General features: G+C 32.9%; 1 long non-coding RNA gene across 2 annotated transcripts; it reads right to left on the minus strand.

Annotated features, from left to right (window-relative positions):
- Positions 1–22525: 22525 nt before the first annotated feature.
- On the minus strand, positions 22526–84269 carry LOC146996648 (uncharacterized). Of its 2 annotated transcripts, none has more exons than XR_015041445.1 (3): positions 83978–84269; positions 41346–41427; positions 22526–22927 (listed from the first exon to the last, which is right to left on the minus strand). It is a non-coding gene; the product is annotated as an uncharacterized LOC146996648 (long non-coding RNA). The 2 variants fall into 2 exon arrangements; XR_015041446.1 differs by having other exon boundaries at positions 22526–22657; positions 83978–84268.
- Between the last annotated feature and the right edge of the window lie 59910 nt (positions 84270–144179).

Here is a 144179-nt window from a genome sequence, read left to right on the forward strand (position 1 = left end):
GGAATATTATCGGAAATTTAGAGAACCTTAACCCTTTGGGACCCAATGTTTTTTCTTTGGTTTTAGATTATTTGGAAATATGGATTTTTAACAATAAATATGGTAAAATATTTCAAAAAAGTGAAAATATTTACATTTCAGGTGCAAATAAGGATGGGACAAATGTATCCCAGTGGGATTTTTAACTGGGCTATATATGTCCCAATGGCAAAATAGAGGTTTTATGTATTACAAAATGAAAGTCTGGACACATGTCTCTTAGGCACATAGCCTCTGGGACACATCCAATTATGTGGTAAATCAAAAATAAATAAATGTCACAACATGTCACTCAAAGAGACGACCAACTTTCCCGAGGAAATCGTTCCAAAAAAATGACACAAGAATTGCAATATATGCACAAATACAGGATAAAAAGTAGGTCATATGCAGCTCCGTTGCTGTTTACAAACATACTGACTCGCGCAGAGGTGTCTCTGCTTTCTTTTGAAAACATTTCGAAAACGTCACCAGTAGTTGAAACACCCGCTGTTTTCCGCGTAAAACAGAACGTAGATGACCCGGTGTACATATTTTGGTGTGCGTTGGGATCTATATGTCCCTGTGGGACCGAAAGGGTTAAAGCTCGGGTTTTGCAGTTCTAAGCAATGTTTTTCTTCGTTAAAGAATGATTTATTTTATTTTTTTTTATTTATTTTTTTTTCCATTTATTAAAGAGAGCTGTTGTAACAGTGAATAACGTGTAACTGAAATTTTTGCGTTGGCCAAATTAAAGAGAAACAACTAAAATAACGCGTATTCGCAAAATCAGGTTCCTCAAGACCGCCTTCGGCAAGGGTTGTTTTAATGGGTCACTATTTACTTACATCTTTGCTTATGAAGGGTGTATTGGATTTATTACACTATAGCAAAGCACAATAGAAAGACAAAAGATGCTGTTATGGAAGACGTACGGAAGAAAACTGACTCACATTACAAAGAGAGAAAAGGCGAAAGTACTCATTTCAAATTAATTCCTTCAGCTTTGGTGGACAATTGCTTTTGATACGTTTAATTATAAAATATGCTTAGCGTTAGAGTATGAAAATAGGGAACCTTACACAAAGTAGTTAAAATGCTTAATATGTAACAACGAAAAGGACTTAAAATGAAATCACATTGGGGTATAACAACACTAGCGGCCCATTTCTATGTGTACATGAAAAGAAAATGTTTAAAAACATCTCAGTATGAATGAAATCCGCTTATTCTTCAAAAGCAACAACCCATTTCTAAATAATGTTTTGTTGCCAAACCAAAATAAAAAAAAAAAATTGACACAGGTTAATAGATGTACGTATGACATCATGATTTAAATCTAATGGAATATAACATTAGATAGCTAAATCTAATGTGCTAAACTTTTTCTCAATATCGATAAAAGAATTAAAGTGGCAATAACGTACCGTGTCAATTATCCTAACCCGAAACAAAAAAAAGCTGCCAACAGCAACTATTTATTTAAAATGCTGACAAGAAAACATTTTCGACATACAGTTCACATGCTTTCTTCGACGTTAGAAAAAGACCTTCTATAATAATATATTTAATGTTTGGAAATTCTATTTTTATTTCATATTTTGTAGAATATACAAATTTTTATTTAACAAACTCTACAATTTGAACGCGAGCAGTGGCAACACTTTCCGAAATAAAGCAGAATTTTATCTTCAGCGCACGAGACCGTTGCCACTCGGATAAATGAGTGCGAAAATGAGAGCTTTTAATTAATTTATCCGCTGATTCAATCCCTACAAAGATGAGAATGATCGAAATGGCTTCCAACGAATTTTTGGAATTCGGGAGTACTTTTCTCGAAACTCAACTCCCCGCCGTTTCGAAGATGATGTCACAAACAAATAGACAGATTTTTATTAGTACAAATGTGCTTCGTTATTGTTCAAAATTAAATTTGTCGGGTTTAGATCAAGCATCAGGTTTTCCGGTTAAACACTTGTAGGGCTTGATTTGAAATGATTATGTTTTTTTGTCATTTATTATAATGCATTTACAGTTCATGCGTTTCGCAAGAAAGCTAAGCAAACAAGCTGCCTGTGTTTCATTTGATGAAAAGGGCGAATGGTTGAAAACAAGGAAAAGAGTGCGTTTTCGCCCTATATTCGTTTTCTTAACGTAACCAAATTTAATGGTTAAATAAGCTAGAAATACATTTGCAAAGTATTGTTGAATCACTTCAATACCTGTTGAAACATTGTAGCCATTCTTAACGAATCACGACATCAAAGGAAAGCATAATTTTCCTTCTAAAATATTTTCCTCGTTTAAACATCCGTAAGGTGAAAAATAATCTTGGGAAATTTCATGCTAATGAACAAAATCATTAATAATTTCAAAATTTTACAATTTTAAACCGTAATTTTAACTCAAAATGTTTTTTAAACGAGAAACCTAAAATCCACAAGCATAAAATGTAAATGGATTCCAGTGTACAATATTTTTTGCTACATTTTCAAAGAGAAATTGCTACATTTTCAAAGAGAAATTTAGACAATAATCTCTTTAACGGAATTTAAAATTTATTAACTGATTATTTTATTGATAATCGATCTTCAGCAGAGTTGGCTACCATTTTGTATGAGATTTTCTTTCAGTTTGTTTAGTTTAATGCTCGATTTGTAGAGTCGATTAGGTTTAGAAGCAGAACAGCAGAGATGGACTCCCGCACCAGCACTTTAGCCTTTGAGGAATCGGAATACATACTCCGGAGAGAATCCACGCGGACGCAACCCTCGCGGCACCCACTGGGCAACAGCGACACTGTTACCGGACGCTACCCCTGCCGCATCTTAAACAAACGATAATGTCTGAAATGTCGGTCCCCACTCCCGAGGTAACCAAACCAAACCAAACCATACTTGTTGCAATACTATGAACGGGTCATATGGTCCCAGTCGTTGCTGAAAAGAAAGAAAACGGACTTAAAGAATTTAAAGAGCATAACTGCATTTGATTTAACTAAAATAAGTTAAAATAATTTTTTAAAAAAATCTGAAAGGTTTCAGATTTTAAATTCCGTTTAAAGGGACTTTTTTTTTTTTTAACATTTTGTCTGTTACCTTTATTTATTAAACGTCATGTTCTTCGCACTTAAACCATAAAATTCAGTTCAAGAGTCTTAATAATAAATAGTCTTAAATTGAGCATATCTTTACCCCTTTGCACTCGAGCGGTGCCTCTCAGGTACCACTGCATGTGATTCGATAACTCGAGCGGTGCCTGAGAGGCACCATTCAAATCGATGTGTTTATTTGTGTTTGACCTAAGGAATATCGCTTGAGAGATCTACTTGGCCTTTTGTAGATCATATTACGAGATGTCTGAATAGCTATAAGGATGTCTTATCTCAAATAAAGGTTGTCTTCGCAATGCTTACGCGATTAAATGTCTTATCTCAAAAATACTTGCGACCGCGGGTAGGACTCTGTCTTCGACATCAGTTCGAACTCAACCTTCTTGCCAATCGCAGTATTTCTTTCAAAGATACTGAGCCCAATAAGTATGGAACACAACGAAGAAGTTACTTCTAGCGAAGACGAGTTTAATTTTTCGGCAATAACGAACGAAATTACATCACTACATAGACAGCTTGCCCATGAGAACGAAGACGGAAGTGATAAAGATAGTGACGACGTTAGGGGAGCAGGAAGACAAAAATCCGAATAATCGATAGTGAATCTGGAAGCCAAAGTGATTGTACAGAAGAGACTGAACCTTCAGAATGGACAGTGTGAACAGAAAAGCGCGTTTATTGCAAAGGGTTAAAATTTCCGATACAGAGTCTCGCGCCCTGGAGATAAAAATGTTTTTTTCCGTACAGTGTTGCCATGGCTCTTTTGAAATTCTTGAGTTTATTCATCAAAAATTCATTAAAGTTTTACAAAATATGAAATCGATAATAAAACAAATCCAAATTTGGGCTTCCACGCGCCCATATTCGTAGGAGGATTACGTCATTCAAAATTCGATGGCTTTATGTACCGTTGTTTTATCACAATGCGAGAAATATACGTACATTTATGCAGATTTTTCATTTTTTAATTTCTTCAAATATAATGCAGGACTCTCAACATTTAGTGGCAACAGTTAGAAAAGTGAAACGGACATTTATAGTGAACCAACACAAAATGACAAAATGAAAACAATAGTCCTTCAGGGACAATAGTCCTTTGGACAATGGAAAACAATAGTCCTTTGGACTCACTATTGTGTATTTTATACATGCCTGCAGAGAATTTTTTTCGAAATTATTAATCATATGGTTCTTGGAACAAAAATTAACTGATTATTGTAAAAGTTGAACTGGATTTGTACTGTATTTTTTAAAAAAAAATTTGTAATTTATTGTCAAGTTATTATGAGCTTTTATATTTTTAACTTGTTCCAGCTTCAAAGGACGACATTTTTGCGATAATTAATGAATTCGATAAAGTGGCAGAAATCTTATGGGAGAAAAGGATTTCGAAATGTGTAGTCGAGGTATTGAATACTGGATTAAACCAATGTATTAAATTGGGAGACTAGAAATAACCCAAATCAAATGAAAATAGACTTGTTTAAAATAAAAGAAGACCAGTTAAATACATAAGGATGTTGGAGTAATTGAAAACATCGAAAATGACTCAGGATATTCAAGGGAGAAGGAAGATAAAAAATAAAAAATAAAAAAAAGATGGATTAAAACATGGAATTGAAGCAGATATAAAGAAGAAAAATGAGCTCACACGTAAGCCCTTGAACGAAGACATTCATATTTAAGATGAGATTAGGATTCAACTTAAACTGTTAAAGATTAGGTTTAGCCTATATTTTAGCCTCGTTATATTTATTTTCGTATTTTAACCTCGTTAGCAATTACCTCCTTTGTTACTGAGTTTATAACTTAAACGTTAAATTGCAGGATTTTAGATAGTGTTCAGATAACTAGATTAGTGTGATAAGATACATAAGTGTTTTTATTATACTATTGGATTTATTATCGTTGTTGAAATTTCAGGAAATTAGGTATACGTATGGATTTATTATACGTATTGCATGTGTAAGGAGTTAAATCGAAATTTGGAAAAAGAAAGAATGTTATGAAAGAAATTATGAAGATTATAAATAATAATAACGTAATAAGCATAGACAGTTGAAATAAGAAAAATTTGGACATTTGGGTAAAATACGAAGATAATGAAGTTTATGGGTATAAATATAATGGATACTTTTCTATTTTGCCGGCGCAAGCGGTAAGTCGCCAAATATGGTACAACCGATGCCAAACGGAATTTCCTCGCTGGTAACCTTTTACGCATCATTTTCAAAACAAGTCGCATCCATTTCTAATTAGATACTGTCATACAATTACATAGAATTTTTACCAGATAGTTCAATTTTATGCCCTAAGGCCATTCGCAGTAATTAAGTCAATTAGGATGCAATCACACCGTTCACTCGAAAATATGGAAAAGGCAAAGTCAAGGGTTAAATTCATCCTCAATTCAGACAGAAAGATTCAATTCAGACAGAAAGAACAGTTCTAATGAGAATGCACTAGCAAAGTAAAGCACTGCAGTTTTACATAATTTCTGAGTAAGCTACGTTGTTTACGTCTTACGAATTGATATAATTCTTGCATTTAAACTTGTAATCCAAATTCAGATTTAACTTGGAGAGAATTAGGTTTCTGTAGCGTAGTTTACGTGAGATGAGATCACTTCGGATCACGTGATATAAAACGGCGAATCGGGATTTAGTACCATGAAAACATAGCATATTCTTAAATTAATGTATTTTTACAAAATTTTAAACGATATTAAAATGTTTATGCCTTCGAAATAAAAATTTCTTAGAACTAACATTTGTTAACATTTTTATGTGTATACTGTGTGTTGTCGCCAATTGCGCCGGCGAAACGGAAAATTACCATATAAGGAAAAATGTTTTGCGAATAAAAACTTAAAAGAGCGCCTTTTAAAAAGAAATTTGAACGCGAAATAATAAAAGAAGTAGTATAAAATAACCAATATATAAATCGATGGTTTAATCAAAGAATGATAAAAAAATAGAGTAAAAATAATACTAAACGTATATAAACATATAACGAAGGTTAATATGTAAATATATATATATATATATATACAGGATGACCCAAAAGTAGCTCCACAGTTTTAAATTAAAGAAGAGTATCGAAAGTTAAGTAAATTTATATTTTGAAACTCATAATAGAAAGCGTCATTCTTGAAGTTTTTATTTACGAAAAATGATGTACCCTTTCATGGTAACAAACAACCAGCTCTTTATTAGCAGAATGATTCTTGCTGTTCGCAATCGTCCTCCTATCATTGCTGCCTTTTTAATAAATGTATATTATGCTTAGTTTATGTGAATATAAATTTTATTTGCAGCGTGTCACTATGTGACAACTATGTGACAGTGTCATAATGTTTTAAATAACCACTACTTGCTATCTCCCGTTAATCTGTACATTAAATGCCTTGCGTGCTAAATATGATATATAACTGTCTTAGCATTTATACCTGTAAGTCTGATATGTGGCCTAAGCCGCATCGCATAGGTAATATCTCATATAGTAGTCTATCATAACTAATCCTATTAATATTTGTCTGTATCTGTTGTTATACTGTAGTATATATTTATCATAATGAACTTCAGTTGTCATAGAGATGATGTGACAATGTAATAGTAATAACCTGTATCTGTTGTTATACAGTATATATTTATAATCATGAATTTTTGGTCACAGCTACGATGTGACAATGTAATTTTTACTTCTGCAATTTGATTACTTAGGCAAATTCTCCTTTTAATGCAACTGGTGGCCATAATTAAACTGACAGTGCTCACAGTGTTCTGTAGCGCGATCTATTTGCGAGAATGACGTCACATTTTGTAGGAAGATTAAACAAGACGGGGGACAAAGGATTCCGCGAAAAAAAAATTAGTTCCAAAAGTCACCGCTAGGGAAATATTTGGCGCTGTGTAATAGAAAATAGAGTGTTAACAAATGCAAATCAACACGGAAACTACCTTTTATTTTGCATTTAAATGAGGTTCAATGTGGCTGCCGTTGTTGTGGACCACATATTGCATTCTGTGCACAACAACAGAAAGTAACATGTCTGCAGGAATCTCCCGTACAGTCCGTGATATGTTATCCTTCAACGTAGCCAGGTCCTGGACCACTCCTTGATAGACCTTGGACTTAAGATAACCCCATAACCAGAAGTCACATGGGGTAAGATCAGGCGACCGAGGTGGCCATGCAGTTGGAAAGTAGCGGCTAATGACTCTGTCTGTTGTGAATTTGTGTCGTAGCGTCTGTTGCACCCGTAGAGCAACGTGTGAAGGGGCTCCAATTTACATGAAAATGATTCCCCCCATGCATTGTCTTTGCTGAAGTGTCGGAATAACAAAGCTGTTCAACATGTGGCGATATTTCTCTCCGGTAACAGAACAGGTTTCCGGTCCTGTCGGGGTAATGTTCTCATAGAAGAATGGACCTACGATAAATTCCGCTGTGAACTCACAAGTTACCTTTGTAAGTAAGGGAATTATCCACAAGTAAAGGAATTGTACACACAAGTAAGGGAATTACCCACAAGTAAGGGAATTGTACACACAAGTAAGGGAATTACCCACAAGTAAGGGAATTGTACACACAAGTAAGGGAATTACCCACAAGTAAGGGAATTGCTGTGACTGCATGTGGTGATTTGTCATCCCAAATTCTGCAGTTCTGGGTATTCACAGTTCCATTCCGGTAAAAGTGGGCCTATTCTCCCCATAAGATTTTCCACGGCCAAGCATCATCCACCTCCATTCTGGCAAGAAAGTTGAGAGCAAAAGTCAATCGCTTATCATGGTCGGGGTACAGTAACTCCTGTACACGGCTGATCTTGTACGAATAGAAGTTGATAATCTTTCGTAAGATTTTCCATACCGTACAGTAAGGCATATCCATAATAAAAGGCAATTTTATTCCGTATTAATTTGCATTTGTTAACACTCTATTTTCTATTACACAGAGCCAAATATTCCCATAGCCGTGACTTTTGGAACTAATTTGTTTTTCGCGGAATCCTTCGTCCCCCGTCTTGTTTAATCTTCCTACAAAATGTGGCGTCATTCTCGCAAATAGATCGCGCTACAGAACACTGTGAGCACTTCCAGTTTAATTATGGCCACCCGGTATATAGTAAACATTTAATGTCAAGCACATTTTAAGTACTAAATCAATGTTTCTACTGTGAATGTCAATACTCCCTTTTCGCATAAATATTAGTTGCTACAATGTAGTTATGTGACGGTGTCCTAACGATATTTTATAACCACTAAATGCTATCTATTGTTATTATAATCACAATATTAACTGCCTTGCATATGTATGTGTTAAATAGGATGTACCTTTGTCCTAGCATTTATACTAGTAAGTCTGAGATGTGGCCTAAGTTGCATAGCTGGATTACTCAGGCAAACTCACCCTCTAATGTATATAGTACACATCTAATGTCAAATTGCATAAATCTTACAAATATTAACATCAGTGTTTCTACTGTGAATGTCGAACTACTTATCGGTCGATAAGTCTCTTATCATCTCTGAGTAAACTCTTTGAAACAACCCTTCTTCAGAGAATCAACTGCCACATAAACAGCAACAGCATCCTCATCCCAAGTCAATTTGGATTCCGAAAAGGCTTGGGAACGACGAATCAACTGTACCTAGTGGTGGAGATGATCTCAGATGGCTTCCACAAGAAAAAAGTTACGGGAGAACTGTTTATTGACATAGTCAAGGCCTTTGATAGGGTCTGGCTGGAGGCACTTGTCTACAAAATACACAATCTAAGCTTCCCAGATTACATCACAAACATCACCAAGTCCTACCTAACAGGTAGAAACTTCGTCGTTCACGTCTCAGGAACAAATTCTACTGTGCATCCCATAAGGGCTGGGGTACCTCAGGGATCCGTTTTAGGGCCCACCTACTTTAATATTTACGTGAACGACATCCCTACAACACACGACACAACACTGGCTATGTATGCAGATGACACAGCAATCCTCACACAATGTGCATTTGCTGGTTCAGCTATCCAACACTTACAAAATTACATACAAGCATTAGAGGCTTGGCTAGTAAAATGGAAAATCACAGCAAATGCACAAGTCAATATAAACAAAACACAAGCCATTCTCCTTACTCGTAAGGAGAAATTTAAGAAAAATCTGGTGATGTATGGCAATTCTATTCCCTGGGCCAAGCAAGTCCCTTACCTTGGGGTGACCCTCAGTAAAACTTTGTCATGGAACACACACATTACAAATATTATCAACAAGTTTCGAGCACGTAAAGCTAAACTCTTCCCCTTAATTGCTCGAAACACTGTTTTATCAATAGATAATAAGCTACTCATTTATAAATCCATTTTGCGTCCATTACTATACTATGCATGCCCTGTTTGGGCATACTCATGTAATAGATACAGAGGCAAACTTCAAGTTGCTCAAAATTGTATGCTGCGTCAAATTGTAGACGCACCATGGTATGTACGTAATAACAGAATACACCAGGAACTGGGCGTACTCCCCCTCAAATCTTTTTACTATAGAATTGCCAAGAGATTTCATAGCAGGCAGCTAGCAATTAACAACCCAGCCATAAAAATTCCTAACTACGACCAGTATGATCTTGACAATAAAGACAGACCACTGGCCATTCTCAACGAATGGATAATGTAAGCGCATAGCATAGTAATGCATTTCTGATATCATATTTATGTGTTTTGTTTTTGAGCACCTTCACTTACTTTTATCTACTGTATAGCATTATTCTATAATTACTTTTTAATACTGTATTGCACTGTTATATATATATATATATCTTTTATTTGTTTACCTGCAACCTCTCCATTTTGATCAAGGGCATGTAACACTTTTGCACTCTTTGTGCCACTAACACCTTATCTTTCAGGACACACAGCTCAGCGGCTTTCTGCTCTTAACAGCTATAAGTAGAATTCAGCTTGGATTAGTTATGCAATTCAATTGTTATGGAAAAAAAATTTAAAAAAATTAAAAAACTAAAAATATAAATATATATATATATATATTATTTCATGTCAGGTTAATTTTTTGTAATTTTGTTCGTAATGTCTAAAATATTCTAGAAGGGGTAGGGCCTTCGGCCCAGGTACCCTGGTGTACCAAAACACCGCTCCACTGGGGAAGTAGTGTGAATGTCAATACTTTCTATCTACAAAATTTTATATTGTGTTTGGTGCATTTCAACATAAATATTAGCTGCCACAATATTTATGTGACTGTAATGATATTTAATAACTACTACTTGCTATCTATTGATATTATAATCACTCCATTAACTGCCATATATATGTGTATGTTAAATACGATTTCTGTTGTCCTAGCATTTATACTTGTAAGTCTGCGATGTGGTAACAACCGCAAGGCAAGTTACCCCCTTTTATGTTTTTAGTACACATTTAATGTCAAATTTCATGCATCTTATAACTATTAATAGCAACCTTTTTTTTTTTTTTTTTTTTTTTTGTTGTTGTTGTTATTGCATAAATGTTTTGTGTATATCAACATAAAAGTTTTGTGTATGTCAACATAGAAATTGGTTATCACAAGTGTAATCACGATAACGGAATCTTGGAACGAAATCGCATCAATATGCACATAAATAAACATTACTTTTTATCATTAGCTACTTGAACCCTTATATTAATGGAATTGCACGTGTACTACATACTATGTAATGCATGTGTAACAAACAGTTCTCACAAATGTACTTGCATGTATGAGTTATGACCTATGCCGCATTGTTTTGGCAATATTTTATACCAGTACTCTTAATATTAGTGCGTATCTGTAGTGCAATGTTTGTGTTCAATGTAATCTCAGCACAATTCCTCAACCATAATTATTATATATCATATGTTTCTTAATATTAATTGCAGTGAATGTGATTTATCAAGGTACAGTATTATTCACTTCCCTATGCCGAGCTAATTAGTGTTGTCAATATGAACGTTGTAATGTCAGAATCATTGTCCACTTTCCTCTGTCTGTGTTAATTACCGCTAGATATTTGCAATATAGTAATTTATATCCTAATGCGCAGATATATATGGCGCAGCTTTATGTGAATCTATCATACCATACACGAATATGTCATTGTCTTGTGGTATATATACAGGCCAACTGAACCTTTACCTATGATTTATATGTATTACCAATGAGTATTGTATGTTCTTGGCTGCGCACTCCTTAATACCATTGTTAAATATGTTATGTAATTTCCCATTGTTCTAATAGCCAAACTCAAGATAAAGGTGGACGTGGCGCTGTACCAATTAACTCAATGATAAAGGGTGGTGTAACATCCCCCATCGCATATTGATGCTGTCTATTCAGATTTGACTACTAGTTGTAATATCGTATGGCTAGAAGGAGCATATTTGACATTACAATATCGACGAAAGTTTTTCTGCATAGAAATAATGCTTATTCAGTTTTCCAAACAAAATTGCTATGATGTTTATCCATTTCGCTCTATATCGAAACTTCCAAATATTTCTTTTAACCTAAAAAACGAGAAACTCAATAAATATTAATTAATGCCAGAAAGAATTATTGAAATTAAAACCATGAAGGTACTTTTGCGCCAGTGTATGTAGTATATACAGTGGAACCTCGAGCACCTGTATATGCGGGAAATTAGGGATACGAGGAAAGTATGAGCGAAACATTTGTCTCTAAATACGAGCATTGACTCCAGTAACGAGCAATGAGACAGGCTGTGGGCATGCGTGGTGCCATTTCCCGATCCGTCTCGACTCGGGTAATCCCCTCGCCAGATCACTCGATGTTCGTTGATCTACGTGTTTGTGCGCTTGTGAATTAATTGTTTAACGTGACATTTAACGTGAAAATAATTATTTCGCGATGCCTCCCAAGACTGCCTTGGGTAGTGCTGCAAAGAAAAGTAAGGAAGCCATGGCCGTTGAAATTAAGAAAGGAAGAAATCGTTAATTAAACGTAGCGTAGGGTGAGAGAATTGGCGAAGACTTACGGCCTTTCGACATCGACGATCTGCACTATTCTGAGAAAGCAGGAACGAATTAAGAAACTTGATGTAGTCAAGGAAGATACCATTACTTCCTAGCACCATCCAAAACTCCTAGAAGCTTTTGCTGGTGTGTCTTTAATGAGAAGCAGTTAAGGTCGGAAGCTATCATAAAGGTAAACGACGGTTATATTATTTACCAGTGTTATATATTAGAAAAATGGATGTTCATATTTTTGGGGGTGTGGAACGGATTAAATGGATTTCCGTTATTTTAAATGGAGAAGTTTGTTTTCAGATAAGAGAAATTCGCCATACGAGCTCAATGCTGAAACGAATTAAATTAGCATCTCGAGGCTCCACTGTACGAGGAAACACGAATTGAGTCATTGAACTGAGTAATGAGAATTGAATTGAGTAATGGGGGCAACTTCCCCTTGACAAGTCTGTCTCCAGCCTGCTCAACAATTACTCACTTACGCAATTTTTATGAATAATAAAAATTGTTTGGAATAATATATTTTTTCATGGTTTTAGGTAAGTGCAATTAATTTACATGTGCTCTTAGAATTTAAATGATATTGTAAATTAGGTCGCAGCAATAATAATTATTATTATTTTTATTTCTTTGCAATTAAAATTTCGTAATTAAATTTTAATTTTATATTTGCTTTATAAACGAATACAGAATTTTATATCTGCTCTGTCTTTTTTATATATATATTGTAATGTATTTTGCAGGAATTTACAAAACAGACAATCTTCTTAGTAGAACATAAATTTTATTTCTTGTTCACGGTGATAAACAAATGTTATACAATTCTTAAGTGACAAAATTTTTATACTACTCCTAGCTGTAAAAATCTTCAGAATTCTATCTTTTAAAACAATATCTCACGTTGCTGACGTTTTTATACAAATACGGCGTTGCCACTTCAACAATAATTATATTTATTTATTAAATAACAAGATATTACAACCTCTCCTCCCTCCAGATAAACTTTAATTTATATTTTTATAAATTAAAGTTTACGGTCTTTTTTTTTTTTTTTCCCAAAACAACAATATCAGCACAATACAGAATTGAAATACAAGATGTAACATAATAACATACACTGAGGAAGAGAGGAAGGAACAAAATATTTTTTATCTATATAGAGAAACAAATTATTTAATCAGGCCAGGGAGTACGACTTAATGCGTCTACATTTTTATGGTTTTTACCACTTCGATGAACGATCGAGTAATTGTAGGGTTGCAGTACTAGTGCCCATCTCATAAGTCGTGGATTTAGACTCACATTATTTTTGAGCCAAACTAAGGCATTATGATCGGTCATGATGAGGAATTTAGTATGCCCGTCTAAATAACATTGAAGTTTCTTTACAGCAAATATTATGGCGGCGCATTCCTTTTCTGTGGTAGAGCACCTTTTTTCAGTTTCTGTAAACTTCTTACTGAGGTATAATACTGGATGTTCATTGTCTCGTTCATCTTTTTGAGCTAAAATGACACCTATACCAGAGTCCGAAACATCAATTTGCAAACCGAACTCCTTATTGAAATCAGGTGAGTGTAATAGAGGCTTTTGCGGCAGTTTTACTACTTCAACAACTCGCTCTTGTCTGTTTGAAAACTTCTCCTTGACTTGTATATCAACTCCAGAACTTGGCAATTCATCTAGAGCTTTTAACTGAGAATCGTTTAATTTTGTCAGTTCTTTCTTTTCAGATAGTCTTTGCTTGTTGCGAGATGAACCTTTGTTCTTATCTGTTACTTGCATTCTCATTGAATGGGGCAACTTTGAGTACATTTTATCATGTTTATGCCTCTTTGCTAAGTTTTCTGACGCGAGCTTGTATTCTGAATGTATTTTTAATTTCTCAGCTTTAGAAGCATCTTCATGAGTTCTTTTATAAGAATTTCTTCGATCTGCTGCTAACGAACTGTCAAACACATCTTTACTTTTTGGGGAAGAAGGAACTGATGAACTTGTAGAGGAATAATCATACACACTATCCATAAAAGGTGGTTCACCAGGTGAACAAGGTGAGTCAGCTTTCATATTAATAACTTCAATTTTCTCATTAGTAGATGAACGCTTAGATTGTTTGCCTGATTTCTGTGAACCATTGACAGAGGCTTGACTCTTAAGAGGGTGAGTATTGACCAAATTACCCTGAGCTTTAGCACTATTATTTGTTTGGTTCTGAATCAAAGTTGTGTAGTTCTGCATTTGATCCCTATATTTTTCAGGAATAACAATTAATTCCCTTTCATTTCCATTTTTATCTATTTTCCTTTTCACCAACGATCCGTTTTCTTTTACTTTGAAAGCATTTGTCTTGCTGGAATTTTCATTTTTAGCTTCGTTAAGCAATGACGCTAGATCTCTGCTTTCATGCTGAGATTCAATTAATTCCTTTGAATTAACATTAATCACTTTCTTAATTTACTTCTAGTTTCTCCATTTCGTTTTCTCTATTTCGATCTTCTTCACGAGATCTTTTTACTTGACATCGTGTCAAAACCGCATTTATCCTTTCTAAATTTAAGAACTGTTTATCTTTGAACAACTGAGCAGTTTTCTTACGCAATACATATCTGCCAGGATCATTTGTAACAACAGCTGCCTTTGTTTTTATGTGACCAAGTTCACAATTAATTTCAACTTCAGCTAACGGTAGACACACTAAAATGGTCATTTAAGAGATATTGTACCCAGACATGTTCTCCAATCATTTTTGCTTTATCTACGTATTTTCGAGAAATAACATCTACTGTGGCTCCTGTGTCTCGAAGAATAGTCATTTCATACCAATTAACTAAACCGTTAATTGTATACGTCTTTAATAAATCATGATTCGAAAATACGCAATTTATCTTTTCATTTGGTTTTAAGGGAGGACACTGAGGCTTAAAATGTTCGTATGACCCACACTCGAAACAACGTGGTCGATATCTTTTGTCATATAAATTTTCTTGGTTTTTGTTTTGGAACTGGTTTCTATGCCGATGATCTTTCTGGTATTTTGAATCATCCCATTTATCAGAATGCTTAAAATGAGGCGGATGTTCTATTTTTTTTTCGCAAATTTATCGGAACTAGGTTTAACTGATCCTTTGTTAAATCTCTCAGTTTGACTGGCAAAAAATTTGGTTTTATTGTTTTTCTCACATCTTCAAAATCTTCAATTTTCTTAACCATTTCAGTAGGTGAAATGATGGTTGTCCATTGATCCATAAAATGTTCTTTGAAATGAGGAGAAGTACGATTTTTTATTTGATCAACCAGCATGAGATCTTTTAGCCGTTCAAAAGTTTTAATGTTTAATCCGTTAAGCCATCCTTCTAAATAATTCTTTAATTCATAGTAGAAATCATACGAAGTACTTTCAGTAGATTTTTGGTATTTATTAAATAGTTGTCGAAATTTGTCCGCACTCAATTTAAATCGTTTTAACAGTAAAGTTTGTACATATTCATACTTTTTCGCGTCCTCTTCTGGTTCTCTAGCAATAAGCTGAACAATGTCGGGAGGCAGCAATGAAATAAGTTGAGTCACTTGATTTTCAGCAGATATATTCATTATTTTAGCTTGATGCTGAAATAACACCAGAAATAAACCTATTTATCTTCTTTAGGGTTGAAACGTGGCATGACATCGTGAATTCTGATTTTTAAAGGCTGCTCAGGTAACTGCGTAGTTTCTACCGGCTGTGCTGTTGCAGCCATTGCTTCCAACTGAAGTTTCTGTAGCTCAAAGGCTCTAATTCGCTCCTCTCTTTCACGCTCTTCTTTTCTTTCTCTTTCTTCTCTTTCGCGTTCCCTTTCTCTTTCTTCCCTTTCGCGTTCTTCTATTATTTTCTTTCTTCTCTTTAGCGTTCTTTTTCTCTTTCTCTTTCTTCTTTTTCACATTCTTCTTTTCGTTCCCTTTCTTCTCTAATTGAAGCCAGTACTTCTCGAGTAAACTCCTCATCATAATCGGGACTTTCAGTAATCAGTTTATGCAACTGAGCAATCTTAAATTTAGGTTTCACGGTTAAACCCAACTCTTCTGCTAGTACTTTTAAATCCTGTTTTTTACTCCTAGCTAAGAATGACATGTTGACACAAGTTACCTTTATTAGGCTTCCTTTTGAAATGGAATCTAAAAGATCGTACTTGTACTAAAAATGTATAAGTTCTGGCGAGACTTAATTTCTCAAATACGAAATTCACACTAACCAATTGGAGAGAATTATTTAAACAACTTTGCCAGGTTGGCAAAAAATACTATAATACTACGTCGGGTTGACGTTTTAACTCACTATTCACAAGCCTCGTTAGCTATAACTATATAAACACCTTTGCCAGTTAGGCAATACAATGGAATTTTACCCACGTCAGTTTGACGACTTTACTATCTATCTCCACGCCTGGTTGGCGATAACAAAGACAATTTTTGCCAGTTTGGCAATACAACTTTTAGAATATACAATCTATAATACGTCGGAATGACGTTACTATCTATCACACGCCTGGATGGCGAGAACTAAGAAAAAACCTTTTGGCAATTCTGCAGTATAATCAAATCACACTACGTCAGTTTGACGTTTCTACTTATTTTCCACGCGCCTGCTTGGCGACAAATTCAAAATTCAGCTAGCAGTTCTTTTTTATATATATATATATATATATAAACGCCGGGATGGCTTAGACATATCAATTATCAACATAAAAATTCAATACAAATAAAAGTAAAGCATAAATAATAATTTTAAAATACTTCTTTACCACAAATATCAATTATAAATTTAAGCTGAATAAATTTGGGGTCAGTTATTTTAAACAAAATCTTACACGATAAACTATAATTATGAAATAAAGTATTAAAATTCAATAAAAGCTTTTTTAAGAAAACCAAAAGTTAATCTTATCTTCAGAGATCAGCAGTATCCTGTTTTGACAGATTTTTGCTCGGACGCAAGTTATAGAAGCACAGAAGATAACCATTGAATGATCTGCTTCAAATCTGGCTTTAAAACGGCAGACTTCTTATATCCATTTCTCCTTGAAATAAACAAACTCGGCAATTGGTATTAGCAAACTTGTTCTAAAAAATTCAGTAAATTTCTGGGATTAGGAGACCAGCACCATCGAAATTGATAATTGCACTCCTAATTTCCAGGATCTCGGTGGGACCTCCAATTAATTAAGACTGTAATGTATTTTGCAGGAATTTACATAACAGACAATCTTCTTAGTAAAATTGCCACTTCAACAATAATTATATTTATTTATTAAATAACAAGATATTACAATATTATACGTGTACTCACCCTGTTATTCGGATGGGTGAGCTCTGTTTTTTATTCTTATATGTTTATTCTTATATGTATATTCTTATATGTTTTATTCTTATATGTTGGTTAATTTAGATTTTTTTTAAATGATTGAAATTTGTTGTTCTTTCATTAGGGTTAAGCTTTTGTGCCTTTAGTTAATATCGTAATGATGAATATCAAATTGGCGTTAAACCCTAGCGTGGTGGCTATTCAGTTACATTTGAAACGCTTAGTAGTATAGTGAATTAATTTAGCTAGTGCTGCAAATTTCAATGTCTTTTTGTCCAGTGGGAACAGAAGTTAACGTTAAATTTTTGTGAACTGAAAATTTTATATTCGTGCCCTTTGGATGGGTTGCTTGTTTTCAGACTGAAACTAATTGTAATTGTGAAAAAAAAATTTTTTAAATGTATTTATTAGTATTTTTAAGTTTACCTGTGTTTTATTATTTTTACTGAAGATGTTTTGACTTTTGGTATAATTTGTGCTGTGTATTTTGTGTTTACATATTTTTTGTTGTGTACTGCAAAAACGTGAATTGATTGAGTGAGAATAAGTTTAAATCAAGTGCACGGGAAACACTGCAGACATGTATAATGAACAGGAAACGTTTAAACGGAAAAATCTTTTTATATTCTCGAGTGTGACATATTTATCATGTGACATCGAAAAATGAAGTTATTATTTTTCCGAATACTGATTATTAGTCTAATAACAGAAAAAGTCCTTGATACTTTATATCACGAAATCTACAGCTTGGAAATAAATAAATAAATGGTTGCTGATTACCCTGCAGGTAGACTTGTAGCCGAGTCTCGAAGTAAACACGATGTTTGTCTCTGTACAATTTGTCTGCCAAAAAAAAAACAAATAAATAAATAAATAAAAAAATAAAAATAAAAACAAAATCTGAAATGTTTCAGATTTTAAATTACGTCCAAAGGGGCGTTTTTTAACATTTTGTGTGTTACCTTTCTTTATTAAATATCATGTTCCTCGCACTTAAACCATAAGATCCAGTGCAACAGCAATATCGCAAAATAGTTTTAAAAAAGAGCATATCTTTAGAATTTCCGATACAGAGACTCACGCGCTGGAGATAAAAATGTTTTTTCTGCACAACATTGCCATTGCTCGCTTTGAAATCCTTGAGTTTGTTAATCAAAAATTCGTCAAAGTTTTAAAAAATAGGAAATCGATCATAAAACAAATTTCAAATTTCAAATTCGATCTTCCACATGCTCATATTCGTTGGAGGATTACGTTATTCAAAATTCGATGACTCTATGTACCGTTGTTTTATCACAATACGAGAAATATACATACATTTATGCAGATTTTTCATTATTTAATTTCTTCAAATATAATGCAAGACTCTAACATTTTGTGGCAACAGTTTGAAAAGTGAACCGACATTTATGAGTCCGACGCAAAATGCCAAAACGAAACTAATAGTCCTTCGGGATTCAAATCCCTTTGGGCTCAAAAGGCAAAGCGGTATAAGACATATTGGGGCCTTTTAGGTTATTTAAAAATTAAGCGCAATCGTACAGTCATCCAAATGGACAAAAATAGAATGTCATAAGAGTGACAAAGTGAAGGAACGTAATGCACAGGATAAGATCTTGACATTGTTAGTGCTGCCTTGTTGGCGTGAAAGTGAATTGTGGTAGTACTCCACTTGTGGGTATAATCAGAGCTGAAATTGCGCCGGAGCCCGACTCGTGTACTTCTTAGTTTCTAAGATAAATCATAATTGTAGGCGGAGCGCACGGGAACTCTAAATATAAAGGCTCCGGCACTTCTTTTATGCAACTGAATAACAATTTTAGTAGAAATTTGATCTCGAAAATTTTCTTTTTTACAATAATATTCTATTAAAAATCGCTTATTTAATTTTAGTTTTATCTCTTTACTTTTTATTTTAATTATTTAATTACCTTAGTATTTAATTAAATATTTTTTATTTAATTAAATAACAATTGATAAATTTTAATTAAGTAATCATAAATTAATCTGATAATTTTTAATTATTATAATTATTTTAATATATTTATTTATTTACTTTTGTTCCTCTCTGTTGACGGTTTTCCGCAGGGCTACGGCGCTCCGGACTAAAGCTGGTACATCACATATATATATATAATAAAACATAGACGCAGAATATAAATAAATGAAAATTATGTCATTAGATAAAATACAAAAATACGTCCAGAATAATAGTAGAAACACAAAGTTCTCGAGACCAAGTACAGAACTCGTGACCTACTAGAGAAGTGCTCCTCTTCCTGCTGCGCTGTTAAGTCCGCATCAAGATCTCACTGACATGATAGTATGATAAATGCTGAATCAATACGGTTTAGAATAAACTGATTCTAGAGTAGAATGAAAAATATACAGATATATACAAAATGACTTGTGGGCATTATGGTGAGTAGTTGTCACTCTTTTGACGGTATTTTCGATTGTAGAATCATACTCGATAATTCGTGTCATTGTCGAGTATTTCTTCATTTTGAAGAAGTTGGGCCCTGTAGGGATTCAGAAATACATTAGAATATATTCAGAGTTTGGACTATTTGTTTCGTGTGTATCTGGGAATTTCTCATGTATCAAGAATAGTTAACTATAGTGTGGAAGATTTTATTTTGGAAAACTTAATTTTTTGTGAAAAGTTTTCTCCCACAGTTGAGGCAGTAACTCCATGTAAAGATACTGATAACAGTTTGTAGCAGTTACACCACGTACTTGCTGTCGTCATGCCTGGAATCAAAATATCGTGCTGTTTTATATCTCATTTGAAATTTTTAACTCATAAAGTGAGTAGTTCAGATATTGCTTTGCACTGCTGTATTTCGTATTTTTGTCCTTGAAATCATAATTTAGATTAGCGGTTCTCAACCTTTTGACTAACGTGTACCATCTAAACAAAAACTAAAAACTTTAGTACCACTAGTACATTTAGCAATGATTATTTTTCAATTTCTGAATAGAAATATTAAAAAAAATAATTTGCCATTTGTACAACCTATTGGCTATTTATATTAAATTTGAATAAAAAAATATTAGATTAAAAAGTGATTACCATTTTTACTCTCAAAATTCAAGTTATGATAATTTAATTCTAAAATTCACTGTGAAATTTGGGCCTAATCAAAAAAAGAGAGTTCAATTTCTTTATGTTTGTTATTTCACTTAGTTTTAACCATAAACTAGGATCCGCTTTTGATTTTGTTCCGTATTTATTTTTCAAATATAACATGGAAGAAAATCCTCGTTCACATAAATAGGCTGTGCAAAAAGGGAATAAAAATTTAATAGCTTTATTTGAAATGCTTATAAATTATTTTTTTCGGTTCAGCCAAAAGTTAAAATGTGTGCTATTTTTGAAATCTTCAGATCATAGGAAATGTCTATCAAATCTTCACGAGATTTTGTAATTTAGTAGATAAAAATACTTAACCTATTTTTCTCTTGCATACCACCGCTTGAGAATCGCTCCTCTAGATTATTTTTGTAATCTTAGGTTATGAAACTTTTAAAATTGTACTTAGATTGTATTCAGTAGTTAACAACAACAAAATTATCAAAGCACTTCATTTTTATTGCAGATCTTAAACACTTTAGCTGTCTCGTGAGATATTTTTCATGAGACTCAGTTGAAAGACCGAAATTTCTTTTTATTTTTTGCATATTTTATGATATTTATATCTAAGTTTCTTTTAGTACCCAGATAATAATGCTTTACTCTATTATTAAAAATTATTACAATTTAAGTTAGTGTATAATACTTATGATGTAATAATAGTTAGTATATAATGTTTTACTGAAAATTTGCTTTAGACATTCGGCCAGATTTTGACTATAGTTCAAGGAAACACCCTGACAACATACGTGTTCATTTCAAAATATCAGCAATTTTTTTTATATGGATTGTTCAAGAAAGATATGCAGTAGCTTAACAAAAAATATATTGGGTTTGTCCATAAATTTGTGCGCATTTTTTGGCAAAAAAAAACACAATTTAACATTTTAATCAATTATACATTTTCCTCCATTATCTACAGTGTCTCGCCATCTTACAGGCAGCTTTTTTATGCCATTGCTGTAGAAAGACAGCCATTGCTGTTTTGATACAAAAAAACTTGAAATTTCATTGTGTACATCCTGTTTAGAATTTAATTTTTTTCCCCGTAAAAATTTTTGTAAGGCACGAAATAAGTGAAAAATCACTTGGGGCAATATCTGGGGAGTAAGCAGGATGTGGCAAAAGCTCCCAATTAAATTCACTCTTTTTTTTGCAGCGTTGTTCGAGCCGTATGCGGACTAGCGTTATCACGATGAAACAACACTTTCTTGATATTCACCCATCGTGGGCGTTTCTTGATCCATTCTGAATTTAGACGGCAAAGTCGTTCACTATAAACTACTGAATGAATCGTTTGATTTGGTTCTAAGAGTTCAAAAAGTCCTGAACGAGGTTCATCACTAATGCTGCTTTTTCCAACTTTAAATTTTTTTAAACCATTTCTGGACAGCCCTTACACTAATAGCATGTTCACCATGCACACTATTAATTTTTATCGCTGCAAACCTGGCCGATTCACCACACGAAAATAAAAAATGTAGCACGGCAGGTTTGTACTGATTATCTATATTCATCAACTAGGGGTACTAAAATGCGTTCGATATTTACGAAAGTTGGTGATGAACTGAATAATATGTTAATGAAACGATGACAAGTTTCAACAGGTTGAAAATTGTATTGTTTTAGTAAATGCGTCATAGTGAATTCCACGCACACTCTTAATGCGCACGAACTTATAGATATGTGAAAAAGAATTATGCAGGGTCAGAAGGCATCCGCTATTACAACCGTTGTTTGTTGTATTAGTTTTAACTTGACTTCATTCATTTTGTATTCTATTAAAGTAATGAGAAAGATTTCGAAAATATATTTTAATACAATTACAAATGAACTGATAATACGCAAAAATCTATAGCTTTCTACGTATATTTTTCTGTAAAGAAATAATGGATTCGAGTCAAGAAAAACCTTTTATTCACCACTTTCAATGTGACATTTCCTTCATCTTTGTGCATTCTGTCCATGACAAAGTGCGTACACACTTTTACCCGTCAGTTCGTCTGCTGTGTAATCCAACAGTTCTGACACTCTGGAAAGAAATAATGAAAAATTAGAATAAAACTTTGGCAACAGTAACTACTGAAATTTATTTTCAAGTTCCGCTTTATCTGGGTCACAGCTTGCCACTCGAAATTCGAACGCGAGACGCGTCACGAACATATCGCTCTCCAATCTTACTTCGTTGATAGAAGGTAAAGGTAAAGGTCATGGTCACCATTTCCGTCACATTTGCTGATCTCTGTTTCCTGCCGTTAGAGAAGCTGTACTAAGTCCTCAAATGAGACAGTATTAGTACAACCTACAAAAAATAAAAATTTGCTTCATAATATTTCATGTAAAAGAAAACTAAGCATTGATTAACCAAGATTCACTCAATCAATATAATTTCAGTTTAAGCATGTCAGAATTTATTTGCTGGGTGTTTCTCTTACTTTGACTACACATTTAAAAAAAATTGTTTTTATCTCGTTTTCTATCCAAGTGGACAAAATATGTGATAAATAAGGTAAATTTAGCATTTAGGATTTTTTTGACAAATAGTTTTGAAGCCAAAGGCTGGGGACATGTATGTCCCAGCAAAACTCCCACAGGAAAAAAAGCCCACAGGAAAAATGCTCACAGATATAAATGCTCCCAGGAAAAAAGCCCACACAGAAATATGGCTACGTAGAAAAAAGCTCACAATGAAAAATGCTCACTTAGAAATATGCTCACACGGATATATGCTCACATGGAAATAAGCCCACTGATAAATAAAATACGTAGAAATAAATATCCTTACATTAATCAATCTTGAACATCGTACATATACTTGAATTGTTTAAAGAAAAATTATTTGATGATTTGAAAAAATTATTGGACAAATGCTCACATAAACCTTTTCAGGGGCGGTATATAAAAGAATGAAAACTATAGTAAACTTTTGCATGTACTATAATATTTTATACTACTGCCCCTGTACGACATTTTTATTCCTTTAACCGCCAACAATTAATTTTTGTTTTTTTTTTTTACTCTATTTTTGCATAGTTTTGATATGTATCTATAGAAATTGGTGTTTGAATGTAGTTATTTAAGTTTGGAGCCAAAAAAGTTCTAGAAGACCACAGTTTTCAATCGAAGCGTGGATTCATTATGATGCAGCCTTCGGAAAATCTCCTAAAACCAAAAATTGTTACGAAAGCTTTCATAAGGTACTAAATTCATTATTTAATTGTATCCATCCCAGTATGTGGTTTTTATTTGACGGACTCATAAAAGATTTAGTCTGTCAACGTTTATTATTAGCTTTTGTGAATACACGGCGTACTGAAGTAAAAAAAAAAAAAAAAAAAGGGGGGGAATATGAAAATTTATATTTGCTAATCGCGAACCATGTAAAAAAATATGATGAAATCGATGATAAAATTAAATATTGACATATATTAGCTAATATTCAGCACGTTTATGTATTCATAACTTTTGAAATATATATTTGTGATTTATATATAATAAGGTACTTTCGTAATTTAAATAAAATAATTATTTATGTTTGCTTACTCTTCTAAATAAGACAAACATTGTCGAAACGAGTCTGTCGGTTGATACAGAATTCCTTCTAAAGAGCGAAATTGTGCACCTTCAGAACTTAACTACTATTTAACTTATTTAAACTTAATTACTACTTCACTTATGATTTTCAACTTACTTTTATAATTACTTTTCTTGTGGTTGAATGGCAAAGATTATTGTTAAGAAAAATATTCTTTTTTTTTTCCTTTTTACGCAATGTTTAGAACGCAGTGTTCTCTTATTTTGATGATGTTTATGTTAGCAATGCTAATTTAATGTGTAACTTATATTTACTAATATTTTATTTTTTTAACAATTAAAATTGTAATAATTTTTCACTTATATTCTGTTTAATTTTTCTCCTTTTCCTAATTCAAAACGGCCCATTTCTTAATCTTATATAGCAACTGATAATCTTATATAGCAACAGATAATCTTATATACACATAAGTTATACAGATTTTGATATATATATATATACCATAGATATTTTGGTAATTTAAATATTTTTTCTATGAGCAATTCACGTAGATGTACGATATTCAAATCGATTACTTATTGATTGATTAATCTAACGATATTTCTACGTATTTTATTTATCAGTAGGCTTATTTCCGTGTAAGCATACATCTATGTGAGCTTTTTTTCCTTGTGAGCATATTTCTAAGTGAGCACTTTTCCCTGTGAGCTTCTTTTCTATGTGGGCATATTTCTGTGTGAGCTTTTTTCATGTGAGCATTTATACCTGTGAGAATGATTCTGTGAGCATTTTTCCGGTTACCGTCACAGCCGTAGTTAATGTCCCACACGTAGCGTTCAACTTACTGTAAGCACACCTATTATTCTGGAAAACATTATTATATGAAATAGATTTACATTGTAAGGTACAGGGTAAAAATCATTCTTTGCAAAAACCAACATTGGGCAGCTCATATTTGTTCTTTTCGCTACGCTCATTTGTGCGGCGTCGTCTCGATTTTCCATCTATTGGAAGAGGATCCCCAACAGTGAGAAGATTCTAAGTACTTTTCATGTCAGCAGTCATTTTTAAACTTTCAGTGGGACATACATGTTCCGTTAGTTGTCAAAGGGTTAATATTAACTTGGTTGGAAATGGGCGTGCAAACAATTATTCCATACAAAAGTATGTGATAGATGGTATAAGAAAAATATTTTATTTCTAAAGAATCATATTTTATTTATTTCAAGAATGCAAATGTTTATGAATACTTTCACTCTGTTAATTACAAATCTCGAGAGATTCATGTAACTTCCATGTATTATAAATTACACAGTTACAGATATCACTAAAGATTAAATTAAAATTATTAATAAGTATACCACATTGCATTTAAATCAGCAAATTAGGTAAGTCGCACACACGCATTAAAGATCTTATAGGGCGTCGAATGGCAGGCCTTTCGAAAACTGGCAGTTTGCCAAGTTATGTCCATGACAAACATCGTCGAAACGAGTCTGTCGGTTGATACAGAATTCCTCCTAAAGAGCGAAATTGTGCAACTTCAGAACTTAACTTATTTAAACTTAATTACTACTTCACCTATGATTTTCAACTTACTTTTATTATTACTTTTCTTGTGGTTGAATGGCAAAGACTATTGTTAAGAAAAATATTCTTTTTTTTTTTTTTTTTTTTCCTCCTCCCTTTTTACGCAATGTTTAGAACGCATTGTTCTCTTATTTTGATGATGTTTATGTTAGCAATGCTAATTTAAGGCTGTATTTTAACTGAATAAAATAGCTGTTATTCTTTAAAATTATCGTATTCATTCATCTGGAGAACTTGTAGTTCATTTCAGTGATTTTAAAGGCGTCCGTAACTTTTCGTTTGCAGTTGTTTTTTTACATCTGATAACAACAACAAAAGGCTTGTGCCGATCAACTCTGCTGCAGCCTCTAAAGGAGGAGGATGAGATTCTTATTTATGTTTATGCTTGCATTTGTTTTATTTATTTTTTAAATTTTTGGATAAATTAATGGAAATTTGCAATTATTGTTTTCCGACCAAATCTGAGACGGCGTAGTAGGTATGTTTAAGTTCCAGTCTACTTTGCTGCTTCATTTTCATTTGCAAGCTAGTTATATCTAATTCCGTTTTAAACGTCTGATCCGCAAAGATATATCAACAAGCAGTGCACATACAACTAAATTTATTCTACGACTGTCATCATCTTGAAATAAAGAATAAGCCAAATGGCCTTCGTCTTTTGTACAACATTTTGATACCCATGACCATACCGCTCATCGTTCCTTGGTCTGTATTGTCTAATAATGAAACTGGTGCACGTTTTATACCATTTCATTCCTCAATTCTTCGGCGCGTATTCGAAAGGTCCGTGGTTCGAGCCCCGGCGAGGGCATCGCTCATTTTTCATCTCTCCTACTTTCAAAACTTACCTATTGTCACTGCAGTGGCGCCCGAATTAAAAAAGGTGGTGGATGATGATTCTCCGCCACCAGGATCTGGCGATTGGGTCCCTTAATCTCCAGTCGCCCTTTAAAAGGGGAAAGTATATAGGTTACAGGTTACGGAGGGCACGGTCACTGTCCCTTTATCATAATGGTTAATCGGTATAAGCACCGTGCCCACCAATGTCTAGAGCCGAAAGATGAGATCACACGGGCGCCCCGCACCCGGAACCGAAGCCCAGAACCCGGACCATCCAGAAGGCAGTCCAACAGACCAAAAGCGCCCTCCAGACAAACTAAACCAAAGTCCGGGCATTTATTAAAGACAAATAATACAAGGGCTTAAAACTGCACAGCAATAGCACAATGAATATGACTTGAGAATAAATACATGATTAAATATAAGGAAATAAAAGAAATTAAAAATAATAGAAGTAAAATAAATATAAAATCTAAACTAACAAAGAGAATACATTACATTTACAATATAGTATTCAATACGATATCTGATATTCAAACATGTCACAGTATTAAGTATCCAAGGTACAATATATAATAAAATGGCAAGAAGAAGAAATTAAAATAAGTAATACCTACATATTGAACGAACCGAGAAGACTTAAAAACATAAAATAGTAAAATGGCAACGTTGTAGCCATATAACAAAATTAGGTATATCAGTAATAAAACAAGCATTGCTGGAGCGGATCAAAGGTGCAATAAGAAGAGAATGATACAAAACAATATAAGAACTCAAGAGATACGTAATCAGCAACACCAGCAATTAATAAATATGAAAGACGAAAATATAAAGTACATGGAACAAAAATATATTATATATAGTGCAATTATAATAAATATACATCATATGGAAAAAAAAAAAAAAAAACCACTTAAAATGTTGTTGATGTAAATGTTGTTATAATATTTCGTATGTTAAGTATAGTAAAAATTTATAGATATACCTAATCATCAAAGTTTAATGAATATATGAAAAATTAAAATCAGTACATGTAGCAAAAATATTTATAGTAGATTACAATACAAGGTGAAAAACCGAATATAAGAGTGAAAAACTAAATTATGAATTTCCAATACTATGAATAAATCCTGTAAAAATACCTGTAAAGTCGGCTTCCCGCAATATATGGGAATATGCGGCAGAACAATTTTACAGTCAATTAAGAAGTTCAAAAAGACAGATACCAGTAGTAGTAATGCATTAGAAAAGGAAAAGAGTTATGATACACAGGAAAAAAGCAGAAAAACAATAAATTGAGAATTACAGACAAACAAAGAACTAAGAAAATTTAGTTATAATAATTTAATCCAAGAGTGCTAAGGAACAATTTTATATAGTTATTAAATTAGTCACTTATTGATAACAACATTTTCTAGGGGTCAAAATTAACATTAGCTCTATGGAGTTATGCAAAAAAGAACCAGGAAAAAATTAAAAGTATATAATAACAATAATATACATCTTCCATGCACAATCGCATTTCTATTCCTTCGTGGCGTAATGGCCAGCGCACTCGGCGCGTATGAGAGGTCCGTGGCTCGAGTCCCCGCTAGGGCACTGCTCATTTTTCACTTCTTTCCTACTTCAAATTTACCTAGTGTCTCTACGTCTATTCGGCATATATAATCTTTCAGGTTATGCACCAAGAACTCCACCCCATCCTCAGTCTATCAATTTTCAGGTCGCACGGCTTGATTAAGTTTTCCTCAGTTTCTGTATGTTCCCCCCCCCCGTTTGTTATTTCGAGAGCTACGATTCAGGAAACTTCCATAGTTTCTGGTTCAGAAATCTGGTTCATGAAAATATGTGTCATCTCTTTTAAAAGAAATCACATAGCGATGTCTTTATATTCAGTGGGAACATTGTAAACATAAAACTGTTGGAAAAAATAAAAGCAATCGAGGGAAAACAGAGCCAGAACTTCCAAACACAGCATGCAAATGTGGTTTGTTAAGTTAAGTAAATGATTAAACTTGCAGCATCATTCAGAATTGAGGAGCGATACAGTGCGCGTCTGAAGTTTACAGCTGGTAGAATGTTAAAGGGTAGGTGTGATGAGGGACGAGCATTTACAATCTCTGCTATGCTGACGTCTTGGATAGAGATTGTAATAAATTTGTAATGTGGCATTGCAATGAAAGATGCCTTTGAGACGTACTCGACGACGTTACAAACATTTGTCAGACTTTGAGAAGGGTCGCATCATAGGGCTAAAAGAGGCAGGTTGGCTGAATAAACGGATCTGAATATTGGTCAGAGTGATGTGGTCGTTGCTATGTTATGCTATCAGTGATTAAATGCCATTTGGAAACTCGCAGGGATTCTGGGATATCCAGGGATACAATTACCAGGAGACTAGAACGCTGGGGTTAACACGCTGAGGTGCGGCGCCGGTCCCTGGGGACTGGCAGTGAACTTTCCGCGTGGCCGGCGTCGGTCCCTGGGGACCGGAACTGGAATTTTCGTTTGACTGGCGACGGCCCGCGGGACCGACAGTATTAAAGTTAAAAAATAAATATAGTCTTAATGAAATGTGATAAAATTTAGTTTTAATGAAATGTATTGAAACATTCTAAACAAAAATACGGCTTAGCTTGCTGCCGGCTGAACGGAAAGGGCAACAAATTCGGCACCGCGCTCAACGTGTTACGATCTTTACGTCTATTAAGATGCTTACCATTGACAGTCCACCATAAGCAATATCGTCTTACATAGTGCCGATGTCGCTGAAGCTGGACAGTGGCCGATCGGAGAAAGTGATATTCAGTGATGAATCCCACTTTTTGTCAATGACTGATGACTGCTGTGTATGTGTCCGAAGACGGAGAGATGAGTGATCTAATGCACCATTTATAACCGAGCAGAACATAGGGTGTGATAGTTTGAGAAGCGATCAGATAAGACAGCCGTTCACCATTAGTCATGCTGCGAGGTATTCTGACTGCTCAAAGATATGTTGATTAAATTTTGCAGTCGATCGTACTGCCTGTGCTAGCTGATGGTCCAGGTTCTGTTTTTCGATAGGGCAATGCTCGGCCACATACAGCATGACTTTCCAACAATGTCTTCAACATGTGCTTGACTGGCCTGACAGCTCTCGCTTATCAAACATGTTGACCAACTAAATTCAGCCATGTAGAAATACGAAATACTGAATAAAATTATAGATTTGTGTGAATTACAAACAAAAGGACACTCTTCTTTATATTATTATGTGCGCACCGATGATAGCTTGTTGAAATTAATTTTTTCAAAAGCAATTTACTGGAACTTCAGCTTTTCCTGCTGATTTAGCGGAATAAAATTTAAATAATAAAATAATATTACAAAAGGTAAATCCATTATTATCATTGAGATTGCAAGCCACTTTTATGACTGCTAATATTACAAGCTCGCAGAGTGATCTGAACAAAACTCTAAATTATATTGAAGAACTAATGCTTTCTCCAGTTTTATATAGTTTTCCTCTGCCCGCCGAAAAATTTCCAGTACCTTCGATTTCTTGAAATTGCTGGAAGGTTTAGACAGTTAAGAGTTCAGTTACAGTTACACAAAAATCGGACCAAAATGTCGCTAAGCTTGACGACAATATCCCACCTTCGCGCTATTTCGCCAGTTTGGAAAGACAGCCGAACGACGATGTTTCGCCCTCTGAGGCCTTTCATGCTACATTTTACAGGAAGTACTACAATTTACGCATAGGTTCATTAAAATTATTTACCATATGTACAAAATTCATAGGATTTCCCCTTCCGAAAGACTGCATATCCCGGGCAGTGAGACTCCCGGACAAGTAGCCATAATTACAACTAAGGAAAATCAATAACTGAACACCAACGCGATACTAAAATAATAATTTCAGTAAATAACGTACAACAAATCAAACACCAAGTCAATAAATAAATGCACACATTTACAAATTCATATAACCGAAGGACCATGATCTATTTACATTATATACGCTATGGCCATAGAAAGGGACAAGCCTCTCGTAATGAACGATTTATACTTAGAATCTGATGACATATGGATCCGAACTACGTCGCCGTTCAGCTTGGTTGTTCCCAAACATCGGCATAGAAATTAGAAGCTGCAAGTCATTCCTAACTTATTATCTCACCGGTCATGTCCCATATCCAGATTATTTTCTGAAAAGGAACCTCTCCAATAGCGAAAATGGCGTGTGTAGAGACAAAGGAGATGCAGACCATTATCTATGCTTCTGCCGTCTCACACATTCGGAAACCCACCAATCTAAATTCTAACTTTAAGGGGGCTCATACACCTTAAACCCCTCATGAGCCCATGAAAGCCCATGAAATTATTCATTGATCATTAGCCCATGAAATTGATCATTAGCCCATGAAAATTGATCATTAGCCCATGAAAGGTATTTCGGATATACGGCTCAACAGTTGAAAGGCACGGCGCAGGACCGACTTTCTTGTTTACTATAGCTCGCGTAATTGGCAGATATCGTGTAGGCCAAGGGGTTAAGGAAATTTAATGATTAAAACAAATTACCTTTGTAAGCATATTGAGGTCTTCCATTTATTACGAAACATTTATTAAGAGCATCCGCTGTCTAATGTTATCTGATAATTACTGACGTTCGTGCAAATCATGATATTCAGAAATATATATAAAAATACAATGAACTTTATCTTATCAGCTTTGTTTTTTATGAAAGTTACGTCACCTCTATACCGAACTTCCATTGCATAAAAATAAGATTTAAAGAACTCTGCGGATTTCTATGAATGAAATTTTTTTATGATTTTTTTCAGAATTTCTACACCTTTTAACTAAAGTAAAGCATTCTTACTCTTTAAAAATCATCTAAATTTTGAATGTTAGGAGGCACATCTCCCCCCTCCCAAAATTAAATTACCGGATTATACATTCCAAACAAAAGCTAAACTGAGCAGATACAACATCTGGTTTTTGGAGAACCAAAATACACAGTAAACACAGTTTGCGACACAAAAGAACTTGAATGGGATCTCTCATTCCATTCAAGGTGCTTGGATAAGCTATTCACACAGATCTCTGTTCAAAACTGTTCAGAGTTCAAATTGTGCCGGAGCCCATCGGAGGTCAGCTCCGATACTTCTTAGTTTTGGGGATAAATTCTAATTTTAGCCGGAGTGCACCGCAGCCCTAAATAAGAAGGCTTCACTTCTTTTATATAACTGAACAACAATTTCAGTAGAAATGGGATCTCGAAAAATTTTTTTAGCAAAATTATATTACAAATTGATCATTAAATTCTAATATACCTCTTTGCGTTTTATTTAATTACTTTAATCCTTAATTATTCAATTAATAAACAATATTAAATTAACTATGAATTCAATAATAATTATCAATTAAATAATTATTAATAAATATTCATTGTTAACATCCATTCTACAATTACATAATTATTAATTAACTATTCAGTTTTTAAATTGTTAATGATTTTAATAGTCATTTTATTCCTTTATTTACTCTTGGTTTCTCTTTCCTGCCGGTCTTCTATAGGGCTCCGGTACTTCTACTTTTAGAAATTAAGCCCTGAATCTGATGTTATGGCGGAAATTTTTGCTTTTTAAGAAAAGAGGAGCTTGGGAAGAATAAAATTTTCTACATTCATAAAATACATAAGGCGTTTCCAAGCAATAAAAATAAATAAATATATAAAATAAAAATACAACCATCAACCCAAATACATCCTTAATTCTAAATTAAGGATGAAATGCAACCTTATCTACATCTCTTCTTAGACCAGTAGGATTTCCTGAACCAGTTTCATGAAGAAATAATAAATGTAAAACAACAAAAACAAAATTACAAACTGAAACATTAAATGAAAAGCAAAAAGAATTCGAGTCAAAGTAGAATTCCCCATTGCAAATCCATGTCAAACTCGCTCTACTAATATTACTCCAACATAAGGCACAGCAGACGCAAGTTATTCAAGTTTTAGGAAATGAACATTTTGTATCGTTATCAGTTTGTTTTAGTTCGGTATTTAAAATGCTTATTAAGTCCTTTCTTGTGAGTGGGGGGGGGGAGGGGAATTTGCATTCCTTAGGTCTTTCGCAGGATTTTCGAACGTTATTTAGAATTTAACAAATATTCTAGAAACAGCTAATCCACTGAATATATCTTTCCATGCCTAATTTTTTTTAATGCCAGGAGAAGTAGCAGTTAAAATTAAATACGAAATGACAAGCCTAATCTGGATATCAAGTACCAGTTCAGGCATCATATTTGAAAGCCCAACACAGCAAGCCCACACCAATACCGTTTGTTCTCCAATAAAAGCACTGTACCTGCAATCAATGAAGTTCTACAGCAGATGAAAAAATAAAGTGCAGAATCGGCTTTGATGTGCCTACACATCCAAAAAACCTTCGATTCGTGCTGCTGGCCGGAGGTTCTAGGAACATTAAAAAATATAAACTGTCCAAAAAAAAACAATTATGAAAGTTTTCAAGATTACTTCACTAACAAACGCAGTGTAATTATAACTAACAACCACGGTATGACTGAAAATGTCAGAGTCTGTCCACAGGCCTCATGCCTAAGTGCAGATTTTTAGAATCTGGAATTTGACAAAATCACTAAGCACAAATGGCCTTAACACTCTAAATGCATAGCTTTCATGGACGATGAACTTTTGACAAAATCACTAAGCACAAATGGCCTTAACACTCTAAATGCATAGCTTTCATGGACGATGAACTTTTGACTGATGACTTTTGTTATGAGTGATTGTTCGAGAGCCGAGTTACAAAGAAATGTAAGCAACAAAGTAGAAAATTGCAATTCTCTACGAAAACAGTAAAAGTTAATAATTTCTGAAAAAAAACCCACGCCCTAATTATCCACAGACCCTCGTAAAACGTAGCAAGACTTCCAGGATTCGAAATCGAAGGAGGCAGAATGAAAATGGTTAACTCTCTAAAATACTTAACCCTTTCCAAGCACGTTACCTTCTAAAGTTGGAGTTTTGATTTAAAAAAAAAAAAAGGTAGGCAGTCTAATTAGGCTTAGAGGAGTAGACAAGTAAAATTTTGTGAAGATAGCACTTATCCTTTAATTTTGTGGATGTGCCCAAAGTGGCACACTTGTAGGGTTTATATTTATTTTAACTAACATTTATTTTAAGCTATCTTTCCTGTCAAGCCTTTACTTTCCCCTAGAACTGCCAATGCCAGAGTATGTAAATCGTAGTAGAAACGCACAGAGTATTCAAATTTTAGCAGAAGTAAATTAAATTGAGTTAAATAGAAGGGAAACGAGATTGTAAGTGTGCTTCTTGAATCACGAGCGTGAAGGTTGCTAGGTAGAAATTTAAGAACCGCGCGTTTCGGCCTGTGTGCCTGTTTCGGCAGTTCGCTGAATCTTTCAACTTCTTAATCAGAACGTTTGCTGAATCTCAGCTGTATCTTAGAACGCGGTTAAGTTAGTTACGATTATAGAGCCTCGTGGGTAGTGACCTCGTTATTTATTCATCCTGTCATTTATTTTTAGTTGCATTTTTCTATTTTGTTACACCGCCGGGTCGGCGTAGTTTGTGAGCGTCAAGTGAACGCAACTGTGATTTCTAAAGTGAAATAAAAGGGGATTTAAACCCTTCTTACGAGTTTGTATAATTTGCAGTTATAGCAGTCACTACTACTGTTGCTGACCAGTTGGGGCCACGCAACATCATACACTGATTGAATAGAGCTTCGAAAAGAGTGCTGAAACGAGCACTGTTGTCAATGAACTGACCGATGAGATGCGGAGAAACAAAGAATACAGACTCTCAGTTGTCCTACATTATCGGTGAGCCCGGTCTGGGTACACTTAGGGTTCGCCGTTTGATTTTAGAAAAGATTTCAAGGTAAAAATTTAAAACTAATATAGAATAAGGAGATTAGCATACAGGCAAAAAAATAACATAGAAATTTCTTTTCAAAGAATTCTTTTTATACCCTAAAATAAATCTGGAAAATTTCTTTGAAAAATGAGGTTCTTAAAAAACTAAACATGGCTAAAATATATGGACTGGTTTGTGTTGAACTGCCATCTACTTTAAATAAAGAAGGTTCAGAGTAACCTATAAATTCTTTTTCATTCAATTTTTCTGTGCGTACAGAAGGAAAATTTTAGATGTGCCCAGACCGGACACACTGTGCCGCAAAGGGTTAAGCATCATCATGCATGAAAAGCTTCTGAAAAAAAGTTCCACTTATACTATTCCAAGCGGAATCAGTAAAGCTTCTGGAAGCAATAAAATACAGGACAAACGGAGAAAATACTTCAAAAAAAAATAATGTGTACCAGCACTTAACACTGCATCAGGTATTCTAAACACATGCTGCTTTTAAAATTATTGTAATTTTCCTCTTGAATTGCATATAGCATAAGTTCGAAAAAAAAAGGAAACTTATAAGATATTTTCTCCCTCCTTTCTGCATATTTTCGTGGTCTGACGGTTAGCATATTTTGCAAGTGCACATCTGTGTAGCCATCGAAGGAGTGGCTTCTAGGTTGGACCAAAGGGCATCCAGTTATATTTCTGTCATATCAACATGACCTTTCACGTGCTTAAAGATTTAAGCAAGATGGTTGAAAATAGTTTGCCACGCAATTTTCTGTACAAAATAATTAAAGCATCCCCGATTTCTTCTGAAACTTTTCATTGCGTAATTAGATCAAATCCAAGCAATTGTGAGGATTTCACTACGCGATTGAAAGAATTTTTGCGCTGTCCGAAGAGGAATACTTTTATTCAACTATTAAAAAAAGATGTGAAAATCACGATTTTAAAGTTCTACACGTAAAATGAGTGACGCAATTAATACGAAACGTCAACGTTTGCATATAACTGGGTAGAAGGCAAAATATGCATACCCAACAAAGGTACGTATTGCTCTTATACGTACTCATGTTTGAAAGGAAAATCCCCCCCCCAAAGAGCTATTGCAATATATTTAAATATCTCTGTAGGAACCGTAAACAAAATTATAAAATCAGATGTAAAGCTAATCAGAACAAAATAATAATAATGTTCAAAATAAACAAAATAATAATAATCGCGTAACGCCGAAACATGTTTCTTGGCGTAAGACTACGTATGAAAATTATATGGCAAGTGAAAAATACACATACAGTGGATGGACAAAAATATGGAAACACCTTGTGAAATGCATGTTTGAGAAGAAAGATTGATTTTAATGAAATATGTAGGTGGCGTTTTTGACTACTGACGCCACCTATACAACTTCGTAAATGTGCTAAACAGTTCAGTTGTTGTCGGAGTACTGTTATGTGAGGTTGTCATTGCATTATGTCAGAGTTAACAGACTTCAAACGTGGGCAAATTGTTGGAGCACGTATGGTAGGTGCTTCCGTAAGCAAGGTAGCCGAGGTGTTTAGTGTTTCAAGAGGTACTGTATCGAAGATTTATTCCGCATATTTGAAAAGCGGAAAAACATCATCTGCTAAATCACAGCGCGGACGAAAGTGTGTCCTGAGTGATCGTGACAGACGATCATTAAGGGCAATTGTGACGAAAAATAAGAAGACCACAGCTTCAAAAGTTACTGGTGAAATGAATGTTGTGTTACCGAACCCTGTGAGTACCAAAACAATTAGAAGGGAGCTTCATAAACAGGGAATTGCTGGCCGTGCTGCAATTGAGAAGCCACTCATCAGTGATGCTAATGCCCGTAACAGGAAAAGGTGGTGTTTAAGTCATAAAGCCTGGACTATAGAGCAGTGGAAGCGAGTAATAGGGTCTGACGAGTCTTCTTTCACATTGTTTCCCACTTCTGGCCGAGTTTACGTCTGGAGAACGCCATCTCAAGCCTATAATAATACAGACTGCTTGTTGCCAAGAGTGAAACATGGCGGTGGTTCTGTTATGGTTTGGTCAGCCATATCGTGGTTCTCTGCTAGCCCCATGATAACTGTGTCAGGGCACATGACTGCCAAGACTTATGTGAACATTTTGGCCGATCAAGTTCATCCCATGGTACAAACTTTGTTCCCCGATGGTGATGGTGTCTTCCAAGACGACAAAGCCCCAGTTCACACAGCTCACATTGTCCAGGACTGGTTTTCTGAGCACGAGGATGAGTTGTCCCATCTCCCCTGGCCACCACAGTCACCAGACCTGAATATTATCGAACCTTTGTGGTCTACATTGGAACGGAAAGTGCGTTCTCGTTACCACCGCCAACATCGTTATCTGAACTTGCCACCGTTTTGCAGGAAGAATGGTATAATATTCCCTTGGCAAACATACAGGAACTGTATTTATCCATTCCGAGAAGACTGCAAGCTGTTTTGGATGCCAACGGGTTTCCTACACCATATTAAGCAAAGAAACATGTTTTTTTTAAAGGAGTTTCCATATTTTTGTCCAACCCCTGTATATAATTGATAACGCTTGAATATACTTTTTATCCGATTGCAATAGGAAAAGATCGCTTTACTACCGAAAAAGAGGAGAAAAAGACTTAATATGTTGTTTAGAAGAAAAAATACTTAATATGTTGATTCAGAGAAAACAAGGAAAGTTTTTTTTATAAAGGACTATTACTGGATTCTCTTATAAAGTAAATCTCCACCCATAAACTCTTTAGCAAGACTAGGTTCTCTAAACAAATCCCATAGATTTCTTGGTACATTAAAGGGTTTATTTCCATGAGACACCACCACCGGAATTACTATTGATAATTTTGATTTTTCTTCTGTTTTATGCCTTTTAAGTAAGAGGAAGTTGTATTTCCATAACTTATACGCTATCCAATACTTTGGGCTAATTTCGGCTTCTATCAAGGCATAAACAAATAAGCTTTCTGAATATTTCTCGTCTTCATAGAGAACACTAAATCACTAAATTTTTGTTTTAAATCTTCCTAAACAAATGATTCTTTTTTAATTTTAATGGTTTGTAGATGGAATAAAGATTTACAAGATCCAGGTAAATAACGGCTGAGAAATTCTTGAGCAGCTATTGGATCGGAAAGGCATTTTTTAGCTAGCCCATCATGATTTAATCTTTTTGTCATAAATACAGCTTCTTAAAATCATTAAATAGGTGGAAATATATGCTTTTTATCTGGATTTATACTAAAATGTATTCTAATTTTTTTATTGCAATGGGCTCATGCTATATAGAAATATTCTGATAAATGTACGCCACATAATGTCACTTTAACATTTTGAAACTGTCACTTTAGCATTTTGAAATAACTGTTGCTTTAGCAATTTAACGTTTAGCATTTAACTGTCACTCTAGCATTTTGAAATAACTGTTGCTTTAGCATTTTAACATTTAGCATTTAACTGTCACTTTAGCATTTTGAAATAACTGTTGCTTTAGCATTTTAACATTTAGCATTTAACTGTCACTTTAGCATTTTGAAATAACTGTTGCTTTAGCATTTTAACATTTAGCATTTAACTGTCACTTTAGCATTTTGAAATAACTGTTGCTTTAGCATTTTAACATTTAGCATTTAACTGTCACTTTAGCATTTTGAAATAACTGTTGCTTAGCATTTTAACATTTAGCATTTAACTGTCGCTTTAGCATTTAGAAATAACCTAGCAAGATGGAGCAAAAGAAAATTTTAAAGTAACGGCAAAAGAACAGAAAGTAAATGTACATGAGAAAATATGATAACTACATGTAAATCATGTTCTCCAAAATAGCCAAACATATGGAAATACTAATTCATTTGTTAAAAAGATTTGAAATTGAAATCATAAAATGAGTCGATGTAACCAATAAAACTAATTTCGCTTACTTTAAATGCATAATAAGTTTTCTCTTGAATTCAACGTCAAACCAAAAATAAAAAATTAAAATTAAAACATGATGTCTTGCATTTTGAAACATTTTATGGCTAAAAAAGTGATTTCTGAAAGCCTTTGATAAGAAAGAAAATTGCGAAAAGACTTTAAAAAAATATGTGCTTCAAAAGGAGTTGGTTCATGGTGGCGATTATTTAAATTTTCTTAAGAAATAAAGTGAAACATATTCTCGCTTCAGAAATATGATGTAGATTTATTACTGAACTAATGAAATCAGAATACTCTGTACTTGTTGCGAACGACAAAGAAATAAAAAGAAAACATGGTGAGTACATCGTCCACTTTTGCTTTAAAAATCAATCTGGGTATATGGATAGATAAAAAGAAGAATCCATTTCAATTGAGAATAGTGAATTTTCAGCTTTGAAAATCGAAGCATCAGAGGATCTAGCATCGTATCTTTTCTTCTGGCATCAACTTCTAAGAGTTCTAACCAGTAGTTAAACATTTTACCAAAGGCCCTTAGTAATCATAATAAAATAAGAGGTGTATTAAAAAATACACCACGCCCGAAAGCGAGATCGATGTCATGAGATAAACTCAGTAAATAGTAATTTTTAATGCAATTAAATGGCATGTCAGTAGCAGTCCAAGAGGCAAGTATCATTCATCGCAGCAACAGTTGAGATGAGAGAGAGGCATCAGTGAGCGAGGAGATGAGTGCTAGGTCACGTGAGGGTTGATGCAAAATAAGTCCTAAGTTTTATAAAACTGCTAAATAAAACGTAAAATAGGACTGTAGAAGCTCAAAAAGGTGAATTTGAAGAGATAATAATGTCCTTATTCTTCAGAAACACAATTCGGGTACTGTACAATTAATAAATCATGCTAGAAAATTTATTTCCTTAAACTTTCTTTCACGGGATTTTTATCTCAATTACGAACTTTGTCACGTTAGGTTAGAAAAGATATGCCTTTTTCGTACGAGTTCTACACAGGATGTGGTTTTATAACCCAGGTGCCTGCTCACAAGTGTTTCTAACACCTGAGTCTTCCTTAAAGTTGCAGAGTACCACTATGTGATGCGAGGAGGCCAGTAGCGAGTGAAGGAGTCATAAGACCGCGAACTAAAATTTTTCACTGTAAGCAAAGTCTTTGCTATAAAGCACTACACAGTACTAAATAAATTCTTGGTTAAATTGAAATAATAAGTAAAATAAGTAAGCAATATGAGTCCGAAAAATCTCTTCATTATACATCCAGATTTGTTTACAGCTATTGTTAACTGCAGCCTTTACAATAGCCCCCAAGCTGGAGGCGTTTTTCTTGTTAACTCGCAACTCGTTTACACTCTTCTATCTTTCTCCAAGTTTCTTTTTTTTTCCTTCTTGTCCCTCCTCTATCAATTCTTAGCATGGCGGGTCTGCTTTTGTAAATACTCACGTCTCCATTCGGCACATATTTATCGTAGAGCGCCCGTCAAGGAGATAAAAAAAGGGGCCAGAAGGGAAGGAAAGAGAAGAAGAGGCCAGATAGGCAGAGCGTACTCAATATAGCAACTGCCGAAATACGATAAGGAGAAAAATGTTAAACATCATTGTGTTTTTTTCGTACGAGTAGAGCGATAGTTGTTCTTTACTTACTGGATTCTTTGGGGAAGTCTTCTCGGCACGACGTTGGCATCTGTAATGAAGAGTTCGATCCCAAGTTGTGTTTCTTTTCGACACTTTCAATGGCATGCGAGCGTTTGCGCAAACCGCACGACACATCAGCATACAAAGGCACTTCCCATCCCTTCCCACTCCCAGTTTGGTCGCCAACAATTTCTCTCCCGCCTTTTGTTCCCTTGTGGCTCGTAAGGACACAGACGCCAATAAGGGGAAGAAACGCATAAATAAACAGCCCCGCTGCTGACAGCTTAGGCTCTACCTGCGGGACCTCTCTAAAATTTACGTTTACTAATCAAGGATACTAGGGTGCCGATGAACGCCCTGGGAAATTTGGATCGTCGGTTGAATAAGTGAGAAAAGACTCTCGGAGGGGGCTGCAACAAATTTCTCCCTACTTCGCATCACATTATGTTTCGGCAACGCGGGACTTGACGTCGAAAGGAACCATTCTCAGAACCAGCGCAATTCCAGGAAACACATGTAGCTAGGTTACCATTCTCACTTACTACAAAGATTTGAACGCCAAACAGTAATCGATTATCGCTCAAAGCGGGGTCACGTGATCCTTCAGAAGCAGAACTTTCGTCTGATTGGTTGTCTCTACCCGGGACCCGAGATATTTTCGGTGAGGTTTGAAAAAATCCCGCGTAGCCGCAACATTGCTTTCGTAGCTAGGCGGGACTTCGCTTCAGGCGGGGATCTTTTTTCTAGGAATCCTCCCGTTTAAACCAGTGATACCAGAATCTCATTTCTCAGAAGATAACCTCTTTAGCCGCAACAGAGCTCTTATCTCGAAGCTTCACAGCCCTACTGGGAAACCTAGCGTCTGCTCATCCATCTTCTTGGGTGGGCGGACTCTTTTCTTCCGCGCAGCCCTAGGCGTAAGAAAGTAGCGGGAATAAGCATGATGACAGCATCCAATCCTGTGTTCGCCGTTTCTTTCCCTGTTATTTCACTCTTACGAGTAAATGTTAGACTTGTACAAGTAGAGATAGACCCCCGAAGTACGAGACAACAACACGGAAATGAGCGACACTTAACCCCAATTTCAGCGAATCGAAATATCATTAATGGAACATTCGTTGAGACGAATTTCACTGAGAAGCATTTCGATATAAACCTATCATTATTATTTACTTGGCAATAGTGGAATTGTATGCATTCCTACCTTACAATCTTACATTTTTTATTATTGCACTGAGTTTCTAGTCATAGTAAGAGAAAAGAGGTAAAATCTTTACCTGAAATCGCCGCATGTGTTTGGGATTCTCTGCGTTTTTTAGACAATTCTGATTGCACTTCAAGAAGAACTTCAGAAAAAACCTGAAAAATATGGCAGGGTATTTTATTTCTTACATTTAAGTTTTACACTCATTATACAAATGACATTTTTCAATTTATCTTTAGTGAATGAATGCGAGATAAGTTTGTCACTTGCGTTACTAAAATAATTTTAGTTCACTAAAAAACAATTGCTCAAAATAAAGCAATTTTACAAGACATAGTGAAAAAAGTCAGCGTACGAACGATAAAAACATTTACCATAATTAGAAAAATAAATAAACAGAGAGAGAAGTATAGTCATTTAATCAATATTAGTCTTGCGCTCTTAATATAAATATTATCATTTCCAAAAGCATAGCCTATAATAAGTAAAATTATAGGAAAATATGCAGTTTTCATTGTTAATGCAGTCTAGAGTTGTTTGTCATTAGTTAAACAGTCATTAAACTAATTTTAATGTTATTGTATTATCACAGGGAACCCTTTCACTTTCTTAATTAACCTGCTCATTAATAAAGCCTCCCCCCTCACACGCATACTGATGAAGCAACTGAAGCTACCCAGCAATTACTATCATGTCCTAGTGTCGAATTCCGATTACAGAAAAGGCAGTTGGCTGCATCTGGAGCTTACAACTCGGGTTTGCCCGTGGGTAAACGTATATTCGAGTTTCTTTTGTAAGAAACTTCTAGAAAATTCTCAACGCAGGAACTTCTCCTTTTAGGCTGTTACTTTTTGAGCGTTTCACCTGATTAATGTTTTCATAAATTTATGTATCAGGTAGTATTCTTGATGTTTTACAAAATATCATTTAAATTGCCCAACATATTTCAATAATTTTTACAAAAACTCATTCTCACAGACACTTTTAAACGCTTATCTTATCTTTTTGGCTTGTAGACTTGCTCATTAAAATTTTATCTTTTTGATTGTTTCCTTCAAAGGGTAGCATTTTACAAAGTATTTTCTGCAGCATATCTCCAAAAATGAAAAATATTATTTATTTATTACCATCAGTTTATTTCTAATTTGGTAATGCTTCGTAGTTTAAACCATTTCCTTGATAGTTTTTTTGTTTTACATTCTCGTGCTCTACCTGATGTTTTTTTTTTTTTTTTTTTTTTTTTTTTTTAAATTGATAAATTAAAAGAAACCTTAACTATACTTCTTGAAATGTAATAAAAATTTGCTCATTCTATCATAGCACTCTTTGTTGCAATAACTTCACTATTTTTAAAAAACTGAGAGAAGTAAAAAATTCAAAATTACTTTTTTATTTTCAAATATGACCTCACCTCACAATAATACGCATTTTCGGTTATTTACATAAATATCGTTCTGTTTTCTAGTTTACGTGCAAAATCTTAAAACGTTTTGGTAGCAATTAAAATAAATAAATAAATAAATTATAAATAAATAAAACACAAATCAAAGGAATAAAAAGAAAATCAAATAAAAGAGAAAGTAATTACTCAGTAATTTAATAAAAAGTTTCATACAGCCATGCATAAAACCAACTTTACAAATAAGAAAAATGAGAAAAGCTCAGCACAAAGCAGAAAACCGTTTTTCATGGGTGGAACGCACTATACTTGGAATGCTATGGAATTCTAGGGAATTTCCTTACGAAAACCTTCAAGCCATTCTACGTTATTTATTAGATCGCTATCATAGAGTATTTGTAAAAGGATCTGAAAAATGTAAAGTTTTAGAACAATTGGCCATATCATAAATTTTAAATCTGGATAACTTTTGTTGCCCCAAGGTGAATAATTTACTGCCAGATCCCTTTAAATGCAGATTTCATTCTCCAAATCACTCGCACTGTGCTTTATTCAAGGCAACTACTTTCGCAAAATTTATTTCAAATATATAGTACCAGTGACTTAAGATATAGGATATCCTTCTCCGTCAATATGCCAACGTGTGCAGATCAACACTTACATGAATTAGAGCTATTATCTAAAAGTTAAAAGGAAAGCAAATATTCTTCGAAACTATACAAATCCTCTAATTAAAGCTGTCCGTGAATAAGTTATGAATTGATTGCAAGGGAATTTTCCTTTGACTGAAAACGAGAAACAGAATTTTGCGCCTTATAAAAAAGAACTGCGCCAGTTAGCGAAAGAGAAAAATTCCATTGTACAAAAAGCGTCAACTTCGGATTCAAAGGAGCGAAGGGTTTTTAAGTTTTATTATTCCAGCAGCAATAACTGCACTATCCTTGTTATTCAATGGAACACGTTAGCATGAACATTTTGAGCACGAACAACGTCTAGTAGATAATCATTTATCTGATTTGGACTAACAAATGAAATCCGTCCTCAGAAATGTCTAATTTAAACGACAGTGAAAAGGTCACTCTTTACACGCAAGCGTTTCAAAATCGCACGCAATCGAATAACTTACACCTGAGATTGTATCGAAAGTAAATAAAACGAGTACCATAGAGAAAGGAGAAGTTTTTAAGGTTAAAGGAATTAAAAGAGAGAGTTTCAGATTATAAACCTGATATTTTTTTAGACATTTTACACTCAACTCCCCGCTACTGGAAAAAATTTGGTTAAAGATATACTTCACTTTCACACACTAGCAGCATAGCGATAAACTCTCTTGAAATGCGTTGATAGTACATGGAAAAGATGAAACAGGCATTGTTGCACTAGTTAAAACGACTAGCTTCGAAGCAGAAGAAAAGCTCTTCGGGGTCGTTTTGTGTTCTATGATATTTTAAAAGATATAAAATTTTCTTTGATGTATGCTCTACCTTCACAACCTGGGTAAAATGTTGCAACCTAAGCATGTAACGAGATTGTATGCGAGAAAGAATAACTGGATTTCATCTTAAAACTGATTTTAACTTCTGGCTTATCCCATTTCTTATTTTTTATTTTGCTTTGTCATGTTTTGATGACAAATGGCTTCAAAAAAAATCAAATTACCTTTATTTATATCAAAAGAAAATAATAACAAGTCGAAAACACCATCTTTATGCGGTACAAAACCTTAACTTAGAACAGTCATAAAAGACCTCTTAATTTATTACAAAAGTTTAACTGTTCGTTACAAAGCCCAAAAATCACCTCAAGAAATATGATTTTACAATGTTCTATAAACATAAACTAGTCTTTAAAAGAAGAAAATTACCTTTTATTTATGAAAATAATTTTATATTTAAAGGTCGAAAACTCCTTTTTGTCTGATATGAAACTTTAAATTTAAAAGAGAAAAACTGCATCTATATTTATGTTTCAAACTTAAATTTCATAAAATGAAAAATGACCTCACATTTTACTTGATATCGTTGTGCAATTCATAGATGTCAGAACGATCTTTTTTCTCTTAAACAAAGTTATAACCAATATTTATGTTATCGAACAAGATTTTGGAATTCAAAATTTTTAATTAATGAATCAGAAATGCAGATATTACATGCAGAAATGCAGTTTATCAGGAATGCAGATATTCACAATGAGCTTAAAGTTCTAGAAATTAAAACGTTTATAGCCAAAATTGCCAGAAAAGTCTTTAAGAACATCCACAAGGTTGAGAATGAGAGTATTCCTTTACTTAGCTACGATTATAATGAAATTAATAACGCCAGAAGGCCAGGAGCAATTCTAAGGGCATTAAACTAATGATTATGAAGAATTTTATTTAATTTTACTTTATTTAGCATTCTCTGGAAACATATTTTCATAATATGCCTTACAGCTTTCATTTTTAACAGTAATTTCTTATTATTGATTTTATTTTAAATTTAATACTCTTACTTAGAAAAAATTGTAATTCCTAGCAGTAGATAATCATAAACCCACTGGGTTAGTCTAGTGGGTCTATGATTATCAGCAGTAGATAATCATAGACCCACTGGTTAGTAGGTCCATGTAGATAATCATGTGACATAGTAAACCCCTTCTCCCTCTTCGGCTCTACCAACCCTCTAAAAGTATGGCTCTGAACCTCGCCTTCATGTCAATAGCGAATATTTGCGCCCCGCTTTAAAATGTTACAGAGTCACAATTTTTGTATACATAAACGTCTTTGCACTTTCGCGCTACAATGTGCATTCAGAAGTTACAGAACATGATTGCATAATGTAATGGTGGATCATTAAACATAAGTACTTGATTAGGTATAATAGTAGTGGATAAGTAAAGCTGACATTAGTACAAACTGTGTATAATCAAGTGCAGTGATTAGATATAATATTCAAAGTAAACTGTACAAGGCTATTTGTGCATACATTAGATGTAATTACTTACCACTAATATTTATCACTACTTTCTGATTATAATGTATGCACAAATAGCCTTGTACAGTTTGCTTTGAATATCAGAAAGTAGTGATAAATATTAGTGATAAGTAATTACATATAGCAAAGTATCGTGTGCAAACAACTGTAGAGAGTAATTACAAAATTACATATAGTACAGTACCGTGTTCACGAGAATTCAGCTCAGTTAGATGGAAGACACCGAAGGCAGAGGTTTGTCTAATAGCTGGACTTAATTTTTCATTTGTCCAAATACCCTTAAAAATAATAAGGGACCAATCAAAATCGTCTGGCTCTGAAAACCCTCCTCTACCAAAAATGCCTGCCGATAGCGCTCGTGCTACACTTTCTCTCCTCCTTCTGCTACTTCCCACAATGAAATCTATATTTAAAATAGAAGAGAAACACGCCAATGTGACAGTGACAATTAAAATCGCAATAACAACCTTGTATTTAGCGTAAGTATATTAAAACACTCGACAGATTTCGATGGCAGCTAAAGGTGCCTCCTCCTCAGCAGAACGAAATTCCTAGAGAAGGGGGAAAAAAAGAAAAATAAAGCAAAGGAGTCTCAGAAAGACGAGGTCCTTATCAGCACTAGGACCACTAACTAACAAGCAACTAAACAAGTAACGTTCAAATAATTCAAAGGGTAATTTTACACGAACTATTTCGGTATCTGTTCGAAATTTGTCTGAAAGTGCAAGCTGCTTAAAAGCTCAAATAGAAGTAAATAAAAAATGAAAGGAAAAATTTTCAAATAAAGCTACAGTAAAAAAAATAAAAAAGCAATTTCTGATAAAGGTACAATAAAAAAAAGATAAGAAAGAAGTAATTCTTTTGTTTAAAAACGTATATGGGGGATGAAAACGTATTCGTCCTGACTAGAAAAAGCTTTGAACTTTCCAAGTAGAAATAGGCCTTGAAGAATTTCGCTATCTCTACAGGAATTTGCGAAACTAAGAAAGAAAACTAAATTGCAGTGGCTTTAGTTGCATTAAAACTGGCTGCCCAGAAGAAACTTTCATTATGTTTAGCAAGTGAATGGCTCGGTATTCTTTAGCCCAATTAATTTCGGTTACCTTTCCATGACTTGGAGCAAAGAGAGAAAGACGCATTCAACTGATAAAATGTTCGAGATCTAGAAAATCGGAATCTATTGTAATAAGGCACCGGCAGTTGCAGAGGAGAATCGCAGGACCAGTGTGAACCACCTTAAGGATCTTTAAAGAGCAGACAACCCAAATGGGTCATGTGACTGCTCTGCGGTGGCCTTATAACCCAGATGTCAGCCGATCTTGTCTAAGCCCTTCGAGACCTCTTAAAACAGATTTGGGGATTTACCTGTCCCTCTTAACTTCGGCCAGCAGGGAGATCACTAGACGCCTCGGACTTCGCGGCCCATGTCCAGTGGTTCAAAGCTTTAGGCTATTTTTTGACTTCATTTCTTTCTTTAGGCAGCACGTCTTCTTTTTATCCATTACACATGTTTTTAAGTTTCTGCAGAATTTTTTCCCCTGCTCTTACATATCACTTTTATAAAGAAAACGCTTTCGTCTCGATGATGGATACTTCATTTTGTGGGACAATTAAGTTGTTCGCGATTATTAGTCAAATTTGACCGCGGACAACAAGCAGGGTAAAAATTTTATTGCGTTACATCCAAAGCTGCGCGTAAATAAATATTTAATGAACAATGTATTAGTAGCACGGGAAAAATTGCAATCGAAATACTTTTTCCTTTAACAAGAAACGTGAATCAAGTTTTAGTCTTGCTTAGCATCATTTCAGTGTCCAACAGGGAAACTATTCTTTTTCCATTGTCCTGAATAATTAGTTTTTTATAAATTCCTTAACCAGTTAACTGTGATTGACGAGTATACTCGTCATGTGTGTAATGAAATGGAAAGATAAGAGGGAGATTTATTTAGTAAGTATTGTACATAATGACAACGTAATAGAAACAAAGAAAAGTAAAATAATAACAAAGAGAATGGAGCTAGTGATTGATTATAATAAAAAAAATGGGTGGAACGGATATGAGCGAATATCGTAGCTTACTCCATAGCAAGAAAACGAGTCATAAAGTACTACAATAAGATATTTCTCCATTTCTTAGACATTATGTGTCTGAATACATTCATATTATATAAAAAAAAATAATAATGGAACATTACCGCGTATATGAACTTTTTGCTCAAATTTATGGAAGACACTTTGCGACGTATCCAACTGAAAGAAGTAAATCGACACAAATTCGCCATTTAGGCGGGATTAAACCAATTAGGCGGGAGTCGTGTTTCGGATTATATACCCGGAAGATCGGGGAAAAAAATTCCCTACGCGAAGGTACAAACGTAAGATCAGGACGGAATCGCGTTACTGGATTTGCGAAGTCCCATTGTGTATTTCCCTGTTTCGCTGAATATCGCCACAGCAGGAATTTAAATTCTTACTTTATGTATAATATTTAATTTAATTGATTGCGTTTTTAGTTTAATATGTATGTAATATATGCTTATGTTAACCCAATAAGTAAATATTAGTAATTTTCAATTTTATAAAAAAAACCCATCTTTTTCATCCAATATCTTACCAGCGCAACTTACTCTGTGATGGACGAATAGACTCGTCATGGCTCGAATCCGGCGACACAAAACGGTGTACACTCTTAAACGAGGGCGCCACAGTTAACTGGTTAAGAAAAAGGCATTCTTTTATGAAATATTATTTTCTTCGTTGGTCGAAAATGAATGCTCTTTGATATTATATTTAAATATTTCCTTCGGTCTTCATTATGGTGTTCAAAGCATCATGTTTAAATATTATGCAAGTTTGCACTGCATCCATTTGTCCCACACTTTCATAGTTCAAGTGCATCTGACTATCTATTTATCCTGACTTTTTTAAAATCTTTTTTTTCTTTGCTTTTGTACTCGTTCTTTAAATTTCTCATTCTAAAAACCGCTCGGTTAAGTGAATCTTTTGTAAGCGCTTATTATCGAACCTCATTTATCCAGAAGGAGAATGAGCTATTTATAGTAACATTTCACCCTGTCTATTCCGAGAACAGAGACACTCTGGCGCTAGGTTCACTTAACAGTATTATATTTCGTTCATATTATAACTCAGAATGCACAAAATTTATATCATTTAAGAATTATCTAATCGTTGCCACATGTTCTATTCAAATACTATAATAAAGCTAGAACGAATTATAAAAGAAATTAAGCAAACAAAACAAAAAAGAAACAGTTTTTCACAGACGATTGAGTATTTCTCATTCAATTAATTCAGTTCTCACTTCTCGACAAGGCAAAAATACATAAAAACTCAATATCTGTATTAAAAATTACGAAGTAAATCTTAAACACTTATTTCCTCGAAAATATTCCAGAAAGGATTAAGCATGATTTAATTCGCAATAATAAATGAAGGCGTTATCTTTGTTGTTGCGACGCTACGTTTCTCTAGATCGGCAACAAATCCACTACTCTGCTGTAATTGTTGATAATTGTAAAAATATTGCATACAGATTTACTAAAGGCATAAAAACCTCAACCGGAAGATAAGTTTGTTTATCTGCCGTTATGGGAATCAAATATGAAGTGTGAAAGTCTTATGAGCATTAAAGTATGCCTTTAGAAAAAAATCTGATGTGTACACCACATGACTTCCTTGTACGGAATATTAAATTATACGCATTTTGTCTTGCATTTCGTTTAAACTTATTGGATTGAATTAAACCTACTTCGCCGACAGCGCATAAACCACAATAGAATAAATGCATTCTTTAAAATTCACTTTATTTGTTTACCAAAGCGACATTCTGGCGCTGGGTTCACTTAACAGTATTATATTTCGTTCATGTTATAACTCAGAATGCCCAAAATTTATATTACTTAAAGAATTATCTAATCGTTGCCATATGTTCTATTCAAATACTATAATAAAGCTAGAACGATGTATAAAAAAAAATTAAGCAAACAAAACAAAAAAGTAGCAGTTTTTCCCAACGATTTAGTATTTCTCATTCAATTAATTCAGTTCTTACTTCGCGACAAGGCAAAAATACATAAAAACTCAATATCTGTATTAAAAATTACGAAGTAAATCTTAAACACTTATTTCCTCGAAAACATTCCAGAAAGGATTAAGCATGATTTAATTCGCAATAATAAATGAAGGCGTTATCTTTGTTGTTACGAAGCTACGTTTTTCTAGATTGGCAACAAATCCACTATCCTGCTGTTTCAAATGTAAACAAGCAATGGTCCCCCATCAAAACAAGAATAAATGCTAAGCAAATTGTATGTATTACAATACATTCAAATGTTACGTAACACAATCTAAAATAGGGTTTGTATGTCTTTGATCTCTTTCTTACTACACTTATTAGTTGACATGTTACGCCACTGTTTGGTGAGCTTATTACTCTTCCATGAGTTATTTCCTAATAAACAAATAAACGTTTTGTGCTTTTACATAACCTATAGTCACACTGCTCATCCGAATAAATTAAGCATTTATTTCAAAAGAATAAAAAGTTGGGAAAGAAAAAGAAGAGCAAATGATTGGTTTTCAGGATGATTCAATATTATTTTTCTCCAGCATTTCGGGTTAAGCGAAGTTTGACTGATCGCTCCAATGTCGGCTGTACTGATAACGCCGAGTTTAAAGATTAGACCTATTATTTTCCGAATATTTATTTTGATTTCAGTAGAAATTGAATACAATTTTGGCTTTAAAGTATTGCTTCAAATACGCAAATCTACTTGTTAAGTTTTTATAACTGCTGTACAACATTTTAGATGGAAAATTTTTATTTCACATATGTTAAAAATGGGAGGGTCTTCTTGCGCGATTCCTTGGCTTGGATAATCAATATCACATTAGTTGCTGTTACTCGAAGTGTAAATTGACACATAATAAAAATGCTTCAAACTATGATTTTTGTAAAATAACAGTGAACACAAAAGCATAAATTAAAATTATGGAAGTCTAGAAATGTACGGAAATATTAAGGACAAACTTTATACGAATTTTGAAAACTGAAGTAAGAAAGTGAAAAAAGGAAAATATATAATTGCCGCATGCGTACGAGAAAGGGCTTTTATACACGCACCTACTACACAATCAAATTAGGATAAACAAAATATCTATTATTAGCAAAAGAAAAAGTTGAGGAAAGTGTGACGACATATGCACACCTCGGACACACAGGTGCTTAATGAGAAGAACTTCTGTTTTGTTCAGAGACTAATTGACAGAGAACTTTGAGGAAAGGTGTAGCGGAAATCCCCTGGTATGGTTTCCGGACATAAGGGACAGTAATTACCTCATTCCAGGTATTTTTCCGACAATGTGTTGAATAAAACGAAATAGAGGATCTTTTGCGTAATCTTTTTATGTAATAAAAGACTAAGAAGACGCAATCCTGAGTCGTGGCTGCATCCAGCGGCCATTGTGTGAATATTGGCTGTCATGGTTGATTATGTTAATTGTTACTAATCTAGAATTTTTTATTAAGTTTTAAAATAATTTATAAGACAACAGTTCTTTTCTTTCACCCAACACGGGTGTTCAGACGTTACAGCTTTATTAAAATTGGTGGCAGCAGTACAAATAGAAATCCACGAAGTTACGAATATCAGTTCGAAAAAGAGAATACAGCTCATCGTTAAGCTGTGTGGATCGGAAATATCAAAATGAAATATTGTTATTAAATGTAATAATTTACATAATAAACATGATTAACTTTTCCCTTTCGAACTGTTAATGAAAGGTACATTTAGAAAAATTACTAAGAATGTTTACAAGATTATTAAGAGCACAAAGAAAAACATTTTCTGACATTACTCTTCTTTCACCCAATGGTCTACCAGCGCCCGAGTGGTAAAGTCGCTAAACACTGATAGCTCGGTCCTGGGTAAGAATCCTGATGAATGGGGTGGCTGCATGGGCGTTTTCCTGGTTTTTCCCATGTGTAACGTGTATATGAGCTATTTCCTTTAGAAAGTCCTCCACAAACGCATCCCCTTCCCTTAGGCAGCTAGCCCTCGTGTGCTTTGCCCTAATGATCTAAACCAAACCAAAACCCTTCTCCAACGCACATTTTCCATACAAGGCAGATTACGTGCATTTGTGCATCATTCACGTACTGCTTTAGGAGGATTAGTTAGCAATTTGTATGTGCAATAATAACACAGCCAGGGAATAATTAGTTGCTTATAAATTCCAGGATAAATAGCACACCATATATTAACATGCTAGGCGTTTACTAAGACTTGTTCATAATTGTTGACAGCTTTAATTCTCTTAGTCTTGATGCTCGTAATTATTTGTACAGAGTGTTTCTATAGATATCCAATATTGAAAATTTTGCAGTTTTGAAGACGTTTAAAGAACTTTTTCAAGTGTTATACTCAATATTTTGAAGTTGACATTTAAAGAATTCTGGGAGGAAAAATATCTAAAGTGTGCAATATTTCAAAACAGAAATATATTTACACTATTATGTAAAAATAAGGGATTAAAACAAATAAGCAGTATGAAGTTAATCCTTGTAATTGAAATATAAATCAGATTTGAAATAAAATCGATAAAAAGAAAAATATTTAGGGAAAAACAAACCGAGTGTGAAAATCTCTCCTTGGAGGATGAACACCACATAACTATACTTACCAGTTGAAATTTTTATTTTCCGTTCTCAATCAAAAAACCTTGCAAAAAAAAGGAAGGGAAGGGAAAATAACATAATGAATACTAGGAAATATTTGAAAGAATATTACGAAGCATTATCTCAATTCTCTATGGATCATTCACGTTTAAAATACGCAATGGAATTTGTTCTTCGGACTGGATCTACTGATCCGTTGCAGTCAATATTCTTTTCTCCAGTCATCTGAATCCACAGATCCTAACCATATCTCACAGTTACAAGCAAGGTGTGATACTTTGCTCTCGTTAAAATAAAAACGAATGATATTGGAAATTATATCCTACATCTCGTTTGCCATTCAAATGGGGAGAAGCGAACAAATTTCTTTTCTTTTCTTGGAAAGAAATTTCATTTACGTGGCAGGTGCTAGAAATTGAATTCAAATTTCTACCGAAAGCGCTAGTTTATCCCAAGTAAACACATGTTTTACGTAATGTATGGCATCATCTTTTCCTTCTGTAAAGAATTTATCACTTAACTAAGCTGGTTGAGGTTTGGGTCCCTACATCAATCCCACCTGCGGATTCTAAGGCAAGTAATTCACGAATCTTTTCCCAGAAACCATTCTTTACCACCAAGAGCACATATGGTGTATAAAGGCTGCGTTTCAGTCAGCGGCGTAAAGGGCATAAAGGCGTAGTCATAAGGACATAAAATACGGAAATTCCGTTCACACTTGCGAGAACGGGGTGTAAGCCGTGGCCAATGGCAGAAGCTACATTTGCGCATGCGTAGATGTGTCTACAACTTTTCGGCGCTGTTCTCCTGCTCGATTGACTTCCTGCGTTCGCTCTGCTTGTTTTGTGACAGCGAAATCTTCTGTAGAACGCCGCTTCGTTTTAGCTCCGTTCTGATGGGTCGACGCTTATCCCAAACTCGGCGTAAAGTTGAAAACTTTGAACCCTATGCCACGAGCCCTGAACTAGATTTTGTGACGTAGCACAGACTGGTTGCCTTGGCAACGGAGCTCGGCTTTAACCACTTTTGCCCTTTACACCACCGTCTGAACGAAACTTAAGAAATCCATGATGTTAGAAGAATATAAAATGGGTGGGAAGGGGAAAAAAGGCAGTTATATAGGCAGGAGCCGAAGAAAAAAGAGAAACGAAACTATGGCAGGGAAGCGAATCAAACTAGCTGCAAGGGGGTGGAGGATGTACAGGCGCAGCTCCGATTCAACAGTGCGACATTATAATCTCGGGGCCAAATCCTCTCTGATAAATGGTAAATCTGGGCCCTGTGAGTAATTGAGAACTCCCACTGCTACCTAACATCCAGCCTGATAGGGATCGGATCTAAAATAGTGAGCCCGCCTGCTTGGACGAAAAGAACTGCCATACTGCATGAGCTAAGGTATATATCCGATACCCTGCCCAAAAAAGTTGTTTTGAAAGACGCCAAGAAGCGCCAACGTTTTTGTACATTCGCAAACGGAATTTGTAACATTGAAATTTCTGATGCCTGTTAATAAAATGACTTTCGATGAATAGTTAAGAATTAAATCCAAAAGTAAGTTTTTACAGTGCCCAGGGTTTTAACATTTGCGAGTAAAACTCCGTTTTTTCCTTTGAATTTTCATTTACTTGTTTATTAATTAGTTGTAATAGAAACATTAGAGGTACCTACTAGAAGAAAAGTTTTTATTTCCAGCAGAAATTCAAGTGATATTTTGGGTTCTACGTGAAATTACTTGTTTACAAATCTAATTCCCATTAAAAAGAATTTAATTTAGACTCTTGACGATAGCATGCTCTTGTTAGAATACATCAAATCACTGACCACGGAGAAAGACTTTTAGCTATTCTATAGGGTATTTTCTCCCTCTTTCCCGCATACGTCGGGGTGTAATAGGAAGCATAGTGGAAGCATATTTCAGAGGTTCGAGTCCCGATAAGGGTATGGTACATTTTCCACGTCTTCTGCTTCGAGTGATTCTATAATTCATAGATGACTTTCGATTAACTCATTAAATTTACATTTCCATCAAAGTTCTTATTAAAATTTTACATATTTCCTCATTAATTGGTAAATAATTATATTTTCCATTTCAGCTATCTGATTAGAAATATTTTAGATACCGTATTAATATACTTATATTAATGCTCCAGTGCTGGAATTTATATCATGACACAATATCCAGTAATAGATAAATAGCTTTTCATAAGATTTTTTTTTGTCACATTTTGAGTTATTACCGAGTATTTCTCTATTCATTGCTCTTCCCGATTTTTAAAATTTTTTCAGTATGAGCAAAAATGAGATTTCTAAGATTTTTTATTCGCTTTATGACTCCTTAAATAAATGAAAAATAGTATCCAACACAATACGGTCTGACAGTTCAGATTTCCGACTAAGGTTTTATATGTTTCTCAGGTTTTATATGTAAACCCAGATAATAACTGATAAAACTGTGACCTACAGCCCACGCCTTGGGGGCCAAGATAATAAGATAGGAAAATTTAACTACTGAATTCAGACATAACATATAAAGTATGAAAGCAAAATACTCAGTACGTAATGTTTATACTCGTTATTATGTAACGAATATCTCTTATGCAATCTGTATGATATATGTATAAATTTATATGGTCTTACATCTACGACGACATCTCATGCTAAAAGGTTAGACATGATTGGCTCTATTAAAGTTTTATGAAGTCTTTCCCTCCCCCCCCCAAAGGGCGATAGCACAGAAGGGCTATTAATTTCGTTTTGGGATTTTGCGTTGATTCACGATAAATGTCCGTTCACTTTTCAAACTGTTGCCACCAACTATTACAGCCCTGTATTATATTTAAAGAAATTAAATAATGAAGAAGCTACATAAATGTAAGTATGTTTCTCGCATTGTGATAAAACAATGGTACCTAGAGCCATCGAATTTTGAATAACGTAATCCTCTAGCGATTATGAGCATCTGGAAGCCCTAATTTGGAATTTGTTTTATTACCTGTTCCATATTTTGTCAAACATTAAAGAAGTTTTGATTAAGAAACTTAACAATTTCAAAGAGAGGAATGGCAACTCTGTACGGGAAGGAAAAAAAAAAAAAAAAAAAAAAAACTTTTTTTTTTTTTTTCTCCGCCGCACGAGACTGTGTATCGGAAATTTTAAAGGCATGCTCATTTTAAAATTATTTTGTGTTATTGCTGTTGAACTGAATTTTATGGTTTAAATGCGAAGAACATGATATTTAATAAATAAAGTTAAAACACAAAACGTTAAAAAAAAAAAAAAAAAAAAAAAAAAAAGGGGGGGGGCCCTTTGGCCGTAACGCAAGATCCGAAAACTTTTTTCCCCCACTTTGCTTTAGTGAAAAACATGAAGGATTTTTTTTCCTCTTATTAAAGTCCTTTTTTCCTAAATTTTTAAGGCATCTCATTTGTTATCAATAATGGATTAAAATGTGTGTATGTAATATGAATCATGCTTTTGATTCCCAAATATTTACATATTCTACTGTTATCGCCATTTTTTATGATATGTCCTGATCTCTTTGCTGCCCTCATTGGCCGTTAACAGATTGTTTCGAGTGTCACTCATTTAAGTTTAATGTCTCTATAGAAGAAACATTTCTATGGCGTTTGTACGAGCAAATATATGCTTCACTCCACCAGCGACAGTGCCAACGAGTGCCACTAGTGCCAGAATTGCAGCAGTAAAAATAATTAATTAATTAAGTAATCAAGCAGGGAGGTATATAAATATTCAAGCTTACATGAATTTATGTATTCAGTGTAAACTACCATACATACGAACTTTAAGTATCCAAGAAATTACTGTATATATATATATAAGTGTCAACAACCATACTAAGTACTCATAACTATTCTATATAGGATAATGTAATCAACTAATCAAATGTTTCTATTGCGATCAAGTATTCAAGTATATAACTAGCATTTAAATGTATAAACGGTATTCATAACATAATTATGTATTTATTATGTTTTTATTGCAATCAAGTATTCAAGTATATATCTAGTATTTAAATGTATAACGGTATTCTTAACATAATTATGTATCTATTATGTGTGTACTCAAATAACGCAAGCCCCAAATAATGAATGTAAACAGGTCTAATGTACGTCTTACCGCAATCAAGCTGTCAAGTACATAACTAATGTATTCATGTAACTTTATAGTGTATCCAGTGTATTAATGTATTTTTGAGGGAACCTATCTCATGCATTAAAAATTATTATTATTGTTATGTTGTCCTGGAAGTCGGGAGCTGCCGGTTCAAGATAGTGGAGGGCGTGGGACATCTTTGTTAGATACAAAGACAGTGGAGGGCGTGGACTACCTGCTTACCTTTGTTAAACATCAGGTGTCCCCGTCCTCCATCACTGTCACCATAGAAGTAAAATGTATCCGATAATGCTAAAAGAGAAATCTTCTGAAAATCATCAACATCAATATGATGCAAGATCATCTGATAAGCAATACAGGAACCTCTAAGAAAATGAAAAGATAGAGGCAAATTTAAAAAATACTCCTCGTGTACATTAAGATAACGAACGAAACTATATGTAGTTTTACTTTAGCTTATTAAACCCCATTCTCTTGTATCTGAGTGCATATCTATTCAATTTTATGTATTAATATTCAATAACTGTTTTAAAATAGAGACGACATTTAGGATATGAGACTAAGTTTTCTTACTTATTTCAAAATTTAGAAGTTTATACTTAATCGAATATGGTATAGCATTCGAAAGTTACATTTTAAGGGAACGAGCGCCTTCTTGGGAAATATCCTAAGAGAAATAAACTCGAATCCAAGCTACTCATGCGGAGAGACACAAAAATATGCATGCCGGGAGCTCATTTGACGGAATTCAAACGCACGTCGCCCACCGATGGCAAAGCGTTCATATAGCTGAACACTGAGAGTTCAAACGAGATTCAGATAGCAAACAGGCTGGTTGCCCGAGAATTTTCGTGCTTTTTTCCAAGTGTAACTATGAATACATGCCGGTGTCCCTTAGGGCTCCATGAAAGCGTATCTTTTTTAGTAGCATAGCCATCGAGTGCTTTGCCGTAACCTAAGTAATCCCAGTCCAAACTCGGGTCGAACTACCAATCAGTGCACAGCAGTATTACCCACTCGGCCACTGACAGGCCTGCATTATATAAAGAAACAGCCGCAATCCAAAAAACTTACAAAAAACGGCCACTAACAGGTTTGCATTATATAAAGAACCAGCCGCAATCCAAAAAACTTACAAAAAACGGCCATTGACAGGCCTGCATTATATAAAGAACCAGCCGCAATCCAAAAAACTTACAAAAAACGGCCACTAACAGGCCTGCATTATATAAAGAACCAGCCGCAATCCAAAAAACTTACAAAAAACGGCCACTGACAGGCCTGCATTATATAAAGAACCAGCCACAATCCAAAAAATTTACAAAAAACGGCCACTGACAGGCCTGCATTATATAAAGAACCAACCGCTATCCAAAAAACTTATAAAAAACGGCCATTGACAGGCCTGCATTATATAAAGAACCAACCGCAATCCAAAAAAACTTATAAAAAACGGCCATTGACAGGCCTGCATTATATAAAGAACCAGCCGCAATCCAAAAAAACTTATAAAAAACGGCCACTGACAGGCCTGCATTATATAAAGAACCAGCCGCAATCCAAAAAAAACTTATAAAAAACGACCACTGACAGGCCTGCATTATATAAAAAACCAGCCGCAATCCAAAAAACTTATAAAAAACGGCCACTGACAGGCCTGCATTATATAAAGAACCAGCCGCAATCCAAAGAAAACTTATAAAAAACGACCACTGACAGGCCTGCATTATATAAAAAACCAGCCGCAATCCAAAAAAACTTATAAAAAACGGCCATTGACAGGCCTGCATTATATAAAGAACCAGCCGCAATCCAAAAAACTTATAAGCAACTGCATTTTCACAATATGTGAAGATTGCAGGGAATGCATGTACATGAATGATGCATTTAGTGTCAAAATTTCTCATGGCTGCTGATGATGATAAATTTAAAAAAATAATGAAAAAAGAAAGAGCCGAAATCGAAAATCAAAGAATCATTTCAATCACATGGTGTTTTCAAAAGTTTAATTATTTTTTCTTTATATATTTATGGATACATGTGTATGCTTAAGTGTATGGCATGCATGTATGCATCACAGAAAACAAGAATAAACTATGTATGATTTTCCGTGATCATTTGGAGTAAAACCTAGAGACATAGTATAGCAACTAAGTAATTAGAGGCATAAATTACTAAACAAAGGCATACCATAAGTAACAAAGCCTCAAATGAGATGTAGTAACAAAACTTTTTGTCAATGAGGTCATTTTAGGAACTTTGCTCTGTCGTTGCATGGTTTTGATGGATGTATTGTTTATAGATTAGCCTCTTTCTTTACAATTGCTAGCATGTGTTCTTAGATCCATTTTTAAATGATCAGGTAATATCTTTCAAAATGTATCATAATTTTCTGCAGTGTCTCCAGCATTTGATAAATAGCACCTTTTAGCGAGCCCAAAGATGGTATTTAAAAATATTTATTTTATTTTATTTTTTAAACTTATTAGTTTTGAAGCTGTCATTTTTAAAAGCTAAGTCACACAGTATTTTCTAGTTTTTGTAAATTGTAGATTTACCACATTCTGCAACTCGGCGTATAATGTATTTCTCATTGCCTACTTAGCATGCCTTCGTGGTGTTGTGGTCAACACACTCGGCGCACAGTTCGAGAGGTCCGTGGTTCGAGTCCCGGCGAGGGCATTGCTCATTTTCATCTCTCCTGTTTTCAAAAAATCCTAACTTCTCTACATTGGCGCCCGAACCAAAAAAAGGTGGCAGAGGATAATTCTTCGTCACCAGGATTTGGCGATTGGGTCCCCTAAATCCCAGTCGCCCTTTAAAAGGGGGAGTATATAAGGTATTTCGCCCACCTTCTTAGTTAGTGGTCAGCACGCTCAACGCGTATTCGAGAGGTGGTTCGAGTCCAGGCAAGGGCATTGCTCATTTTTCATATCTCCTTCCCTTTGAAATAACTTAATGTCTCTACAACAGAAGAAGCTAAATAAATCTAGTAAATTTTCATTCGTGTACAGATTAAATTTCACCCACCGCATTTGTATTTTAATATTGTTAGAACAATTAAAATGGAATTTTCTTTTAGGACAGGATTAATCATTTTCCCTTTTTCTTCCTTGAGCGAAGTATAGGAAGTATTGTAATCGCGAAAAATTTCGGGTCGAAAATACTTCAACAGAAATATCCATTTTCACATTCCCCAATAAATTTGGACGTTCGGACAGAATAAAGGACTGCTTTTTCCAAATGCATTGTAAAATGGATTCAAAATGGATTTTTCTTTTTTCTTCGTGACATCTGTACGTTCATTTACGTAGGTATGTATGCATCTTGAATAACTCAAAAGTGATGGAATGGGGAAATTTTGGGAACTAGAACGGGGAAATTTTGTATATGCGACTACTATATGATCTAGTTGTGCACCTTAATAAAAAGTTAATTTTCGGTAAAATAACGAAATACAACTTTTATTGCGATGTCCTGGTTCCTGAACATACATATGGGAATATTTACTACTCGTTATGGAAAAATAAAATAAGAAGTTTGACTCTCGTACAACAATAATATTTAAGTTCAAAATTTTCAGTTTTTTTATGTCGTTTCCTACATGCCTTGAGGAATCGGTTAATTAAGTCAGAATAATTCAAAGAAATATGTTTACATGAAGTACAGCAAAAAACGTGAATAATTTATGAGCCGGACTTCAGTGACTTCTTATCGAGATCAATACGCTTTGACGATTGGAGGTAAACACTTGGTAACTATGACGTAAATATAAGTATAAATGTATATATTTCCTTTTTCTGCGATATTTTAGAGGCCTAAGTATGTGAAAGAATACATTTAAAAATTTTCATTTTGAACGGAATTAACCCATTAGCCGCTGGTGTTGCGTTGACGCAACGGTCAAAATAAATGGGTATATAAATATAACTATCTAAGACATTTTATACCAGCAGATGGTTTTGTGTAGGGAATATTATGAAGATTATTGGAGAATGCATTATTCCTTTTGAAAACTCCTATTGAGATTGTAGAATTAGCCAGAAATAGATCAGCAACAGGAAGACCTAGTAAATTCAGCATTCAAAAACCATTGCATGGAGATAGTAGAGATTTTATCGTAAAGTCCGTTGATACCAAAAGTCTTTGTTGTAAAGAGTATCATAGCCAGACTGTTTACAGATGCAAAGTATGTAATGTAGCTTTACATCATGATTGTAATCAAGTTTTTTCATACTTGAATCTTTCAGTTGACATAATCTGTATTTGTAAAAGAAATACAATGCTTAACCTTCGTTTGATACACGTCCAGTTTCTAATTTTATATAAATCCGAAGATCTGGAACGAATTAATGAGGTATACCGAGCTACCTCCGCATATAAAAGCCGTTTGGCTTGCTCTTGATTTGGATCGAAGTGGGAAACATCTTCATAGATCTGTTGTGAAATTTTCTTTAGTACGTTACGTAACACTTAGCTGCTTCGATGTATGGAGGTTAGCGAACGATGTCTGCGATGCCGTTTGGCTCATGTTCGAATCCAGTATAAGGCATGAGCGTTTGTAACTGCAGTGCCTTGAAGGCACGAGAAACACTTGCAATCTGTTGGCTGAATAACCTCTCCAAGAAGTTAGTCGAAGAGGAACTGAAGTGCATTTTTTCTTCCTTGTACGAAGTAAAAAGGAAGTATTGTAATCGCGAAAAGTTTCAGGACGCATATTTCAAAGAAAATATCCCATTTTGATCTCTTTCGAATGCAATTTAACGATGTATTTCAGCGATATCTCTATGTAAGGACAAAATAAAATACTCTTTTCCTCCAAAAAAATTATAAAACTGCTTTAAAATAAATTCTGAAGATAATTTTTCGTGGCATCTGTACGAACGTATGTACGTACATGCGCATCTCGCATAACTCAAAAACGAGTAGCCTCAGAACGTTGAAATTTTGTATATAGGACTGCTATAACATGTAGATGTGCACCTCGTATTTTGGTTGCAATCGGCCGCACCAAACGTACATAAATATATTTATATATATATCCACTCTGTTACCTGGCTCAGAGATCTCAGTTTCTTTACTCTTATATGTTTGTAAATTGTACATTTTTTGCTTTAAAAATGATTGAATTATGTGGTTTTCATCTTCCGGTTAAGGATTTTATGCCTTTAATAAATCTGTATGCAATATTTTAGAATTATCAACAATTTTTCGAGGAAATAACTGTTTAAGATTTACTTCGTAATTTTTAATACAGATATTTTGAGTTTTTATGTATTTTTGCCTTGTCGCGAAGTGAAAACTGAATTAATTGAATAAGAAATACTCAATTGTCTGTGAAAAACTGTTTCTTTTTTGTTTGCTTAATTTCTTTTATACATCGTTCTAGCTTTATTATAGTATTTGAATAGAACATGGGGCAACGATTGGATAATTCTTTAAATTATATAAATTTTGTGCTGCACGTAGTGTGTCTCATGAATCATCTCATGAATATGAGATTCACATCTCATGAATATAGATGCGTGTAGCAAAATGTTAAACTAGAAATGCTTCCAAGAATCTAAAGTTCACCGATGGTACTAAAACGGTAGCTTTTTATCCAGAGAGTCTATAATGTATATGTATAAAGGAGAAGTAACACATAAGCAACAACAAGCTTTAAAAGTAGATATCCAAAACTTGCATGAAACCCAAAGTAATACAAAGTAATATTGGGTACTTATTGACTTCTAAATTAAGGCCTTATCTAGGTTAGTATTCTCTAAACTCATCCCAGTCGAAATTCAACTTTCAAGAGTAAAACTTGAACATGCGCAGAAATATGACCCATTCAAAACTTATTATCTTGCTCACGTTATAAACCAAAAGCAAAATGTTTTCACTCAAATGATGATATGGCAAGCAATAAATGCAGAAATTTGAAAGCAAACTCATAATTGTTGTGCACTTTCACAAAACCAGTTTTTATTCTATTCCAACGCCCGATTTGTTAAGAGTTTTCTTATTCTTTAAAGAAGTACCACGCTTTTGGTCCACCAGCGGCGGCGTAGCAAAAGACGCTGAAAACTGGTTGTTCGAGTCCCGGCAAACGGGCGGGCTCCATGGGCGTTTTCGTGGTTTTTTCCCGTGTGTAACGTGGATAAGAGCCACCTCCATTGGGGCATACTGCCCTTTCTGTGTAATAAGTAAACAGCACCAAACTTTGTTAAATCTGTTTTGTGCATTTCACCCGGTTTTGAATGGCGATGCTCCGTCTAGTATATAACAGGTCTGTGGTCTGTACGAACGTACATGCGTACGTATCTCGCATAACTCAAAAACGAGTAGCCTCAGAACGAGGATTTTATGCCTTTGGTAAATCTGTGTGCAATACGTTTAGAATTATCAGCAATTTTAAAGTTGTTTAATTGCCGCTAAGCCTGTTTTTAATGGCGGCCATTGATGTTTACATTTGAAACAGGAGACTAGTGGATTTGTTGCCAATCTAGAGAAACTTAGCTTCACAACAGCAAAGATAACGCTTCCATTTATTATTGCCAATTAAATCATGCTTAATCCTTTCTGTAAATGTTTCGAGGAAATAAGTATTTAAGATTTACTTCGTAATTTTTAATATAGATATTTTGAGTTTTTATGTATTTTTGCCTTGTCGCAAAGTGAGAACTGAATTAATTGAATGAGAAATACTCAATCGTCTGTGAAAAACTGTTTCTTTTTTGTTTTGTTTGCTTAATTTCTTTTATACACCGTTCTAGCTTTATTATACTATTTGAATAGAACATGTGGCAACGATTAGATAATTCTATTCTTTAAATGACATAAATTTTGTGCATTATGAGTTATAATATGAACGAAATATAATACTGTTAAGTGAATCTAGCGCCAGAGTGTCGCTATGGTAAACAAATACTAGAGTGAATTTTAAAGCATGCATTTATTCTATTGTGGTTTATGCGCTGTCGGCGAAGTAGATTTAATTCAATCCAATGAGTTTAAATGAAATGCAAGAAAAAATGTGTATACTTTAATATTCCGTACAAGGAAGTGATGTGGTGTACACATCAGATTTTTATTTTTAGATTTTGGATTCTAACGGTTTGAGAGAATAGAGTTAAAAAGTGCTGTGAGTGTTTTTTAAATGAAAGTAAATGAAATGAGCTCTTCTTAAAATACAGTCCACTGAAATTCTTGTAACAAGTGTCTATAATCAGCAACGAAATGTTTTATTAGTCCAAAATGGGCCGAGAACGACTATTACTTTCGTTTTGGCATGTTGCGTTCATTCACTATAAATATCAGTTTACTTTTTAAACTATTGCCACCAAATATTAGAGCCCTGCATTATATTTAATTAAAGCAAAAAATTCACAATTTACCAACATACAAGAATAAAAAAAACTGATGTGTACACCACATGACTTCCTTGTACAGAATATTAAATTAAACCTAATTTTCCTGCATTTCATTTAAACATATTGAATTAATGGTTAACGAATTTTTTAATTAAATCTACTTCGCCGATAGCACAGAGACCACATCATCTCATTCATTTTATAACTCAGAGTGCAGAAAAATTATACCATCTGAAGTCACCACAAGTTCTATTCAAATACTATAATCAATCTACAACGATGTATAAATGAAATTAAACAAACAAAAAAAGAAACAGTGTTTCGCAAACCATTCGGAGCCGCTTACTAATGCGCATGCGCTACTAAATTTGAAAATTAAAATTTGAAAGATATAAACAAACATAAAACTCCAAGTACAGTTAAAACAATTTTTAAATTAAAATTTACAGTTTCTACGCAAAAACAAGGTAATAATTTAAATGATAATTCCAGAATGAATTAAGCATAATTTAATTCGCAATAATAAAAGAAGACGTTACTTTGTTGTTGCGAGGCTTAATTTCTCTAGATTGGCAACAAATCGGCTATTCTATGTTTCAAATGAAAACAAACATGGCTGCCATGGTAATCAGAAGCGAGGCTTAGTCGCACTTCAAAAAACTTTTAAATTGTTGATAATTACACAAGTATTGCATGCAAGTTAACTAAAGTCATAAAAATCGTAACCAGAACCACATAATTTCGTAATTTTTAAAGCAAAAAATCCACAATTTAGAAACATATAAGAATAAAGAAACTGAGCCGACTAACAAAGTGGATATATATACAGTTAATATATATAACTGGATGCTGCCGGCTGCAACCGAAATGGGAGGTGCACATCTACATGTTATAGCAGTCCTATGTACAAAATTTCAACCTTCTGAGGCTGCTCGTTTTTGATTTATACGAGATACGTACAGATGCCACGAAACAAATCTCTTCAGAGTTCATCTTAAATCAGTTTTATAATTTTCTTGGTGGAAAAGAGTCTTTTATTCTGTCTTTACGTACAGATGTCACGCAAAAACATAGTTAAATTGCCTTCGAAAGCAGTCAAAATGGATATTTTCGTTGAAATACGATACCCGAAATTTTTAGCGATTAGAATACTTCCTTTTTACTTCGTACAAGGAATAAAAAAAGACTATAGAAAAATTATCTTCGAGTCTTGTGATTACAGAATGTCAGAGGAAGGGTCTATAAGACCTTTTTATTTGAACACAAAAGAAGTTACAATGACCCAGCTTAGGTTTACACAAGCCACAACTTCTGGGTTAACTTAAATACGTAATGTTGAACTAACTCAAATGTAATAGATTAGCCTAACGGCTCACAGTATAAAGTAACGCGCAGAAAAGGCTCTGGTTTGTAGGAAACCGGCGAGACAAGTCTAGTGGCTAAAAGCACTCAAAGCCACAGAATCAAATCGCTAATAAATCCCGGTACAGCGTGGTCTCAAGTAGGCAGAACATGCTTTAAAACTAACTTGCGAAACCTTCTCATCAATTTCACTTCTTTCTCATTCAATCTGTATAAACGCTCGTTAAATTCTGGCATGAAAAGCGTGGGTGAAAAAGAGAGTGGCAGAAAAGTAGTTTAACACAAATGCAGTACATGAAGTCACATGATAGCTGGAGCACAATGTTAGTGTAGGTAAATACAGGTACATCTTGAATGCTGAATGATGTGTTCATGAATACTCATGTGTGCAGAAGAGTGCAGTTAGATTGCTAAGGCGTTGATTATTGTTGCGTCGCTAAAAACATAGATAAAAAATCTGATGTGTACACCACATGACTTCCTTGTACGGAATATTAAATTAGACGCATTTTTTCTTGCATTTCACTTAAATTGATTGGATTGAATTAAATCTACTTCGCCGACACTGCATAAACCACAATAGAATAAATGAATTCTTTAAAATTCACTCTAGTATTTGTTTACCATAGCGACACTCTGGCGCTAGATTCACTTAACAATATTATATTTCGTTCATGTTATAACTCAGAATGCACAAAATTTTTAAAGAATAGAATTATCTAATCGTTGCCACATGTTCTATTCAAATACTATAATAAAGCTAGAATGATGTATAAAAGAAATTAAGCAAACAAAACAAAAAAGAAACAGTTTTCACAGACGATTAGTATTTCTCATTCAATTAATTTAATTCTCCCTTCGCGACAAGGAAAAAATACATAAAAACTCATAATATCTGTATTAAAAATTACGAAGTAAATCTTAAACACTTATTTCCTCGAAAATTGTTGATAATTCTAAAAATATTGCATACAGATTTACTAAAGGCATAAAAACCTTAACCGGAAGATAAAAACCACATAATTCAATCATTTTTAAAGCAAAAAATGTACAATTTACAAACATATAAGAGTAAAGAAACTCAGATCACTGAGCCGGGTAACAGAGTGGATATATATATAAATATATTTATATACGTTTGGCACGGCCGATGGCAACCAAAACACGAGGTGCACATCTACATCTTATAACAGTCCTATATACAAAATTTCAACGTTCTGAGGCTACTCGTTTTTGACTTATGCGAGATACGTATGTACATACGTTCGTACAGATGCCACGAAAAATTCTCTTCAGAATTCATTTTAGGGCAGTTTTATAATTTTTTTGGAGGAAAAGAGTCTTTTATTCTGTCCTTACGTACAGATAGCACGCAAAAACATCGTTAAATTGCATTCGATAGCGGTGAAAATGGATATTTTCGTTGAAATATGCTGCCTGAAACTTTTCGCGATTACAATACTTCCTTTTTACTTCGTACAAGTAAGTAAAAACACTGTTAAAAAAGCAACAAGATGTTGTAGCACTAATTAATGGGCACTGCCCCAGCAATGACTGCACCATGAGGCACACAAGCGTTCACTAACGCTGCATAAGAAGATGCCTGTTCACATGCTATTGTGCCAGTCATTCATTCCCCGAAGTGAACTGTGCAACACGACGCGTGACCGCCATTTTGAGCTCTTATTATTATCAACGTATTCCGCCCTACACGGAAGGGAACGATCCCTTCCTGGAGGATTTTCTAAGAGAAACTGGCTCGTACTTAACCCGTTACACATGGGGAAAATCACGAAAACGCCCATGCAGCCAGCCCGTTCGCGGGATTCGAACCTCGGAACCGAACTACCAGTGTTCAGCGACTTTACCTCTCGGCCGCTGGTGGGCTCGACTACTGGTGATCCTATTTTGAGCTCATCTACGAATCCGATTACGCAACTTTTTGTATCGTTCATAATAAAAAATAACCAAAATGTAAACTTGTAATATTGAAAAATTTCTATCTTAAGTAAAATTATTGTCACTACATAATTTCAGTACAAACTAAATATTGCAGTATATAAAAGAATACAATATACTACCTGTAAAATTAATGGTACATATTAACACAACCACCTTGGCTCAATTTGGATTTAACACATGAAAAGGTAAAAGTTACTCATTGGGTGCAAGTTGATGGTTTTCACAACTTTTCTTAAACAGATACCCAAAAGTTGGCTAACATTATCAAATTATGAAAAGAAAACATATTTTAGCAATTTGAAATATAAATTTCAATTATTAATTATTAAATAAGGATTACATAATACATTAAAATTAAAACACGTTCATCTCCAAATCTTTCTGTAATTTTTTTGCCCTATTCTTTTCCATGAGCGATTTATTTTTGCTTGAAAAAGCATTAAAGAATTTCAGACACTCGGCATCGCACAAACCTCAGCATTGGGTATCTACCAAATGTATTTCCTTTTTGTACCTTTTAGAAATTTGTTGGCAAAATTTTGTATTCCTGTAGAATTTTCATCGCAGTTTTTTCCATTGTTGGCAAATTCCAAAGCGCATATTTTAAAATTAAGGCAAAAAACATCACAACTTGTTCATAAAAAATGTTGAAACTTGGAATACAACCCAAATAATGTATACGAAAACGGCGACATTGCCCTATTAAAGGATTGTTATGAGCATGGTTGCAGAGTTTGGCACATTTTAAAAATTTGACGAGTTCTGCTGAGTTGGTTGTGAGTAATAAATGAATAACATTGTAATATGTGCATTTTTACTGTTAGGAATATAAAATTTTTACTAGTTATTAAAATGCTAATTATTCATTTACCTTTTTATGTAATTTTGATAAATTAGCCACTATTTATTTTACATCAGTAATCTTCAGACTAATTTTAAATTTAGTTTCAGTGTGATTTCTTTTGTTCTCTGCTTTCTTATGTTTAAATTGACGTCATGTAAAGCAACATAAAAAATAAAACTATTAAAAAATATACGAAAAGCAAACAAATGAAAGAGATAGATATGAAAATTTATCAGTTCAGTTTCATATATATTCTGTACAGTAATACCTCTACGTTAATTAAAAGGTGGGACTAATGAAAAGTACAACTTCACATACAGGATATGAGAGAAAAATACATACAGACTCTAACAGATGATATCTATATATAGGTTTCAAAGTTGAATTATCTTTATAATATGTAGTATGATATTTTCTGAACATGTTGGTACTCTCACATATATATGGTACATGACAGTGAACCAAAAGGAATTTGGAGGGATGTTGTATAGTATAGTAAATCGGTGAGGCTACAGGTCCTTCATCAAAAAATTATGAAGTCCCCTCAGACACATCGACTAAACATTGTACAAATAACTGCTTGCTATTGTGCTATGTGTCTAGCTATTAATGGCTACCGCTGTAACACTTTGAGCAATCTAAGTAACTGTAAAGGTACATATTCAGGAATAGTATATGAAACTTAGGCTAACCTTTGATATGTATGATTTCAATACTAAAGCAGAAGAATTTTCGTTTATTAGTTAAAGTGTGTGATGATGAATTTTAGTTTAATAGCAACGATGTGGAAATTTGAGCTATGGTACCCAAGCACCAATCATTTCTATGGAATTACTAAAGGGTACAGTCATCCATAATTGGCACTAAATCATGCTACTTGGCCGATCAAAGGGATAATGCGGAAGAACCTAAACAGTATTAAAATTAATGCAGTGCATTTATGTGGATGGCAATGGTCTCGTATTTAGCACGCATTTCTAATTAGCATCTATGTTCTTCAAAGTCCCAAAGCCTTTTATCATTTGAGCAAAGAATCTTTTATCAAACTTGTGACTATCATACATTTTTCTAGTGTATTTGAAATTGTGTAACTTCATGTTCCCTTAAGTCAGGAATGAATATTCCATAATATGTGAATAAAACATACATTTATTTTCTCATATATCTATTATTTTTCAGTAACTTCATGCTATATTTAAAATTTATATATATATTTATATATATCAATATACCAATATCTTTACATTACAAAAATCACATCGCAGGAAACTAAATTTGAGATTCACATTACATGCATGCATGGCATTCAAATTTATATAATTTTAATTTCAGCTTCAAAATTATTCATTTCCTAGATCAAATCTTAATGTGAACCATTTAGACTGATATGTTATGTCCTACATTTAGAAAACACTTCCTTTCCTGCAAAAAAGGTGCCCACCAGCGGCGAGCAGTAAAGTCGCTGAACACTGGTAGTTCAGTCTGCGGTTCGAATCCAGCGAACAGGCTAGTTGCATGGACGTTTTCATGGTTTTCCCCATGTGTAACGTGTATACAAACAAGTTCACTTAGAAAGTCCTCCACAAAAGCATCCCTCTCCTTAGGCAGATAGCTCTCGAGGCATCGCCATAATCACATAAACCAAACCCTGCGAAAAAGTTAGGAACAGATTAACATTTTAACATGGCAAACCTCTTCTTTGTGATCACCTCTGAAACTGACACTTCTCCTCAATATGCAAAAAATTCTGGTACTGAACATCTTCTCTTTGAGACGACAAGCTCTACACAAAATTAAAACCATGTAGAACTGCTGGTGGTCATTTTAGAGAGGGTTCGCTCTATTTATTAAAGTTAAGAAATTTATTCAACTATTTTTAAAAATGCAAATTAATCAACAAAATCTGGTATTAAGTACTTTGTTTCTGTAAGCATAATTAATAAAACTTTCGAGTTTGATTTAGTGTGTATGATGACAATTTATTATATTAGTGAATGTCATTTGCTTGACAGATAAGAAGAATTTCTATTGAGGTGCTGTTTTGCTTGAAGGGTTGGTTTGGTTTGCTTTATTTGATTATGGAAAGCATGCAGGGTCTGTGCGGGAGAGATGTCTTTTATCCACCTGGAATCAAACTCAAATCGAACTATCAGCGTTTCAGTCAGCCGCTTTTGGGCTGTGCGTAGAGGACCATAAAAGGAGAATAACTTATGCACTGAAAACTGAATTTTAAACTAAATGTATAAGGAAATCAATGGAAATTCATTTATCAATACTAGTTCTTATTAAATTAAAATACTGCATAAAATAAATTTATAAAGCTATTGAATGAAAATTTCCATTAACATATTTAAGACGTGTGTAAGAAGTAATAGATTAATTATTTCTAATATTATTAAGTAATTTTCTTTTAAAGGAATTAAAAAATAAAAACAAACAAAAGCTTCTTTAGAGAAATTATTCTACTATTAAAAATGGTGCTGGAATTCACATCCCACTTTATCCAAAATTAAATAAATGTATTTTTAAGTGATAAATCAAATTGTGAAGAAATATTAAATATGAATACATTCATCTTAATTATTTAAAAAAACTGAATGTAAAGATGTGAAAAATTAAGTGAAAAAAGCTTTCTCTTAATAAAAAAAGAAAAGGTTTTTATTAAAAGAAAAAAAAGCTTTTTTTTTTTTTTTCCCCCTAGCTAGATGTGAAAAAGATTATTCGCTAGAAATCTGACATCCTGAAAAATGAATAAATGCATACACACTCACTCATATTTATATACATACACACACATATAATGATACATATAATTCATATATGATTATATATTGAAAATATATGCATGTGTGTGTATACACATGCATGCATATAGAAAGAAATTTTGTAAAGTTTGTGACATAAATTTATATTCCTTCTGGAACAGTAAGAAATAGTACTTTAAAGAAAAATTTTAAAAATAGCATCACTAGAGCAAATTTACATTGCAGATTGAAAATGTTTTTCATTGAAACTTTTCACTTCGTAACGCCGAACAGCAGAATGTAACGTCAGAAATGTGACATCACTCATGTGGGCGGAGTTAATGGTGACCATTATCTGGATTGTCATTGGCCAAACTCAAGCCGTTGTCCTAGCAGTGTACATTTTGCTTACATGCATCCCGTTCAGGCCACGCGCTTCGCTTAAAAGCGCTGGTATTGTAGGGCCAGTGATTCGTATCGCGGCAGTTGTGAAAAAGAAGATATTCCGTCGAACAAAAAATGCAAGGATATCTAGAAAACCACAACATAAACTCCGAAGAAAACTGGGAAAAGCCTCTGAAGTACGAAAATATTGTAAATTATGTTATGATAAAAATGCAACAGAAGCTGATAGAGTAATGGCTAGAAAAAAAGACTAAAAGAGTGTTGTCACATTTTGTAATAGCTGTAATGGAGAACCGTTTTTATATTTTCCGTGTTTCAATGAAATCCAACGAATCAAAATCAAATAATGAATCAAAATTAAGTAAATTTTAAATAAATTTTGTGTCATTTCATAAAACAGTGTAAATTTTATAGTTATATATCATGTTACACGCTGTCAGCCAGCGGCGGTCGACGCGGCCTAAACGAAAAAATCTAGTGTCAGCCACAAATGGCTGACGCGACCTAAACGGAAAGTTTAGTGCAGCCACGGATGGCTGACGCGGCCTAAACGGAAAATTTAGTGTCAGCCACGGACGGCTGATGCGGCCTAAACGGAAAATCTAGTATCAGCCACAGATGGCTGACGCGGCCTAAACGGAAAATCTAGTGTCAGCCACAGATGGCTGACGTGGCACTCAACGTGTTAAGAAAAATTCTTTATGCAAAGTTAGCCAAAACCTAATTTTAACTTATATTGGGTACTTATTGACTTCTAAATTAAGGCCTTATCTAGGTTAGTATTCTCTAAACTCATCCCAGTCGAAATTCAACTTTCAAGAGTAAAACTTGAACATGCGCAGAAATATGACCCATTCAAAACTTATTATCTTGCTCACGTTATAAACCAAAAGCAAAATGTTTTCACTCAAATGATGATATGGCAAGCAATAAATGCAGAAATTTGAAAGCAAACTAATAATTGTTGTGCACTTTCACAAAACCAGTTTTTATTCTATTCCAACGCCCGATTTGTTAAGAGTTTTCTTATTCTTTAAAGAAGTACCACGCTTTTGGTCCACCAGCGGCGGCGTAGCAAAAGACGCTGAAAACTGGTTGTTCGAGTCCCGGCAAACGGGCGGGCTCCATGGGCGTTTTCGTGGTTTTTTCCCATGTGTAACGTGGATAAGAGCCACCTCCATTGGGGCATACTGCCCTTTCTGTGTAATAAGTAAACAGCACCAAACTTTGTTAAATCTGTTTTGTGGGTCCTCAGTTCGCATTTGATTCAGCCTGTACTAGTCTTGTCTCTTTTCCTTCTTCTAGCCAATTCTCAACCATAGGTACTTTAAGACAAGTACTTTGGAAGTTTTTGTTTTGTTTATTTGACTACGGCAAAGCATTTGAGGGCTACCTTCGTAAGGGGAGGGATGCCTTCATGGACAGACTATCTACGGAAAACTGGCTCATATATAAACGTGGCATGGGGCACGGCATGGGGGCAAACCACGATTTCACGGGATTCGAATCTCGGAGAAATTACCAGTGCTGAGTTAGTTTACTGCTCAGCCGCTGGTGGTATTTTGGCAGGTGGTGTTGAAATTTTCGCGTTACTCATAATTCTCACTTTCGTTAGCGTAAAAACTATAATCAGATACAAATTTTACACTCTGACGTAACTTAGAATTGCATCTAAATCCAGTTCCGCTTAGATTCAATTCAATATTCAAAACAAATAAAACAATTAAAGTCTCTTATCTAACAGACAAGATCAATTCAATCCACGATATTTTATCCAATTTATTGACGACGCAAACAATACACGGCAATGAAGGAAACACGTATAAATCCAGTCATAGTTTCCACTTAAAAAATTATCCTTCAACGTTGTTGTAGACTCAAAAGCACTAAATTAACTCAAAGAAATTCAGACGCACAGCGCCATTTGGCCCCTATAATTCAGTTACCCCCGCCCCCGAATGATCAGGGGTTCATTCAAAATTTACATTAATGTAATTTTAAGCAGAAGAAGCTTCGCAATATCGCGGCATTACATTACCGATACCGATATCGCACAATGTTAATTCATGCATGACAGTAACGAAATTTAAGAAAATATATACAAAAACACTTTTATTTTATAGAAATGAATACTTATATAGGACTTGGGAAAAACATAATGAGGATCACATTAGATTGGAATAAGGTTTTGGTTTGGTTTATTGAGATTACGGCAAAGCACACTAGGACTATCTGCCTAAGGGAAGGGATGCCTTCGTGGAGGACTTTCTAAGGGAAACTGGCTCGTATACACGTTACACACCACGAAAACGCCCATGCAGCCAGCCCGTTCGCGGGATTCGAACCTCGAACCGAACTACCAGTGTTCAAAGCATAGAGCTGTAATGTACTAGAGAGAGAAACGGCAACCCTGAAGGGGAACAGGAATGCGAACCACGTGACATTTGGAACATCTCCCAGATCGTATTTCCCGCGCATCTTCCTTACCATTACAGTTCTATGGAGAATTTGTGAGAAGCAAGTGTTTTGCGTGTACGCGCATTGTTTCGGACTTCAAAAATGGTACTTTCGTGCTCCGCATATGGATGTAATTCCAGATACGTGAAAGGTGGAGGAGTAACATTTCACAGCTGAGCTTTTTCTAATGTTTTAAAACCTAACTTTTATAAAATGTAGAGGTTTTATTATCCACTCTACTTGCCTTTTTCTAATAAAAAATAGATTTTCTAATTTTATATAATATATGCATACTTGAAATAACATTTAAATAAAAGTATCTTAATATATATGTATGTTTCTAATAACTGTTTTCTGAAAAAAATTTTTAAATTTTAGTAATACAATATAATTTTAATTAGTCTAGTATTCTGCTTTGGCGACATTTTTTATACGCCAACAGACTGCTTTGAATACGTTTGTTTATATATTCTTTGTATGCGTTTGCTCATGCGGACGTGTGCGAAGTAGTAATGCATGTATTTAATACTTGGTAATGTTGATGTAACACTGTGTAAGAACTGCATAAAATTATGTTTTTTTGGAAGGGGACATGAATGACTTTATTTTATCCCCTTTTCTTGCATCCAAATATAACAAATATGTTTACTTTCAATCACGTATTTTCTTTCTTATATCATGTTTCCGGCATTTATTCAAATATTAAGAATTTGTTGAGTATTAAGAAAATAGTAATTATATAGCAGTTAAATTTCAAAACTTTAATAGTTTTAAGTTTCTTTTTAAAAATAATGAACATTATTTAAATTTTACCTTTTAAAATTATTTAAAATAAGTGCGACTACATTGTGCAACGTGCATAATATATATATATATATACTTTTTGCTAAAAGGAAGTCTTAATTTACCACTTTTTTGCTTCATAATTTAGTGATTTACCTCTCTCTCTCTCTCTTCCTTTTTAACTTATATCTGCTATACTGACATTCATTTTTAGTTCATTTAATTTCTTTCTCACATTTAATTTAATATAGTTCTCTGTAATACACCGTATTAACATTAAATTTCCTTTTCGTATAAATATTAAATTTCCTTTTTGTACTTTTTTCTGTTTTCACTCATTTTTCTTATGTTATCTATTTTTTTTTATTTTATTTTTTATTCTGTCTTAAGTACTAAAAAACCTTCTTTTTTATTTATTTATTTTTTCCCTGCCCCTTTTTTTCCTTTTAGGCTTATAATCTTCCTGTTTTATTTTAATCCCCTTTTCACTCAGAATCATTTCTCAAATTATCTTTGCTCTTTGTTTATGCATTACAATAAGTATATATATATATATATATGAATTTATTTATTTTTAATTATTTTATTTTTCATCCATCTATCTCATTCTATTTCATCCATCTATCTATTTACTCATCTATCTTTAGTATGTATTAATACTTTGCCTAAATCACTTTTTATTTATTTATTTATTTTTAAATGAAAAAAACTCTTTTTTTATATTTATTTTATTTGTACTTTATTTATTCCTATTACCATTTTTCCGATATGTTGTATTTATTGTACACTGCTTCGTCTCATTCTGTTTTTGACTTTTTTCTCTTTGTCTACTTTTGTGCTGCTAAGCTCGTATGACTATTTGTCTGGCTTAAATTTTAAAATAAAGTGTCCAATTTTAGGGAAATTATTAATTTTGGCTGGTGTTTATCGATCTAACCTCTTCTGCAAATTCCACGCCAGCTTCTGCGAAATGACATCTTTCCAAGTTCGCATTTCGAACTGAGAGAAAAGAGGGGGGGGGGGAAATCGCCAGCCATGGCGAGATAGTACGCCAAAGTCTGGGTTCAGTTCCATTCCACTCATTCCTGTGCCGCCTTTTCACCCATTTTGAATTGCAATGCTCCGTCTATGGTTCAGGTATGGTTCAGGTCTAACAGGTCTTCACCGTTCGGCCGCTGATGGGCAGATTGGAATAAGGAATTGGAATCTAATAAGGAATGGGTGACTAAAGAAATTAAAGGACTTAAAAAGAGGTTTCAACAAAGAAAGTGCTGAGCCAATGACCTTTCTTAATACCAATATTTGTTGACCCAGGGACAACACGCAAATTAGGCCTAGTAAATTTTCTAAGCTGTTGGGGTTATATTGCGATTCAATATTATTTTATATTGACATTAAGACAGCCTTGGCAATTGAAGAAAATCTAACCAAGCGAAAAGGGCTATCGCTATCATTCAAGATTTTTGATTTGATTAAGCAAATCAAAGATTTTAAAGCGAGCAATGGCATCACTGTACGAAAAAGAAAAACTACTTTTATCTTCATCGCGCGAGACTGGGTGTCGGAAATTCGAAAGATGTGCTCTTTTAAATATTTTGCGATATTGCTGTTGAATTGAATTTTATTGTTTAAGGACGAAGAACATGATATTTAATAAATAAAGGTAACACACAAAACGTTAAAAAAAAAAAAAAAAAAAAAAAAACGCCCTTTTGTGCGTAATGTAAAATCTGAAAGCTTTCAAATTTTTTTTTTCTTTCTTTATTTCTTTTTTCCTTGCCCAAAAGGGCTTTTAGCCTCGAAACACAATCTTACATTGTTTAATTTTTCATTCGAATATGTCATCACTCGGAAAAACGTAAGATGTTACGATTTTCGGAGTTACGATTTCCGAGGATTATTTTTTCAATCTCTTATTAATTAACAAATTAAACTATTTAAAAGCATTTAAGTTTTTTCTCCATTCTCTGCGCGTTCCTTCGTGCTCTAAGTGGAAGTATGTTCGACGCGTTATTCGGAAGGTCCGGCGTTCGATTCTCGGCGAGAGCGTTGCCCATTTTTCCAGTTATTCTATAGATATAATACAAAGTTCCTTTTTTTACTGTTAATGGGATTGACTATAAAATACATTTAATTAACGCTATGTCTAATTAAAAACATTCAGTATTTTTATAGAATTACATTACCAATCTTTTTCTTTTCCAAATACATGAAAGATGTTATATTATATGTTAGTCTAATGTCCTACAAATCTATATCTATCAATATCTAGTCACCTAATGTCCTATAAAATGTGTCGCTATTCCACTTGCTCCATGTCCATACATAAACTCTACTGATAAACCATATTAATATTTAAAAGAACCTTTGTTTAAAAAAAATGTATTTGTAATATTTAGATCGTATTAACAGAACTGTTGATCACAATAAGCGACGAATTTTCCTTGTTTTCGTATACAAACTGGAGGGAGTTGTGCAATTCGATGACAATATCCAAATGATAATATTAAGGGGCATTTACTGCATTTTACACAAACGTAAGTTAGTTTCCGATTAATAGTTTTGACTCAAACTCTTCGTTAACACAAAGCGAATGGGCTGACATCATGAAAGTTTGCGTGATTTTCCTCACAAGTGACGTGAGAATACGAGCCAGCTTTTATCAAAAAACCCTCCATGAAGGCATATTCTTCCTCTAGGTGGCATATTTTGCCACAATTCTAATAATAATTTTTTACTGCACTGTGTTTACATTTTTAGCCTTCTGTACAATTAAATCTGATGATCAAAGCATCTTTTTAAATTAAGGCATAACAGCTCTAATTAAACTAAATTTTATTTTGTATTTATATAAAATGTACAATGTTTTTCAATAAACAATAAGTTTCGCAAAAAATGTATTTTTCTAGACTAAAAAATTAAAACACTTTTTTCAATGGGGTGCGGAGATATATTTTCAGATTCAATGGGGTGCGACTCGCTAGAAAGGTTAAGAAACACTGATGTAGACAAAAGCCAGTGCACCTCGAAGCGCTTTTTTTCAAAATTCGAATTCGAATTTTTTTTTTTTAATATTTATTTTATGTTTTGTGACGAAATCGCGTCATTTTGAGACATAATGGGCTATAGGAAAGCGAGATTTTACTCTACGCACTCCATTTTCAAATCGTCATGAAATGTAGGCACATAGCTATTTTACGAAATTAAAATAAATTTCGCGTTTCAATAAATCGATTAAATATGAATTTATTTAACAAAGTGAGCTTAACACCTTTTCAACGGGATTTTTTCTAAAAATATGTCTAAAAATGTACACTTTATTTTTCTTTGATTTTTGGGCACGTTAAACTTTCATCCTTGCGACTGCTTTTACAAAAAGAATTTTGGAAAAATGATAATATTTTGTATTTTTAAAAAAATTTTTAAATGAAGCTTCCGAGTACACTTCTCACATCTTTAAAAATGTGATTTTGGCAACAATTTTCCCGTTTTATTGTTGTTGATAGATTTTTGATGAAATCGCATCATTTTGAATAGTTTCATTCTTTTAGAAATATGGGTTTGGCAACAATTTTTCATCGTATTTCTTATGTTACTGTTTTTAAGAGATTGGCATATTTCATTGTTATTTTTATATATGTATATAAAATACATTTTTATTGATTTTTTGATAAAGTTGTTCTGTAGAGTAAAATTCTGCGCGGAATTTTATGTTTCTTGAGTTTTTTTCATGTTATTTTTTGCTTATTTCACTGTTTGTAAGATATTGAAATGTTTTGCATGTTTTTTTTTTTTCTTCTTCTTCAACGGAAAGTTGATTAATTTTTTTAATAGGATAATTAATATTTGCATTAAGGGATATAGCTTAATTCACTGTAATTTTGTTATACGTAATAACTTTTTTTTATGAAGTTGTTCTGCAGAGTAAAATTCTACGCAGTTTTTAAATTTAACGTTTGGTGTTCCCTTCAGCCATTTTTCCGGTACAATTAAAAGCCAGACGAAGGCTGGCAGAAAAGCTGCTAGTAATTTTCAAAAATTTTCTAAACTCCGAAATGGCTATTAAAGGCAAAACGTTTTAATGGATGAAACTTCAGTTGTACATTATGTCATTACCCTGTAGAGATATCAGGTTGTTTCGGAGCAGAAGTCGTGAACAATGTGCAATGCCTTCGCTGGGAATCGAACCTCGGACTCCTCGAATACTCGCCGAACGCGCTGACGAAGTGTGAACGTACCACGAAGGCATGCTAAGAAGGTGGAAGAAATACCTTAGAACCTTTAAAAATCCATTGATTTGCTGCAAGACAAATTTTTATGATTGAGCTTTACTTCGCAACGCATTCCTACAGAAAAACTGTTGAAGCTTTTAAAGATTACCTCCCCAAATGTTGGTGAATTTAACAAGACAATAAGTTTCCGATTGGTAACTTAATTTCGAGAAACTAAAGCAAGCGTTCACTATAAGAAACGAAGTAGCCGCCAGTCTCCTTCGAGTTCGGACAAAATGGACTCGCAATCAAATCTACGCGTTGCGAAAAAATGCTCAATCATAAAAATTCTTCGGTAAATCGATACCAAATAAAACAGTTATAGGGGGTCATTAAATGAAATGATTTGCCATTTATATCCATTTTGTAATTTCAAAATTTTTGTGAATTTGATGAAAGCGAATTTTGGAACTCCCTGTACCTTTCTACAGAAAACAAGGGTTAATATTCTATAATGCATTTTAAGCAACATCGTAAAACTCAAAAATAAAATAATTTTAATAATAAAGAAGAGTAAATACATTTTTGACACCATTTGCTGTCAATAATGGTACATAAAGAATTTTTCTTCCCCTTTTCAGCTCAAAGGCTGTTAGAGCCCAGAAGTGTTGGTTCACTATAAAAGTCCGAATCTCTTTTCAAATTGTTGCCACCAAATATTAGCGCCCTGCATTATATTTAGAAAAATTAAATAATGAAGAATCTGCATGAATGTATGTATGTTTCTGGCACTGTGTTCTGGCAACGCAAAATTCTGTTTTGAGACTAATAGCCCTTCTTAGCTAACGCCTTTTGGGCTAATATTACATAGTTTTTTAAAGAAAAGTGTAAAATATAAGAGAAAAAGACCATTTTAAAATCCTTTCTTTTATATTTTCAGAGAAATCGGCATGGAACAGAGCAGTTATAAGCAAATGAACCTTAAAATATCTTCTGAAGATTATTTCAGCCGCGAAGTATCTTCATCATTTTGTCTCTTCCACCACGATTCTCGAGATTTTTATCTAGTTAGCTATAGGGTATTTTCTCCGTCCTTCCTGCATGCCTTCGTGGTGTAACGCTAGCACGCGTGGCATTCGAGAGGTCCAAGTTCGAGTACTGGCGAGGGTACTGCTTATTTTTCATGTCTTCTGATTCTAAATAACCTAACGTCTCTACAGTGGCGCCCGAACTAAAAGGTGGAGGATGATGATTTTTCACCAACAGAATTTGGCGATTGAGTCCGCTAATCACCAGTCACTCTTTAAAAGGAGATTATATAAGTTATTTACTTCCTCTTTCCTGTATGCCTTTGTTGTGTAAACTATAGCACACTCGGTGCTTATTGGAGAGAGTCCAGGTTCCAGCATGTTGCTAAAGAAATCATATTTTGAATAACATTGCCCTCCACCCGATTATGAGCACCTGAAAGCACGGATCAGGATTTTTTTGGTCTATGTCATATTTTGTAAAGTTTTAACGAATTTTTGATTAAAAAACTCAGCGATTCCTAAGTGAGCAGTGGTAACACAGTACGGGGAAAGAAAAAAAAAAAAAAAAGAAATATATCTCAAGTGTGAGAGACTAGATATCGGAAATTATCAAGATATGCTGTTTTTAAACATTTTCAACCCAAACCGACATTACCGCAAATGCTCTCGATGTTATGTATGAGAGTGTAAATGAAAGACATGCCTAAATACCACTAACAAATTACAAAAATGATCATTCAAGATCACGCAAAAAAAAATCACTAAAAGCGTTTTGTCACTTTTAAAATAGCTTTCACCATGCTTTTCTCTCATTATGATAAACCAACAGTACCTAAAGCCAGCAAATGTTGAAAAAAATAGTCCTCCACCCGAATATGAGCAATTGAAAGCCCGAATTTACAATATGATTTATTGCCCATTTAATATTTGGAAATCTGAAAATAAATGAGTTATGAAAATTTTGGAAGTGGGACATAACTTGGAAAAAAAAAATTACAATCTAGCCTGTTTCTGTTAACTATTAAAATTTGTTCGAAGCATAAATAAAAATACAAATGTTTCTATGCAAACGCCTGTACCTTCAGATCTTTGGTTTTGGATCTATATATGCCTTTGTTGACACTGGAAAAAGTAAACCTTAATGACTTCGCTAACGCATCTACACTTTTTATCTAGCATGATGCGGCCCCCAGCGGCTGAGCCGTAAAGTCGATGAACACTGGTAGTTCGTCCGAGGTTCGAATCTCGCGAACGGGCTATCTGCATGGACGCTGGCATGGTGTTATATGAGGCAATTTCCCTTAGAAAGTCTTCCACGAAGGCATCCTTCCAGTTAGGCAGATATAGACCTCTATGCTTAATCGCATAAACCAAACCAAACCAAACCAAATCACATAGCATCTTGCATTGAAATCGATGTCCTCCGGAAATTCCTACTTTCTTGCATGTGTATTGTTCACATTTTAAGTGAAAATAATTTGGAACTAATCGCGTTCCCACGTTGACTACCACACGAGTTTGTAAGAAAATCTTCTGGCCACCAGCGCACTGTACCATACGTCAATTGTTTCCAATCGTAGGAGCTTAAAGCAACTAGAACGAAGCTTCTTTAGAAACGCATTCAGTTTAAAGTCTTTCCCGAAGAAAGAAGTATCTAAGAAAGCGTGCAAGATTCGAAAATTATTTCTTTTCCACATATTTTTGTGTAGGGACAAATTAACACCATAATTATTGTTACTACATTCGATTAGAAAAAAGAAAAATGAAATCTGAAAGCTTTCAGATTTTATATTACGCCCAGAAGGGTGTTTTTCAAACGTTTTGTGTGTTACCTTTATTTAATAAACAAAACACACTTGTTCACACTTGAACCACATAAAATTCAATTCAACAACAATATCAATGAATATTTAAAAAAATGCGAAATAGCATATCGTTAGAATTTCCGATACACAGTCTCGCGGGCTGGAGATAAAAAGGATTTTTTGGGGGGCAGAGTGTTGCCATCGCTCGCTTTGAAGGCGTCGATTTTGTTCATAAAAAATTCATTAAAGTTTTAAAAATTTGCAATAGATTATAAAACGAAATCGAAATTCAAAATTTGGTGTTGGTGTATTTAATTATGGCAAAGCACACTAGGACTATCTGCCTAATGGGAGGGATGCCTTCGTGGAGGACTTTCTAAGGGAAACTGGCTCATATACACAAATTCAAAATTTGAGCTTCCAAGTGCCCATGTTTGGTTCTTTAGAATTCGATGGCTCTAGGTACTGTTGTTTATTCACAGTGCGAAAAACATTTATGCAGATTCTTCATTGTTTGGTTTCTTTAAATATAATGCAGGACTGTAAAGTTTGATGGCAACAGTTTGAAAAGTGAAACGGACATTGATACTGAACCAACGCAAAATCGCAAAACGAAAACAAGCTTCAAGGACAAAGGCCCTTTGGACTAAAACGCAATTGGGAATAGGACATTTAGTAATTAAAAATTCAACTATTACTTTAAAAAAAATTCTGTAGGCAAATACTGCAATAAATCTATTACGATGGATGAAGTTAAATAAAAGGAACTGCAAACCTACCTATTCATCTGATATAAATAAGAAGAGCAGCTATATGTTTATCTTATATTTATAACGTATCCTTTTTACCCAAACTCATTACATGCGAGGATTACATCTTATAAAAGTTGCATGCTACCTCCCAATACAGAAAATATAGTAAAGTAACATACATGTGTTTCTTTTTTTTTTCTTTTTTTTTCTTTCATTGGCGAGTTGAAGCGCTTGCTTTAGTGTTTCTGTGCAAATTGTGTGTAAAAATACCCCAGCACACTTTTTAAATGACTTTAGACACTTTAAATCAGGCTTCTTAGACTTTTTTCAGTTGCGACCCCTTTTTTTCCACAGAGAGTTTTTCGCAACACCATAAGCATTGCGCAAGCCCTATTGCAATTTTAAGTCATTAACTTTAAATCTAATTTTAAAACATAGAACAATGTGAACATTTTAAACAAGTAAAAGACGAAATGACAGCGTCACGTGCAAAACAAGTAAAATGAACGTTTATATTGTAAAAAGAATGCGTCAAAACGTTTTCGTTTTTCGATTTTGTCTGTATGTCTGTATGGTATATTGTGTAAAAATATTTGTTAATCGTAAAATTATTATTATAAGTTAAAGAAATATCAAAACTACTAAAATTTTGGCGACTTCCTGCTGCAGGTTGCGACCTACAGTTTAAGAGATCTGCTCTAAATAAACTGAGGTGTTGGTGTATTTAATTATGGCAAAGCACACGAGGGCTATCTGCCTAAAGGGAGGGGTGCCTTTCGTGGAGGACTTTCTAAGGGAAACTGGCTCGTATACACGTTACACATGGGGAAAACCACGAAAACGCCCATGCAGCCAGCCCGTTCGCGGGATTCGAACCTCAGACCGAACTACCAGTGTTCAGCGTCTTTACCGCTCGGCCGCTGGTGGGCTCCTAAATAAACTGAGAATACTCTTAGAAAATGTATGCACAATGACACGGTATTCAAAATCTAGCTCTGCCCCAAAATTTTAGTGCAGTATATATAAGTAATTTTCAATATATAAATCCGTGCATAGGATGTGAAAATACTCCAATACATTCCTAATACACAGAAACCACTCATAAAAAGCTTACTCACAATGAAGCACAGTTTTCAGATGTATGTCTGTTTCTTAATTTCAAAACAATATAATAAGGTAATAACAGAAATTAAATCTGTGCATAGGGTGTGAACCTAAGTTTAAGCACTGTTAAAACACAAATAAATATTCGTTCTTTAAAAGTACGGTAACCATTTCAACGGTAATATTCAATATATAAATCCGTGCATAGAATGTGAAAATACTCCAACACATTCCTAATACTCATAAAATTCTTTTTCACAATGAAGTAGTTTTTAGACGTATATCTGTTTCTTAGTTTCAAAACAATATAATAAGGTTATAACAGAGTGTAAATCTGTGTATAGGGTGTAAAAATAAGTTTAAGCACTGTTAAAACACAAATAAATATTCGTTCTTTAAAAGTACGGTAATAATTTCAGTACTCAATCGTACTCATGTATACATATCAGATATAAATAATTATCATGTTTTCCTCCAAATAACGCACATAAATAGACAGAAAGTTATTCAAGAAAGATTTGCCAAAACAGTTTACACACGCATTCATCAATATCACTTCAAAACATTGAGCAATGTGGAATTTCTCACTATCATATGCAACGAAACAAAATGATTCACAAATTCCTGTGAAATTTATATAAATCAGTTTAATGTGTAAAATAACGAAGCAAAACCAAATACATACCGAATCGCTTCGAGGGGAACCAACACGCACAGCTTTTAGGCCAAATGACTTCAAATCAAAACATAAACAAACCATTCCGCTTATGCTAAACCCGATGAATATGCTTGTAGCTCTTCAAATAAATGTTATAAATACACACTACATCTCTGAAACAACTTCAGATCGCATTTTAATGTAAAATATAACGCAAAATTTCAAATACACTATGTAATTACCAAAAAATAATGATAAATTGAAGAGCTCGCAGAACCAGAGACAGCAATGGCGCCGAGCATGCGCAGAACCAAACATTAATGCCGTAATCAAGTATCCAATGGCTCGCCAGCGGCCGAGCGGTAAAGTCTCCGAACGCTCGTAGTTCGGTCCGAAGTTCGAATCCCGAGAACGGGCATGAGCGTTTTCGTGGTGTTCCCAATGTGTAACGTGTATAGGAATCGGTTTCCCTTAGGAAGTCCTCTAGAAGGCTTCCCTCCCCTTAGGCAGACAGCACACGAGGCTTTGCCGTAATCATATAATCAAACAAACGAACAAATACTCCATGGCCTTGTAGGGACGAGTCGAAAATAAACAACAAATTCGAGAGTGCTTATGTTATTCTAATTTCAGAACATGAAGAGAAAATATTGAAAAGCCACCTGCATGAATATAACAGCGTGTTCGGAGGCGAGCTGATGCTATAAAACGAGCAATTATCTGAGCAACACAGCGAAACGTGAAACTTATCAACATTTATTCAGAGAATGAGGCATCAATTTAAGCAACTACAGATTTCAGAAATAAATCTCCAATTGTACAAAAGATTCCTGAATTTTTTGTCTTGTTTCTGTTTGCTAATTATAAGAAAAGCTTCTCATCGTGTTACAATCATAAAATAATGATGATTGATTAAAATTGAATAAAAATAAAATAAATAATCGCAGATGACTTTTTAGATTCTGCAATCTAACGGTTTAAGAGAATAGAGTTAAAAAAGTGCAGTGAGTGTTTTCTAAATGAAGGTAAATAAAATTAAATAAAAAAATCGCTAATTTTTAAAATACAGTCCACTATATTTCTTGTAAAAAGCGTCTATAATCGCTAACAAAATTATTCCAAAGGGGTAATTTCCCAGAAGAAATATTAATTTTGTTTTGGAATTTTACTTTGATTCACTATGTCCTTTCACTTTTCAAATTGTAACCATCCAATATTAGAGCCCTGCACACCTAATGACTCTACATGCGGTCATTAATTTGGTCTCATTATTAAGCCAAGCGGTCTAATTATTTTGCCTTTATTTGTTCTTGGAAAAATTCCTTTGGTTTTTTTGGTTGGTTTATTAGGTTACAGCAAAGAACTGGAGGGCTATCTGCCTCAGGGGAAGGATGCCTTCGTGGAGGACTTTCCAAAGGGAAATGGCTCGTTTACACGTTACGCAAGGTGAAAACCCCGAAAACGACCATGCAGTTAGCATGTTCACGGGATTAAGACCTGAGACCGAACTACCAGTGTTCAGCGACTTCACCGCTCAGCCGCTAGTTGGCCGTATACACCCCACCACCTAAAGGGACGTTAGCCCAAATGATCTGAAATGCTTATGTTTGCGTAAATTAAAAACACGCCTAAAAATTCACTAAAAATGTAAAATCGCTAAAACAGAAACAGTTTGTTTAGTATTTTTTGTTACCAAACAAATTTCTAGTGTGTCTTGGCAACAAATAGTTGACTACCTCTCATGATTCAATTACGGTTGCCGTGGTAGCCCGAATTTGGAATTTGTTTTATAGTCTATTTAATATTTTGTAAAACTTTAATGAATTTTGGACTAACAAACTCAATGCTTCCAAAGCGAGCAGCGGTAACAATGTACGAAAAACAAATCTCCAGCTGGGTGGCTGTCTATCGAATATTTTAAAGATATACTGTTTTTAAATGTCTCAACACAAAGGAACATTTGCCCAAATGCTCTCAGAACATGTATGTGTCTGTAAATGAAATAAAAAGGGCTTAAAATTCGCGTAAAATCACGAACAAAATCACTACATGTGTTTTACATTTTTTAAACTGTTTCCACCACGTGTTTCTGGCATTCAGAAAAAACAACGGTATCTAAAGGCATCAAATTTTGAATAACGTAGTCTTCCACCGGAAGCTTAGCACCTGAAAGCCCGGATCTGGAATTTGGTTTATTGGAAACTGATGGTAAATACGTGAGTTTATATTTATACGTAAAAACTAAAGGCTTACCTGGTGCAGGTCATTTTAGCCAGTTTCAAATACTGCAAATTGCCATTAAAATTTCTCTAGGAAGAGAATACATAAAAACAGCATATCTAAGTTTTCTGATAGAGTGTTAGCACTATATTACATTCGCACAATGCACATTATTATATTCGCTAGATCATTTCTTTAAAAACTAACCACTCATGTAACCAGCAGCCTAAAACAGTAATCATAAAAAAAGTATATGATGATTTTAATGAGTCGGTGAAGTGTAATTTTATACAAATATTGAATATTTCTAATTAGACATGTCAAGATTTTAAAACGTATTTAATTCAATCACATTAAAAAGTACACAAAACTGTTCTTAAGAACTCTGTTAATTGCTTTTAAACCGCTTCATTTATTACTCGATAACCTTCCTGAACAAATTTGAAAGTATCTTAAGCTTTACTGAATGGCAACACGCTGGCACGTAGAAGATAAAAATATTTAATTCCGGCCGCTGCAACACTTTGCTTTCAAAGAGTCGAATTTGTTAGCACAGATCGAAAGATAATTATCTCACTTTTTTTTTTTTTTTTTTGAATGACAAATGTCTCTAGGAGCTCTGGAGATTCTGGCGCTCTGGGAAAATGCTTTATTTGGAATAGTGTTACGCTGAGTGTGTTAATCAAATCAATCTTTAAGTGTGTTAATCAAAAATCCATTACAGTGTTAAAAAATTATAAATAAATTATCAGTTGTTGCCTAGCAATTAAAAGCGAGAGAGTTGTAAAATCATTTTTACCAAGGAATTCGCCCACAATCTCCTTGTGGAGTTCTCCCTGCAGAATGTCTTTCACTGCCCTGGAAATTTATAGCTATGGGAGGATAAACATGTGTTGCATCGTTTGTGAGGGAGGGAAGGCTGTAGTGGTAAAGAAAGGTTTCCGAGGGGAGAATATGGGTCTGAAACATTACAATTCTCCCATTTCGCACTAGAAATACTAATAAGATTTACACCATTTTTTTCTTTCAAAACTTTCATAGTTTATTTGCAAGAAAATAATGCGCAGATACAAACATGTATAAAACGTATGCACAATTTTTGCTTATTCGAACTTCCCCTTGATTAAGGAGTCGATTACACCAACTGTTGGGAATGGCATCACTACGCCAGCGAATAAAAAGCCAGATAGAGACTGACGTCATGGGACGCCAGAGGAAAACGAACAGTTCCGGTTTAGTTAGCTAAGGACGATGTTTGCATGATGTGATTAGATAGATATTGTAGCTAGATAAATATTTTTTATTCTTTTAACTTGTCTTTATGTGTAAATAAATCTTTTTGCTTAAGTTTAAATGAAGTACTCCATTTATGACAAGATAGCTGTTAATTCATCGGGTAGATGACTTACGAATCCCTTCTGAGCTAGCCATTGTTCGAACGTAACGCCTTACGTAACGTATCACCAACTATGCCATCAAGTGATATATCTCTTTTTATAACATAAATATTAGTAGTAAAAAATTCAGCATGTTTTAGACTATCAGTTGTAAAACAGGGTATCGGCCTTAATTTCTCAATATCAAAACCAGTCGAATTACTTCGCAATACACTTTATGTAGGAGAATGTTTTGTTAAGTAACTTAATAATAATCATAGCTTTAAACAGTAACCAGTGCCATAAAAGATGCCATATCATTAATTTGAATTAATTTATGCATTCAATTCGGTAAGCCACACAATGTGTCAATATTTTCAGCGTTGGTCTAATGTCTTGTCAAAATATATTATCGCCCTGTGTTATATTTAAAGAAATTAAGAACATCTGAAAGTTTCCAGATTTTAAATTACTTCCAAAGGGGCGTTTTTTTTTTTTTTTTTTTTTTTTTTTTAAATTTTGTGTGTTACTTTTATTTATTGAATATCGTGTTCTACGCACTTAAACCATAAAATTCATTTTAAGACCAATATCGCAAAATAATTTTTTATTGAGTGTATCTTTAGAATTTCTGATACGCAGGATCTGATACGCGCTGGAGATAAAAAGGTTTTCTCTGTACAACGTTGCCAATTCTCGCTTTGAAATCGTTAATTTATAAAATCCCCTTTTAAACAGTGACTGGTGATTAGCGGACCCAATCGCCAAATTCTGGTAATGAAGAATCATCATCCTCCACCTTTTCGTTCGGGCGCCACTGAAGAGAAATTAGGTTATTTAGGAGCAGAAGACATGAAAAATAAGCAGTGCCCTCATAGCGCTACACCACGAAGGCATGCAGGAATGAGGGAGAAAATGCCCTATAGCTAACTAGATACGAATCTCGAGAATCGTGGTGAAAGAGACAAAATGATGAAGATACTTCGCGGCTGAAATAATCTTCAGAAGATATTTTAAGGTTCATTTGCTTATAACTGCTCTGTTCCATGCCGATTTCTCTGAAAATATAAAAGAAAGGATTTTAAAATTGTCTTTTCTCTTATATTTTACACTTTTCTTTAAAAAACTACGAAATATTAACCCAAATGGCGTTAGCTAAGAAGGGCTATCAGTCTCAAAAGAGGATTTTCCGTTGAATCATAGCAAAAGACTGAATTACTATTCAAATTCTTGCCACCTAGAAGGACCGTCAATTTCGTTTTGGCATTTTGCGTTGATTCACTATAAATGTTGGTTCACTTCTCGAATTGTTGCCACCAAATACCATCTCCCTGCACTATATTTAAAGAAATTAAATAATAAATTATCTACTTGAACGTATGTATGTTTCTCGCATTGTGAAACAACGACGGTGCCCACAGCCATCCAATTTTGAATAACGTAATTCTCGAACCGAACAGTGGGCACTTAGAAGCTGAATTCGGAATTTGTGTTATCGTCTATTTCTTATTTTGTAAAACTTTTAACAAACTCAACGATTTCAAAGCGAGCAATGACAACACTATAAAGAATAAAACATTTTTATCTTCAGCGCGCTAGACTGTCTATTGGAAATTCTAAGGTATGCCGTGAGCCCAAATGCTCTTTCATTTCAAATTTACCGCATGTAGTACCTTTTCATTCTACTTAATTTTTTGGGGAGGCTACCAGCGGCAGAGCTGCAAAATCGCCGAACGCTGGTAGTTCGGTGGCTGCATGTTCGTTTTTGTAGTTTTCCACATGTGTAATTTGTATACGAGCAATTTTCCTTAGAAAGACCTCCACGAAGGCCTCCCTCATGCAGACAGCCCTTGTATATTTTCCAGTAACCAAACAAACCAAATTATTCTACATTTTATTAATACTGTGTTATAAGAGGCATATAATTGTGGCAAGAGTTTTATAGATAGGTAGATTGTTTCTCTTTAGAATTATATATATATATATGGATGTTGACCATTTTTGTTGCAAAGAAATATATCATTCTCTGCTAACCCAGGCTTTAAAGTTTGAACTAAAAATGTACCGATGTTCTAGAGGGCAGTAAACCACAATAGTGATAGAAATGTGATAGGCAAACAAAATACGCTTTGGCCCAAAATTATATCTCATACATAAAACTAATACTATTTATGCAATCAATATGAGTAATGTTTCATGCAATTAGAAGAAAGCTAAAGTAAAAATTTGTATAGAGTAGAACTTGGTCAATCTGTTCCTAAGAGTCTGAATAAAATGATGAGGTATTGAGAAATGGAATAACAAATGCTCTAAGCCAAGCTTAAAGTTTCAGAGTTTAACTTCAGCGTTCATTCAGTCAAAACGTTTTCTGGTAGCAAATTAAACCCTTGTTTAGAAGATGATGTGTGTGTGTGTGTGATTATGGTAAAGCCTCGAGGACTATCTGCCTAAGAGGACTGATGCTTTCGTGGAGGACTTTTTAAGGGAAACTGGCTCTTATACAGGTTACACATGGGAATAACCTCGAAAACGCTCATGCAGCCAGCCCGTTCGCGGGATTCGAACCTCGGATCGAACTACCAGTGTTCAGCGATTTTACCGCTCGGCCGCTGGTGGGCTAGAAGATATTAAAGTGAGAGATGTCGGCCGTTAAATGGAACACCGTATTTCCTTACGCACTTCCCCCCTTTTTGTAGTAAATGTTTCGTAAGTAAATCGAGAGGGAAAAATTATGCGAATACCTTAATTTCCAAAGGACGTGGTTTACAGCAAGAACATCAGAAAAGAAAAGTATTCTTTGAATGACCTACATGTAACTATCACAATATTACTTTTTTTAAGTAATCTTTATTCCAACAAGAATGAGTAGTAATACTAACATTAGTTTAACTAATATGATATCTTCATGTCTACATCCCTGTAACATAGATCTCGCCGTTGTTATTCCTCAAAATACCTATGCAGCTGGCTCAGCGAAATGGTAAACTGAATGTCAGTTGGTGTTTGCTTCGCTCTGTCTCGTCGGTTATTGAATTAGACTAACATAAAATTCAACAGTTAGATAGGAACGTTTCGGCGGTATCTTCGCAAGTATTTTGCGAGAGTTTTTCTGTTAGTAAGATGAAAACAATCACTATATGAACAAATTCATTTTAGAATTTAAGGGAGTTCGTTTTCTGAACGCATTGAGAAAGGAGAAAAATCACGCGAATATTTTTAAAAATTTAACAATCTGGCGCTTAAGATCAAAGAGGAAATATACGCAAGGGAGAAAAGGGTTGGTGTTGGTGTATTTAATTACGGCAAAGCACACTAGGGCTATCTGCCTAAGAGGAGGGATGCCTTTCGTGGAGGACTTTCTAAGGGAAACCGGCTCGTATACACGTTACACATGGGGAAAACCACGAAAACACCCATGCAGCCAGCCCGTTCGCGGGATTCGAACCTCGGACCGAAATACCAGTGTTCAGCGACTTCACCGCTCAGCCGCTAGTTGGCCGTATACACCCCACCACCTAAAGGGACGTTAGCCCAAATGATCTGAAATGCTTATGTTTGCGTAAATTAAAAACACGCCTAAAAATTCACTAAAAATGTAAAATCGCTAAAACAGAAACAGTTTGTTTAGTATTTTTTGTTACCAAACAAATTTCTAGTGTGTCTTGGCAACAAATAGTTGACTACCTCTCATGATTCAATTACGGTTGCCGTGGTAGCCCGAATTTGGAATTTGTTTTATAGTCTATTTAATATTTTGTAAAACTTTAATGAATTTTGGACTAACAAACTCAATGCTTCCAAAGCGAGCAGCGGTAACAATGTACGAAAAACAAATCTCCAGCTGGGTGGCTGTCTATCGAATATTTTAAAGATATACTGTTTTTAAATGTCTCAACACAAAGGAACATTTGCCCAAATGCTCTCAGAACATGTATGTGTCTGTAAATGAAATAAAAAGGGCTTAAAATTCGCGTAAAATCACGAACAAAATCACTACATGTGTTTTACATTTTTTAAACTGTTTCCACCACGTGTTTCTGGCATTCAGAAAAAACAACGGTATCTAAAGGCATCAAATTTTGAATAACGTAGTCTTCCACCGGAAGCTTAGCACCTGAAAGCCCGGATCTGGAATTTGGTTTATTGGAAACTGATGGTAAATACGTGAGTTTATATTTATACGTAAAAACTAAAGGCTTACCTGGTGCAGGTCATTTTAGCCAGTTTCAAATACTGCAAATTGCCATTAAAATTTCTCTAGGAAGAGAATACATAAAAACAGCATATCTAAGTTTTCTGATAGAGTGTTAGCACTATATTACATTCGCACAATGCACATTATTATATTCGCTAGATCATTTCTTTAAAAACTAACCACTCATGTAACCAGCAGCCTAAAACAGTAATCATAAAAAAAGTATATGATGATTTTAATGAGTCGGTGAAGTGTAATTTTATACAAATATTGAATATTTCTAATTAGACATGTCAAGATTTTAAAACGTATTTAATTCAATCACATTAAAAAGTACACAAAACTGTTCTTAAGAACTCTGTTAATTGCTTTTAAACCGCTTCATTTATTACTCGATAACCTTCCTGAACAAATTTGAAAGTATCTTAAGCTTTACTGAATGGCAACACGCTGGCACGTAGAAGATAAAAATATTTAATTCCGGCCGCTGCAACACTTTGCTTTCAAAGAGTCGAATTTGTTAGCACAGATCGAAAGATAATTATCTCACTTTTTTTTTTTTTTTTTTTTTTTTTTTTTTTTTTTTTTTTTTGAATGACAAATGTCTCTAGGAGCTCTGGAGATTCTGGCGCTCTGGGAAAATGCTTTATTTGGAATAGTGTTACGCTGAGTGTGTTAATCAAATCAATCTTTAAGTGTGTTAATCAAAAATCCATTACAGTGTTAAAAAATTATAAATAAATTATCAGTTGTTGCCTAGCAATTAAAAGCGAGAGAGTTGTAAAATCATTTTTACCAAGGAATTCGCCCACAATCTCCTTGTGGAGTTCTCCCTGCAGAATGTCTTTCACTGCCCTGGAAATTTATAGCTATGGGAGGATAAACATGTGTTGCATCGTTTGTGAGGGAGGGAAGGCTGTAGTGGTAAAGAAAGGTTTCCGAGGGGAGGATATGGGTCTGAAACATTACAATTCTCCCATTTCGCACTAGAAATACTAATAAGATTTACACCATTTTTTTCTTTCAAAACTTTCATAGTTTATTTGCAAGAAAATAATGCGCAGATACAAACATGTATAAAACGTATGCACAATTTTTGCTTATTCGAACTTCCCCTTGATTAAGGAGTCGATTACACCAACTGTTGGGAATGGCATCACTACGCCAGCGAATAAAAAGCCAGATAGAGACTGACGTCATGGGACGCCAGAGGAAAACGAACAGTTCCGGTTTAGTTAGCTAAGGACGATGTTTGCATGATGTGATTAGATAGATATTGTAGCTAGATAAATATTTTTTATTCTTTTAACTTGTCTTTATGTGTAAATAAATCTTTTTGCTTAAGTTTAAATGAAGTACTCCATTTATGACAAGATAGCTGTTAATTCATCGGGTAGATGACTTACGAATCCCTTCTGAGCTAGCCATTGTTCGAACGTAACGCCTTACGTAACGTATCACCAACTATGCCATCAAGTGATATATCTCTTTTTATAACATAAATATTAGTAGTAAAAAATTCAGCATGTTTTAGACTATCAGTTGTAAAACAGGGTATCGGCCTTAATTTCTCAATATCAAAACCAGTCGAATTACTTCGCAATACACTTTATGTAGGAGAATGTTTTGTTAAGTAACTTAATAATAATCATAGCTTTAAACAGTAACCAGTGCCATAAAAGATGCCATATCATTAATTTGAATTAATTTATGCATTCAATTCGGTAAGCCACACAATGTGTCAATATTTTCAGCGTTGGTCTAATGTCTTGTCAAAATATATTATCGCCCTGTGTTATATTTAAAGAAATTAAGAACATCTGAAAGTTTCCAGATTTTAAATTACTTCCAAAGGGGCGTTTTTTTTTTTTTTTTTTTTTTTTTTTTAAATTTTGTGTGTTACTTTTATTTATTGAATATCGTGTTCTACGCACTTAAACCATAAAATTCATTTTAAGACCAATATCGCAAAATAATTTTTTATTGAGTGTATCTTTAGAATTTCTGATACGCAGGATCTGATACGCGCTGGAGATAAAAAGGTTTTCTCTGTACAACGTTGCCAATTCTCGCTTTGAAATCGTTAATTTATAAAATCCCCTTTTAAACAGTGACTGGTGATTAGCGGACCCAATCGCCAAATTCTGGTAATGAAGAATCATCATCCTCCACCTTTTCGTTCGGGCGCCACTGAAGAGAAATTAGGTTATTTAGGAGCAGAAGACATGAAAAATAAGCAGTGCCCTCATAGCGCTACACCACGAAGGCATGCAGGAATGAGGGAGAAAATGCCCTATAGCTAACTAGATACGAATCTCGAGAATCGTGGTGAAAGAGACAAAATGATGAAGATACTTCGCGGCTGAAATAATCTTCAGAAGATATTTTAAGGTTCATTTGCTTATAACTGCTCTGTTCCATGCCGATTTCTCTGAAAATATAAAAGAAAGGATTTTAAAATTGTCTTTTCTCTTATATTTTACACTTTTCTTTAAAAAACTACGAAATATTAACCCAAATGGCGTTAGCTAAGAAGGGCTATCAGTCTCAAAAGAGGATTTTCCGTTGAATCATAGCAAAAGACTGAATTACTATTCAAATTCTTGCCACCTAGAAGGACCGTCAATTTCGTTTTGGCATTTTGCGTTGATTCACTATAAATGTTGGTTCACTTCTCGAATTGTTGCCACCAAATACCATCTCCCTGCACTATATTTAAAGAAATTAAATAATAAATTATCTACTTGAACGTATGTATGTTTCTCGCATTGTGAAACAACGACGGTGCCCACAGCCATCCAATTTTGAATAACGTAATTCTCGAACCGAACAGTGGGCACTTAGAAGCTGAATTCGGAATTTGTGTTATCGTCTATTTCTTATTTTGTAAAACTTTTAACAAACTCAACGATTTCAAAGCGAGCAATGACAACACTATAAAGAATAAAACATTTTTATCTTCAGCGCGCTAGACTGTCTATTGGAAATTCTAAGGTATGCCGTGAGCCCAAATGCTCTTTCATTTCAAATTTACCGCATGTAGTACCTTTTCATTCTACTTAATTTTTTGGGGAGGCTACCAGCGGCAGAGCTGCAAAATCGCCGAACGCTGGTAGTTCGGTGGCTGCATGTTCGTTTTTGTAGTTTTCCACATGTGTAATTTGTATACGAGCAATTTTCCTTAGAAAGACCTCCACGAAGGCCTCCCTCATGCAGACAGCCCTTGTATATTTTCCAGTAACCAAACAAACCAAATTATTCTACATTTTATTAATACTGTGTTATAAGAGGCATATAATTGTGGCAAGAGTTTTATAGATAGGTAGATTGTTTCTCTTTAGAATTATATATATATATATGGATGTTGACCATTTTTGTTGCAAAGAAATATATCATTCTCTGCTAACCCAGGCTTTAAAGTTTGAACTAAAAATGTACCGATGTTCTAGAGGGCAGTAAACCACAATAGTGATAGAAATGTGATAGGCAAACAAAATACGCTTTGGCCCAAAATTATATCTCATACATAAAACTAATACTATTTATGCAATCAATATGAGTAATGTTTCATGCAATTAGAAGAAAGCTAAAGTAAAAATTTGTATAGAGTAGAACTTGGTCAATCTGTTCCTAAGAGTCTGAATAAAATGATGAGGTATTGAGAAATGGAATAACAAATGCTCTAAGCCAAGCTTAAAGTTTCAGAGTTTAACTTCAGCGTTCATTCAGTCAAAACGTTTTCTGGTAGCAAATTAAACCCTTGTTTAGAAGATGATGTGTGTGTGTGTGTGATTATGGTAAAGCCTCGAGGACTATCTGCCTAAGAGGACTGATGCTTTCGTGGAGGACTTTTTAAGGGAAACTGGCTCTTATACAGGTTACACATGGGAATAACCTCGAAAACGCTCATGCAGCCAGCCCGTTCGCGGGATTCGAACCTCGGATCGAACTACCAGTGTTCAGCGATTTTACCGCTCGGCCGCTGGTGGGCTAGAAGATATTAAAGTGAGAGATGTCGGCCGTTAAATGGAACACCGTATTTCCTTACGCACTTCCCCCCTTTTTGTAGTAAATGTTTCGTAAGTAAATCGAGAGGGAAAAATTATGCGAATACCTTAATTTCCAAAGGACGTGGTTTACAGCAAGAACATCAGAAAAGAAAAGTATTCTTTGAATGACCTACATGTAACTATCACAATATTACTTTTTTTAAGTAATCTTTATTCCAACAAGAATGAGTAGTAATACTAACATTAGTTTAACTAATATGATATCTTCATGTCTACATCCCTGTAACATAGATCTCGCCGTTGTTATTCCTCAAAATACCTATGCAGCTGGCTCAGCGAAATGGTAAACTGAATGTCAGTTGGTGTTTGCTTCGCTCTGTCTCGTCGGTTATTGAATTAGACTAACATAAAATTCAACAGTTAGATAGGAACGTTTCGGCGGTATCTTCGCAAGTATTTTGCGAGAGTTTTTCTGTTAGTAAGATGAAAACAATCACTATATGAACAAATTCATTTTAGAATTTAAGGGAGTTCGTTTTCTGAACGCATTGAGAAAGGAGAAAAATCACGCGAATATTTTTAAAAATTTAACAATCTGGCGCTTAAGATCAAAGAGGAAATATACGCAAGGGAGAAAAGGGATTTACGCGAGAAATACGCTAATTGTTTACATGCAAGACGTAAGAAAAAATGATGGTATTATACGCTGAATATATAAAAGATAAGAGATCTAAATTGTATAGTTTAAATAGTGTGCGATTTTTATTTTTCTGGGAAGCGAACACAAACTGACATTCCGTCTACAACTTCGCCGAGTGAGCTGCACATTCACCATCTCTAATTATTTATGATTGAATTGAGGCCTAAGGAGTACCAAGGACAACAATAAAACTGTCAAGATTCATTTGCAGGGAACTAAAAATGAAGACATAACAAAGATGCGTGGTTTAAGTATCTGTATTTTTAAAGTATGAAATAAAATATATTTATTCCCAGCCATGGAGACTGTATACAGGGAATTCTAAACATGTGCTACTTTTAACTGTTTAGCCATTTTGCTGTTCAAATGGGTTTCCCAACTAGTCGGTTTGCCGAATCCCAGCTAGCCCGTTTGCCTGCAATAGAATCCAGTCTAAATTGAACTACGAGTATTCACCCGAGTCTACATTAATTACACCATCAAGTGATGTGTCTCTTTTTATAACATAAATATTAGTGGTAAAAAATTCAGTATGAGTTAGAGTATCAGTTGTGAAACAGGCTGTTGGCCTTAATTTCTCATTATCAAAACTAGTCGAATGACACTTAATGAGTGAGAATTTTTTGATAAGTAAGTTAATAATAATCATAGTTTTAAATAGTAAATAGAGCTGTAAACGACGCCATATCATTAATTTGAATTACTTTATGCATTCAGTTCGGTACGTTACACTTAATTCACACTTAAATGGCAGTGTTAATATTTTCATCATAAGTCTGACTTATTGCCACCAAATATTATCACCCTGTAATATATTAAAGAAATTAATGAAGAATCTGTATGTTTCTCGCATTGTGAAAAAACAACGGTACCTAGAACCATCAACTTTTGAGTAACGTAGTCCTCTATCTGAATATGGACACCTGGAGGCCCAAAATCTGAATGTCTTAATTTGTTCGATTATCTAGTATTTCATACTGTGTAAAACTTTAATTATGAATTATTTATTAGCAATGACCATTCTGTTTTGCCCAATAAAGTGGGGTCCAACCACAATTGTTTATTGTATTTGCCTGAATATTAGAATTATTCAGTAATAGTTTAACTATTCCTGCATGACTCTTACCTACCTCGTTGGCATCAAACTGATTCATTCTTAGACTTATTACAAGCAAAAGTAATGAACACAATACAAAAACATATTACTGAAATTGAATGGTATACAAAGTTTGCACACATGGAAATTAAGTACTTTTAAGGACCATTAATGAAAAAAATTAAGGATCTATAAGCAAATGGGAACAGAATAAATTCAATTAAAAATATTATTCTATGCCTGAATTTCACTCTTGTAATATCATCCTAAAAATAAAATAGATTCCTAAGTAATATAAATTATTACTAAACATGAATTAATTAACATAATTATTAATAAGTTTGAGAATAAAATAAACTACATACAGTATATTAAGTAGCATTAAATATTTTACACTTGTAATAGGTAGGACACATTTGAAAGAAGATAAGTGACATTTACGTTTTACTAATAGTTAGCTTTATGTTAATTTTTTTTTGTCTCATTTTGTCACATACTTGGTCAGTCTAGAGCAGACGTTCTCAACCGGTGGTATGCGTACCACTGGTGGTACGTAAGAAGAAAATAGGTGGTACACAAAGAAGCAAAGTATTTTTAACTATTTATTTTAAAAATTAAAACCCCAAAATCCTGATTGAGTTTTTTTCTCTAACACTCGTAAATTTATGCGATCTGAGCTTTGTTCGAGAGTGGTGGTGGTGGTAGTAGTAGTACTTTGTGGTGGTGGTACTACAGGTTTTCAATTTTTGTTTAGATGATACACGTTAGTCAAAAGGCTGAGAATCGCTGGTCCAGAGGTTTAGTAAATAGCAAGTAGATTTTATGTCAAACGGCATAGGTTAAAATGAGAAGTCAGATCGTAATCAGCATGATTCATAACAAAGGACTGATGTTATCACCGCCGCTGCTTGTTTAGAGAGAGACCTGCTGATTAGAACAAACCTGAAAGGCCTGGTGTAGGCACGGTTGGCAAGTGTTGAAAGTTAATCAGGCTCTGTTTGATGCAGTTTAGTGTCATAGCTTTGTGTAGAGTTCCAGGGGTTGTAACCCAGTTAATATACTTTTAGGTTCCAATAAGCCATTTAAAGCACCAGAGGTGATAAGTTGTTTTGTATTATTTTAAGTCTCACTAGATGCAAAGAATATGTTACATTTTTGTGTTTTATCTTGCGACTACAGTGAGTATTAACGAAAGGCAATAACTCGCTTTAATATGTAGAGATAATTTTTAAGGGTAAGCAGTTAGTTAGAAATTATCAAATTACGTGAATACGTAACCTTAGTCATTATGGATCCTATTAAAATCTAAATCTAATAAAATTTCACAGTTTAAAATACATGTAATTTATGACACTGATTCTTAAAGGATATTAGAATAATTACACATTTAAAACTACAAAACATTTATGTTTTGTAACAACAACACTCGACAAAATATTTATCCAAAACATCAAACAATATTTATCAACAAAATATTATTTATTAATTTTATTTTAATTTGAAGCTTTAACCAAACATTTTGGCTAGTTTATATTGATTTCCTTCTCTTTAAGCATCTTTCCTAACAATAATTAGAGATTTGTCTCAATATACAAACCAGTGCTCTCGCTAGCTTCTGCGTACTTTTATCTCCTAACTTGTAAAATTCTCCATAATGTACCTATGAGGGTTTACTTTATCTGATAAAAGTTAAATAGTCCAAAACCCCCAACAGACGTGAAGCAAATTATCACTATGTCTGAAAGTAACTACAATATCAGACAAAGGTTTAAATAAGCCTTTTATTTAAAAAGAACTTAGAACAAACATAAAGGCATGTTCTGATGCTAACAAAGTCAATTACATCTCATGGTGGCGTAATTAAACAAGAACAGTCAAATTCAAACTAAAAATGTGGACGAGTGGTCAAAGATTATACAATTTAATTTTAATTTAATCTGACTCAGTAACTCTATCATATGAGGAAACAGAAATGGAAAATTATAGTAAAGGCTGAAATCATAAACAATTGGGTAATTTACATAATAATAACTGCACATATCTTTGAAGAATAATTTTCTTTATGTATTCAGTTTCTTTCTTCAGCACGTTTCCTTTTCATTTTAGAATTTTTGGATTTAATTAAGGATTTCCGTTTTTCTAAAAAACACTAAATGCATTTAGAATGTATAGAAAAGTGACTAATTTAATTTCTTTAGTAATATGGAATTCAAAAGAAATATGAAATATATATATAGTAACGGCTGGTTACAGAGCTGGTGTGGCAGAATTTTTAGAATTTAATGACACACCAAACAACAAAATCTAGAAATGCCAAAACTTTTAGAATTTAGACAGGCACTGCAAGCAGAATTTAGATAGGCACTATGCAGTCGAATTTAGGATCCACAGAGATTTCATCAGATGTCAGAATGCCTCGTGCCACCTCTGTGTATGATGCATTAAGACATATTAGATGCATTAAGACATATTAGATGGATATTTTAAATTGTAAGTTTTCAATTTCTTTATTAATTAAAAAACCCTTTCTATAAATCTTTCCTTTCTTCCCAAATGATAAGATTAGAAGCATTTTTGATATTTTCCATGCTTGTATATAGTGAAAAGCAGAGAATATAAAGGAAAGATAAACATGTTAAAAAAAATTCTAGTATCAGGAGTAAAACATTCAAATATTATGTCTTCATTGTTCTTCCAGACGTTCTCCAAAAAGTAAGAAATTCATCTCAAACTTTCTGTAAAGTACATCCATTACGCGCTGATACCATGGAGACATTTTTCATTTTGTCACATATTTCTCGAATCTTCTAGAATCGTGGGTCTAATAATCTTGCCTTTAAATTGTTCTAAATTTTCCAAGCTGCAATGTCAAAAATACTAAAGAAAAATTATCTCAACCCAATCTGTAACAGCAAAATGACAGAAATATTTTGAAAAAAAAAAAAAAAAAAAAGGAGAGAAAAAGTGTAAAATTAATTTTATAGAGAAAACTGATGCATATTCTGAGACAATTACATGGGTATAAAATTAAAAATTAAAAAGGTATTTTTAATTATTTACATAGCTAATTTTGCTTTTGCTAAGAGCTGTTTCGTAAATTATGCTTTATAGCATTATATCTTGTTTATTTTTCAGATTCAAAATATTGTATAATAAGTTGTCAAAATGGAACTTTATAATATAACAGCAAAAAATAAAAATGTTTTACTTTAATGTTATTTTTTAAATATAATTCTAATAGATTACCATTATTTTATTGAAATGTATCAATCTTATGATGTTTTAAAAAATTCCTCGAAAAATTCTGATTTCGAAATTAAAATTTTTCTATAGAAACTGATCCTAAAATGGCCAAAATGTTGACAAGTCGCCAAATTTAGAACCGTTTAATAAAAGAATCCACATTCCCAAAAGCGGAAATTGTTTAAGAGTTCTATATTACGAAAAATGAATTTCCAAATGCTTACGTTTCACTTCTTGCTTAGAAACTCGAGTATCCCATGAAACTCGAGTAAATATTAGAAATAGAAACAAATTATAACCCATGGACCCATTCAAATAACCATATACATCAGTGAATCGCCAAAAATATTCCTCCAAAATGCTAATTCACACTCAAAATGGCAGTCGTAAAAACATACAGAAAATTCAGATGATTAAAATTAAGGACCTTCTACTACTGATTTTGGCCAAAATTAAGCACTCTTAAGGACCAAAAATCGATTCCAAAAAATTTAAGGACTCTTAAGGACCATACGAACCCTGGTACCTTCGTGGCCTGCAAGCTGGGCCGGTGTCCCAGAGGTCTATAGTTGGATTGCTGGCAAAGGCGATTGCACATTTTTCTTCTATCCGGCTTTTCCAATTAACCTAATGTCACTACAGTGGCGCCCGAACTAAAGGGGTGTTGGATGATGATTCTCCTCACCAAGGATTTGGCGATTAGGTCCCCTAAAAACCCATCGCCCTTTAAAAGGGGGAGTATATAAGGTATTTCTCCTGCGTTCGTGGTGCAGTGGTTCTGCATGCTGGGCCGGTATTCCAGAGGTCCGTGGTTCGATTCCCGGCGTTCATTTTTTATCTCCGCGGCTTTCCCAATTAACCTAATGTCTCTACAAGCTAAAGATGAATATATTTTACTTGAAATAAGCTTTTCTTATCCAATCCTCTTGGTATGTATTTTGTATCATGAATTTCACTGGATGTTTATAGATTTGGTAAGATTTATGCCAGTTTAGAGTAGCATCAAAATGCTAGATGTTGTAAAGTAGGTGTTTAAATTTATGCAAATAATGCAGAACAGGGTTCATAACTTTTAGAAAAAAATATAATTCCAACATATTATCATTATTTTAATGAAATTTGTCAAAGTTATGATGTTTAAAAAAAAATCGTCGAAAAGTTCTCAGATTTCGGAATTAAAAATTTTCTATAGAAACTCATCTTAAAATCGCCAAAATGTTGACAGGTCGCCAAATTTAGAACTGTTTAATAAAAGAATTCACATTTACAAAATCGAAAATTGTTTAAGAGCTCTTTATCACAATAAATGAATTTCGAAATGCTTATGTTTCACTTGCTTAAAAACGCAAGTATCCCATCATTTATGTTAGAAATAGAAACAAATTATAATGCATGAACCCATTCAAAAGACCACCGTATATACGTCACTCCATATACCGCTCCTACTTGCCTATAGAGAGACCTGCTGATCAGAACAAACCTGAAAGGCCTGATGTAGGCACAGTTAGCAAGTTTTGAAAGTTAGCTTCATGTAGAGTTCCAGAGGTTGTAACTCAGTTAATATACTTTAAGGTTCTATTAAGCCACTAAAGCATTAGCGGTGATAAGTTGTTTTGCATTAAGTCTCACTAGATGCAAAGAATAAGTTTCACATGAATTTTTATATTTTTGTGTTTTACCTTGTGACCACGGTAAAAGGTTTAACACGTTGAGTTAACACGTTAAGATTAAAGCATCAAGAATTTTGTTGCGATCTACTGGGAAAAAAAACATCCGAAATTCGATCATTCATACTCATGGGAAAAAAATTGTACGAGTAAAAAATGTGAGAAAAGCCGAGCGTAAAGGATATTGGGGAAGCACTGCTGAAATGGTTCACCATTCAAAGAAACTGCTATCTATCAATAAATATAAGTATTTTCTAAATATGAAATTATATTTTTAAATATATATTTATTTTAAAAATTGTAAATTAGTTCTTTTTGTTACTTTTTGTTTCTTATTGGTTTATATGGATTATGTATAGTTCTTTTATAGTTTCTTTTTATTGATATGCATATTCGTGTAGGGGAAGTTTCTGTAGACAAGGATTTCTAAAATACATTGGTTTCGAAATTTTTTTATTATTTTATAAAAAATTAATTTTTAAAAAATTTAATTTTTTAAGAAAAAGTTTAATTCTTGACTTTACTTGCTTGTTTCTCAAAAGACTTAATTAGTATTTTCCTTTTTGAACTTTAATTCTTAAATGTTAATTTCTAAGGGTACCACTTTATTGGAATTACTTTTGGTTTTGACTTTTACCCTTGCCTGCATGAATGACGAAACACGAATTGAATGATTGGAGAGTTAGGTTTGGAGGCAACTTCCCCTTGATAAGTCTGTCTCCTGCCTACTCTACGATCATTCACATATGCATTTTTTAAAAAAAATTATTTAATTTAATTTTAATTTATTAAATTAGTAGATTTATTTTCATGGATAGATTTTACACTTGATTTGTTTATGCTTCTGAATTTAAATGATATTGCAGATTAGTTAGAGAATTAAATCTTTTACATGTTTGCATATTTTTAAATTATTTTAAATTATTTTGGCTTTTTTCCTTGTTTTAGAATTTAAATTTGCTTTTCTACTTTTTTACTTTTATACGTATTTGTTTAAATCTAATTTATATATATATATGTTTTGCTATTAAACTTAAATCCATGAAATTACCGAAATATCCACACGTTGTTTAGTAATGTTCTGTGGAGTATTTAAACAGCGTATGCTTTATATTATATTTTTATAAATACTTTATTTACATAAGTTATTTCTTGTTTAAATATATATTTTATACATTTTCATTATTTACTTACCATTTAATGACTTTTAATATTATATATCTGAAAACTAAATACAATACATAAAATTCTTTTTTCGTATGAAAAATTTGAAAACAGGGATCTACTCACAGTACTACGTAACAGTGCTTGCACTCATAATAACTCATTTTCAGTTATTTTTCTTGCATTTTTTTACTAATTTAAAAGTTTAGTAATGTAATTTATCAGTTAGAAATAATTTTGGAAGCACTATTTAAATTATTCCAAAGTTTTAAGTGAGCAATTTTTTTATATATTTTCATTTAAAGGAAAAGAGATATTTAAACGCTCATTTTAACAAATATGACAGCTTAAAGTGGTGTGTATTTAAGTATGGCAAAGCACACTAGGGCTATCTGCCTAAGGGGAGGGATGCCTTCGTGGAGGACATTCTAAGGGAACTGGCTCGTATACACGTTACACATGGGGAAACCACGAAAACACCCATGCAGCCAGCCCGTTCGCGGGATTCGAGCCTCGGACCGAACTACCAGTGTTCAGCGACTTTACCGCTCGGCCGCTGGTGGGCCTGACAGCTTAAAGAGCCGTCATAAAGCATGCCATTCGATAACATTCCTTTGCCCTTATGTTTATGTAATAAAAAACCATGTGTATGTGAGTCATGCTACTTTCATTTTAAATAGAAGGTCAAAATCTCCATGTATCTGAAACCATATGGACATACAATGCCATCTTCTGCCAAAAGTTATAGTTTTTAAAATGTTTTAAGACACTGGCACAAATGTGTGACGGCCGGGGGTGAACGAGAAAACGCTCTGGCACACCAGAGCCAGGTAGAATGGGCTGGCGTGCTTTGGTAAAATCGACGATTTCTAAATCCTTTTTAGTAAGAGAATTTGGCTTATCTATTTCAAAAATACCTACAGAATATTGTTTTAAAAATTTGTAGGGACCTGAAAAAGGAGGAGAGAGTTTTCTGGTGTTAGGATATTTAATTTCCTCACACAGTAGTACAGCACCAGATTTAAAATTACTTGTTTTAAAAAGAGGTGATATATCTTTCTTTATTTACATTACGATAACCATCACACCTTACCTAAAGAATTTTCGTAGCTTCTTCACTTGGGCCTTCTTGGCCTTCACTTGGGATACAGAGCCTGATTTTTTATGAAGAGATCACACGGCAATTTTCCATAATAAGATGATGGAAATTTTGTTACAGAATACTTCATTCTTCACTAACATGAGGTAATTATTTTATCCATGCAATATTGATAAGAATTTAAATTACACTTTAATCTCGTTATAAGAGTTTGATTAACTTTTTAATACACAACTATTAACTACGGTCTACAAACGTAGTTAATAGTTGTGTAACATTATAGTTTTAAAAAAATGCTTAAATTTTGAGTAAAGGTAGCATTTCAAGCATTTAAATTTTCTTGTAAGTACATATCCATATATAATGAGTAGAATGTATGTAATAATGTGAATATACTTTTTAGTCGAATTATAATAATTCTGACTACCAACAGTATCGATAAAAAACAGTTCAAAAGGTTCACTTACAGATGAAGATTTTCACAAAACCAATAATCCTTTTCATTAAGCTCCTTACCCAGCTTAATGAAAGTTCCCTTAAATTTTAATTTTATAAAAGGATTTTCAGTGCTGCCATCTGCAGGACATTCATAAAACTAAAATGAACTCATAGAAATCAGACAATTTCCTTTTGTTTTCATTTTTAACATACTACTCGTTTTCAAGCTTAAAAAACAATAAATAAGAAAATTGTTGGTTATATTTTTTAATTAGTACACTTATTTTAATACTTTTAAACAACTTAAAATGAATTAAAAAGATTCATTTAAAGATCATACTAAATACGGCTAAAATAAATATGCAATATAAAATATAAGCCGTATTGGCATAAAATGCCAATACGGCTTACCATCCTGGTTATGCACAGCTTCTACCACCACATCAGACATATCTATATAGATCTCCAATTTCTCCTCCAGATTCGGAAATTTCAAGACAGCTTGAATCAAATTTTTAATTGCAATTATTTGGCTTCATATCTCAGTCCTTCGATGTGATATTTTGTATCGCAAGTAACGAGTTTGAATTTATATTTAGACCCATTTATGTTTTAAATCAATTTCGCACTTTCCCAACGTGCTCATCAATCGAGTTATTTGTAACTATTATGTCGTACGTCACTTAGAGAGATGAACGTTTATCTGTTTATGTTCCTGGCCTTGTTGAAACGTAGTTGGAGCATCGCATAATCCAAATGACAATCTTAGAAAGGCTAGATTTTGTGGTAAATTCCATTTTAACATATTTCCTGACCTTTTGCTTGGCTGAAAGAGCCAAGAAGTTAAATAAAGTGTTATCATATATTTAATACACCTAATGTTCCTAATTATAGCCTCTGTTTTGAGAAAAATTTGTGCTGTGTAGCTTTCTGTAATCGACAACGCAGCACAACGACTTATGCTGTGTTTGATTTATTCTTTTTTCGAAACATTTGGACTAGCTTAGAGACAATTTCAGGTACAATAATTTTGCTTTTAAGCATCTACTTGTTATGCGTATCTACGATTTCTTGTTTCATTGTTTCAGATATATAAGGCATAGCTATACACGGATATTGTTTTAAGCATTTATTAAATGTTTAAAACAATCTCCGTGTCTTATGGAAGGACATGGAAGTAGTACTTACCAACTTCTGAAGTTTTTCCTCTTCTTCCGCCTCGCCGAAGTTTCGCAGATATAGGTGCCTTCTCCTCTTCCATTCTCTTTACCACAAGCTGTGCTTGTAACAATCTGCATCTCTACTGACTGCCTGTTCACTGTATAGTAGTCTGTATAGTAGACTGAGTCTACTATAACCTCCAGAATCACATCAGCATGCCAAGAAAATTCTCATGAGTCAATAAACAACGACAACCTCTCCCAGTCGCTTATAACTGTTAATATCAAAAACACAATTCCATCCAGCCGTGTGAGGGTCTTCCAACACAGAGCGAGATCACAATCATCGAAGATTCTATTCCGAGCTTTCAAGACCTTCATCCAGAAGACATTCAAAAATTACCCTCAAACTTTCTCGCACTAACTAACGCTAGAATTAACACAAGAAGAAGTCCCTTTATCATCTCCGAGGCACTAACAGAAAACCTCAGAGAAGTGAAATATCCGATACTAATACTCCAGCGCTCATCGCAGAGAACATCAATTTCACAGCATCAAGAAATTCCAAGAAGCACTACATCCCAACAACAAGATATTATACTTCCCAATACATCAAGCCATCATTGCAATTATTCCGTGGATGCACACACACACAAAAAAAGAAGAGAGTAGATTTGCTGCCACAGGAATAACCAGCACTCACCAGCAAACCTGATCACCTCTTCAGAAGCGCTAAGAAGAAAAGAAACGCATCGACCCTTCTCCTTTTCCCAACGAAAAATCTCTATAGACCGCTGTAAGAAAATTTCTAAAATGTCCTTCCTATCCATAAAATTACATCAAATAATCAAAAATGTTCCAAGAAAGTTTTCCATACGTGTCGAATTGCTATTCCAAATTCCATTAACCAAAAGAAACGAAGATGCAACAACGCACAGCATCAAGAAAATTAATGCATATTGCATTCGTCCATGATTCCTCAAATAAAGACCTCGTCACTCCAGAGTATGAGCAAAATCAACACACAGCCACCAGGAACAAGCAACGACATTTAAGTTCTCTTCCTTTGAGTTTCAAAAATAACCAAAATCTTACCGAAGCAACGAATCCGAATGGGATCGACAATCAACTCATCAAGATCCTTCACAAGAGCTTTCCTTATCTTAAAACTAAACCTCAAACTAATCAGACGCCGACAGGACCATTATCCACAGTTTTAGCTATTGTGTCAATGAAAAGCCACTTTATTTATTTTTTTTTTTTTTAATTTTTTTTTTTGTTTGTTTGTTTGTCAGGAGATACTCGTAGGTTATATATAAATCCAAAACCAACAGAAAAGAAAAAAAATGTATCTCCAGCCGTGGTAACCACGCCAACCAAACAGTATTTGACTAATACTAGTGGAGAGGTCATACCTTCAACTTTAAAATAATAATTCCAGTATTCCTTATCGTAGTCATACTAATAATCTAGTCTATAAAACTAATGATACTAATTACGAATATTGACTTGAAGATCAAGATATAAGGGATGTTGTTCAAATTTATACGCCCATATACGCGTATCCAAGCCATTCATGATGATTATGAAAACAGTCCTATTCATTATGTAATGAATTAAATAGTCAATTAGAACAATTCATTGATGGTTTTTTTAATTTTTCTGAATTATGCTCAAGGGCATTTTTTATTAATACAGGTAACTTTCATTGGACTACACTTGTAGTAGCGGGTCGCAATGATCAATACTATGGGTTCTATGTCGATTCTTACAATTGGGAAATTCCATCTATTATTAAATAAGATTTAGAAAATAAAAAGATTGATTTTATAGAATTTAAGCGACAGAAATCTGAGTATTCCTTTCAGAAAACTACTCAACAGAAGAGCTTTCTCAACTATATTCTAAAATAATACCCATGTTAGAAATGGATAATAGAGATTTTGAAGGTGAAAGAATAAAACTTGCAGATGAATTAAGCAAAGATGATTCGGGTATTTTTATTGATCCAGAAGATGAGTCTCATGTAACTTTGGAGAATTCTACAACGGACATATACATATAATAATTCCTATAACACGCCTATAAATGATACCACTGAAATTTTTACTGAGCGTATAGAGCAAGGAAGTGTAGAAGATTCAGCGCTTAAAAGAAATGAGAGCTCTAAAAAGGAATTAACGCAAGAGGATAGTATTGATATTACAAGCTTTAAATATGGGTGGGAAGAAGGAAATTGTTTTAATGTTATTAACATGGAAAAATTAAGAGAGGTTTTACAAATATGGAAATTGAGGTGGAAAAGCTGACCAATGATGAAGTCCACTATTAATCTCAAAATTGAGGTAAATAATAGATATTGGGTAGTAGATTAGATTTTGTAGTCAAAAACTATCGATCTTACTATATCGATCCTTTTGGTAATGAAGATAATACAATAGATATTGGTAAAGGGATAATCCTTATCAAAAAGAGGAGGAATAGTTTCTGGATCGGTTGCTCTTAAGAATATAAAAGAGCTAGATAACTGTTTATTACAGAAAGGCTTCATAAAAATAGATCAAACTAGAAAATATTTTGTAGAAAAAGCATTTTCTAGTAAAAAAAGTATATCGAGTGAATTTGATAAAAAGGGATCTAAATTTTAGTTCAATAAGTAGAAATAACAAACAAAAGAAAAAAAGAGAAAAAAAAGGAAAAGGGGGGGAAGAGTCTTATTTTTGAAAAATTCTTAGCTAATGAAGGGGCAAACTATGCTCGATAAGGCATTAGAGATGAAAGTTAATACCCGTATGTCCAGTATCTTGTGTGGCTCTGGTAGTAAATCTGCCGACAAGATTCGGCAGATTTACTACTTTCTTTCTTATAAAAAATTATTATTTCTTATTTTCGAAAAATGTTTAGCTAATGAAGGGGCAAAGTATGTTCAATAAGGCATTTGAGATGAAGGTTAATACCCGCATGTCCAGTATCTTATGTGGCTCTGGCACAGATTTACTTGCTTTCTTTCTTATATAACCTTTGGTTTGATAAAAAAAAAAAAGGTAACCCAACATACTACAGAGAAAATCTAAAAGCAGGCATAAATCTAGAGAGGATGTCCAGTATCTTAAATGGCTCTGGTAGTATATCTGTTGAGTCTTTTCAAGCCTTATATAACCTTTGATCCACTATACTGTTAGCCTTGGGCAAATATCGTTAAGCGTAGACAGAGACATAATAGACTGTAAGCCGCAAGGTTGAAGGGATAGAGCTTCATTAAAATCAAATTAGGAATGGTCGACAGTTTTAAGATAACCAGAAGACAACATTATTTATATTGTTAGAGGAGAGATACAGATAACGTTCCCGGAATCGAAGAGCACACCATGTTATGAAAGTTTATAAGTGAACTTGGGAAATCCTGATCATTCTTCCTAAAAGGAGTATTAATGGACAAATATAAATGCGAGGAAGTTAAAAACATGATCAGGAAGTCAGATCCGGCATATTACTAATGAAATTGGGAGGGAAGGTCGGTGGTTAAATTTACCCTTAACAAGGAAACGCTTTGAGTACAAAAGAAGTACAAAAGAAGCTCACAATAACGGATACAAAAATGTTAAGGATAGCTTGGGTATCTCAGCACGATGCGACCAAGAAATTCAAATGTTTAATGCATTACTTTAATGAAAAATCTCTAAAATCCTGTTACTATCAAGTAAATGGTAATAAAGCTGTTGGGGTAGATAAAGTAAATAAGCAAAGTTTATGGTCAAACTTGGATAGCAATTTAAGAAAGCTAATAACTAATATGAAACAAATGCGCTATAGACCTGGATATATACGTCAAATATCTATCCCAGAGGAAGATAGAATAGGCAAGATTCGTAATTTAGGGATTAGTAATTTTGAGGATAAACTGGTTCAAAAGATGATGCAACGAGTTCTTGAAAGCATATATGAGCCTATATTGCTAGATTGTTCATTTGGATTCAGACCTCCAAGGAGCTGTCATTTAGCAATTAAGGAACTACGCAATCATATTCCAGACCTGTACAAGCTGTCATTGATGTCGAGTTGGAAAACATTTTCGGAAACATAAATCAAGAAACACTGACTAAAGTATTACAGATAAAAATCAAAGACAGTCGTCTTATACAATATATTAGCAGAATGTTGAAATCAGGTACATTATCAAATGGGGAAATGAATATTCATGAAACAAGGTAGTTGCTGCAGCACTATCCTTGCGACTATTTCTGCACATTATGTAATAGACGAATGGCATGAAAAGTTGTTAAAATTTATTGCAAAAGCGAGGTAATATTATTACGTTATGGAGATGATATACGTATCTGTTGCCAATATGAAAATGATTCCAGATGGATTAAGGTCAGCTTTAGCCAAACGTCTGTCTAGATTCAAGTTGCAGTTGAATGCAGAGAGGACAAAAATGCTAAACTTTAACCGTAATAAAGATAATTTCTTAGGCTTTTCTTAGGCATTTAATTTCTTAGGCTTTCCATTTTATTGGGGCAAATCCCGTAATGGACTCGGATACACGAGTTCAACACAGAAGGTAAAAGAATGAGACCAAAACTTTCGAAGGTGAGCCAATGGGTTAAAGGTGTTCGTAATTAATATAAACTCAAAAGAATATGGTAAAAACTTTATATTAAACCTGAAAGTCACATTCAATATTATGGCTAAGCTATAATATTAAAGGTATAGAAACTTTCCTGCATCATACAAAGCAGATCATGTTTGTTTAAATGGTTAATCCGAAGGAGTAAAAGGAAATCGATTAATTGGAAAAGGTTTCATTTATTTCTATCAGCTAATCCACTTCCAAAAGCAAAACTCATCTATACACTTTTCTGAATCTACAGCCCGATCAAGTGAGTGAATTTATCTTGAACTCATTGCAAGAAATTTGCACGATGATGGTTCTAAAGAGGGACGTAAGTGATACTTCTACTCTCTCATTAGATTAGTTCTATCAGTGAATCCATAACTGTCAGATAACCCCTGATTAAACAATACTTCATTAGACTTTTCAATGGCCTTTACCGAGTCTGCAAATAAAATCGTGTAAGTGCTTATTATTAACTATGCTAGCACCAGTACTAATGATAAATGAAGAATAAGCAATGGAACAAGAACAAATAAGCATAGATCCCAATCTACTAAATGAATTAGGGAAGATTTAGCATTTCTCAGCAAGCAACTATAAAACTCACCATAGAACGTGCCATGGATGTAGAATTAGAAAATCACCTTGGTTATGAATAGCATGCTATAGAAGGCAAGAAGACAGGATTTAAATTATTGGAGCACATTAGCCATATCGGATGGGATATGCCATATCGTATTGCTATACGGAGAGTACATTATAAATAAAAATTTGATTAAATGATTTAAGTCTTAGCGTACATTTACGCACCATTTTGCCTAATACCCTTATTAGGTCAGCATCGGAGGAAGGAAGATATCCAAGTAAACGACGAATAGTCTGACAATGCCGTTTTAAACTGGCGATCGGTAGGTTCGTACAAAGAAAAAATATTATAAGGAACCCCAAGCTGTTGAAAAAGGTACTGAATAACATCGGAACTGATATCCCAGGCTGATCCAGGAAACCTGCCATATATCTCCATAAATTTTAACTGGCCAGAAAAACTAAGGCGACCTTTATCAGTCAATAGCGAAATTTGTTCTGGAGTCAATACCCAGACATCTTTCCATTCAGATTTATCTTGCCCAGTATCTGTGAATACTGTAGTATACTACTTTTTTCCTTGCAAACTCTCGCAAATGTCCCCATATTGTAGCTTCGCTCCCAAGGGGCCTAAGAGCATCAGTTTTGGATTTTATTTATATTAAATGAGCCATATATATTATTTATACAAGGTTTTTTTTTCTCTTTTAGTCCATAAGCTGTAATTATCCCAGATTGGCATAAAAGCATTTTGCATATTGCTGCTGATTTGAGTAATCAGTTGTGTATACCTTTTTCCATGAGTTTTTTCACACAATTCTTTACTGAAGTAAACTTTATCGGCAAATACTTTGCTTATCAAATTTTTTAATAAATTGTCTACTGGGAATTTATCATTGATTTTACCTGTAGTAAAGGAAAAATTCATAATTCCTCCTAAATAATTGACAATCAAATGTAATGATCCAAAAAACCAACCAGTTGAGGTTTTACCTTTGCTAGCAATAATTTAAACACCTTGTGTCTATAAGCTCTTTTGATTTTACATACCTTAAATAGAGGTTGCATCCATAAAGTAACAACCTGTTTTCGTTTTGGAAAGACTTTGTGTGAAAAAATTATTTAAATGTATTAATGTACGAAATTATTTAAAGATTATCAAAAATATTTCATATATAAAATAACATAGATGTAGAAACATAGTCAACTTCAATGACCGCATTAATCTAAAAAAATTTTATTATATTCTGCTAAATTTTTACAGTTATTGAACTAATAATTTTTTTAATTTCCTATATATTTCAGCCTTATATTCAAAATATATATAGATTTATTCAAATATGATGCATTTTCCTTTTAAAAAAAACATAATTAACACATACTAATACACTCTGACTTTGAACAAACAACCACATCTTTTATTTACGAAGAAAAGGTTAATTTAAAATTGTATTTATTTTTTAATTATTTACATTTTCTCTGATGTAAACAAATAACAACATAAATTAGAAAAATGTTATTTAAAATTTTATTACTTCTTACTACAGCTTGATGTTTCGATTCTGATAAAGCTTGTAGTCTTTTACAGAAGTTAACTAAAAATTCATCTTCATCATGGATTAAAGATGCTCAGAGGTTAAGAACTGGGATTTAAGGTTCAGGGTTTGGAGTAGATAAATGCAAAAATATATTACCCCGTAAATTTTATTACTATATTTTATTTTATTACTTTTCTTGATGTTTCTATGATTTAATTTTTGATGCATAGCATATGATCTGCATAGCAGAAAAACATTTATGGCTATTATCACGTGCTGTGCTTCATTTATGTATGATATGCATTACACCCACTGTATTTGCATTTTAGTATTAAGAAGTGTTATAATAATAACTATAAAATTTTCTAGGAACCAATTAATTACTTCTCCCCCTTTTTTTTTCTTGTTGGAAAAGTTTGTTTAGATCTCAAATGGACAGGATTTGTTTGTCCAAGGATATGAAACGGGTTAATGACATAACACCAAGGCACTACTGGATTCCCCCCCCCAAAAAAAAAGAACACTAACCTTCAAACCCACATTTAAAAAAACATTTATTCACAGATCATCAACAGCATGAATCTGTTCTCATACTGCAATTCTAATATGCAGTTTTTTTTTAATGTTGTTTTTGTTTTATATCCTGCACTTTCATATACATTGGGTTTAATTCTTAGACATCCTATAATTTTATCACTAGCTTTGAAATTGTCTTTTAAGGAAGAAACTACTTCTCATCCAAGGTCCTCACAATTAAATTCAATAGTGGATTTTCTTGGGATAGGGCAGAACATTCTAAGTATTAAAAAGATAATGGCTAAAATTAACTGTTTAATTCTCTTCAGAAATAGAAGAAAATTAAAATATCATGCTAATACTTTTATCCATTACATGCAACTAATATCTTCTTCTGGTCTTAAAATAAACTCCCTGATTATTAACTCATAATAAAATTACAGAATGAATAATGACAAAATGGCATTTGACAGGTGATGCGCTAGGATGCCTTCTCTTCAATTTGGTCCTAGAAAAAGTAATAAGAGATTCAAATATCTTTCATAAACTGGTACAGATATTGGCTTTTCCTGATGACATTATCATTATTACTACAATACAAGCTGTACTAAAATGGGCTTTTATATCTCTAGAGGAAGCTCAAAGGAGGGGCCTGACAATTAATGAAAATAAAATATATGCCATGCACTAAATGAGGCATCTAGATAGGACACTTAAGACATGGGAGAATATAAATTTAAAAGTGTTGCCAGCTTCACATATTTAAGGACTGAAACTTCAACAGAAACAATATTACTACAAAAATACAAAAGAGAATCACTGCAGTCAATAGCTGCTTCAGTGGAATGCAAAAATATATGTACTCAAATGTAGGTCAAAGAAAAACAAAGGTTTTACTGTATAAGACCAATTTTGACATATGCATATGAAACGACCGTGATGCGCATAAATGAGGATATTGTTACGAAATGTCCAGCCGCGGTGAGATACCCTCCCCGCAAAACACTTTCAGTGTTGCCATAAAATGGCAAGATAAGGCAGAGTTGCCACATTTGGCGAGAAATCGCCCATTTGGCGACAAAACTGGCGATATGCCATGGACGGATGGAAAACCTGCTGGAATGAATTCTTACTGGTTTAGCCCAGAATGTTCCCAAACACCAGTCAAAACTTATATAAACCCTGCTGGTACGCTAGTATCGAGTTGGTGTCTCTTCTAGCGAGTCAATCGAGTTGACAGCCCGGCAGCGAGTGCCAAGTGGGTCGTCGAGTGCACTAAAAGCTGTTATCGTTGTTAATGCATCATCGAGAGGATGTGTTGAGCTCCGGGAACGACTGAACCGAAGAGTCGGGAGCTGTGCTCTGTGTGTCGTCGAGTGCATCGCGAGTTGTAGCGTGGAGAGTCTAGAAAGTACGTGGAGTTCCGAGAACGACCAAGCAGAGTCGGGAGCTGTACTCCGAAAAGCAGAGCCGGGTGCTTTGCAGGAAGTACTCTAGTGCTTTGCCGTGAAGCTGTCTCCACTGTGATAGCCTGAGCTAACATGGAGGCTGTATCGCTGATCGTGTCAGCGTGTTTATAGTAGTTCATCGACGGCTGTAAAATGTGTTTTGGAGCTGTCCTCACAATACTGGCCAATAAAGTGTGTTTCGATACTTCATCAAGTAGTATTGTCATTATTCACTCCAAATCCTCACGAACCCCATACGAACGTGAAGGAAAAAATAACGTAACAACTGGTGTCAGAGGAAAAACGTAACAATATGTTGGGCATCTTTGAAAGGAAGGTTTTGAGAAGTACTTTTGGAGGAATACAAAAATATAGTGTGTGGCTTAGAAGATCAAATTTGAAGCTATATCGCAAATATAACGAACATGACATCATTTAAAAAAACAAAGAATAAAATGGGCAGAACATGTAAAAAAAAAAAGTCTTCAAGGCAGACCAAATCTAAGATGGTTGGACTGCCTACATAATGGCCTACTGGTCTTAAAATCCAAAAACTGTAAAACGCTAGCTGTGAGAATATTGGCCTAAAAAAAGCTTTTTGAGAACGCTAGGGTGAACTTTGGAGGATTTACTGGAGGATGGAATTATTAACTCAAGAATACTGAGGTGCATGTTATAAATTTGGGACTCCATCATAAATAAATCAATGCATTCAAAATTTATAAGGAATGAAATTCCACATAAAAGAAAAGCTCGAAAAATCCCGAATTCCAGGTACAGGAAAATTCCGCTAGTGGTATGTAAAAAACAGAATTCTCATTAAAAAAGCCAATTGAATGGGAAAATGTCAACTTTAAAATTATAAAAACAATCAACAAATTTGTTACCAACTTGAAAAGTATCACCCTACAAAAGCACATGAGTTTTTTAAATAACATTCAGTCAAAAAAGACACATATTTTGATTACTATAAAATCTCACTGTACCTGGAAAGTTGGCAAAGGTGTTGCCAGTTTTTATTGGGCAACACAGAAATAGACATTTATATGCATTAAAGACGTATGTATAAATATAAGCATCTTACCAAGGTCTTCGTTCAGAAACTTTTCATATTTTCATACTGATTAATCCATAGTGTGTCTTATGAAGATTTTGAATTTGAAGGTAGCCACAGATACCAAATTATGTATCCACTTTTCAGTAGCAAGGCAACAGTTTTCTAATGCAATTATTTGTTGGGCTTTTGCTACACAGCAATACATATGCTGGCTGGATCTAACTGATCTGGTTTCTACATGAATACTCCACACTTTGGGATTCAATGCTTCGACTGCAACATCAAAAGGTATTTCGCTGATTTCAATTCAGTGTAATGGTGGTGTAATTCAAGAGGACTTGTTTTCAATTATGGTACGTTTCCGAAAACATATTTATGCTTTTACAGCGTATATCAGAAAGATGTACCGAATGATATCAATTCATCCTACTCAACAGCAGCTACAGAGAATTTTTCGGAAAGAGTCCAGCTATGGTCCAGTTAAAACTTTTGAGTTGAACACGGTCACTTATGACAAAGTGCATCTTTTTTACCCGTGAGAACATTACGTCAGCTTGCTATGGATGAGCTCACAAATTTTCTATTAGCAGCTGCAGTTCTACAGAGTGATTTTTACATGGATGATGTGCTAACAGGGTCCAATTCATTGAGTTCGGCAAAAGAGCTACAGGTTTAGCCCAGAATGTTCTCGAACACCAGTCAAAACTTATATAAACCCTGCTGGTATACTAGTATCGAGTTGGTGTCTCTTCTAGCGAGTCAATCCCTGCAGAGTCGATCGAGTTGCGAGTTCGGCAAAAGAGCTACAGCATGAACTAACTGAGATTTTAAAGAGTGCAACTATGACTCTGCACAAATGGTGTAGAAACAATCCTGAGCTTGCAGTTAATGTTGATGATGAATACACATTTCAGTGTGAAAATGAAGTCTCAGCTCTTGGTGTTTCCTGGAAAGCATATAAAGATTGTTTTAATTTTAAGGTTAGGTTAGGCTATTTAATTACGGCAAAGCCTTGAGGTCTTCGTGGAGGTCTCTCTAAGGGAAACTGGCTCGTATACACGTTGCATTTGGGGAAAACCACGAAAACATCTAAGCAGCCAGCCCGTTCGCGGGATTCGAACCTCGAGCCAAACTACCAGTGTTCAACGACTTTCCCGCTCGGCCGCTGGTGGGCTGTTTTAATTTTAAAGTGAAAGTAGAAAATGAGTGTGGAATTACTAAAAGGCAAGTTTTGTCGGCAATAGCGAGAATCTTTGACCTACTTGGTTTATTGGATCCCGTGATAGCTAAAGCTAAAATATTCCTTTAGAGACTATGGTTTTTGAAGTTCAATTGGGACGATCTTCTACCTGAAAAGAAGCCAAAGAATGGCAACGGTTTTTCTCTGAACTGCCAAATATTTGTAAATTAGAAATTAACAGATGCATTCTTGTCACAGAAGCAATTGTTATTGAATTACACGGATTTTGTGACGCCTCCGAGTTAGCTTATGTAGCTGTAGTTTATTGAAAATCCGTCTCCCAATATGGTGAAGTAGTAATAAGGCTTGTAACAAGTAAATCAAGAGTTTCTCCTATAAAGCAAGTTACCATACCAAGATTACAGTTATGCGCAGCTGTATTGCTTGCGAAGTTATCGACTCGAGTAATATCTGTAATTATAATTAATAATGTATTTTTCTGGAGTGACTCTATGATAGTCTTTTCCTGGCTGCAAAAGGAGCTCTGCTGTATGAAAAGTTTGTTGCTAATCGAGTTGCAAAAATAGTTAATGGTTCAAAAAATGACAGATGTGCAACAGTGGCGGCACGTTCCATTCAGTGAAAATCCGGCTGATATTATCTCCAGGGGACTTGACTCAATCAAGTTTGTCCAAAGTGAACTATGGTATCCTGGTTTCTTGATGAAGGATGAGTAGCCATGTAAAAGTGATTCCTAATTTGTGAAAGATTTGTGAAAGGAAGTAATTTGTGAAAGATTTCCTTAATAAACTCAAAAAACTTAATGACTCTAAAATTTCACTTAATATAAAAGTCAATTATTTCCTAAGTGAATTCTTAAATTCAAGTAATAATTATGTTAAACTTTTGCATATTTTAAGTTATATTTACAGGTTCTACAATAATTGCAAGGCTAAGAACAAGATTAGCTGTTCTCTTAGCAGTGAGGAAATTAAACATGCGGAATTAAAACTAATCAAAATCGTTCAAGAAGAGTTTAAAAAAGAATTGGCTAGTCTCCAGAAAGATGGTAAAGTGGTTCCAAAATAGTAAGTTAAAAAAATGTATCCCTTTTTAGATAAAGAAAATATTTTGCGAATAGGCGAAATAGTAAGTATAACTTTGAAAGAAATTTCCTATAATATTGCCGAAAAATCATAGATTAACGATCTTATATTTCTCTCTAATCTTGAGATGATCTATATCATCTCAAGATTACATGCACAAAAATACATGCACATTGGACCTCAAGGATTACTGTGCAATATTAAGACAGAAATTTTGGACTTTAGGTGCTCGTAATCTTTGTAGGAAAATAGTCCATGACTGTATGATTTGCTTTAAAGCAAAACCAGTCCCTAGTGACCAGCTCATGGCCCATTTACCACAAGAAAGAGTTACACCAAACTTCCCAGGAGTTGATTTTTCTGGGCTATTTATGATAAACTACAAAAATCAGAAGAAAGGAGTTCTAAATAAAAGTGAGGAGTAAAGTTCTTAATAAAAGGCGTATTCTTCTAGTGAGGCCTTTATCACAGCATTAAAAAGATTTGTTAGCAGAAGAGGTAAGTGTGCACGTACCTTTTTCGACAACGCGAGAAATTTTGTTGGAAGTAATTTAGAACTGAAAAAAACTGAACAAGTTGATCAACAAACCAGACGAGAAGTTGGGAATTATTTATGCGTCGAAGGTATTGATTGGACTTTCATTCCTCCACGTGCTGCTAATCACAGAGGACTCTGGGAGGCACCCGTCAAGTACGTCAAACATCATCTCAAACGTGTGGTGGGAAATTTAAAATTAACATTGGAGGAATTTTTAACTATAATTACTCAAATTGAGGGGATACTTAATTCAAGCCCACTGTATCCTATGTCAGCTGAGTTAGATGACTTTGACGTCTTGAAGCCTGGTCATTTTTTGATTGGAAGACCAATAACTGCATTAGTAGAACCCAGCATTTTAAATGCAAATGATAACATGTTAAACAACTGGAAAAAATTAACGAAAGTAATTCATTCCATCTGTAAATGTTGGTTAAACAATTATTTAAGTACACTTCAACAAAGAAATAAATGATATTATGGAAAAAATATTGTAGAAGTTTGTACTATGGTTATTCTATGAGAAGATAATACACCTGTTTAATAATACACCACTAGGTAGAATTATAGAAGCCCAGGAGGATATACCTGAGGACTAACTGTTGGCCTGCCTGGGTGGGTAGGCCTCGGTGTGGGACGGCACCATAGTTTTCTAAGTAATGACAATATTGTGAACTGCAGCCCGCGTAGTACTGGTAGGTAGTCTTTAAATGACCAGTCAGATCTCCAAAGTCACATTTTCCCGCCACAGTGAAACCTGAGAATCGGGAATGGTAGCCCCGCGGGCACAGGAGGTAGCCGTGGTTATCATAGACCTGTTATATACTAGACGGAGCATCGCCATTCAAAACCGGGTGAAAAAGTGGCACAGGAATGAGCTGCAGGAGTTTGGGCATAAATGGAACTGAATCCAGACTTTGGTGTACTATCGCCATGGCTGGCGATTTTTTCCTCTCTTTTCTCTCAGTTCGAAATGCGAACTTGGAAAGACGTCAGTTCGCAGAACCTGCCGTTGAATTTGCAGAAGAGGTTAGATCGATAAACACCAGCCAAAATTAATAATTCCCTAAAATTGGACACTTTATTTTAAAATTTATTTTAAATTTTAATTTTTAAAATTTAAATAATTTTCATGCTGTAGAATAATATTTTGCAATATGTCCATCGGCGTCTACAAAATTTAAAATAAAATAAAAAAAACTGGAGAGAACAAACTAAATAATAAACTAATAACTAAATAATAAACTAAATAATAAATAATAAACTAATAGCAAACTAAAAAATAAATAAGTAAAATAAATAAATAAAAAAGAAGGCTTTTTAGTACTTAGGACAGAATAAAAAAATAAAAAAATAGATAACATAAGAAGAATGAGTGTAAACAGAAAATAGTACAAAAAGGAAATTTAATATTAATACAAAAAGGAAATTTAATGTTAATACGGTATATTACAGAGAACTACAGAGTAGGCAAATCAAAGTGAGAAAGATATTAAATAAAATGAACTAAAAATGAATGTCAATATAGCAGATATAAGTTAAAAGGAAGAGAGAGAGAGTGGTAAATAATTAAATTATGAAACAAAATGGTGGTAAATTAAGACTTCCTTTTACTAGCAAATATATATATATACATTATGCACGTTGCACAATGTAGTCGTACTTATTTTAAATAATATTAGAAGGTAAAATTTAAATAATGTTCATTATTTTTTAAAAGAAACTTAAAACGATTAAAGTTTTGAAATTTAACTGTTATATAATTGCTATTTTCTTAATACTTAACAAATTCTTAATATTTGAATAAATGCCAGAAACATGATATAAGAAAGAAAATACGTGATTGAAGGTAAACAAATTTGTTATATTTGGATGCAAGAAAACGGGATAAAATAAAGTCATTCATGTCCCCCCCAAAAAACATAACTAATACTAAAAATACTAAAAATCCAATGAAAATACTCCAAAAAACGCATGGAAAAAATACTGAAAACCCAATGGAAAAAACACCAAAAACGCATGGAAAACATACTAAAAAACCAATCGGAAAGAACACCAAAAAACGCAAGGAAAAGATACTAAAAATTTAATGAAAAAGCACCAAAAAAAGCATGGAAGAAATACTAAATAACCAATTAAAAAAACACCAAAAAACGCATGGAAAAAATACTAAAAAATTAATGGAAAAAGTACTAAAAAAACTAAAGGAAAAAACACCAAAAAACGCATGGAAAAAATACTAAAAATCCAATGAAAATACTCCAAAAAAAGCATGGAAAAAATATTGAAAAACGAATGGAAAGAACACCAAAATCGCATGGAAAAAATACTAAAAAACCAATCTAAAATAACACAAAAATCGCATGGAAAAAATACTAAAAATTCAATGGAAAAAATACCAAAAATCGCATGGAAAAAATACTAAAATATTAATGGATAAAACAGCAAAAAACGCATGGAAAAAAATACTGAAAACCGATGGAAAAAAGCACCAAAAACGCATGGAAAAATACTAAAAAACCAATCGAAAAAACACCAAAAATCGCATGGAAAATACACCAAACACCGCATGGAAAAAATATTAAAAAATTAATGAAAATGCACCAAAAAACGCATGGAAAAAATTCTAAATAACCAATGGAAAAAACACCAAAAAATGCATGGAAAAAATACTAAAAATCCAATGAAAATACTCCAAAAAAAGCATGGAAAAAATATTGAAAAACAAATGGAAAAAACACCAAAAATCGCATGGAAAAAATACTAAAAATTCAATGGAAAAAATACCAAAAAACGCATGGAAAATATACTAAAAAAATAATGGAAAAAATACTTAAAAACCGATGCAAAAAAAGCACCAAAAACGCATGGAAAAAATAGTAAAAATTCAATGGAAAAAATACCAAAAAACGCATGGAAAATTTACTAAAATATTAATAGAAAAACAGAAAAAACGCATGGAAAAAAAACTTAAAAACCAATGGAAAAATCACCAAAAGACGCATGGAAAACATACTAAAAAACCAACCGAAAAGAACACGAAAAAACGCATGGTAAAAATACTAAAAATTAATGAAAAAGCACCAAAAAACGCAAGGAAGAAATACTAAATAACCAATGGAAAAGAACACCAAAAATCGCATGGAAAATATACTAAAAATTCAATGGAAAAAACACCAAAAAACGCATGGAAAAAATACTAAAAATCCAATGAAAATACTCCAAAAAACGCATGGAAAAAATACTGAAAACCCAATGGAAAAAACACCAAAAACGCATGGAAAACATACTAAAAAACCAATCGGAAAGAACACCAAAAAACGCAAGGAAAAGATACTAAAAATGTAATGAAAAAGCACCAAAAAAAGCATGGAAGAAATACTAAATAACCAATTAAAAAAACACCAAAAAACGCATGGAAAAAATACTAAAAAATTAATGGAAAAAGTACTAAAAAAACTAAAAGGAAAAAACACCAAAAAACGCATGGAAAAAATACTAAAAATCCAATGAAAATACTCCAAAAAAAGCATGGAAAAAATATTGAAAAACGAATGGAAAGAACACCAAAATCGCATGGAAAAAATACTAAAAAACCAATCTAAAATAACTTAAAAATCGCATGGAAAATATACTAAAAATTCAATGGAAAAAATACCAAAAATCGCATGGAAAATATACTAAAATATTAATGGATAAAACAGCAAAAAACGCATGGAAAAAAATACTGAAAACCGATGGAAAAAAGCACCAAAAAGGCATGGAAAAATACTAAAAAACCAATCGAAAAAACACCAAAAATCACATGGAAAATACACCAAACACCACATGGAAAAAATAATAAAAAAAAAATGAAAATGCACCAAAAAACGCATGGAAAAAATTCTAAATAACCAATGGAAAAAACACCAAAAAATGCATGGAAAAAATGCTAAAAAACCAATGAAAAAAACACCAAAAAACGAATGGAAAAAATACTAAAAATCCAATGAAAATACTCCAAAAAAAGCATGAAAAAATATTGAAAAACAAATGGAAAAAACACCAAAATCGCATGGAAAAAAAAAACTATCGATAAAAACTAATAATAAACTAAACTAAAAAAAAAACTACTAAAAAAGCAATCGAAAATAACACCAAAAATCGCATGGAAAAAATACTAAAAATCCAATCGAAAAAATACCAAAAAACGCATGGAAAATATACTAAAAAAATAATGGAAAAAATACTTAAAAACCGATGCAAAAAAAGCACGAAAAACGCATGGAAAAAATAGTAAAAATTCAATGGAAAAAATACCAAAAAACGCATGGAAAATTTACTAAAATATTAATAGAAAAACAGAAAAAACGCATGGAAAAAAAACTTAAAAACCAATGGAAAAATCACCAAAAAACGCATGGAAAACATACTAAAAAACCAATCGAAAAGAACACGAAAAAAAGCATGGAAAAAATACTAAAAAATTAATGAAAAAGCACCAAAAAACGCATGGAAGAAATACTTAAAAACCGATGGAAAAAAGCACCAAAAACGCATTGAAAATATACTAAAAAAACAATTGAAAAAACACCAAAAATCGCATGGAAGAAACACCAAAAAACGCATGGAAAATTTACTAAAATATTAATAGAAAAACAGCAAAAAACGCATGGAAAAAAAACTTAAAAACCAATGGAAAAAACACCAAAAAACGCATGGAAAAAATACTAAAAACCGACCGAAAAGAACACGAAAAAACGCATGGTAAAAATACTAAAAAATTAATGAAAAAGCAACAAAAAACGCATGGAAGAAATACTAAATAGCCAAAGGAAAAAACACCAAAAAAACGCATAGAAAAAATACAAAAAAAAATTAATGGTAAAATACTAAAAAACCAATGGAAAAAACACCAAAAAACGCATGGAAAAAATACTAAAAATCCAATGAAAATACTCCAAAAAACGCATGGAAAAAATACTGAAAACAATGGAAAAACACCAAAAACGCATGGAAAAAATACTAAAAAACCAATCGAAAAGAACACCAAAAAACGCATGGAAAAAATACTACAAAATTAATGAAAATGCACCAACAAACGCATGGAAGAAATACTAAATAACCAAAGGAAAAAACACCAAAAAAACGCATAGAAAAAATACGAAAAATCCAATGAAAATACTCCAAAAAACGCATGGAAGAAATACTGAAAAACCAATGGAAAAAGGACCAAAAAACGCATGAAAAAAATACTAAAAAAACAATCGAAAAAACAATAAAAATCGCATGGAAAAAATACTAAAAATTCAATGGACAAAATACCAAAAACGCATGGAAAATATACTAAAATATTAATGGAAAAAACAGCAAAAAAACGCATGGAAAAAATACTAAAAACCAATCGAAAAAACACCAAAAATCCCATGGAAAAAACACAAAAAACGCAAAAAAAATTACTAAAAAATTAATGGAAAAAACACCAAAAAAAACGCATGGGAAAAATACTAAAAAAATTAATGGAAAAAATACTAAAACACCAATGGAAAAAACACCAAAAAACGCATGGAAAAAATATTAAAAAACCAATCGAAAAGAACACCAAAAAAAACGCATGGAAAAAATACTAAAAATCCATTGAAAATACTCCAAAAACGCATGGAAAAATACTGAAAAACCAATGGAAAAAACACCAAAAACACATGGAAAATATACTAAAAAGCCAATCGAAAAGAACACCAAAAAACGCATGGAAAAGATACTAAAAATGTAACGAAAAAGCACCAAAAAAAGCATGGAATAAATACTAAATAACCAATGGAAAAAACACCAAAAAACGCATGGAAATAATACTAAAAAATTAATGGAAATAGTACTAAAAAAACCATAGGAAAAAACACCAAAAAACGCATGGAAAAAATACTAAAAATCCAATGAAAATACTCCAAAAGAGCATGGAAAAAATATTGAAAAACGAATGGAAAAAACACAAAAATCGCATGGAAAAAATACTAAAAAACCAATCGAAAATAACACCAAAAATCGCATGGCAAAAATACTAAAAATTCAATGGAAAAATACCAAAAAACGCATGGAAAATATACTAAAATATTAATGGATAAAACAGCAAAAAACGCATGGAAAAAAAACTTAAACCCGATGGAAAAAAGCACCAAAAACGCATGGAAAAATACTAAAAAACCAATCGAAAAAACACCAAAAATCGCATGGAAAATACACCAAACACCGCATGGAAAAAATATTAAAAAATTAATGAAAATGCACCAAAAAACGCATGGAAAAAATTCTAAATAACCAATGGAAAAAACACCAAAAAACGCATGAAAAAAATACTAAAAAACCAATGGAAAAAACCCCGAAAAACGCATGGAAAAAATACTAAAAATCCAATGAAAATACTCCAAAAAAAGCATGGAAAAAATATTGAAAAACGAATTGAAAAAACCCCAAAATCGCATGGAAAAAATACTAAAAAACCAATCGAAAATAACACCAAAAATCGCATGGAAAGAAATACTAAAAATTCAATGGAAAAAATACCAAAAAACGCATGGAAAATATACTAAAATAATAATGGATAAAACAGCAAAAAACGCATGGAAAAGATACCAAAAATCAATCGAAAAGAACAGCAAAATTCGCATGGAAAAAATAGTAAAAATTCAATGGAAAATATACCATAAAACGCATGGAAAATATACTAAAATATTAATGGAAAACACAGCAAAAAGCTTATGGAAAAAATACTTAAAATCCGATGGCAAAAAGTACGAAAACGCAAGGACAAATACTAAAAACTCAATCGAAAAAACACCAAAAATCGCATGGAAAAAACACCAAAAAACGCATGGAAAACTTACTAAAAATTAATGAAAAACCACCAAAAAACGCATGGAAGAAATACTAAAAGACCAATGGAAAAAACACCAAATAAACGCATGGAAAAAATACTAAAATAATTAATGGAAAAATACAAAAAAACCAATGGAAAAAACACCAAAAACGCATGGAAAAATACTAAAAATCCAATGAAAATACTCCAAAAAACGCATGGAAAAAATACTGAAAAACCAATGGAAAAAACACCAAAAAAAGCATGGAAGATACACCAAAAAACTCATGGAAAAAACACCAAAAAACGCATGGAAGAAATACTAAAAAACCAATGTGAAAAACACGAAAAAACGCATGGAAAAAATACTAAAAAATTAATGGAAAAGACACCAAAAAAACGCATAGAAAAAATACGAAAAATCCAAAGAAAATACTCCAAAAAACGCATGGAAAAAATACTGAAAAACCAATGGAAAAAGCACCAAAAAACGCATGGAAAAAATACTAAATAACCAATGGAAAAGAACAATAAAAATCGCATGGAAAAAAATACTAAAAATTCAATGGAAAAAATACCAAAAAACGCATGGAAAATATACTAAAATATTAATTGAAAAAACAGCAAAAAACGCATGGAAAAAATACTTAAAAACCGATGCAAAAAAAGAACCAAAAACGCATGGAAAAAATAGTAAAAATTCAATGGCAAAAATACCAAAAAACGCATGGAAAATTTACTAAAATATTAATAGAAAAACAGAAAAAACGCATGGAAAAAAAAACTTAAAAACCAATGGAAAAAACACCAAAAAACGCATGAAAAAATACTAAAAAACCAATCGAAAAGAACAAGAAAAAAAGCATGGAAAAAATACTAAAAAATTAATGAAAAAGCACCAAAAAACGCATGGAAGAAATACTAAATAACCAATGGAAAAGAACACCAAAAATCGCATGAAAAATATACTAAAAATTCAATGGAAAAAATACCAAAAAACGCATGGAAAGTATACTAAAATATTAATGGAAAAAACAGCAAGAAACGCATGGAAAAAATACTAAAAACCAATCGAAAATAACACCAAAAATCGCATGGAAAAAATAGTAAAAATTCAATGGAAAAAATACCAAAAACGCATGGAAAATATACTAAAATATTAATGGAAAACACTGCAAAAAACGCATGGAAAAAATCCTAAAAATCCAATGAAAATACTCCAAAAAACGCATGGAAAAAATACTGAAAACAATGGAAAAACACCAAAAACGCATGGAAAAAATACTAAAAAACCAATCGAAAAGAACACCAAAAAACGCATGGAAAAAATACTACAAAATTAATGAAAATGCACCAACAAACGCATGGAAGAAATACTAAATAACCAAAGGAAAAAACACCAAAAAAACGCATAGAAAAAATACGAAAAATCCAATGAAAATATTCCAAAAAACGCATGGAAAAATACTGAAAAACCAATGGAAAAAGGACCAAAAAACGCATGGAAAAAATACTAAAAAAACAATCGAAAAGAACAATATAAATCGCATGGAAAAAATACTAAAAATTCAATGGACAAAATAACAAAAACGCATGGAAAATATACTAAAATATTAATGGAAAACACAGCAAAAAACGCATGGAAAAAATCCTAAAAATCCAATGAAAATACTCCAAAAAACGCATGGAAAAAATACTACAAAATTCATGAAAATGCACCAACAAACGCATGGAAGAAATACTAAATAACCAAAGGAAAAAACACCAAAAAAACGCATAGAAAAAATACGAAAAATCCAATGAAAATACTCCAAAAAAGGCATGGAAAAAATACTGAAAAACCAATGGAAAAAGGACCAAAAAACGCATGGAAAAAATACTAAAAAAACAATCGAAAAGAACAATATAAATCGCATGGAAAAAATACTAAAAATTCAATGGACAAAATAACAAAAACGCATGGAAAATATACTAAAATATTAATGGAAAAAACAGCAAAAAAACGCATGGAAAAAATACTAAAAACCAATCGAAAAAACACCAAAAATCCCATGGAAAAAACACAAAAAACGCAAAAAAAATTACTGAAAAATTAATGGAAAAAACACCAAAAAAAAAACGCATGGGAAAAATACTAAAAAAATTAATGGAAAAAATACTAAAACACCAATGGAAAAAACACCAAAAAACGCATGGAAAAAATATTAAAAAACCAATCGAAAAGAACACCAAAAAAACGCATGGAAAAAATACTAAAAATCCATTGAAAATACTCCAAAAACGCATGGAAAAATACTGAAAAACCAATGGAAAAAACACCAAAAACGCATGGAAAATATACTAAAAAGCCAATCGAAAAGAACACCAAAAAACGCATGGAAAAGATACTAAAAATGTAACGAAAAAGCACCAAAAAAAGCATGGAATAAATACTAAATAACCAATGGAAAAAACACCAAAAAACGCATGGAAATAATACTAAAAAATTAATGGAAATAGTACTAAAAAAACCATAGGAAAAAACACCAAAAAACGCATGGAAAAAATACTAAAAATCCAATGAAAATACTCCAAAAAAGCATGGAAAAAATATTGAAAAACGAATGGAAAAAACACAAAAATCGCATGGAAAAAATACTAAAAAACCAATCGAAAATAACACCAAAAATCGCATGGCAAAAATACTAAAAATTCAATGGAAAAATACCAAAAAACGCATGGAAAATATACTAAAATATTAATGGATAAAACAGCAAAAAACGCATGGAAAATATACTAAAACCCGATGGAAAAAAGCACCAAAAACGCATGGAAAAATACTAAAAAACCAATCGAAAAAACACCAAAAATCGCATGGAAAATACACCAAACACCGCATGGAAAAAATATTAAAAAATTAATGAAAATGCACCAAAAAACGCATGGAAAAAATTCTAAATAACCAATGGAAAAAACACCAAAAAACGCATGAAAAAAATACTAAAAAACCAATGGAAAAAACCCCGAAAAACGCATGGAAAAAATACTAAAAATCCAATGAAAATACTCCAAAAAAAGCATGGAAAAAATATTGAAAAACGAATTGAAAAAACCCCAAAATCGCATGGAAAAAATACTAAAAAACCAATCGAAAATAACACCAAAAATCGCATGGAAAGAAATACTAAAAATTCAATGGAAAAAATACCAAAAAACGCATGGAAAATATACTAAAATAATAATGGATAAAACAGCAAAAAACGCATGGAAAAGATACCAAAAATCAATCGAAAAGAACAGCAAAATTCGCATGGAAAAAATAGTAAAAATTCAATGGAAAATATACCATAAAACGCATGGAAAATATACTAAAATATTAATGGAAAACACAGCAAAAAGCTTATGGAAAAAATACTTAAAATCCGATGGCAAAAAGTACGAAAACGCAAGGACAAAAACTAAAAACTCAATCGAAAAAACACCAAAAATCGCATGGAAAAAACACCAAAAAACGCATGGAAAACTTACTAAAAATTAATGAAAAACCACCAAAAAACGCATGGAAGAAATACTAAAAGACCAATGGAAAAAACACCAAATAAACGCATGGAAAAAATACTAAAATAATTAATGGAAAAATACAAAAAAACCAATGGAAAAAACACCAAAAACGCATGGAAAAATACTAAAAATCCAATGAAAATACTCCAAAAAACGCATGGAAAAAATACTGAAAAACCAATGGAAAAAACACCAAAAAAAGCATGGAAGATACACCAAAAAACTCATGGAAAAAACACCAAAAAACGCATGGAAGAAATACTAAAAAACCAATGTGAAAAACACGAAAAAACGCATGGAAAAAATACTAAAAAATTAATGGAAAAGACACCAAAAAAACGCATAGAAAAAATACGAAAAATCCAAAGAAAATACTCCAAAAAACGCATGGAAAAAATACTGAAAAACCAATGGAAAAAGCACCAAAAAACGCATGGAAAAAATACTAAAAAACCAATCGAAAAGAACAATAAAAATCGCATGGAAAAAAATACTAAAAATTCAATGGAAAAAATACCAAAAAACGCATGGAAAATATACTAAAATATTAATTGAAAAAACAGCAAAAAACGCATGGAAAAAATACTTAAAAACCGATGCAAAAAAAGAACCAAAAACGCATGGAAAAAATAGTAAAAATTCAATGGCAAAAATACCAAAAAACGCATGGAAAATTTACTAAAATATTAATAGAAAAACAGAAAAAACGCATGGAAAAAAAAACTTAAAAACCAATGGAAAAAACACCAAAAAACGCATGAAAAAATACTAAAAAACCAATCGAAAAGAACAAGAAAAAAAGCATGGAAAAAATACTAAAAAATTAATGAAAAAGCACCAAAAAACGCATGGAAGAAATACTAAATAACCAATGGAAAAGAACACCAAAAATCGCATGAAAAATATACTAAAAATTCAATGGAAAAAATACCAAAAAACGCATGGAAAGTATACTAAAATATTAATGGAAAAAACAGCAAGAAACGCATGGAAAAAATACTAAAAACCAATCGAAAATAACACCAAAAATCGCATGGAAAAAATAGTAAAAATTCAATGGAAAAAATACCAAAAACGCATGGAAAATATACTAAAATATTAATGGAAAACACAGCAAAAAACGCATGGAAAAAATCCTAAAAATCCAATGAAAATACTCCAAAAAACGCATGGAAAAAATACTGAAAACAATGGAAAAACACCAAAAACGCATGGAAAAAATACTAAAAAACCAATCGAAAAGAACACCAAAAAACGCATGGAAAAAATACTACAAAATTAATGAAAATGCACCAACAAACGCATGGAAGAAATACTAAATAACCAAAGGAAAAAACACCAAAAAAACGCATAGAAAAAATACGAAAAATCCAATGAAAATATTCCAAAAAACGCATGGAAAAATACTGAAAAACCAATGGAAAAAGGACCAAAAAACGCATGGAAAAAATACTAAAAAAACAATCGAAAAGAACAATATAAATCGCATGGAAAAAATACTAAAAATTCAATGGACAAAATAACAAAAACGCATGGAAAATATACTAAAATATTAATGGAAAACACAGCAAAAAACGCATGGAAAAAATCCTAAAAATCCAATGAAAATACTCCAAAAAACGCATGGAAAAAATACTACAAAATTCATGAAAATGCACCAACAAACGCATGGAAGAAATACTAAATAACCAAAGGAAAAAACACCAAAAAAACGCATAGAAAAAATACGAAAAATCCAATGAAAATACTCCAAAAAAGGCATGGAAAAAATACTGAAAAACCAATGGAAAAAGGACCAAAAAACGCATGGAAAAAATACTAAAAAAACAATCGAAAAGAACAATATAAATCGCATGGAAAAAATACTAAAAATTCAATGGACAAAATAACAAAAACGCATGGAAAATATACTAAAATATTAATGGAAAAAACAGCAAAAAAACGCATGGAAAAAATACTAAAAACCAATCGAAAAAACACCAAAAATCCCATGGAAAAAACACAAAAAACGCAAAAAAAATTACTAAAAAATTAATGGAAAAAACACCAAAAAAACCGCATGGGAAAAATACTAAAAAAATTAATGGAAAAAATACTAAAACACCAATGGAAAAAACACCAAAAAACGCATGGAAAAAATATTAAAAAACCAATCGAAAAGAACACCAAAAAAACGCATGGAAAAAATACTAAAAATCCATTGAAAATACTCCAAAAACGCATGGAAAAATACTGAAAAACCAATGGAAAAAACACCAAAAACGCATGGAAAATATACTAAAAAGCCAATCGAAAAGAACACCAAAAAACGCATGGAAAAGATACTAAAAATGTAACGAAAAAGCACCAAAAAAAGCATGGAATAAATACTAAATAACCAATGGAAAAAACACCAAAAAACGCATGGAAATAATACTAAAAAATTAATGGAAATAGTACTAAAAAAACCATAGGAAAAAACACCAAAAAACGCATGGAAAAAATACTAAAAATCCAATGAAAATACTCCAAAAAAGCATGGAAAAAATATTGAAAAACGAATGGAAAAAACACAAAAATCGCATGGAAAAAATACTAAAAACCAATCGAAAATAACACCAAAAATCGCATGGCAAAAATACTAAAAATTCAATGGAAAAATACCAAAAAACGCATGGAAAATATACTAAAATATTAATGGATAAAACAGCAAAAAACGCATGGAAAAAATACTAAAACCCGATGGAAAAAAGCACCAAAAACGCATGGAAAAATACTAAAAAACCAATCGAAAAAACACCAAAAATCGCATGGAAAATACACCAAACACCGCATGGAAAAAATATTAAAAAATTAATGAAAATGCACCAAAAAACGCATGGAAAAAATTCTAAATAACCAATGGAAAAAACACCAAAAAACGCATGAAAAAAATACTAAAAAACCAATGGAAAAAACCCCGAAAAACGCATGGAAAAAATACTAAAAATCCAATGAAAATACTCCAAAAAAAGCATGGAAAAAATATTGAAAAACGAATTGAAAAAACCCCAAAATCGCATGGAAAAAATACTAAAAAACCAATCGAAAATAACACCAAAAATCGCATGGAAAGAAATACTAAAAATTCAATGGAAAAAATACCAAAAAACGCATGGAAAATATACTAAAATAATAATGGATAAAACAGCAAAAAACGCATGGAAAAGATACCAAAAATCAATCGAAAAGAACAGCAAAATTCGCATGGAAAAAATAGTAAAAATTCAATGGAAAATATACCATAAAACGCATGGAAAATATACTAAAATATTAATGGAAAACACAGCAAAAAGCTTATGGAAAAAATACTTAAAATCCGATGGCAAAAAGTACGAAAACGCAAGGACAAATACTAAAAACTCAATCGAAAAAACACCAAAAATCGCATGGAAAAAACACCAAAAAACGCATGGAAAACTTACTAAAAATTAATGAAAAACCACCAAAAAACGCATGGAAGAAATACTAAAAGACCAATGGAAAAAACACCAAATAAACGCATGGAAAAAATACTAAAATAATTAATGGAAAAATACAAAAAAACCAATGGAAAAAACACCAAAAACGCATGGAAAAATACTAAAAATCCAATGAAAATACTCCAAAAAACGCATGGAAAAAATACTGAAAAACCAATGGAAAAAACACCAAAAAAAGCATGGAAGATACACCAAAAAACTCATGGAAAAAACACCAAAAAACGCATGGAAGAAATACTAAAAAACCAATGTGAAAAACACGAAAAAACGCATGGAAAAAATACTAAAAAATTAATGGAAAAGACACCAAAAAAACGCATAGAAAAAATACGAAAAATCCAAAGAAAATACTCCAAAAAACGCATGGAAAAAATACTGAAAAACCAATGGAAAAAGCACCAAAAAACGCATGGAAAAAATACTAAAAAACCAATCGAAAAGAACAATAAAAATCGCATGGAAAAAAATACTAAAAATTCAATGGAAAAAATACCAAAAAACGCATGGAAAATATACTAAAATATTAATTGAAAAAACAGCAAAAAACGCATGGAAAAAATACTTAAAAACCGATGCAAAAAAAGAACCAAAAACGCATGGAAAAAATAGTAAAAATTCAATGGCAAAAATACCAAAAAACGCATGGAAAATTTACTAAAATATTAATAGAAAAACAGAAAAAACGCATGGAAAAAAAAACTTAAAAACCAATGGAAAAAACACCAAAAAACGCATGAAAAAATACTAAAAAACCAATCGAAAAGAACAAGAAAAAAAGCATGGAAAAAATACTAAAAAATTAATGAAAAAGCACCAAAAAACGCATGGAAGAAATACTAAATAACCAATGGAAAAGAACACCAAAAATCGCATGAAAAATATACTAAAAATTCAATGGAAAAAATACCAAAAAACGCATGGAAAGTATACTAAAATATTAATGGAAAAAACAGCAAGAAACGCATGGAAAAAATACTAAAAACCAATCGAAAATAACACCAAAAATCGCATGGAAAAAATAGTAAAAATTCAATGGAAAAAATACCAAAAACGCATGGAAAATATACTAAAATATTAATGGAAAACACAGCAAAAAACGCATGGAAAAAATCCTAAAAATCCAATGAAAATACTCCAAAAAACGCATGGAAAAAATACTGAAAACAATGGAAAAACACCAAAAACGCATGGAAAAAATACTAAAAAACCAATCGAAAAGAACACCAAAAAACGCATGGAAAAAATACTACAAAATTAATGAAAATGCACCAACAAACGCATGGAAGAAATACTAAATAACCAAAGGAAAAAACACCAAAAAAACGCATAGAAAAAATACGAAAAATCCAATGAAAATACTCCAAAAAAGGCATGGAAAAAATACTGAAAAACCAATGGAAAAAGGACCAAAAAACGCATGGAAAAAATACTAAAAAAACAATCGAAAAGAACAATATAAATCGCATGGAAAAAATACTAAAAATTCAATGGACAAAATAACAAAAACGCATGGAAAATATACTAAAATATTAATGGAAAAAACAGCAAAAAAACGCATGGAAAAAATACTAAAAACCAATCGAAAAAACACCAAAAATCCCATGGAAAAAACACAAAAAACGCAAAAAAAATTACTAAAAAATTAATGCAAAAAACACCAAAAAAAACGCATGGGAAAAATACTAAAAAAAATTAATGGAAAAAATACTAAAACACCAATGGAAAAAACACCAAAAAACGCATGGAAAAAATATTAAAAAACCAATCGAAAAGAACACCAAAAAAACGCATGGAAAAAATACTAAAAATCCATTGAAAATACTCCAAAAACGCATGGAAAAATACTGAAAAACCAATGGAAAAAACACCAAAAACGCATGGAAAATATACTAAAAAGCCAATCGAAAAGAACACCAAAAAACGCATGGAAAAGATACTAAAAATGTAACGAAAAAGCACCAAAAAAGCATGGAATAAATATTAAATAACCAATGGAAAAAACACCAAAAAACGCATGGAAATAATACTAAAAAATTAATGGAAATAGTACTAAAAAAACCATAGGAAAAAACACCAAAAAACGCATGGAAAAAATACTAAAAATCCAATGAAAATACTCCAAAAAAGCATGGAAAAAATATTGAAAAACGAATGGAAAAAACACAAAAATCGCATGGAAAAAATACTAAAAAACCAATCGAAAATAACACCAAAAATCGCATGGCAAAAATACTAAAAATTCAATGGAAAAATACCAAAAAACGCATGGAAAATATACTAAAATATTAATGGATAAAACAGCAAAAAACGCATGGAAAAAATACTAAAACCCGATGGAAAATAGCACCAAAAACGCATGGAAAAATACTAAAAAACCAATCGAAAAAACACCAAAAATCGCATGGAAAATACACCAAACACCGCATGGAAAAAATATTAAAAAATTAATGAAAATGCACCAAAAAACGCATGGAAAAAATTCTAAATAACCAATGGAAAAAACACCAAAAAACGCATGAAAAAAATACTAAAAAACCAATGGAAAAAACACCGAAAAACGCATGGAAAAAATACTAAAAATCCAATGAAAATACTGCAAAAAAAGCATGGAAAAAATATTGAAAAACGAATTGAAAAAACCCCAAAATCGCATGGAAAAAATACTAAAAAACCAATCGAAAATAACACCAAAAATCGCATGGAAAGAAATACTAAAAATTCAATGGAAAAAATACCAAAAAACGCATGGAAAATATACTAAAATAATAATGGATAAAACAGCAAAAAACGCATGGAAAAGATACCAAAAATCAATCGAAAAGAACAGCAAAATTCGCATGGAAAAAATAGTGAAAATTCAATGGAAAATATACCATAAAACGCATGGAAAATATACTAAAATATTAATGGAAAACACAGCAAAAAGCTTATGGAAAAAATACTTAAAATCCGATGGCAAAAAGTACGAAAACGCAAGGACAAATACTAAAAACTCAATCGAAAAAACACCAAAAATCGCATGGAAAAAACACCAAAAAACGCATGGAAAAATTACTAAAAATTAATGAAAAACCACCAAAAAACGCATGGAAGAAATACTAAAAGACCAATGGAAAAAACACCAAATAAACGCATGGAAAAAATACTAAAATAATTAATGGAAAAATACAAAAAAACCAATGGAAAAAACACCAAAAACGCATGGAAAAATACTAAAAATCCAATGAAAATACTCCAAAAAACGCATGGAAAAAATACTGAAAAACCAATGGAAAAAACACCAAAAAAAGCATGGAAGATACACCAAAAAACTCATGGAAAAAACACCAAAAAACGCATGGAAGAAATACTAAAAAACCAATGTGAAAAACACGAAAAAACGCATGGAAAAAATACTAAAAAATTAATGGAAAAGACACCAAAAAAACGCATAGAAAAAATACGAAAAATCCAAAGAAAATACTCCAAAAAACGCATGGAAAAAATACTGAAAAACCAATGGAAAAAGCACCAAAAAACGCATGGAAAAAATACTAAAAAACCAATCGAAAAGAACAATAAAAATCGCATGGAAAAAAATACTAAAAATTCAATGGAAAAAATACCAAAAAACGCATGGAAAATATACTAAAATATTAATTGAAAAAACAGCAAAAAACGCATGGAAAAAATACTTAAAAACCGATGCAAAAAAAGAACCAAAAACGCATGGAAAAAATAGTAAAAATTCAATGGCAAAAATACCAAAAAACGCATGGAAAATTTACTAAAATATTAATAGAAAAACAGAAAAAACGCATGGAAAAAAAAACTTAAAAACCAATGGAAAAAACACCAAAAAACGCATGAAAAAATACTAAAAAACCAATCGAAAAGAACAAGAAAAAAAGCATGGAAAAAATACTAAAAAATTAATGAAAAAGCACCAAAAAACGCATGGAAGAAATACTAAATAACCAATGGAAAAGAACACCAAAAATCGCATGAAAAATATACTAAAAATTCAATGGAAAAAATACCAAAAAACGCATGGAAAGTATACTAAAATATTAATGGAAAAAACAGCAAGAAACGCATGGAAAAAATACTAAAAACCAATCGAAAATAACACCAAAAATCGCATGGAAAAAATAGTAAAAATTCAATGGAAAAAATACCAAAAACGCATGGAAAATATACTAAAATATTAATGGAAAACACAGCAAAAAACGCATGGAAAAAATCCTAAAAATCCAATGAAAATACTCCAAAAAACGCATGGAAAAAATACTGAAAACAATGGAAAAACACCAAAAACGCATGGAAAAAATACTAAAAAACCAATCGAAAAGAACACCAAAAAACGCATGGAAAAAATACTACAAAATTAATGAAAATGCACCAACAAACACATGGAAGAAATACTAAATAACCAAAGGAAAAAACACCAAAAAAACGCATAGAAAAAATACGAAAAATCCAATGAAAATATTCCAAAAAACGCATGGAAAAATACTGAAAAACCAATGGAAAAAGGACCAAAAAACGCATGGAAAAAATACTAAAAAAACAATCGAAAAGAACAATATAAATCGCATGGAAAAAATACTAAAAATTCAATGGACAAAATAACAAAAACGCATGGAAAATATACTAAAATATTAATGGAAAACACAGCAAAAAACGCATGGAAAAAATCCTAAAAATCCAATGAAAATACTCCAAAAAACGCATGGAAAAAATACTACAAAATTCATGAAAATGCACCAAGAAACGCATGGAAGAAATACTAAATAACCAAAGGAAAAAACACCAAAAAAAACGCATAGAAAAAATACGAAAAATCCAATGAAAATACTCCAAAAAAGGCATGGAAAAAATACTGAAAAACCAATGGAAAAAGGACCAAAAAACGCATGGAAAAAATACTAAAAAAACAATCGAAAAGAACAATATAAATCGCATGGAAAAAATACTAAAAATTCAATGGACAAAATAACAAAAACGCATGGAAAATATACTAAAATATTAATGGAAAAAACAGCAAAAAAACGCATGGAAAAAATACTAAAAACCAATCGAAAAAACAAAAAATCCCATGGAAAAAACACAAAAAACGCAAAAAAAATTACTAAAAAATTAATGCAAAAAACACCAAAAAAAACGCATGGAAAAAATACTAAAAAAATTAATGGAAAAAATACTAAAACACCAATGGAAAAAACACCAAAAAACGCATGGAAAAAATATTAAAAAACCAATCGAAAAGAACACCAAAAAACGCATGGAAAAAATACTAAAAATCCATTGAAAATACTCCAAAAACGCATGGAAAAATACTGAAAAACCAATGAAAAAACACCAAAAACTCATGGAAAATATACTAAAAAGCCAATCGAAAAGAACACCAAAAAACGCATGGAAAAGATACTAAAAATGTAATGAAAAAGCACCAAAAAAAGCATGGAATAAATACTAAATAACCAATGGAAAAAACACCAAAAAACGCATGGAAATAATACTAAAAAATTAATGGAAATAGTACTAAAAAAACCATAGGAAAAATGACCAAAAAACGCATGGAAAAAATACTAAAAATCCAATGAAAATACTCCAAAAAAGCATGGAAAAAATATTGAAAAACGAATGGAAAAAACACAAAAATCGCATGGAAAAAATACTAAAAAACCAATCGAAAATAACACCAAAAATCGCATGGCAAAAATACTAAAAATTCAATGGAAAAATACCAAAAAACGCATGGAAAATATACTAAAATATTAATGGATAAAACAGCAAAAAACGCATGGAAAAAAAACTAAAACCCGATGGAAAAAAGCACCAAAAACGCATGGAAAAATACTAAAAAAACAATCGAAAAAACACCAAAAATCGCATGGAAAATACACCAAACACCGCATGGAAAAAATATTAAAAAATTAATGAAAATGCACCAAAAAACGCATGGAAAAAATTCTAAATAACCAATGGAAAAAACACCAAAAAACGCATGAAAAAAATACTAAAAAACCAATGGAAAAAACACCGAAAAACGCATGGAAAAAATACTAAAAATCCAATGAAAATACTCCAAAAAAAGCATGGAAAAAATATTGAAAAACGAATTGAAAAAACCCCAAAATCGCATGGAAAAAATACTAAAAAACCAATCGAAAATAACACCAAAAATCGCATGGAAAGAAATACTAAAAATTCAATGGAAAAAATACCAAAAAACGCATGGAAAATATACTAAAATATTAATGGATAAAACAGCAAAAAACACATGGAAAAGATACCAAAAACCAATCGAAAAGAACAGCAAAATTCGCATGGAAAAAATAGTAAAAATTCAATGGAAAATATACCATAAAACGCATGGAAAATATACTAAAATATTAATGGGAAACACAGCAAAAAACTTATGGAAAAAATACTTAAAATCCGATGGCAAAAAGTACGAAAACGCAAGGACAAATACTAAAAAACCAATCGAAAAAACACCAAAAATCGCATGGAAAAAACACCAAAAAACGCATGGAAAAATTACTAAAAATTAATGAAAAACCACCAAAAAACGCATGGAAGAAATACTAAAAGACCAATGGAAAAAACACCAAATAAACGCATGGAAAAAATACTAAAATAATTAATGGAAAAATACAAAAAAACCAATGGAAAAAACACTAAAAACGCATGGAAAAATACTAAAAATCCAATGAAAATACTCCAAAAAACGCATGGAAAAAATACTGAAAAATCAATGGAAAAAACACCAAAAAAAGCATGGAAGATACACCAAAAAACTCATGGAAAAAACACCAAAAAACGCATGGAAGAAATACTAAAAAACCAATGGAAAAAACACGAAAAAACGCATGGAAAAAATACTAAAAAATTAATGGAAAAGACACCAAAAAAACGCATAGAAAAAATACGAAAAATCCAAAGAAAATACTCCAAAAAACGCATGGAAAAAATACTGAAAAACCAATGGAAAAAGCACCAAAAAACGCATGGAAAAATACTAAAAAACCAATCGAAAAGAACAATAAAAATCGCATGGAAAAAAATACTAAAAATTCAATGGAAAAAATACCAAAAAACGCATGGAAAATATACTAAAATATTAATTGAAAAAACAGCAAAAAACGCATGGAAAAAATACTTAAAAACTGATGCAAAAAAGCACCAAAAACGCATGGAAAAAATAGTAAAAATTCAATGGAAAAAATACCAAAAAACGCATGGAAAATTTACTAAAATATTAATAGAAAAACAGAAAAAACGCATGGAAAAAAAAAACTTAAAAACCAATGGAAAAAACACCAAAAAACGCATGGAAAAAATACTAAAAAACCAATCGAAAAGAACAAGAAAAAAAGCATGGAAAAAATACTAAAAAATTAATGAAAAAGCACCAAAAAACGCATGGAAGAAATACTAAATAACCAATGGAAAAGAACACCAAAAATCGCATGAAAAATATACTAAAAATTCAATGGAAAAAATACCAAAAAACGCATGGAAAGTATACTAAAATATTAATGGAAAAACAGCAAAAAACGCATGAAAAAAGTACTAAAAACCAATCGAAAATAACACCAAAAATCGCATTGAAAAATAGTAAAAAATTCAATAAAGAAATACCAAAAAACGCATGGAAAATATACTAAAGTATTAATGGAAAAAACAGCAAAAAAACGCATGGAAATAATACTAAAAAACCAATCGAAAAAACACCAAAAATCGCATGGAAATAATATAAAAAATTGAACGGATAAAGTACCAAAAATCGCATGGAAAATATACTAAAATATTAATGGAAAAAACAGCAGAAAACGCATGGAAAAAATACTAAAACCAATCGAAAAGAACACCAAAAATCGCATGGAAATATAGTAAAAATTCAATGGAAAAAATACCAAAAAACGCATGGAAAATATACTAAAATATTAATGGACTAAACAGCAAAAAAACGCATGGAAAAAATACTGAAAAACCAATGCAAAAAACACCAAAAAACGCATGGAAAAAATACTAAAAAACCAATCGAAAAGAACACCAAAAATCGCATGGAAAAATACTAAAAATTCAATGGAAAAATGCCAAAAAAAGCATGGAAAATATACTAAAATATTAATGGAAAAAACAGCAAAAAACACACGGAAAATACTGAAAAACCAATGCAAAAAACACCAAAAAACGCATGGAAAAAATACTAAAAAACCAAACGAAAAGAACAACAAAAATCGCATGGAAAAATACTAAAAATTCAATGGAAAAAATACCAAAAAACGCATGGAAAATATACTAAAATATTAATGGACTAAACAGCAAAAAAACGCATGGAAAAAATACTGAAAAACCAATGCAAAAAACACCAAAAAACGCATGGAAAAAATACTAAAAAACCAATCGAAAAGAACACCAAAAATCGCATAGAAAAATACTAAAAATTCAATGGAAAAATACCAAAAAACGCATGGAAAATATACTAAAATATTAATGGAAAAACAGCAAAAAACGCATGGAAAAAATACTAAAAACCAATCGAAAAGAACACCAAAAATCGCATGGAAATATAGTAAAAATTCAATGGAAAAAATAAAAAAAACGCATGGAAAATATAGTAAAATATTAATGGAAAAAACAGCAAAAAACGCATGGAAAAAATACTGAAAAACCAATGCAAAAAACACCAAAAAACGCATGGAAAAAATACTAAAAAACCAATCGAAAAGAACACCAAAAATCGCATGGAAAAAATACTAAAAATTCAATGGAAAAAATACCAAAAAACGCATGGAAAATATACTAAAATATTAATGGAAAAAAACAGCAAAAAACGCATGGAAAAAATACTAAAAACCAATCGAAAAGAACACCAGAAATCGCATGGAAAAATAGTAAAAATTCAATGGAAAAAATAAAAAAAGCATGGAAAACATACTAAAATATTAATGGAAAAATCAGCAAAAAACGCATGGAAAAAATACTGAAAAACCAATGCAAAAAACACCAAAAAACGCATGGAAAAAATACTAAAAAACGAATCGAAAAGAACACCAAAAATCGCATGGAAAAAATACTAAAAATTCAATGGAAAAATACCAAAAAACGCCTGGAAAGTATACTAAAATATTATTGGAAAAACAGCAAAAAACGCATGGAAAAAATACTAAAAACCAATCGAAAAGAACACCAAAAATCGCATGGAAATATAGTAAAAATTCAATGGAAAAAATGCCAAAAAAAGCATTTAAAATATACTAAAATATTAATGGAAAAAACAGCAAAAAACGCATGGAAAAAATACTGAAAAACCAATGCAAAAAACACCAAAAAACGCATGAAAAAAATACTAAAAAACCAATCGAAAAGAACACCAAAATTCGCATGGAAAAAATACTAAAATTTCAATGGAAAAAATACCAAAAAACGCATGGAAAATATACTAAAATATTAATGGAAAAAAACAGCAAAAAACGCATGGAAAAAATACTAAAAACCAATCGAAAAGAACACCAGAAATCGCATGGAAAAATAGTAAAAATTCAATGGAAAAAATAAAAAAAGCATGGAAAATATACTAAAATATTAATGGAAAAAACAGCAAAAAACGCATGGAAAAAATACTGAAAAACCAATGCAAAAAACACCAAAAAACGCATGGAAAAAATACTAAAAAACCAATCGAAAAGAACACCAAAACTCGCATGGAAAAATACTAAAAATTCAATGGAAAAATACCAAAAAACGCATGGAAAATATACTAAAATATTAATGGAAAAACAGCAAAAAACGCATGGAAAAAATACTAAAAACCAATCGAAAAGAACACCAAAAATCGCATGGAAATATAGTAAAAATTCAATGGAAAAAATAAAAAAACGCATGGAAAATATACTAAAATATTAATGGAAAAAACAGCAAAAAACGCATGGAAAAAATACTGAAAAACCAATGCAAAAAACACCAAAAAACGCGTGGAAAAAATACTAAAAAACCAATCGAAAAGAACACCAAAAATCGCATGGAAAGAATACTAAAAATTCAATGGAAAAAATACCAAAAAACGCATGGAAAATATACTAAAATATTAATGGAAAAAAACAGCAAAAAACGCATGGAAAAAGTACTAAAAACCAATCGAAAAGAACACCAGAAATCGCATGGAAAAATAGTAAAAATTCAATGGAAAAAATAAAAAAAGCATGGAAAATATACTAAAATATTAATGGAAAAAACAGCAAAAAACGCATGGAAAAAATACTGAAAAACCAATGCAAAAAACACCAAAAAACGCATGGAAAAAATACTAAAAAACGAATCGAAAAGAACACCAAAAAAACGCATGGAAAATATACTAAAATATTAATGGATAAAACAGCAAAAAACGCATGGAAAGGATACCAAAAACCAATCGAAAAGAACAGCAAAATTCGCATGGAAAAAATAGTAAAAATTCAATGGAAAATATACCATAAAACGCATGGAAAATATACTAAAATATTAATGGGAAACACAGCAAAAAACTTATGGAAAAAATACTTAAAATCCGATGGCAAAAAGTACGAAAACGCAAGGACAAATACTAAAAAACCAATCGAAAAAACACCAAAAATCGCATGGAAAAAACACCAAAAAACGCATGGAAAAATTACTAAAAATTAATGAAAAACCACCAAAAAACGCATGGAAGAAATACTAAAAGACCAATGGAAAAAACACCAAATAAACGCATGGAAAAAATACTAAAATAATTAATGGAAAAATACAAAAAAACCAATGGAAAAAACACCAAAAACGCATGGAAAAATACTAAAAATCCAATGAAAATACTCCAAAAAACGCATGGAAAAAATACTGAAAAACCAATGGAAAAAACACCAAAAAAAGCATGGAAGATACACCAAAAAACTCATGGAAAAAACACCAAAAAACGCATGGAAGAAATACTAAAAAACCAATGGAAAAAACACGAAAAAACGCATGGAAAAAATACTAAAAAATTAATGGAAAAGACACCAAAAAAACGCATAGAAAAAATACGAAAAATCCAAAGAAAATACTCCAAAAAACGCATGGAAAAAATACTGAAAAACCAATGGAAAAAGCTTCAAAAAACGCATGGAAAAAATACTAAAAAACCAATCGAAAAGAACAATAAAAATCGCATGGAAAAAAATACTAAAAATTCAATGGAAAAAATACCAAAAAACGCATGGAAAATATACTAAAATATTAATTGAAAAAACAGCAAAAAACGCATGGAAAAAATACTTAAAAACTGATGCAAAAAAAGCACCAAAAACGCATGGAAAAAATAGTAAAAATTCAATGGAAAAAATACCAAAAAACGCATGGAAAATTTACTAAAATATTAATAGAAAAACAGAAAAAACGCATGGAAAAAAAACTTAA

Source organism: Stegodyphus dumicola, chromosome 6, assembly GCF_044657685.1.
Source record: "Stegodyphus dumicola isolate Sdum_Otavi_A_Nest chromosome 6, ASM4465768v1".
NCBI lineage: Eukaryota > Metazoa > Arthropoda > Arachnida > Araneae > Eresidae > Stegodyphus > Stegodyphus dumicola.